Source organism: Erigeron canadensis, chromosome 6 (genome assembly GCF_010389155.1).
Source record: "Erigeron canadensis isolate Cc75 chromosome 6, C_canadensis_v1, whole genome shotgun sequence".
Classification (NCBI taxonomy): domain Eukaryota; kingdom Viridiplantae; phylum Streptophyta; class Magnoliopsida; order Asterales; family Asteraceae; genus Erigeron; species Erigeron canadensis.
This window is the reverse complement of record NC_057766.1, coordinates 27792048-27913768: the sequence shown is the minus strand read 5'-3', so window position 1 is coordinate 27913768 and position 121721 is coordinate 27792048. Positions and strand designations below refer to the sequence as shown.

Here is a 121721-nt window from a genome sequence, read left to right as displayed (position 1 = left end):
GTCACTCCTATCTATTCTATATTTACCTAAAATAACTATAATACCCATTCTCTTTCATCAAATCTCAACCAATCATTTTTTCTCTCTCCTCCATAAATCATTTATTCCTTTAATTCATTCAAAATCTTTTATCTCAAAAACCGTACATCGATAAATTATAAAAGTTATATGGGTGTTCTTAAAAATTCTTGTTCTTTCATTAGAGATGCCATTCGATATACTTTCGACGAATTTTTAAATCCGAGGACGGAGCCCATTCGATTAAGGCATTTAACTATCATACTCTATGACATATCAACTTGTATGACCTATCACACTTTATGTATCACACTCTATGACCTAGCTATCACCCCCACCATCTTACCGCCGCAACGCGCGGGTACTTACTTTCGTCTATTATAAAGCAGATTTCCTCTAGATTTTTAACATTGAACTTAAATTTTCAATATTGATTTTACCTTCTCAAAATGTCTATCCTATCTATTATATATTGACCTAAAATAACTATAATATCCTTTCTCTCTTCCCAAATCTTAATCATTTTTTTCTTTCCCCTCCATTAATCTTTTATTCTTCTAATTCATTCAAAATCATTTATCTCAAATACCGTACATCGATAAATTATAAAAATTATTTGGGTGTTCTTAAAATTTAATGCTCTTCATTAGAGTGGTCATTCGATATACTTTCGACGAATTTTTAAATCCGAAGACGAAGTCTGTACGGCTAAGGGCAGAACCCGTTAGGAAGATCACCACCGCCACCGCTGCCACTACATCACCACTATCACTGCCGCAACGCGCGGGTTACGTTTTCGTTAGCTGTAAATTAAGTTTTACACAAATCGTGCATGACAGATAAGGGTATATAATCGCCTTTTGTATGCGCTTTTGCTTGTAGATTTCATAACAAAAAAAAAAGCGACAAAATCATCCAACCGATCATCCAAAAAAATCCCCAATTTCATCACCCCAATCCTTAACCCTAACAAAACATATATATATTCAAAAATCCCCAAATTCCAACCAAAATTAGGGTTTTACGGAGCAATCTAATTACAAATCACACACATACAAATCATGGGGCGTATATCTATAGAATCAGCGAAAACAGTATTGGAAGTCGCTGAGGTGGCATTCAAAGCCGTCGAATTTTCGAATCACCATCACCTCCCTCATCCTCGCAAATCAGACCCAAAATCTCAACAAGAAGCAGAAGTGGAAGAATTGAGGATGGAGAATGAACGTCTTAGAGATTTACTCCAACAGAATCTTAAACTTCTTCAGAACATTTCTGACTCTCCTTGCTTATTAAATGATTGCCCCCCTGATGTATGTTCCCCTTTTTTTCCCCCATTATATATATATATTGATGAATTATTTAATTATTTGTTATTGTGAGAGTAATTTGCTTAGAGATTGAGATGCAGACATTTATAATTTATTATTAGTATAAGAATATATGTATATATATAGATATATGTGTTTCTGCTGATTAGTGTGATGGAACTGCCTAGTCGGTATTGTTAATCTAGGATTCGGGATTATAGTCCGTAGCTGTTCGGTAAAGGAAAGCACTTTCAAAGTGTAGCGTGCTGCACACGCGCATAGGAAGTAAGCGTTTTTAGACAAGTTCTTATAGTGGGGGAAGAGAGAGATGAAAGATTGATAGTTACGGTTAGGAAAGATTTGTCGGAAATTGCTGGTTGGATTGGTCCGGTGAAGAAAACTTTGGGACATTTTGGGTGTTGATTGAGTAAGGAAGTAAATTAGGGTGGTGTTTGTATATATTGTTAAAGTTAGTCTTTATAAACTTAGCAGTTGTATGTATAGATGTAGTTAATATACAGACTTCTTTATTGTGTTCCTGCAGCTGCACGCTCGCATTATGGATACTGTGGAATCTCCAAAGTTCTTGAGCCAGCTCAAGACCTTCAGTAACGATTCGGTTGATGGAATTCCTGGTAAGTTTTGTCTCGAGAATGCCTCGGGTTAATGCTGTAGGAATTTGATCACCTCGTTGTGTGCTTTCACTCGTCTTTTCAACCTGGTGGAATGAAATGGGTCAAACACAGAGATACCCTGATTGATTGTTTTGCCAAATATTGATTACATTTTGTGACTTTTATTTTGCTAGCAATGGATTTTAATGTGGATGAAATTCTAATCAATGTTGGTGGTAAAGAACCAAGTATGTGGATTTGGGTTTCTGAAGAAATGGTACATGGTAAAGCTGAAGAGAAAAGTGAGATTGATAATGAAAATTATGTAGTTATTAACGAGGAACAGGTGGTCGACGGCATTGCCAACTTTATGGCTAGATGTGTTCTGTTAAACCCAAAAGCTAAGGTATAAGACAACCATATAGTCGTATACTTGTTGATTATTCATAAGTCAGTTATTGTCATTTTCTCATGTTCCATAAATTTTTTAAATTGCAGAATCTGACACCTGAAGAAATGCAGAAGAGTAAGTTTGTAATTTAATTTTAATCCTTGACATTTTGCAAGTTTATTTGTAAACCACCGTTGACTCCTTGTATTCTTTAGGATCCTTTAATCTTATTTTACATTATAAAAAATGTAACTAGAATGCAAACAATAGATCTATGATCTAATTGTCTCAGACTCCCAGTTACTTTTAGATTGCATACAATACTGATTAAATAACACACTTTTGACCCAAACCCGCCAACAAGTTAGTGTCATCAGTTCTTATATTCTGATTTAGATTCGAGTATAGTATGTTTATACTTTAATTTTTGAACTTGCAGAGCTGACCAAGGCATTGGCTGGCATGAGCAAGTTTGAGAAGGTGATGGAAATCTGGCATTGTGGGCAGCTTTTCTATTTGATGGCTACCTGGGGACTTGCTCTAGCAGGGTGAGTCTTTTCTCTTTGATAACTTCTTGTTTTTTGTTTATTATCTTAGTGGAAGTAATATTGTACTCTACAACTAGAGTCTAGTGGGTCAGTCGTGCAGTAACTTTGTCTACAATCTTTTCCTTTGGAAAATTTTTTGTATGTGATAAGTGAAGAAACGCAAATTATAAGAACATCTGATAATTGATCTTAAAAACTAACCTTTTATCTATAGTAATTCAGTATTCAGAAGTACCAACGATCCCAATATTCACACAAGCTGAAAACTACTAATAAATAAAAGCATTCGAAACATAATTAAGCAAATGAAAAGGGCAAAGTTTCAGTTAACTATTTTCATTTCAAACACGGAGGATTAGTGGGTTTGCGAGTCTTTATCTTGAACTAAATTGCCTGAAAGCTTACTCACATCAACAGATTTGGTTATAAGCTGGCTTGTTTAATTTTTTAACTTCACTGAACAGGTTGTACCAGAGTCGCGCATTGTTGAGGGTTGCTGCTAGGGGAGTCCATGCAACAAGCAAAGTTGCTATGAGGGCTCTTTAAGTTGTGAATGCGGGATGCCCTCTTTGACATAAAGTGTAAATAGTATGATGTATGCAACAGCACTGTATCTCTGCAATTTGAAGAATTCTTTATCAGTCTCATTTTCATTTCCATTTCCATCATTGTAAGATTGATGACATTGTAAATATGTCTTCTCAGTGTGTCTTATTTACTTAGCGCCAAAAATGGCATTGTATATATATGGTTGACTCCTGTGTGATACCCTTTTGCATAGGTTTTCTGAAACTTATTGATCTGTGTCTATCCCCAATATAGTATTACTAGAAATTGGTTTTTGTTTTCTAGGTTCAGCATATGCAATATGGTGTTTTGGAGTCAAGGTTACCCAGCAAGTAGTAACTACTATGTGTCTTTTTTTCTGATTCAAAATTTGTGAATGGAATAGTAAAAAAGTGAGAAAGGCACCAATGATAGGAGAAAAGAGTGTGTACTGATCTTCAGATCAGCAGCAGGCCAGGAATCGAATATCTCAACTTTAAAACCGTCACTCTGGCGATGAGCCCTTCTCTTGATCTGGTTCCCACTTTTCACGAGAGAATGGTTAAAAAGTTAGCCTGTCGACCAGGATGGATCCATTTGGGACGATTATGACTTACAACACTTCTTATTCAGTTTGCTGTATGGTAGAAAACTGGTTTTATGATTCTATCTCATTAAAGGAATAGTTATCTGGCTCAACCCCTTTACTCACCAACCAAATAGTGCTGGTTTATTCTTGTAAATACATCTTAAGAGATCCATTTAGACAGTACCTTCACAGTTTAACAATGGTATGTCTTTCTGTTCCATATAAATTATTTCTTAGGATTTGAGTGATACATGTGAATCGTGGTTTCATAATAATGGATTTGTTGTTTCCTTGTTTTCTCCATGTTTTCGTTATGTGCTAAGCAACCGATTTATTGCTTCCTTGTTTGTCTGAAGCGTAGAAGAAATGCTTTGTTTGAGCCTCGTAAGTTGGTTAATCTAAAGACGTCAATCGTGTCTGAAAACAGTTTGACCAGGGTTAACCCTTTACCCAAAAGTTTTATCTGAAAACAAACTTAATTATGCCAAAGGCACATTGGAGGGGACACTCAACATTTATCAGTTTGCAGATTGAGTAGTTCAGATAATAAACTAGTATGCTCATGTGCTTTTTTAATATTAAACAACCACAAACTGGAATTAGAAAATGAAATCAAGTTATGACTCCAGATAAAGTGTATGAGACAGCCAGATTCGTAATTAAAGATATGTTTATAGCGATATGAAAGTAATGGAAGCTTCTAATAAATACTTAATTAACGCGTATGGTTTGCACTGGTGCAACTCATATTATTTATCTACTTGTACCAGTTTGGCAGTTTAACAAGGAGTTTCAGAAGTTGAATGTTTAAATTGAACTATGCTTAACACGCATATACATTACATATGCATATGGAGAAGCTCTAAAGTCCATATACATATTTATTTATTTATATTTACTAGTCCTAATACCCGTACAATGTACGGTAGTTATATAGATTGTATCATAAAGAAATTCAATTAATTTATTAATGAGAAAAACAATCAATCAAATAAGGTTATGATGTCTTTTATATTAATAAGCCAATAGCAAAAGTTTAATTCTAAGTCTAATAAGGTAACTGAATTTATATACAATTAACAAAGCTAATTTAACATAATAAATAAATTAAAAAGATACGTGTCAATCAAAGATTACGCCACGTGTCGTTTAAAGAACATGTCAATCCTGATAGATTTTTAAATAGTAATTTCTAGGTTAGAATGAATCAAAAATTCATCACTAACTACCGATTATTTTATTCTCTTTCACACATGTACGCAATAGAACACCGTCATTTGATTTGATTTAATTATAGTCAATTGTGTTTTTCTAATTAGATGTTTTGATCAACCATCATTTCTTTTTTTGACAGAGATATCAAAAGGCGTATAACTAAATCAAAAAATCAAACAGATAGAGCCAAAACCGAATCAAGTGGTTTTTGGTTTTCAGGCACCGAAAGATTCAATTTGGTTTTCGGTTTTAGCCGAAATCGACCCAAACCGAACCGTGTTCACCCTATGTAAGACACATAATAATTGCAGTTATATTACCGATTATCGAACTACCATATCATTAAAGTTAGAAAGATTGTAGGACCAAAATTTGAACTCATGACCTCCTCTAAACATTATAACGCATGTCTTTTATCACTATGGCTATTGTACGTTTTAAGATAGATATTTGATAAAAGAAACTTAAAGTGATTGATATTTTTGTCAAAGCCTATAACTAGAATGATGTAATCTGTTGATAGACCTTCCTCAGTAAGATATAACCAGACACATATGCATGTATATTTTTCTACAACACGTACTATACGTTTGACAATTTCCACATCTCAAAGCGCCCACGATTCATCCCAGATATTATTAAATATGTGGCCTACTTTATATATCATGCGCGTTAAACTCGTGTAACTAGAAATAATCTTCAATATGATATAGTGGTAAATAAGATGTCAAAAAGGTTTTAGAAAAGATTTGGAATCAAACCTCAATTATAAACATCTTAAAATGCTAAGGAAAATAAGTCTAGATATCACGGTTTGATGAATACCGACTAGACTAAAGAGCATTATTGTAAGATTCAAAATAATAAAAAAAGGTCCAAAACAAAATACAAAAGATCAGTGGCGGCTTAAGGTTTTTGGAGGCCTCAAACGAGATTAATTTTGGAGGCCTAGTTCATTACCATATAAACTAAAGTGAAAAAAAAAAAAGTAGCTCGTCTTTTATTATTGAACTACAGGTAATAAAATAAAATATGCAGATATTGATGCAAAAATCAAAAAAGGCGTTACTGCAATGCAAATTATATAATGATACTTAATCTAAAATTCAAACACTAAGTCTAATATACAAGATTTGGAGGCCTTGAAAATTTGGAGGCCTAAAACGATCGCCTAGTCCCATATTACTGTTGAGTGACCTCTGCAAAAGATTTAGGCGTGTTTTAGCGTAAGTAAGTTTCCAAGAAAGAGACTATATACATCATATTCATATTAGCTTACAAATTCAAACTACGAACCTTCATTTCAACTACACTTTTACTCTTTCAACTATCTTATATAAATATCAAGATCGATCTGTATATATCTTTATACTTACAAAAACACCTCTTGGGTCTATACTCTATACCAAAAGTAGTACTATTTCAATGGCTGATCACCAAAAAATCCATCCGGCCCCAGTTCAACCCATGACCGATCTCGAGTCACAACAAAAGCCCACTGCACCATTAGTCCCAAAAGGCTCATCCAAGTCCGATAATAATGCCAACCCGGTCGAACCATTCCCACCACACCACCGAACCATTCCACTTAAATATGCCAAACCACCAAAGAAAAGAGGCTGCTGTTGTAAACTGTTTTGTTGGATATTATTTTTTCTGATACTAATACTAGTCATTTTAGGCATTTTAGCAGCCATTGTCTATTTTGGTTTTGACCCGAAAATACCAAAATATTCAGTTGATGGTATGACCATTACCCGGTTTAGCCTAGACAATGATAGTAACTTAAATGCACAATTTAATGTAAACATTACTGCAAGAAATCCCAACTCGAAAATCGGGATATATTATGAAGGTGGATCAAAGTTGAGTGTGAGTTACATGGGAACAAAACTTTGTGAAGGTTCATTGCCTAAATTTTATCAGGGTCATAAAAACACTACACTTTTAGACGTGGCTTTAAACGGTCAGACTCGTTCTGCTACGGGTTTGATGGACTCGTTAAGGGCTCAACAACAGACAGGAACTGTTCCATTGGTTGTGAGGGCTAAGGTTCCTGTTAGGATTAAGCTTGGAAAGTTGAAGTTGCCAAAATGGAAGCCAGTTGTTAGGTGCAGGCTTAATGTGAATAGCTTATCTGTGGATAATGCCATTAGGATTACCGATAATAGTTGCAGTTTTAAGTTTAAGTTTTAATTATTTTCTTAATTTTTTGATTTTTTGTTCTGTTGTTAATATCACTATGATCTATCCATGCTTTAGCTAGTGTGAGTTATTCTTATACATATTTGAGATAATAAAGATATATTTTTTCCCTTTTTGTGATTTCTTCATTTTAGTCATTGATGAACTTTTATCATAGTGTTAAAGAAAACATCTTATTTGATTTTTTCGAGTAGATAACAGTTAGGTGGCAGAACACCCTATATTTGACATATAGCTAAATATAGATTTGAATACAGTAAGAAAGAACTTAAACAAACATCTGGAGAACTGTGTTCATATACTTTATACAGGTAAAATGGGTAAACCGTAAACGGGGTGAGGTTTAATATGTTTAGCTTACCCGATGAGGGTGACTTTGACTTAAATGTACTCTTTTCTTGGCCACCCCCAAGATATTATCTAGTGAGGTTCGAACTTAAGACCTTTTTGTAGACATCACTTTACATGACTTCTAGGCCAACGAATTGGTTCATATACTATGTATAGGTACACATCGATATTGGAAGATCTAGATTCGACTTTTTATAGCAGAACCCATGTTTTTGGCAAGTTCTTTAAGAACATGCTTTTTGATCTTACCGGTAGAAGTCTTTGGGAGATCCTTCATAAACACAACAGCTTTTGGCATCATATAACCCGACAGTTTATCTTTACAAAACCTCCTAATATCCTCGGCTGTTGGCAGCGGTTTTCCAATATCATCATCTTTCAGACTCACGAAAGCACACGGCGTTTCACCCCAATACTCATCAGGTTGTCCCACAACTGCAGCCTCATTCACTGCCGGATGCAAATACAACACTGACTCGACCTCCACACTACTAATATTCTCTCCACCACTTATGATCACATCTTTTGATCTATCCTTGATTTCCAAATACCCATCAGGGTGCATAACGGCCACATCCCCAGTATAAAACCAACCGTTTTTGATACATTTTGCGGTTGATTCAGGATCTTTTAAGTAACCCAACATTATACACCGGCCTCTTAACACTATCTCACCCTTAGTCAATCCGTCCCGGGCCACACTCACTCCAGACTTAGGATCTACAACATCCACTGCAGTCATTCCAATGGTTCCAACTCCTTGCCTTGCTTTCAGTTTAGATCTATCTATTGCTGGCAACCGATTCCATTTTTTCTTCCAAGCACAAGCAAGAACAGGCCCTCCGGTTTCGGTCAACCCATATGAATGGGTCACATCGAATCCCAAAGACTCTGCTCGTAACAGAAGAGGTGCAGGTGGTGGCGATCCAGCTGCCATTATGTGGACTGTATGGCTTAGTGGCTTGCCTTTTGATAACATGTTGAGCACAACAGGGGCACCACACATGTGAGTTACACTGTGGTTACGAATGGCAGTGTATATAATGGATGCGTTGAATTTACGTAGACACACGTTTGTGCCACCAACCGCAGCCATACCCCAGACGAAGCTCCAACCGTTTACATGGAACATTGGCAGTGTCCATAAGTAAACAGGTTGTTTTGGAACAGACCATTCTATGAGAGAATCACAAGCTACAATGAATGTCCCACGGTGGCAGAGGACTACACCTTTTGGGGACGAAGTTGTCCCAGATGTATAATTCAATGTTAATGGATCCCAGTCACTTTCGGGCCTGACCCAAATGAACCCAGGATCACCAGCTTCCACCATAGACTCATAAGTATTAATGAAGTTATGGTCCATAGTTAGTGATGCAGGTTCATCGTCTATTATAAGTACGAGTAGTGGATGAGGACATCCATCTGGGAGCAAAGAAACTGCGTCTTGAATAAGAAGGGTTAGTTGGTAGTCAACAAAGACTAGCTTGGATTCGCCGTGAGAAAGGATCACTGATATAGCACGAGCATCTAAACGGGTATTGATAGTGTTGATTATGGCCCCAGTCATTGTGACTCCAAAATGAAGCTCATAAGTGGCAGGGATGTTTGGTGCAAGTACTGAAACAACGTCACCTTTTCCTATCTCGAGACGAGAGATGGATGAGGCTAATTGTAGACATCGACGAAATGTATCTGACCATGTGTAAGTCAGATCGTTGTAAACGATGGAAGGAGATTCAGCATATACGGTTGCTGCTCTCTCAAGGAATCCAAGAGGAGTCAGAGGGCTTGAGTTTGCACAATTAGGCTTCCTCAATGCATCCATCTTTGGTTTTTTCTTCTTACAAAAAGACAGATGAATAACAAGATATGGTATAATGAACTGTGAAGACACAAACATGCAGCAGATGGTATTTTATATTGATTCATTTCATATTCCCCGTTGACATTTCTGTATATATATATATGCACTTGCTGTTAGAGATGTCATGAAAAGTAATGCTAAGAAATATGTTATTAGGGGAATACCCTTCCAATTAGGCAATTATGCCATGTTCCCAGTTGACATTTATGTCTCTATTATTAGATTAATCACAACCTGAAAAAAAAACATTTGGGTGACTATAAGTATAATAGTTTATTGTAGGACAGTATAAAATAAAAATGTGTTAAAGAAAGACTAACTTAACAATAATTTCTTCTTTTATTCTGGTTCGGCGTCGCCATTAGTGTATAGTCAAATATATTGAGAACGGGATCAGAAGGGATTGGGTGGTGTTGTTGTTGTTAAGTTCAGAAGGTGAGAACGAAGAAATGATGATCGAAGTAACATTTCAAATGCAGAGTTGTCAAAGATATCTTGTTGGATGTAATCTGAAACAGATTTTGAATTATGTCAAGTCTACGGATTCATTCTAAAGTTTAAGATACATTACTAACAAAACTTTTAAAGAAAGGCTGTTAGCAAACCAAAATAAAACAAATACGACATATTTGAGATTCAACTTAGCGGAATCACCTCTCCTGCACCATGACCCGTATTTCTTGGTACCTTAGAAGTTACAACGATAGAGGGTTGAAGAACCCAACGAAATAATGTTGTTGCAGAAGGAGCTTATTTAGGAAAAGCAAGACTACCATGATTTATGCTTTCATTTTTGTACTTAGGACCTCCTTTTTTCTCATTCTTTTCAGCTGTTTACAGTATCAGCCTATTTGATCAGTATAGTGGTCACTGCATCAATTGTAGCTCACAAGTATGTTTGAATGTATGACCAGGTTAACAAAATCCCAGGCCATTTTCATCAGCAAGCCAATAGACTAGGGTCTTCATCGAGCATTCGAGCCACTAGCTACTTGAGTTGAGGAAACACATGCTGATGATTTGATGTCCAAAATGAAAATGATTAATTCTCATTTACTTAATTGTGGGATCATCAGTGTATCAATAACTAAAGATTTTAAATTCCCGAAAGACTATTTCTATAGCATCTGTTTTGATACTTATGGTCTTGCAGATTTAGTTTTATTTGGAAAATGGAAGTCCAGTAAAGAATGCATCCAAAGATAAGCTCGTTTCCAAACAAAGAATTTCATGGCAAGAGAATACTTGATGGTCATATTGTAAAAGAATTAAGCTACAGGAAGCAGTATTTGAAAAGAACCATGTTTGGATCATACTCTTTTACTCATTTAACCCATGGGAAAATGGAATTTGACGAAACGATTAGTGGTAAAAAAAAAAATGGTGGAAGTTGCAGTGATCGTCGAGTTGGTTGCAAGACTTAGTAAAGTTATTTTTGATTTAGTACAACTTTCTGTTAACTACTACAAATTTTCATCAAGTTGATATACACAGAATTTGTTGCAAAAAAAAAAAAATAACAAAAAAGAAAAAAGAAAAAAAAAGATAACATAAGTGTCTGCTTCATAACACTTTACTAGGCTGAAGCTTTGGCACTACAAAGCTGGAGAATGGGACCTTTCTTTGATGGTTTCAAGGATGTGAAAAGGCCTTGATAATCATCTTGAGTGTGACAAAAATCGGGCATGGATCAATTGGTAATCTACAGACATTTTTAGCCCGTTTACTTATGATTTATGAATGGGTCTATTCAACTCATGCTTGATCTTTAACAAATCAAACCAGAATGATTAGCTTACAAGGAAACGGGTCGAGGATTGTCCAAAGTATATTTCTAAAAAATTACAAAAGAGAAGTAGTAAAAGTACACGATATGGAAACGACTAGTAGCGGAGACCAAGGCTAAACCTTGTTACCATGTGACTAACGAGGACAAGACTTAAGGCAGAGCAATCACAGGATCACAATTGCTTTGAAATAACTTGGCCAATTTGATGCTCTACTCGATTAGAACAAAGAACTTATTATATGTTAATTTTGAAATCTATATACCTTATAACGTAAAAAAAAATTTCTTTTTAAACTTTCTGTCTTTAAACAAACGAAAATACCCTTATTTTTATAACTATCCTTATAACTCACACTATGAAATACCCACATTACCTTTAATAACACCTACCTTTTTTTTCCTTATATCTTGTACGCTCTCTACTCCCCCCTCTCTCTTTCTCAATCAAAACAAAATTCAAACAATGTGAAAAAGGCCTTGCTCCTTAAATTTATATCTATATTAATAATCTATAATACCTAATAAAACAAATTTCCCTTTTATTTTATTAAACTTTAAGCCTTTGATATAGAAACATACACTTTTCATCAACTACACCCTTTTACATACATTAACGCTAACATCATTCGTCGCTACATTGCGCGGGTACTCCTCTCATTAAATAAAAGAAGCAACGTATATTTCTTCATCATCATGTCATCAATGTTAATGTGAACTTCATTACTTCAATTTATATATGGAGATTTACATATATATATATATATATATATCGGCATAATTACATATTTAATCATTTTTATATATTAACCATTGATTTTAATTCAATGATTAAGATAAATCTAACTTGAGCCCTTAAGTTGAAAATAAGTCGAGGGATCTCTATCCTTAAAAATCGACTAAGTTAACTGTAAATCATTTTTTAAAGTTAACTTATATTTATCAGTATCAAATTAAACCAAAATATTTCCTCTAGCTTTTATTGTGAAGTACAAACCACTTGATCGCTTTCCACATTTGTTAAGTGAATTAATAGAGATTTTTCGAGAGTCATGGATTTCATCTCAAACATACGTATATTTTATAAGTAGAAGTAGAATAAAATGTCGCTCCAAAAAAAAAATAATCCTATTTTAATAATTATTACCTTTTTCTATAAGTTTTAATAAATTAAATTCTATTTAGCTAAATTTACATTTTTAAGCTAAAAATCACACTTTTACCTATTTATATTTTATAGTACTAGTAGACAAATCAAAAAAATCAATAAAAATAGTTTACAATCAATATGACACTATGCGGATATAATGCTAGTCTAAATATCTTTATCTTTATTCCATTATAAAGAAAATGACCTCTTTTTATTTTAGGTAATTTTATTTTTGAATTAACAGAATTACCCTTGACTTTTTATGTTTTGTCCTTAATGAATTATAATTTACACTCTAAACCTTTAATTTAATAATTAACACTTCAAGCCCTTATCTTCTAAAAATTTTCACTATTACAATTACATCAAACTACACCACTTGACCCAGCCACCACCACCAATAGTATCATCACCGACAACACTAGACCGTCTTCTCCACCACCGCCACCGTATTACGTGAGTACCATACTCGTATATGTATATACGTATGTGCTTAGTTAAAAGTTACTAAAACTTAAAATAATGGAAGTGCCTGACGAGTTGGTGATTGGGACTTGAACTTGGAGAGAAAGGCAGAGTAGTTGATGCAAACCGAATAAAATTCCCTCTGACCCTTACATAATTGGCATATCTCCTTTTAACCCCTGTTTTTCTTAAATTTTATAAGTTATAAAATATATAGACATGTATTGTTTTATATATGGATAAAAATGTATTCTTTCAAGGTTTTCGTTATACAATGAACCAAAATTTGTAGTCTTTTTGCGATTGTTAGATATCTGTTGTTTGTACTTACTAAAAAATCTGAAAAAAAAAAAAAAAACTTAAACAAATGTCATATAAATTAGTACGTATAGTATATAAAACAACGATTAGATGTAAAAATAATTACAAACAATATACATAGTTAAATGCATTTTATCATCATCAAAGTTTCTAGACGAAAACTAGATAACACGCATAGTGATTCCAACTTTCATAGTTCTATATTTGTCTATGAAGAAAGATCGACTTCTAAGTTTTATATTCTTGTACGTGGTCATAAAGCAATCACGAATGCTTTAAAAATTTGACAAAAAACCATATATACTTCATATAAGTTTGAATTAAAGTAAAGTATCTTTATAACAAATTGACTATTGTATATATATATCTATGTAGTATAAGTCTTTGTATATAACAAATTGACTATTGTGATTTAAACGTAATATCATCTTCTATATACTGTATGTTTTTAAATGTAATATCTTGGTTCAATATAGATATTTGGCACATAAAATAAACTTTCTTTAATGTAACTTTAAAAAAATTTAGGGTTAAATATGAACAAGTAGAATAAATGATAGAGTATAAGCCAATAGGTTGGTGATCCACTGGTATGGTCTTAGACTTTGGAAAAATTTATTAGGGTTTGAATCTTAGTTTCTGCATACATTTGTAGGAGTGAGTCATTAGAGGGAGTTTTCAAGAGTTTTAGGTCGTGTTTGTTTCACGGAATTTGATGGAATCTGATGGAATTGGAATTGAAATTCATTCCTTAGTGCGTTTGGTTGTTCAAAGAAGGAGGAATCTCCAACCGTAGGAAAGTAAACATTCCATCATTTGATGGAATCTCTATTCCATGAGGATGGAGGATGAAATTTCATTCTTTCTGTTACTTAAATTCTCAAAAAATCAAAAACATTCCGTCAAATTTCAATCCTTCAGATTCCAATTCATTCGAAAGATTCCATTCTTTTCAAAAACATTCTGTGAACCAAACGCGCAGGTTTTATCTCAAACATACGTGATTCGAGCTCCATATACTGCCCAATTAAATTTTACTGTGGTGTCTTGAATGCTAACCACTAACTACTAACGACGAATTACTAACTCATTGTTTAAAAGACTAAAATAAATAAAAAAATAAAAATGATAGAGTAGAATGCATTTTGTAAGTTTTAATGACTTAAATGGGTTTGAGAAAAACAAAAATATATGTAGTTTACATTTTTTGTGACAAAATTGAATACCAACCAAAACTGTAGGGAATATTTAACATACATCAATCCAAAAGCATGTTAACAAAGAAATATATATATAAATACATACACTCCTCCATCCACTCCCCAGAATCTTATCGAACAAACCTACCAACACATTTTCAGATCATTGCCGGAAAATATGGCCGGAATAGTTGACCTTCTACCAAAAGAGTACGGATACGTAATCCTCACTCTCATCGCTTACTGCTTTCTCAATATCTATATGCAGATTCAAGTCGGCAAAGCTCGCAAGAAGTAATTTTCAATTTACCCTTTATTATATTATCATTTATATTATATTTTTTAGTATTAAAACAAACAAACATTGTAACAATTTTGTGTTTTCTTTTTTGTTTTGTATAAATTAATAAAAGGTACAAGGTTGCATATCCAGCACTTTATGCTACTGAAGCTGATACTAAGGATTACAAAATCTTTAACTGTATTCAGGTTTTGTTCATTTTTTTTCTGTTATTGTTTGATAAGTAAATATATATAATTTTGATTTGTATAGTAAAAAGGTAATATTAGAGGAAGTGAGTTTGTTTGTTTTGTTTGTGTAGAGGGGACATCAGAATACACTAGAGTCATTGCCCATTTTCTTTACTTTGTTGATCATAGGAGGGCTTAAATATCCGGTTATATGTGCGGTTTTGGGGATAGGGTATACTGTTGCTCGGTTTTTCTATTTCACCGGTTATTCGTCTGGTGATCCCAAAGGCCGTCTTCCCATTGGGTATGTCATCTTCAACTTAGTTTTGTATATTACTCCGTACTTATTATTGTTATTGAATTGAATGTGTGTTGTTGGTTTTATTATTTGTTACTACTATTGAAGTTAGGAAGTTGGCCTTGATTGCATAGGATGAGGATCTTGCAAAAAAAAAATAATTTAAGGTCATTTTGTTTAAACAAAAGGGAGAATATTTACACACCACACATCACTGTGAGGTTTTATTACTAATTAATTGCTGAATGAGTAAAACCCTAGATTCTATAGCTTTATAGGTCATCACACATAACACACGTCCACGAGCAAAACCCCGGGGTGAATAAGTGATTTGTAGATTAAGCAATACTATTGTTTGTTTTATGTGCGTAAATGTGGAATTAAAACTGAAAGTCGGTAACTTAAGCAACCATATGTGACGTTTATTAATTTTTAGTTAATGCAAGCAGCGTGGTTTGGATCAGTGGTAAACACCCTGACCTCTGGAGACAGAGGTCAAAGGTTCGATTCTTATCCCATGCAAAGGAGGTCCTTTTCTACCATTTAGGTAGAACCTGGAATTGAAGCAGCCTCTCTACTTAGGTAGAGATAAGGTCTGCCTACATCTTAACCACCGTTGAGGTATTGGGGCTCAAAACCCGCGGAAGGCGGCATTGAGCAGTTTCTTTCTTTCTTTTCTTCTGGCTTACTGCTTTAAGACATTTAATTATTAGTCAATCAAGTTCAAAACCACCACGGCACCACTGAAACTATTTTTTTGTTATAAGAGTTGATTAAGGAATCCAATCTGGTTACCTTTTAGCCAGTCTGGCCATACAATTGTCACTTACCACATAGGGGTGACATAAGCACTGAACAATTGTGATTTTCCAAATGAGGTATTGAGTTCCAATCATGGCAGTTTCAAATCTTCTGAGAACTGTTCCATTGATTGTAGGGGCTGGTGGTTTCCCTGGCTGCAAGTAAAAAAGTTACTCGCTTAGAATTTCCTCACTTACCCAAAAGAAAGTTGGAAGAAATTGGTAACTTAGTTTGATCTCATATTTTTGCACGGAAGGGAGGCGAGCGGCTGCCACTCAACTGTTCGAGCACAATCATTATTTAAGAATAGATTATGAAATTATGGAAATATAAGAAAATTAAGCCAACCTCTTAAGCTGTGATGATTATGCATCTTATCTGTGCGCAAGCCATGTGATTTTTGTACCTTAACTTCTCTAGTTCACAAAGCCTATATTTGGATATAAATGTAAGGAGCAGATATATGGAAATAATGGTGCACAAAAGATGGTTATACAAGGTTATTTGTGTAGACCATAATTCGGGTCGTTTTAGATGTTCTATATATGGAATCAGGTCTTTTAGCCGACTATAGCATACCAAACCACATGCTATACGGTCATATATAGTAATTATATATATCATGCTAAATTGCTAATTGTGAAACATTATATGTGTGAACATTATTAGGCTTAATTTAGTTATTCTGTCTATTATTATTGTTTGAGATATCCTAAAACCGTGTTTTACCCAAATTATAGCATGCTAAAATATATGCAGATTAACAAGTTCTAATCTTTAACCTATACTTTGCCTAGATTTCTTTCTTTAATTACTCATCATGGAAAATGACCCACAAATGAAAACTGGAATATGAACTTCTTTGTAAGAATTGTATTCACGTAATCTTCAATTTCCTTGTTGCAGGGGATTAAACTCTGTTGCACTCCTAGGGCTAATGATGGTCAATATTTTGTTCGGTGTCAGTCTTTTGAGGGCATAAATCAAAAGCATTGTGAACAAAAGCGTGTCATTTGGGACCTGAAATAAATGTCATTCCCTGTTGATTTTGGTTGTATTTAATTAGATCATGAAGTCCTTCCATTTGTATTGTTCATGATGGGTTTTGTTGCCATTTGGCCGTTTGAAACTGCTGTAGACTACATTTGTAAGTTGTAACATAGAGAAAGTTCCTTGGAATGATAGTTCCAAAGATTCTTCTCTATATGTAACTACTAATATCAATTTTATTTGGCTCATGATTCCTTCCTAGTTTCTGAGTTTTACAAACTACATTTATAACAAAATATAGAAGTCTCATCACAGTTATAACCGCCAAAGCTGGCACCACGTCCACCACCATGACCACTGCCTGCATAACCTTACAATCTCTATCCATATCCTGTGCCCAGACTCAGCGTACCTACGTAACCACCACTAGTCCACCGCCATACCTACCAAGGCTGCCAAATCCATTACGAGCACTTATGCCATACGCACCATCACCTCTGTAATGATTTCTATTACTGTCATCATACACGTCTACACCACCATGGGAGCTCCAAATGACTGCAGAACCATTCGGTGACTTCAGTAACCTCACTCTCTAACTGTCAGGTCCAGCTAATGATATACAGCAGGCTAATTTACCCAAACAATGAATTCTGTTCGGATTTATTATTTGAAGCCTTTTATTCATGATTGTTAGGCTTATAATCATCCCTGCACCTGCTGCACTCAATTCCCAAATAGGAGTTTTGATATTATACACTGTACAGAGCACATTGTTCAAATTTTATAGTATGTCAATACAAATCAGGTCTAACTAAACTTAGAATTTTACCAGTCATAAACCAAGATGGATAATAATATTTTTTTAACGGCAAATATTAGTTGTTAGTAGTAGGGTTTCCCAAGTTAGTAGTTAAATGTGAATGTCTAGTTTCAGAAAGGCAAAGCTTGCACCTCTCTTTAGACCACTAGACCAAGAAGTTATTGCCAATGACAATATTACTACTAACAGAACTGGAAATTAAGTAGAAGATTACCATAAATTTCCATAACAAGTGAAACCCATAATTGTCTCATTATTATTATAACAAAACTCCAAAAATCTAAACCACCACCAAGATTCTGAAACAAACAGATTTAAAAAAGGAAAGAAAAAACCATTACATACAAACAAACACGAACTGCTTATTTCTGGCAACAATTCCTTACCCATTTACCATCAACCCATTCTTGATGAACCCTTAACAAACTTATAGGGTATGCATTCCTTTCACCACTTCCTTTAAAATACACATAATATTTCGAACCACTTTTCTTAACAATCTTCCCGACCCACCACCCGTCTTTGTCGTAGGCATCAACGATATCTCCAACGGAAAAGTCAGTCACATCAATCTTGTCAGGAAGTTTTTGGATGTTGTTTGCAGACATAACTTCTCTTAATAGCCCAGAATTGTCTTCTTTGACAAGAGTTTTGTACTGGATAATGTAGTCATTATTTCCTAGTGAACTTATGATGTTTGCTGCATAATATGATCCCTCGAACCCGTCATCTTGGCTTACGATTTCGACTAGTTCGCCTCTTTGAAAAGTTAATGTTGTTTGCTTAGATGATGATGGTTGTTTCTTCTGTAGTTACAAAAACAGAAGAAAAAGAGAGTTGACTCTTTTCTTGAATTATAAATTTTATGAAACATTCAATTAAATATTAGTAAATTAATATTAATATTAATATGGTGTAAAACTTGAAGAAGGTAGATACAAATACAAATATAAATATAAACAATAGATAGAATAACATAATACCTTGTGGGAGTTAGGGGATCTCATTGGAATCGGAGTTAGGAAAGAAAAGTTTTGGCTCTTTAAAAGTTAAAATACTGATGATAGTCGATGAGAGGAGAAGGAACATTATGTATCGTCGGGCTTTTATATTTGGTTGCATAATAAATGTGAATGGAGTGTAAATAAAATCATCATGAATCTATATTGGGCTATTCTATTTCTATACAATCACTATTTTTTATTGATGGCCTAATAATGCTCATTAAAATTCCCTAACTACCAAAATACAGTAATAAAATACATAAAAGTTCGTTGGAGTTGGTGTGGCAATTGGCAATTTGGCATATATAGACTGTTTGTAAAGTTTATGGTTTTTTATTGTTATAAACGGCTTATTGACCCCTTTTTTCATTTAATTGACACCCCTGGGGCCAAATATTATGGAGCAGAAGTGACGAAATTTGCCCCATATAGCTTGATATTTTAAACCACACAATTGTTAGCTTTACGTCAATTCAATCTGATATGTCATAGCAGAAGGGGCGAAATTTGTGAGCAAAAAGGGCGGATTTTGCCCCATCTAAGCTAAGACTTTTACTCATACTCCATCACCTTTACGTCACTTTTACCATATGTTGTACATCACCTTTATGTCAATTTTATCCGACACTGTCTGGGCAGAAGGGCGCCCCTTCTACCATTCGCCACTTAGCCCTTATCCTCTTACTTTTCTCCTGCCATATATATGCATGAACAAGCGATGTTCATTTATAGTAAAACTTTCAAAACCTAAATATTTCCATATCAGGTATGTACATGTTAAGTTTTCATTGCTATTCTATTGATTTATATATATATAATGTTGTATTTTTTGGATGGATAATTCCGACGGTAACAACTCAAATGAGGGTGGTAATTTTGACTACGACGCTACTCCCTTTTATACTGATGAGGTATAATTCAACATATCTTTACGTTAGTATTTTGTTATTTAATAAAAACGTGGGATTTATATTTTCTATTATATTAGTCGTTCAACTCAGTCGAACAACTGACGAAATGGGCGCAAACAACAGCAATGTCGCTAGGTTATGTCCTAGTCAAGGGTAGATCAAACAAAAATGCAGCAGAAGGGGCGAATCTTTACGGGGCGAATTTCGTCCCTTTTGGGGTATGGTGTCAATAGACACATTCTCTGGTGCCAATAGTATACCCCATTGATAATAGTCTATTTAGAAAACATACTTCTCATTATAACTCAATGGTTGAGTACTAACTTTATATGCTAAAGGTCTCATGTTCGAGACATGAGAAAGATATTTTAAGGAATTTCAAAAATGAAGTCCTTCAGTGAAGCAGGTTTGAGTCCTGCAGAGGCGGCAGAGTTTTTGATATGTCGTATTTTAGACCCATTTCCCACAATGAATATAGTTGTTTTAGCATGATTTATAAGTCGTTTTTGTATACATTTGGTGCGTTTATGGTATTTGTTAGTGTTTCAGGCTACTGACAGGTGTTTAAGCGTAAATTTGGAGAAAACGACATTATTGAGGTGAAATAAGTGCTAACGGATGATTCCTGAAGCGTTTGGATGAAGATAGCAGAAAGTCAATGAAAGTCAAAGCTGGAGAGTGGGGAGTTGCCCCGCAATAGGAAAACAGAGGAGAATCGTTGCCCCGCAACTTATGAAGTTTCCCCGCAACACCTTCAGCTTTAAATCATTGGACGTCAACAAGTCAACGCGAAGCTGGACCTTGTTGCCCCGCAACTAGGTCCGAATCTGGGCAGATTTTTGGAAACTTATAAATAGCTCGCTTAATCATTCCAAAAACCAAAACTTTTGCATTCCAGCCGATTTTTAACATCTTTTCAAGGGTTTTTCATCTACAAACATTCTTGGAAGATCGCTAGAACGATTGGAGATTTATTTAGCTATTGTTTATCATTCTCAAACGATTTCAACATTCAGTACAATATGTTTTCATATACTATTGTTTGTTTTTATCTTTTATTTATGAGTAGCTAAATCCTTCAACACCCGCTTGGGTAGTAAACATGTCATAGGGTCGTTTTGAATGTTACTTGCAATCGTTGGACAAGATTTTCATGTTTAATCAAAGATCCATATTTATTTGAAATTAAATATTGTTTTTATCTTTTATATTTATTGATTGATAATTGTAATTAGAAGTTCGGAAGAAATCTATGTCATTGTCAATTGATTTATGAAAAAGTTGATCGGTCCATAATTAACCTAAAATCGTTGGAGTTCGGGAGAAATCAACGATAAAGATTTTAAACAATTAAATTCATTTTGAGTGTGTAAACACTTATGGTAGAGGGATCTGATTAGGCGAATAAGCAGTTCGGGAGAAAATTTTCAAAAGATTAAATCATAAAATCAACTCAGGTATTTAATGTTTGACTGTTTAGAGTAGAAATTAAGTGCGGGAGCAATAATTATGTTTTGAGCAGTTAAAGTTTCAAGTATAACGGGAGTTCATCTTGTCTACCTATTGAGTCGTTCAACAAATGCAAGTATTATTTAGACCCGATGATTGGCATGTGAGCTGATCCAAGTAGGTGTTCCTTTTAAATCTTTGCTAAGATTCAACAACAAATAATCTCTTGCGATTAATCCTACGGGATTACTGACTTTTCTTACTAACTCTTGCAAAGTGGCAATTCGGCCACAAAACCCCCCTTTTAATCTAAATCACTTTATTGTAACAATTGCTTATTAAGTCCTTGTGTTCGACCTCGGTTTACCAAGTCAACTATACTGCATACGAACGGGTCCACTGCCCGCAAGTGTGTAGTAGTAAGTAGCTAGGTATTTCGTGTTTATAAATTTAAGACTAGAAAATACACATCAGTTTTCTCCCAATTAAATATCATGCCTTCAGGCGGTTTCTGTAACATCCCGAAACTTTTGACGTTGACCGTTAACTTGTCGTTGGAAACCGTTAGTTACTATGTGTTTTGTATGTGCTTATGTAAATTAAATGATTTACATGAGATATGTATTACGTGAGATATGTGTTAAAGTGATTTAAAGTCATTTCTTTTGGAAGTGCATCTAAATCAGTTATAACAGATGCTAGATGAAGATCACCAGATTCATATGCTGCTCTTTGATTTGCAAAAGTGTTTCTAATTGCAGCATCTAGGTTTGGTGATTTCATGCATGATTTGATTATCTTTTGTTCTTTTTCAAGAATTATTCTCAGTTCTTCTTTTTCAACTTCCAGTTTGGCTACTAAGGACTGATAACTTTTTAGGGCCAACTGAACATCTTTTAGTTCCTTTAGCCTGGCATGACTGGCGTTCAGTTCAGATGCATTATTTTCAAACACTTTTAAACTTTCTGAACGCACAGTTTCAACATAAGAAATGTCGGCCTCAATCAGAACTAAAAGATCCAGTTTTTGTTTCTCATTACTTTCAAAACCAAATGTACTAACCTTCTTCATGATTATATCTACCCAACGACCAGATTCAACATCAGACTTAACAACATGACCTTGATCTTCACGAGCCATGAAACACATGTCCCTCACTTCTCCTTCATCATCAGAAGACACATCAGAATCCTCCCATTTTTCTGAATCTGCCACCATCCAGCTATTCTTGTTGGATTCTTCTTGTGCCATGAGTGCAATATGGGTCTTCAATTTCTTGTATTTGGCCTTATATGACTCATCAGATTTCTGAAAGATAGAATGATTAGGAGCAGATTGTGATGAGGAGGGTTGATTTGATCTACATTCCTTCATAAAATGTCATTTCTTTCCACATTTAAAGCATTCAAGATTGGACTTATCAACTGAATTGTTTGAGGAAAATTGTTTGCCATTTTTATTTGATTTTGCTTTAAAACGATTAAAAGTTTTGGCCAGCATTGCAACAAGATCATCATTATCATCCTCATCACACTCATGTGTTGCATAATCAGTAATACTAGCTTTCATTAATTCAGCTACCATCTTTTTCACTGAGTCAGAATTTTCATTCTCAGAAGATAGTAGGGCAGTAGCATGTGGCTCAGAATACTGAACCATTGCAGAACTGGTAGAAGCATGATTCTTTGCATCTTGCTCAGACACAACTCTCTCAGCCTTGTTTTCCTCAGTATATCTGAAATCTCCATATAAAGAGGCAAGAGTGTGACTGTGCAGGGTTTTTCCTTATCTCGAAACCATGATCAGATTTTCCCATTTAGAAGGTAAGATGTCACAAAAATTTTCCAACAAGATTTCTTTATCTTTTTCAACTCCCAAAGCTTTTAATTGATTAACCAAATTTGTGAACCTAATGTAAGTTTGAGTTAAAGTTTCATTTGGTAATGCAAAGAAAGCTTCATATTTCTTGTTCAAAGCAACTTTTCTAGTGACAACAGTCTCCTCGGTACCTTCAAACTGTGTCATCAGTTCCTACCACATTAATTTTGAATTTTCAAGAAGAACAAGTGTGGGTTTTAAGTTCTCAGGAACTGCGAAGAGGATCATATTCTGGAGCTTGGAATCAAGATCTGCCAGTCTATGGTCCTCCTCAGACCAATGATCCTTCTCCTTAGGTGACTGCTTAGGAGTCCCATCGGCATTGAAGACAACAGTTGAAGCATTCATGGGTATATAAGGTCCTTCTAAGTGGAATGGTGGTCAAGTGTCTTTCAACTCTAGCAATATACTTCATCATACAAGCTTTCCATGTAGTAAAAGAGTCAATGTCCCCATTAAACTTAGGAACAGGGTTGTTTGGAAAATGCACATGGACGCTATGTTGAGGTATAGGTGGTGGAAGAGGTGGTGGCTTAGTATTAATATTAACATTAGGGTTAGGTTCTTTGGTGCTAGACATCTTGTGAGATCAAAAGGTTGTAAAATTTATAAACTTAACCAGGAGGCTCTGATACCAAATGTGAGTCCCTACACAAGATGTTAGTCGAATATAACAAGATAATACAAATATAACAAGTAACCCGACTGGCAAGTAATTCTGATCTAGATAAAGACTAGTTCAGAATTATGATCCAGATATGGATATGAACACAAAGTAAATATGAGAAACAAGTGCTTGAAACTATATAAATAATATGTATAATCAAGTATTAGGCAAAGAGTCACGATGTATTTTTCAATGTATTTTATTCATTGATATAAACAAAATACAAAGGTTGTTGCGGAACAAAGATAATCACACTTTTGAAAATATCTAAACAACCTTGAAATACAAATGATCTATCAACTAGGAAATACTCGTAAGAGTTACTTAGAGTATATATCACAAGTTGCAATGCCAAAGTTCCAAGCATTTTGCAAATTGTGAGAAGTCTTGTATTTATAGGCAAAGTCCATGATGACGTGGACTTGGCCGTACAATACATGGCTGGGACACATTTAAGGAAATAAACAATATTCCTTAAATCGTGTGTTTTAAGGTTAAGTGTGAAAGTCATTTGATGTGACAATTCACACTTTATTCCCAACCATTTGACTTAACCAAAAAGCTATACAGAGACAATGTTATTGTTTGGATAAAACATGGTAAAGTAAAAAAGGCTTCCTCGTAATCAGTGCAAAGTGGTGTAAGTACATTACACTAAGCAGCTTCAGATCTTCAATCAGATAGAATCTCCTCAGAGCTCTGCTTCTCAGTGGATTCTCTTCTTCAGTCTTTAGTCTTCGACTTCAGAATGAATGTCTTCAGTTGGGCTGATCTCGATCTGAAGTGAAGCTTCAGAGAACTAATTCTGAGAGAGTCCTCAGATTTTGTACAAGTATTTTCTCTGAACTTCAAATATTTCTGAACAAATTACACTTGGTCGATTTCTGACCTAACAACATCCTTACATATCCTTTTACATACAACTAAAAACAAAAATATATTAAGTAAGAGCAAGTAAGGGCATGCCCTTAGGTAAAGGCATCTTTTAAAAAATCTTTTTAGTTTGAACAGACAACAACGACAAAGGATATCCAAAGGCACGTAATGGCACCCAAAGACACCCAGATAGCCTTAGTTTTTGTGGAAAAAAAACAAAAATAAAAAAAGAAGAAAAATAAAGTGGAATAAAGGTTTCCAATATATTAGTTGAGAACATAGAAACAAATAAAAAATGTGAAAAGAACTAGGAAAAATCCAAATAATAATACATGGGTAAAATAGACCAATTGAACAGGGTCACCCCCAATATGTTAGCAGATAACACAAAAGAATTTTAAGATAAAAATTAGTTAAATGTCATGGTCTTATGGATAAACTTAAAAAGAATTTTAAGATGAAAAAAGAAAAAGAAAAGAAGTATATAAGTAATAAAAATTCCAAACGTGGTCAGCAAATTAACAAACTAACAACCTCGAAAATTTGGCTGACTTGAGGCTACCGAATACCTTAGACTAATCCCTACTACTCCCTGTCAGCGCCACATCAGTAAAAAACACTTTAAGGATTAATCCCCCAAAACATACCGAATACACTCATCCCTTAAGGACTAGTTTTGGACCCAACAATTATTTGATTCTATCATTTTATCTAAACTTTACACTTCTAATGCTCTATAATAATAATAATAATAATAATAATAATAATAATAATAATAATAATAATAATAATAATAGAGAGTATATTTATTTAGAGAAAAAAGTAAGTGTATTTATTTTAGGGTTAATTTTAAGTAAACATCAAAGTTCAGGGTAAAGACAAAAAGTTTGAAAAAAACAAAGCACACATACGGAAAAACTGGATCCCGTTATTATTTTATTTTTCTACGGGATATATATATATATATGTGGGAAGAAAAAGAAAAAGAAAAACACGACTCCAACTCGTCTCTGAAGGAACGAAAGGGAGGGACGAGAGAGGCGAACAAATCATGGACGAGTCTCACCCAATGGTGTGGACTTGTCCCTCCACACCAGACAAACAGGAGAACGAATGCATTGGGTACCCTTTAGAGGATTTATCGGACCAAACTCCACATATATTATGAACCACTCTCTCAATTCTATATATTCAGTCCTCATATTGATTTTATAAATCAAAGCAACTCCAAATCAAATCAAACATTCCAATTAAATTAGCAATATGATCGTGTATGATCAGCCGAAAAAATAAAGTCAGAGAAAAATATTGATGATCTAGTATAGATAAGGCAGTGACGATATGTGTTTTCCTATTCTCATTTGAAATATAGTCAGACTATATTCTTTGTGGCACCTATATTGACACATTATGTATGGAAACATGGTCCTCAAATAACAATTTCCTATAAGGTTTTAAAAAATGTTTGTTGTTCGTGTCGATCATTGGATGGTTGTGCTTCTCCACAAAATTGTATAATTGCCAACAATATGTGCCCTTCTTATTTCCTATCATAATGCGAGTTACCTGACTGAATGTTCAAAAAGCATGCATATTCAATGAACGAAAAAGGGCAATTTAGGTAGAGCAAACAAAATTAATTTCGTTTAATATAAAGTACTTATTTTCTGGCATTCTATCGGAATATGACATCAGAAAATTTTTATTGTATAATGATGATGAAACCTTGCACATACTCTAAACAATGATATGTTGACCATGAGCCATTACACGTATTCTCATTGTAATTATAGGTTCATTTATTTTAACAGATGCCCCATAGGCACTTAATAGCAATTCCCATGTAATAAGTCATAAAAAGCCTTACAAAAAACTTATTGCAAAGGTTTTTATATATAGAATTACAAGTTAAACTAACTGGTAAAACCGATCCTATCGTTAATACCGGTCTGTGGACAACTAAGGTATAACTAGATGACGAGTTTTGGCATAACTAAATGACCAGTTTTTAAAACATTGTATATTACAGATCTCTTGGGAAAACGGCTGAATACCACATATTGTTATTTTTAAAAATAAAATATCTATACTTCCTATTAAAAATTATCCACCCCTTTTGAAAGTTTACATGATTTATGACATGTGATTTTACGTTTTTGTCATTCCTCACCCTTTTAGTCTTCACTCACCCAATAAATATTTTTCAATAAATACACATACCCTTCATCAAAAGCAGATACATTAAACATTAATATCTGTCTTCTCTATACCCTAACACACACACAACACATTCATATAGATCCCGATCAGCAAAAGTCGTAATTAACGAGATCAAAAGATTTCAAAATCAAGAGGAGATCGTAATTAACGATATTAAAAGATTTTAAGATTACAATAATCGAAACTTTCTAAATGATATGCGTCACAATACGCGGGTATCATGCTGGTATTTTTTTTATAGTTATTTCAGTAATTTGAAATTAACATACTTATATAATAATTATAATTATAATTATTAAAAGATAAAATAGAATAAAGTGAGTGAGTGAGGTTGTTGGATAAAACAGAGGGAATACCGAAAAAAACCAGATGGATCCACGACCCACATGCGATTCTGATTCCTTTTGCTTTTCATATCCCAAGCAGAGGACCGTTGCATTTCCCATTTTTATTTAAAAACCAATTAACTTGCATTTCCCATTTTTAATATGGATGTAGAAATTTTATATAGAATATATATATATATAAATTAAGTTATAATCTTAAAAGGTCAAAAAATTTGTAAATATAAACTCATAGTCTTACAAAATGACACATGATTATATGGACTTATGGAGTAGTGCATACTGTCCCTACCGAAATTAATAGAATATGAGCCGACTTGTGTTGGACTGAATGAACAAGTTGGCGAAGTTTTAGATGGGGTCCACCTAAATATTGTGACCGACCAGACTAACAATCCATCAATGGGGATGGTCTTACGATCTACAACTTTCATAGATTTTCCTTTTATTACTTCAAATTGGGTTGATGTGAGTAAGATAAAAACTTTAGCGGATTATATGAAGTTTCTTTCAATTAAAATTAAAACATTAAAACATGACGTCGATAAGATATATTGTGAATTAAGAAATTTAAACAAATTAAACACGATAGTCATGAAATAATGATATACGCACAAGCTAAATGGATATTTTATCCATACAATTAATTCCGAATCATGTTAGAGCCCAAGACATACATGCATAGTAATAAGTCAATAAAAGTGTAAGCCTTACATAAATTATTACTATGTTAACTTTCTTTTAAGTTGTGGATTACTAGCAACTGAAGGGAGATCTAACGTATATTATCTAAACTATGTCTGTGTTAAAGAGCTTATTCGCAAAAAACTCATATCAAGTAGAGATCTAGAATAAAAACTTATCCGACCCACTATAAGTAAAACTCAAATACATAGAGTCACTCCACATATACATAAAATAGACTTAAAACTGAATACTCTTATAAAAAACATGTCTCATCGTGAGAGGACCATTTAATAACTACCTTTTATAAATATAAAAAGTGAGATTTGAACTCCCATCAACTCATTGGCTTTCTATAATCAGAATTTAACACATTATTTTGACTAAAAAGAAATTTTTGAATATAAAAAGCCAAATACTAACTCGTTAACTCATAACTAAGCTATCATAATCAATAAGCAAATCGAAAGACCTAACATCCAATTGTCAATTTCCAAAATAAGGGGTATACAATGCATTATTATTACTAGACTAAAGTTTTCTCCCAATATAACTAGTTACAAACATATAAATATAATAAAAAAAAACTCTGTATCAACTTCAGTCTTTTAAATTGGTTATGGAATAACATAATTAAGATTTCACTTTAAACCAATCCAGAAGAGTTCATTAAACTCAAATGTATAGATAATCAACAAATCTAATTACTTTCGTATGAAATTAAGCTTCCAAGTTCCATCCAACACTCGTCTAAAAAGTAACAACCATTAATATTGCATCTTTTTTGAACTTGAAAATAGATATTGATTTGAAACTTCCCAAAATTTGTAAGACTAATGAGAAAGTTCACATAAAGTTACACTTACAACCCTTTAACAAAAACCATTTCCAACAACGGCTATAATTCCACGTTCAAACTTGAGTCAAAATTTGAATTCTTTCACCTCTCTCTCCCAGTTTAAATCCAAACGTCTTTTTCCCATTTTATTATTATCATTTTATATCCCTTATCTCTCTCATTAATCTGAAACCAAAAATGGGTGCTTGTTGCAGCAAAACTAGTACTATCACTTCAACCCCTACCCCACCACCGGAAGTCAAAGTCAAACCAAACCCACAACCACCGGAAAACACCATTAGTTCCGTCCCCGTGGTTGCTAAAGTTCAAGAAAATCTGAAAAAAGATGTTTTCCTTGTGAAAAATAGAAAAAGTCATGAAATTGATCGAAACCCAGATCAGGAAATCCGAAAATCTGTCGATCGGAAGAAGACCCATGAGTGTGGATTTTCCGGCACCGGTGCCGGAGAGGTGGCCGGAGACGTCGGTGAGCCGGTGAGAGTGATGGGTTCGGCGGTGAGGACCTCGAGTTGTACGAAGGAAGAAGTGGATGCGATTTTGATACAGTGTGGGAGGCTTAGCCGGAGTTCATCTGGGGTGAAACCGGCGGCCGGTGGTGAAACGCCGACACGTGGCAGGAGGTATTCCGGTTCAAAGAGAAGTTTCGATTTTGATATCGAAATGGGTACGAAAAATGATGGTGAAGATGAGGCGGTGGATGGAGAAAGTCACCGGAGACGGCAGAGGGAGGTTAGGGTTTCATCGCCGTCTTCGAGACGAAGAAGTAGAGAAAGAGATGGACAGAAACAGAGATCTGGGAGTAAAGAAAGAGGAAGTGGGAGTGGAAATGGAAGGAGAGTTAGTAGATCCCCAAATCGAAGATCTGAATCTCCGAATCCTAATTCGAATGGTGGTGTAGGTAGTGCTGTTGGCGGTGGTGGCGGCATTAGGCCAGGGAAGATGGTTTCGGTTCCGGCTACAGATAAGAGTAATAGTGGTGCTGGTGGTGAGGGGGTTAATGGTGCAGGAATGAAGAGGATTCAAGTGAAGCGAAATGGAGGCGAGACGGTGGGTTCTCGGACTGTGGCGTCTCCACGGGCCAGGTCGCCGGCTCGGGCGAATATTAGGGTTTTGAATGAGAACCAGCAGCCGGTGACATTGAGTCGAAGCAATTCGAGAAAGGCTGAACATTCTCCTTATAGAAGGAATCCTTTAGCTGAAATCGACACCAATGCTGCTGCTGGATCTGAGCAACCGGGCATTAAAGTAAGCGTTTTTTTAGCCTTTATACGGTTTTTATTATCGATTTATTGTTAGGGTTTGCGTGTTTGGATTCGATTTAGTATAGATTTTATGATTTCTTTATTAGGTAGTGAATTTAAGAAGTTGTTTATATCAAATGCAGAAACTAAATGGTGAAAAGACAATGAATAACAAAGACAACAATGTTGTTGTTACTAAAAACAGCATAGCCAAAGAAAACCATGTGATTGATGAGGCGAAAAGTGCAATTGAGAATCCAAAACATAATCAAATTGTATCTAGAACCCGATCTTCAAGGCTATCTCGAGACCTAGATATAAACCCCGAAACTTTACTTACCCCTAACCCCAACCCGACAACCTATGCTAGTTTGTTACTTGAAGATATCCAAAGTTTTCACCAGAAAAACCCCACCAGCACACCAGTAACACCACCAGCTTTTTCGCTGCCGGCCTGTGTCAGCAAGGCGTGCTCGATTCTTGAAGCAGTAGCTGACCTGAACTCTGCCACAAGCTCAAATGACTTTCAGTTCAAAAAAGAAAATCTTGTGGAGTCTGAGAAAGCGGTTAATGATGATCTGATGGAACCAAGTCTGCACAAGTATGTGACTGTGAGAAGGGGCGGTGATGCAGATGCTGAAGAACAGGAATCTTCAGGGAGCAATAGCTTTGCAGGTAGTCATCAAATGAGTTGGATGTCGTCTTCTTGGGAGCCAAATTCAGCTGATTCCACAAATTGCTACACTTCTACTTCTTCAAAGTCAAACAGCCGAGATAATGAGCTTCAAAGAGGCAGTGAGTTTCCAAGGAATGGAATTGGACGTGGACGAGTTGGTATTCCTGGTAGAAGTGCTTACTCTTTGCCAAATAATGCTACAGCCGCGTCAACTTAATCTGTTGAACATACTTTGTCGGTCTTTCTTTTTATTGGAACAGATTTCTTTTAGTTGGTTGCAAACTTGCAACTTTGTGATGTATTTGATTCATATATTGTTTTGATCTTGAAGTTTAATATTGATTTTGAACTCATATTTGTGCTGTTGATGAAAGAGCAGAAAACTGAACCACGAATTTGATTCATCCAACAGGCATCAATCTCATTTGTTTATCGATCAAACGTTTTAAACCTAGTGATGTATTGGATACTTAATTCTTGACCCGAGTAAATTGCATATGTATTAAGATGTCTCTAAATTTTAGTCATTAGTTTGGGTATTGAAGTTTTAACCACTTATATATAGGGTTCCAAATGTTTCCCCAGGTCCCAGGATCTCAATTCCACTCTCCCCTTGTAAAATTAAATTAAAAAAAAATTAGAAAGTTAAAACCCTAAAAAGTTCAACCTGATAAAAATGTCAGATAACATTCCATTTGAATTACAAGTTGAAATAATCAAAAGAGTTCCTATCAAACCATTGCTTCAATTCAGGTCTGTCTCAAAACAATGGAAGTCAGTCATCGACAACCACATCCCGACCGTTTACTAATAAGGTACATTCCTGTTCAACAACAACTTCATTTTAGAACCAGTACAACTTTCATGGCTTATTTTGCTTCTATACTTCTCTGTCCTCCCGACAATCGAAATTACAGTTACATTTCCATTGCTGACACTGATGATAATAATTTTCACCAATACCAAATTCCTAGTACTATTCTTCCTAAATCTGTTAACAATCTTAAGGATTCAAATGTAATCGGTTCTTGTCACGGATTAACTTGCTTCTATGGTTATAGTCTAGAGCAACCTTTTCCATATGATTATAGAGACGAAAGTTATATGGCTGTTTTATGGAATCCTTTGATTAGGAAATTTGTTGATGTTCATGTGCCTAATGTTTTGTGTATGCGTTACGAAACTATTTTAGGTTTTGGGGTTAGTCGAGATAAGGACGTTAAGATTGTTAAGATTAATAGTTTTGAAAGTTTTGAAAATGGCACTTCGGTTTGTATTCCTTGGCGAGTTGAGGTTTTTAGTTTAATTTCGGGGAAATGGAAAAGTTTATCTTGTAGTAGAAGAGAGAATTTGCCTTGTCGTGATTCGATTAAGTTTTGTTGGGGTCAGGCGGTTCTTGACGGGGTTATTTATTGGCATGCGTTTGAGATGATTAACGTGGCGGAGGGTAGATTATTATGTCATTTGATTTGAGTAGTGAGCGGTTTGAAGAAGTATGCCTTCCAGATAATTTAGCTCACCTAACTAGTGATAAGTTGTATATTTCTAAGCGAATGGAGTCTGTTGTCGCTCTTGAAGCGGATGAAAACAGAACTTTTTTTGGTGTATGGATGATGGGGCAAGGTGTTACTAAATCGTTCACAAAACTATTTACTGTTATGCCACGGGATTCACAATTTTTGATAGTTCGTGGATTTATGAAGAATGGCGAACCTATAGTTGACCATGGATCTCATGCACTTTTTGCTTATGACTCTTACTCGGAACGGATCAAGGATCTTGGAATTGTTGGACACAGTGTAAGCTTTTCCGTGAGGTCCTACACAGAAACTCTACTTTTGATTGATCGATGAAATTCTATGGTTTATCTGTTGCCAGACATAAAATATCAGCAGACCCAGCACATCCGGCTCCATTTCTATGCCCGGTACTCCTCTTTATTCCAGATATTATGTGCCATTTTTCTACTTTTATTGATGTGATGAATATGGGAAGATATTAAGTGTGTAATACCAAACAGCTTTTTCTTCGGAAATGTAAGTGCAGATTTATCTTCTATAATTGGCATCGCTTGTTATTTTTGGGTCCTTATAGGTAGCTGGCTTTAATCATTCATCTGTTTTTATCGTTTCCACTTCTAACCTTACATGTCTTCACCACCAAAGTAGTGGCAAAATGTAATTTCTCCTGTTGAACTGGTTCTTTATTGTTGATCTGCTGGTACTGGATTCTCACCCGTCAAGGACCCAAAACCAAAAACTATAGCTGACTGCTGGTCCATTTTTGTTTTTTTAGTCCCGCCCTTGTTCATTCTTGTGGGTATAATTTGAATGGGTAGATAATGAATAAACGGTTAATTGTTCGCTTATTTGTGAATTTGTAAGGTGATGCAGTTAAGATCAATGAAAACGAGTTATCCACCCCTCTAATAATAATCATGAGGTACAAATATGTCCCCAGGCGCTAACTTGCAATTTTGGTTTACTCTTTAATTTTAGCAATATCACAACTCATGCAGATCTGATGTTGCATGTTTCAGGCATATATTTGAATCTTTGTGTTTCTGTACACCCAAAAATTCGTAAGAAAGGTGGATACTTGACACCAAAATTTGTCTTTTATGTTCAGCCTGCCCTTGTTGCTTTGAAATTACTAACCAGTGACAGGGGTCTTGGATGGTTTTTGGGATTGCTTTTTTTTTAAAGCCGGTTTTAGATTATGACGTTTACAAAACGCAGTTGTCAAAAATCCAAGGAAGCGCTACTGCCTGCAAATAGCATTCCTGATGTATATGGATCATAAATCAAGTGATGATGTAAATGAATTAGATTTTTAATTAAATAACAAGCACTGGTCATTCGAATCTAACAATCGATTTATTCTCTCAACCTTATAGAAAATTGCACCTTTTCTGCTATATGCACTAATGCACACATAAACAAACCAGCCACAGACGCATCCTAGTGCACCAGACACGAAAGGACACTACAAGCACTTTAGACATTGACTGGACTCAGATCATTCTGACGGACATGAATGTGTCAGATTATTTGCCAAAGATACTTTACCTTGCATTTCACCTGTTTTATTCTATGTTTCTTGTCCAACACTCGGCTTGATCGCGACTGTTCATGGTAGGGTTGGATATACTTGGATACAGTCTCAGAGGAATATACCATGTTTAGCATTTTACTAAGATTTGCAGTTAAATGTAATTTTGCAACTGACCTTTGATAATCAACTCTTGATTGGTTCAAGCCCTCTATCGACTTTGGACAAATTACTAACTACGAGTCTTCATTACTAAGAACAATTAGCTATGAGTTTTGACTATTCGGCAGCAACTTCAGGTTGCGGGTATGGCTGTTGTTTAGTAGTAGTATGATCACTTGACTGAAACGTTCGTATCAATGATTTGGGCTTGTCAATGAACTGTTATTCATTCTGGGAGATTAAGCTGTTAATTGCTTTACTATTAAGGGCTAGAAATCTTTTATGTTTGAGATTTATTTATTTTTTTGTCAAGAGACATGCAAGTTATTTACAGAATTACAGATAATGTTTTTACACTGCCATATATTTTCAAAGTTCAGAAGTTTACTTGTTGATTTTCATGTTTTGTACAGTAATTTTTTTTGTTTCCAGTTGAAAGTTTTATTATCTTAAATTAATTTAATCTTTTTTATGAATTACTTATGTTATAAGTTAATTTATTCTAATCTAGCCAGGATATACCTTTTTTTACGTTGTATTTTTTTATCCATTCACATAAACATTATTAAAAAGACAATATTACCCTTATTTATAAACTTGACCTTTACGATAATACCTATCCGAACAAATGGGGCTCAAGATAAAAGAGAAGGCAATATGATCATCCACCATCAAATAAACCATTGAACAAATCATCAACTGAATATCATCATATAATCAATTTTACACTATCTTGATTTGTTTTCAATAACATCAAATAATCAATTTTACACTATCTTGATTTGTTTTCAATAACATTAATAAACCCTCACCCTCACCTTCTAGTTTAAATTAATTAAAACCAAAATATACATAAAGGTTAGTTATTGTAAAACAAATATTAAAATAAAACAAATAAGACAAAAATTTGACTCCGAGATCATAATAAAATTGATACACGGAGATTTATATATATATTGATGTATGCTGATTTTCATGATGCACGGTGATTTTTAGTAAAGAAAAACATTGTTTTATATGTTTATCTACAACCAATATACATATATATGATATCATCATCATTATCATCTATGAAACCAAATCTCCATCAACCCCAAAGATCCAGTGAAAAGAATAAGGTTGGGAGTGAGGAACAAAAAAGGGGTTTCTGAAGGAGTGAAGAAGGTTGCCGCCTCCAATGATTTTCAGTCAAAAATTCAACAACCCTCCATTCACACACACATATATACATAGACATGGAAGACAGAGTGATGATGCGAATTCATGAATATGAATATAAATATAAACATATATAAATATGTAAATGGATATGAAAAAGAGATGTTACTTTATCGAAATAGTAGACAATAAAAGTTCCTGTACCTCAACTAGTGAGATAGGAATTGTTGCTTTGTAAGAGGGTAATATTGTCTTTTTATTAATAATATCAGTAGATGAATAAAAAAATTCAATGTAAAAATCAGCAACTATAGTTAATACAAGTATGTATTTTATAAATTAAGGATGTCCACATGTGTAGCCCATTTTGATACATAAAGCCCAACTAAAAGTCCAAAACAAGGCCTTCAATTAATCAATTTCTCAAAAAGCATCATGTCAGGTAGTCTACACATTTTCGTTCCGCTTCAGTTTACTCCGTTTTTCGTAAGTTCAAATTGCTATTTTTTTAAATTCAAACTAAATGGATGTACACGCAATGCAGCGGTGGTGACAATGTGGTTCTTAATGTAAAAATAATTTCATTGCAGTCGGCGATGTGATGAATATTTACGGTGGGATGTGAAAGGGGGAGGAAGGGATGAATTGTAAATTAGAGTTTTTTTCTGTTTGTTTCTACTTGAGGGAGAGATAGGTTGAAATTTTTTAAGGGCATTAATTTAGTCACTCTTTATAAAATAGAAATAAAGATATATTAAGATGAAAGGTAAATTTGACATATCAGGCTCTTAAATTTAAGAAATGGGGGGTTGAGTTTGTTTTATAAGGGAGTATAAATATTGTAACTTTGGATGATTTTTTTTTATTAGAATATAACTGGTAGTAATTATTATCGTTATAATGTTCTAGTGTGACTAATAGCGCTTGTTTCATACTGTAATGAAGATATAACTGTACGATTTTTACAACTGTTTTTGAGAAAATAAAATAACAAACTTTTTTATTTTCATGTGCTTCTAAGTAAGCGTACTTGAATAATTTCCCTTCGATGATGATAAGGGTATGATAGGAAAGAAGTAGTTCTTTGATGTGTCTTGGAGAGAAAGAACTGATATAACAGTCAATATGAGGTAATGACGATGTCAGAATAGGGAACCACCTTATATGTAGTGGTAGCCGATGGTAAAGACTAATGACACAAGCCGAAGTAAATGGTAATTATCAATAATGAGTGGAGACAAGTGAATAGAAACTATTCTGGTAAAAACATCATTAACATTAAAATAGATTTTTACCGAATGTTCGTTTTCTCATAGATTTATACAAATGTTATTTAAAAGGATATTTGTGAAGAAGACAACAAAGTATATCATTTTTCATTTGGAAACTTCATAATGAAGAAATCTCTGTAAATGCGATCGAAGAATATATATTTCGCTATATTCGCATGTCTCTATTGGCTACAGAGAAAGCAAATTAAATGAATTGGGAAAAATGGAAAAAGGTGTGTCAGTATGTGGAACTTTAGTTCGTGGAAATTTAAAGAGTCGTCGTGAGGCGCTATTGTGGTCCTCGTCCTGAGTTTTTAATTGATGGTCTTTGTCGGGTATATGTGGTTGCATATGTAATTATTGGTCGAATCTTAATTCTTAGATAACTATAAGTAATAAGTGCACTCGTATAAGGTTTAATAATAATCAATAGATGATTATTAAAAAGTATTTTTTTTTTTGTAGTGTACATATAATTCTTAAACTTTAGTTAGTATAGAACGTGATGATAGCTTGGAACCGGCCAGATTCGTTTACCGTAAGTTTATAATTATCTAACACATCTATATCTATATCTATATATATTATATAAAAACTAAGTTTGTGTTATCAAATTTGAAACTAAAATATCTCTCTTCTTAATTAGTTAATTGAATAAATGAAATGCTTTAATCCTTCTAAATGTTGATTATAGGTATGTTATTATGTGTGTTAATAAATTGAATGCTTTAATCCTTCTAAATGTTGATTATGGGTATGTTGATCATGTGTGTTTTAGATTGCCAAGAGTTAATTGTAGTTTATTGTTTGTTAATTAATTGTATATAAGGACGGAGGTTTTGGATTGCCAAGAGTTAATTGTTAGTTTATGCTTTAAACATAAAAATAAAATAGTATATAATACATTGAAATTAAATACGGTTACTAAAGATGATATCATTATTAGTTTATTTATTAATAAAAAGTAAATATAGATGACAAAATTATATCACGTAAGTTTTCACATTAGGAATAAATATTAAGCTTTACAATAAATTATGATAAAATTTATTAAATTAAAATTTTTTTGTTGGCATATGAAATTAAAGCCACATATATGGTTCAGTGGTTTATCATTATCCCCTAATTTTGTTATTTTTAAAGCCATATGATAAGTGTATTTAAAAAGGTTCAAAGTTGATACTCATATTAGGACACGTGACCACCAGAACACCTTTTATTAATGTTAACTTTTGGGGACGGAAATTACATATTGATTCCGGATCCTAACCCGCCCAATGCCACCCCCACTGAAATTACTAACCCTAATCACTATCACCGCCAATAAACATACAATAATGCTACCTTACCCACTCAAATTACTACTTACCCTGATCACTATCACCGTAACATATATTCAGAGTTAATAATAGGATTTTAATATAGAGTTAATTTTGAGAAGTTGGCAGTTTTGGATTGCCAAGAGCCGTGTATTGAAGGATATATTGATTGATCATATATAATAGCAACCGTTTCAGAATTTTGATGGGCTCTTTGGGTTGCTGGATGTTCTATATAAGATGGACCTAACCTTCCCTTATCGTCACTTTGCATCCTCTGTTTCCATTAGTTTATAGTTTTACATATAACAATTAGGATGGGAAAGGACCGTGATGTTGCAGCAAAACAAGTGAAAGACATTGTTTTTGTTTACTTAGACCAGATTGATGAAAGTTCAACCGGCCCAATTGTTGCCATGGTCTGCAGGCGCTGGGATGTGATCAGTATAAGGAACAAGTATATGAGTACAAATTACATAATTTATGATAAGAAGGTTTGTAATGAGGAACTGATGTTTATATCAATTTTGTATGGTATATTATTTGTGTGTGGTTTACTCAATTGTATTTGTTTACTGCTAGGGAAATGTGCTCCATTGTTTTGTTAAGGCTGGGAATGCTTTTCGATTCAAGCAGACTTTAGAAGAAGGTGGTGTCTACAACTTTAAGGGTTTATTTGTTGCTCCAAATCCTGAAAGGTTTTGGATCATGAAAGATGCTACATACATGATTGAGCTTCAGGGTTCAACAATTGTAAGCAAGACAACCGATGATATTGAGATGTTTACCCGCTATCCTTTTCAACTGATGCCCTTTGAGCAGATAATACCCACGGAGAACAGATTTTTCGTTGGTATGTAGTTTTTTAAATGTTCATCATATATAAGTTTCTGTCTATCTCAATGCTATTATATAATAGTAGTTTGATCTTTGGTTTGGGAAAAAAAGATGGAACACATCAAGAAAATAATGGATTTTTCATGTTGTTATATTCAATTGGTTTATAAATATTTTAGGGGAAGAAGTTACATAAGCTATTATGAATCTGAACTTTTTTTTTGGTTTACATGTTTAGACGTGGTTGGCTATGTGACTATTGTTGGCGCGCCTTCAAAAAAATCAACCGGGACCAAACTGTGGAATTTAATCTGACTAATGAGCGGTAACTCCATTTTAATACAGTAGTTTTGTTTTAATTACACTCCATGTTAGCGGATGCCTAACTTGGAATTATCTATATACAGGGGGCAGCAACTCAGGGTTACCTTATGGGGTCGGCTGAGAGACTCCATGATTCGGAAGAAAACAATGCATCCGGGCGTTTATGTCATCCTTCTTACATCCATGAGCGCTAAGGAGTATCTTGGTAGTATATTGGTTGTTGTATACCGTGTTTGAATCAATGAGCATGTTCTTAACTTTCCCTATATTCATTGTAGGTAGCTTCTGTTTTTCGAGTTCCTCTGCTACGATCTTGATTGATGATGAGGACATTCCTGTAGTAAAGTCATTTAAAACTGCCATAAGGTAATTATATTTACACTTCATCTGGTTATGCTTTATTGATCTTTGTGGGTCTGTATGTTTGTAATTTAATTGCTTGCTGTAGTGGTTCCGAAATCGTAGACACTGGTTTGCCTCTACTGCAGGCTCGACCTACAATATCAACTCTTCGTGCTCTGATGGAGTGGGGTCGCACCAAAAGTAAAAAAGAGGTGTATACGATTTACGTGTAATTATCTATTATTATGTTCCCATAACTGTTCCTTGGTTAACTCATGTTGTATATCGTAAGTGCCAATTCTAATCTTCATAAACTCTGACTTTAGCATGAAACATGTAAAAATTTCCCACCATATGATTCCATATGATAGGGGGCACTACCCCCAATAGGTTAATACACAAACTAACCATCTACAATGATTAGCTCAACTTTTTAATAAAACCAACCACTTCAATTATGAAAACAACTTCCCTTCATCCCCGCCGTCTAACGGACGGGTTTTAAGACATCGTATGTATGTAAAAATGTGTTTATCGTTTGCTAAAATAATAATAAATGAAAATAGTTATGTTAATCAATATATAAATTATATAAACAATAAATATATATGGTAAAATAATAATATATATAAATTTAAATTTTAAGATACAATATAAAATTATAGATGTTTATAAAGTTATGTAGCTAGGTTAGTGATTGTGGTGGGTCTAAATTTGAAAGTGTTAACTTGACTTTGCTTTTTTTTTTTTTAATGAAAATTTCGTGTCACGATTCGACAGCGAGAAGTCTAGCATACGTTATCTTAACCGGATCTACGCTAGAGAGCTATCTCGAAGTAGAAATGCCTATTTCAAATACCCAATTGGGGGAAAACCCCCTACTAATCCGCCCGAAGGCACGATGATTAATAGGAGTAAACCCTGCCCTTCAGACTTGAACCTGGGTAAACCCAAGCCAAGCCCTCATAATTATGTCCTCCACAAGGCTTGAACACAAGACCTTATGTATGGGGGATAGTCTTTCAACCATTAAGCTAATGCTCAAGGACAACTTGACTTTGCTTTATAACTTCGGTTTGGGGTCAACTTCTTCTTCTATCTCGTAAAAAGTAAAGTAAAATGTGAGATCAGTTTTAATGGATATTTTATATTATCTCTATGACAACGACAACGATAACGATACGCAAAAACATGATACAAGGAACTATGACGTAAAAAGTCTTATTCTTACTCAAAGGTAGAAAAACTGTCAACTTCAAGAATAACTTCCTACTTAAGGTTTAACCCATAAAAAAATATTTCCGACGACAAACCAAAGCCGAAGAGGGAACCGAGATCTCTCGAGCTCAAATTTAACTTTTTAAAGTGAGAGAAGCTAATGGTAAAAGGAAAAAATGTAAGGTAACAAGGATTCCCTAAGGTTATCCTAACTTAACTAGTTAAGTTGAGAAGATCTTGACACTTGGATGAAAATCAAGGGTCAAGATCTTCTCAAATTGACTAGTCAAAATCTTCACAACTTGACTTTTTTTTATATGGATATAAAACTCATTTTATTGGTTTTTTGTATTTAAATAAATTTTAGAAGAAATTAACTTTCTTTTAGAGTATAGAAAAAGATCATTATTCATCTTTTATGATTATTTTTAGGAAAATGATAAAGGGATGTCACTACATATTACATGCTTAAAAACTTGTACTTTATATATTAAAAATCGCCCCTTGATTTTTCTAACATCAAGGTACAAATTTTAATGCACTCAATTAGTTTTTACTGATAACCCTAAGGGCTGTCACTAACAAAACCCTTATTTTTATTATAGCTTATTTGTCTTTATGATATTGCGCTTAAAATGATACAAAACATATGTTAGTGATGTACTCATTATTATAAAACTATAAAAGTAAAAGTAATGTACGGATAGTCTTCTTCGCAAAGTCTTTAATAAAGCCGTTTACACTTTACATAAAGAAAATGGGTCTAATAATATAAATTGGCTTTATATTTTAAACTTATGATGTAAGCAATGAATCTTAAAAGAATTTCTAATATAATACTTTCAAATTGTGTTTTAATGTTAACATGTAATAATTTCTTTCTGTACAAAATTTGATGACGTGTTTTATATGACGTAGATAGTCATTTGTCACAGTCACACATATTTTTTGTTGATATATAATCTTGTAGATTAAATATTAAGAAAGAGTAAATCATATGACTATCCTTTTAGTATTGTTTAAGTTTAGCAACTTCTTGGAAACTGTAAAAAAGTAGCGAATCCATGGCATTGGCCCCTTCGTTGTGTTTTTCTCATCCCGTACGTACGTACGTGATCAGTAGTATATATACAAACATCCAACCACCTGTGTGTTTTGTACTAGAAATTTAAACAACAAATTAAACAAACAACCTTTAATTCATTTCCTTTCAATACGCAAGTTCAATTCTTATATATTCTCTTCGATCAGTTTTCTAACTTTTGCTTAGAAAAATTGAACAATTCAAGACAATGTATAGATTTCCAGCACGGAGCAATCGCCCCCCTACTAGTACTGACCATGATAACAAGCCTCAGGAGTTGGTTGATGAGGTGTTTTCTTGGTCTCTTGATGACGTGCTCGATCAGAATTTGTACAAGGAAAAGGTGCGTACCGTTTTACTCTTCATATACCGAGTAAAAGTCACGAAGCTAATTAAGTCACCATTAGTAAGGTGTGTCGCTAAACTTGTCTTGACAGTTTCTTTTAATTAGTGATATAGGTTAAAGTAGTTCGTCTTTATTGAATTCACTAATTTTGAAGCCTCTGTCCTTCATTAGAATTCTAGTTGAGAGATGAGTACTATTCCTTTTGGTAGTTCTCATTTGAGTCATTACGCAATGTTTTTTAATAAATCACGAATCTTCGTTTGGTCTTAGATGGTAAACAATCTCTTTTGTGTGTTCTAGAAATTTATTATTCTCGCTGAATTTTAGCCCATATGAGGTAGAACCACTTGCAGTCACTCAAAGATGATTCTATACAAAATTGTTTCCTTGTACTTGAATTCTTGTTTTATGTTTCTTATGTTCTTGCCATTGCCAAAATTCAAAAAGGTAGCAGAGATTCCGAAGACATTTTCATCTGTAACCGAGTATAAAAGGTCATTCATTAATCTGCTTTTTGAGGAGACACGTGCGGACTTGTGCTCAAATATACAAGGAATTAGCCGTTGTCCTACTGCAGAGATTGTTAAAGTGCAAAAGGCAAAAGGGTTTAAGCATCCTAAAAAATTGTTATATACCGTCATTCTTTGTAAATTTGAAGGATCTTATGAACCTCAGGGTGGAGATCTTATTGCTTTCACTGATGTAAGGCCCAAATCTATTGATGATCTGAAGAGGCCAAACAAGCCTTACACCATTGCTATACTGAAGGGCACAAACATAGATAACTCACCATCTATGATTGTTGTCTTATCATCAAGACCATTCGATCTTCTTGAAGACAAAAGCCAAAAATCAAAACGCTTTGTTGTTTTTCTTACAAACTTAACAACAAATATTCGCATCTCTGAAGCCCTTCATTCAAAGATAAATGGAGACAAGAACAAGTTGATCAAAACATTGCTGGGGGTTAATCCTAGTGTAAGAATTAATGCAATGATATTTTCCTTATATTTTTTACAAATTTTTACATTTTTTGAAATATATTTAAATCGTTTGCTACCTTTAATAACAGGTTGAAGAACCTTGTGCTTCATGTTCTGTTGATGAAACCAGAGACATGAGTTTCCAGAAAATAAAGGTAGATGTCAAAAGTTTCCAGCTTGATAGTTCACAAGAATCAGCTGTTTTGAGTTGCATTGCTGAAAGTGGCTGTCAACATCGAAATACAACAAAGTTAATTTGGGGTCCTCCAGGGACAGGAAAGACTAAAACTACGGGCTCGTTATTGTTTATGTTGTTGGGATTAAAATGCAGAACCGTTACTTGTGCACCTACGAATATTGCAGTCTTAGGAGTCACTAAACGGCTTATGAGCCTAGTAAGAGGCTCGTTGTCGCATGATACCTATGGTTTAGGAGACATACTTTTATTTGGAAACAGGGAGAGAATGGCAATCGACGATCACAAAGATCTTTCACATATATTCTTAAATTTCCGTATTGAGTGTCTTTCTGAGTGTTTAGCCCCCTGTTCAGGATGGAAAGGTACCAGTGAGTGGATGATTCGTTTCCTTGAGGATCCTGAGGATCAGTACCGGTTGTACTTGGCTAATCAAAGAGATAATGATGAGAAAAAAGCAGATGAAAAGTCAAATGACTTGCGTAGAAAAAGAGCACTGAAAGAGAAAAACTGGAAGAACCTTGTGGTACATGAGCAGCATTCAAACAGAAATCCAAACAAAGAATCTTTTCAAGTAAAGATCTTCACTTTTGAGCAGTTTGTCACAAATGGATTCAGGTCTCTAGGAAATCACCTTATATCTTGTGTTGAAAACTTGTACACACATATGCCGACATCTATGATTTCGGTAGAGGCAGCTAAACAAATGATTCTTCTAGTCCGTTCTCTTAGGCTTATTGAGCAATCACTCAAAGAAATAGTTGCGGAAAATGCAGGGTTAAGAGAGGCTTTAAGAGGATTAAATGATGCCCGGAAAAAAGGAATTCCTGATTTACATGCTTGCAGAATGTCAAGTCTCAAAATACTTAAATACCTTAGAGGCACACTTCGCCTTCCAGAACTGACGGGACATCATGTACTTAAGTTTTTTTGTATGGCGAATGCTATTTTGATATTTTGCACCGCATCAAGCTCCATAAAATTGCGTACTAGCAAAGAGAAACCTTTGGAATTTCTTGTGATCGATGAGGCTGCTCAGCTAAAGGAATGTGAATCTCTGATACCTTTGCAGCTCGAAGGCATTCGGCATGCTATCCTAGTTGGTGATGAAAGACAACTCCCAGCCATGGTTCAAAGCAAGGTTTTGATCTTCTTTAATACATGTTATATTTGAATGGTCGATCACATGTTAAAATAGTATTAACATTTACTGTTTTTTGTAGATGTGCCAGGAGGCTGAATTTGGAAGGAGCTTGTTTGAGAGGCTTGTATTACTAGGGCATAAGAAACACCTTCTTAATGTACAATACCGGATGCATCCAACCATAAGCCGATTTCCAAATAAGGAATTCTATAACAATCAGATCTTGGATGGGGCAAATGTCAAGAGCAGCAATTATGGAAAGCGTTTTCTTCAAGGATCTATGTATGGCTCATACTCGTTTATAAATGTAACATCTGCAAAGGAAGAATTTGATAGGAACCAGAGCACGAAGAATCTCAAGGAAGTGGCTGTTGCTACTGAAATAATTGCAAAACTTTTTAAAGGTACGTACTTGCGTCTCTTTCTTTCGTTTTACTTATTTTTTTTCCCTCTTTATCGGTCTTTGAACTCCTTTTGCTATGTCTGCAGAAGCTGTTACAAAGAGACGAAAGGTAAGTGTTGGTTGCATATCACCATATAAGGCTCAGGTAAATGCAATACAGGAACAAATTGGCAAAACGTACATGGGCCATGAAAAGTACTTTATTGTGAATGTCCGGTCGGTTGATGGCTTTCAAGGGAGTGAAGAAGATGTAATAATTATATCCACAGTGAGATGTAACGGGAAAGGGTCTATTGGTTTTCTTTCAAATCATCAAAGAGCGAATGTGGCTTTGACCCGAGCCAGGTAACAAGCATATTAGCTATTCTTCTCATCTTTTTTTCTTCTATGTTAGCCTGATTAATTTACGCAGAGTAAACAGAGTGAAAGGAGAGAATACTTATAAATCGATAATATCATTTTCATATCTCATTGAGTTACATAAGCTGCGAATTTATAGGCTTCAACAAACCTCTTCAGCAAGCCACAATTTAACTCAACATTCATAAATTTGATAACTCTTAACTCTTAGACTCCTTACTAATAGCGACTTGATTAATGAGAAATAGAACCATCATATACTTTACTTTACATAAACAATAAGTTTAATATGTATGTGTTCTCTATAGTTGCATGATCTTTTCATTTTTCCTACTTGATCTGATATCCTCTCATATATAGATACTGTCTTTGGATTTTGGGGAATGAACCAACTTTAGTGAATAGTGGTTCTATCTGGAAAAACCTAGTTGTTGATGCCAAGAATCGCGGATGTTTCTACCATGCTAGAAAAGACAAAACCATGGCTCAGCCCGCCATGGTCAATAGGCTACCCAAACGAAAATCAAAGTTGGCTAAATCTGGCTCGGGTAGTAGCACATCTAATCATGGCTCGGAATTTGCTCAAGCCGCCACAGAAACCTTGGCTCAACCTACCATTGATGATAGGCTACCCACACAAGGATCAAACTTGGCTGAATGTGACTATAATAGTAGCATATCTAATGATGGTTTGAACTTGGCTCAAGCTGCCACAAATGATTTTCGTCAACTTGATAGCGTATTCAATACAGAGTCGTTACTGTTTAGCGAGGCCAGATGGAAGGTAAGTAGACCGTTGTTAGTAGCCATCACAAATTAACTCTAATTATTTATTTTTCTCAACTCGTCATATTTTCGTACACATGTATAGTAATAAGAAAATCTTTTTCGTTTTTGGCCCATGGTAGGTAAATTTCAGTGACACGTTCTTGGAGACATTTGCAAGATTCACCGATCCCAAACTTCAAGAGGAAGTGGTTTCTCGTGTGGTTTTACTTTCATTTGGTTGGCGCCAACCACAAAAGGACATACTTTCATTTGGTCGGCGCCAACCACAAAATGACATACTTTCATTTGGTCAGCACCAACCACAAAAGGAAATAATTAGAACTAAAGTGGAGACCGAAGTATTTCCAAGAATCACAAACTTTGAGATTTATAAGCAAGTTGCTTCCCTTGTAGGTAAGATTTGCAGCATCTGGCAACAACCAGCAAAAGATGAAAATGCTAAAGTGAACATAGAAGAAACAAAGTGCAAACAAAGTGAACCCATTTACCGAAAAAACATAGAAGACACAAAGTCTAAACAAAGTGAACCCTTTTACCAAAAAAACATAGAAGAAAGAAGTCTAATTCTAGAAACATACGAAGTTACACAAGACTTGTCTTTGATTTGGGCTGTAGACATTGTGGTACAACGTTCACTTTGCATCCAGGTGCTAAAAATCTGGGATATATTGCCTTCTTCTAAGATCGGTGAACAGAAAAAGATATTAGTGGAAAAGGTTTATGGGAATTATACTGAAAGTATGATGAGCCGCTGCAAAGAAAAATGTATCGATGGGTAAGTTTGAATCTTAATCGTATGTGTGTATACTTACTACGAGTATTTGGTTATATGGCCAGCTTAAAAAATGTAATGTTTTATTGTATTGACAGGAATCTTAGGCTTCCAATTACATATGCCATAAACTCGGACACTGATTCAAGCTGGTCCGAGGTAAATCAGTCATTAAGCTCGACGAACCAGGAATCATCAGGACCATCATCATTGTCATGATCAGTGTCAACGGTTTCAAAGGACGGGTGAGTTCATGGACCATGTTTTTTATTAAGAGTTATGCTGCAATATTTTGCATATAAATACAATTCTGTTTTCCTTAATGTATAGAGGGGCTGTGAAAGGAAATGAACTAGGCATGATTTTGCTGATAAATTCCTACCTTATTTGATTTGATTTGATAATGATTGTATTTTTAAAGAACTCAGTCTAGTGTTGCAATACTAAACTATCAAAAGTGTAAATTCATATCACAATCAAAACTTGCCAATATATGAAATTCTGATGCTTTATATGCAAATTCAAATCAAATTGGGCCAAACTAGTAATATATTTTTTATACATTTGTTTTTGTCATCTTCGAAGTTTATTGTTGATGTTCTACGAAGAGTGTTTTTTAAGAACTTGTTTTCGGAAATTTTTTATTAACATCGCAAAGGCTTTCTTAGAATTTATGACCTCGTGTACCTGTGTAGCTTTAACAAGTCTATCATTACCCATAGCTCTTTCCTCCGATAGAATTTCTTACAAATTTTGTCTTAGCTTTCTTTTATGGAAAATGATAATGACCCCTACTGGTTATCATTAACAGCTTATTACATGTATAAAAAGCTTATTACATGTATAAAAGTAGTACTTTAATTATAAATAACTGCCCTCTGAATTTTCGCAAGAAAAAGTACAAATGTTAATGTATCAAATTAATTAATACTGACAGCCCTAAAGACTGTCATTAACAAAACTCTTCTTTTATGTACAAAAATTTTTACACAAGTTTTTCCTCATTCAGAGTGAAAAACATTTTAACAATAGGTTAAATAAATTTTAAGTTTTTGAAAAAGTTAAGCGTTCTATTTCTTTGTTTCAAAAGTTAAAAATGTTTAAAAGACAATTTTATATATTTTATCATTGAAGCAATAATTGAAACAATAATGGGTTGGTGGCTTATTGATAAGGTCTAATAGATCTTTGGAAAATTCATCAGGTTTCAAATTCCACTTTCTATATTTATAGGAGTGGATTATTAGAGAGGTTTTCAAGGGTCTTGGATTTCATCACTAACATACGTGGTTCGAGCTCCGCATACTGCTCAATTGGATGTCACCGTAGTGTCTCGAATGCTAACAAAGCTTTTAACAAATAACTTTACAATTGAAGATGCTTTTTTATCTACTCTTCAGGCACTCGTATAATTTTTATACTTTTTAATTGAGGCGTCCAATTTTTTCATTACACAATGGTAGTTTAATTGCAGGATGACTTTTTTTTTAAAATTGTTTTAAAATTTTTGAAATGTGTCAAAGTATTTAAAATCTAAATGGATTAGAATCTCTTATAATTTGAATGGATATGGATTATAATCCAATTTGTTTGACAGCATAAAACGTAATTCATAAAAATAAGAGTAATTTACATAATGCTTTATTGGATTTTTCACTAACCATCCCTCGTTGGAATTTTTTGCATAAACCATCTCTTATTAGGTAAACTAATGACATAAATTGTCCCTCATCAAATTTAATGACTTAATTACCTTCTTTCAATATTTAATAGTTAAAGGGTTTTCATATCTCATCGGAAAAAAAGTAAGAATGTACATTAGGAGCATCAGCTTCCGACAAAGATTTTCTTGACACTACAACCGAGAAAAAACGGTCACATAGTTCGCTCCCAACATTCATAAGCATCGACACAATAGAGTCGATATATATATATTATATATAACCGATGCTACTTTCCAAATTAAGTCGGAGATGATGGTATAAGGGAACAGAAATGCTGATAAGTCAATGAAAGGAACCGATGAAATAAATCAATTACATCCTTTGCCCCTAATATCTATCCATATTTTTTGAACAGATAAAAATAATAACCGACGTAATGCACTGTGATTAATGGTTGAAATGTACAAGTTCTTATATAAGGGGTTTTACTAAACAAAGATCTCAGGGCTGTAATTAAAGTGAAATACACTTATTATAAATTTTTGGGGAAAATCCATAAAAATGTAAGCTTTTTACACAAAGTTTCCATTAGAAAGAATTTATTTAGTTTTCGTTTATTTAGAGGATTCCATTTATAAAATTTTCGCAATAAAGGGAACGTTGTTAGTTTTTAACGTCAATTCCCCGTTAAATGTCACATCACCATTGCTACATCATTCAAAATAGCCTTTTGTGAACTTGTGAATGAATATGTTCACGTTTTTGTTTACATGTATTAAACAAACAAATATATATATAAAGTTTTGAAATTTTTTTTCTTTTGCAACATATATTTTTATAACGTTTCATATATGAATGAACAAAAAAAATCATGTGATCCAATACATAGTTTAAGAGTTTTTAAGGTTCTTACAAAAAATGGGTTCTCAAAATAAGGGTTCTCTAGTGTACCACCCATCATTTAAAAAAGGATTTTCAAAAAATTTCGCCTAACAGCGTCAAAGGAAGCGGAATAAACGTTTAAAAGTCCAAACCAATAAAGTTTGGATGGTTTATTCATCAAATGGTGTTACTAGCCATCATCGAAACAAGTCTAAATGGAAATTCATCGGTTGTCCAACATAAAACAACCGATCGCAAGTCAATACAATTCATAAACATCTTAGCATAAATTCAAAGGTCTAAAGGAACAGCCACTATGGGTAAACTATGATCATCCTCAAGCAATCTACCCATGCCTCGCTCTTTATTCATCAACACTCAAAGCTTGCTAAACTTGAGGGAACAACACATTTCAGGAAACAAGTGTTAGCTAACGAATTAGCTAAGTAAGATAACACATGACTATAAAAACATTTGTCCAATTACAACTTAATAAAAGTTGTATTTCATCATTAAAGCACATATCATTACCAAACATCTCATATAGCCATAAACATCATTCATGTAGGAGCGTTCATCCTAGTTGTGCCTAATCATCTTTTCATCATCACAAATATCATCATTTCAGATGTGACATAAGTCACGCATATCATATAAGGTGTAAGTTTGTGTATAGGCGGTCATAAGACCTAACAGGAACCTCACACCCGACTGGATGGATAAGCCTTTCAGCGGTCCATCAGTGTCGTTAAGGAATGGCAAACCAATCCAGGAGTAGTCCGTATGTTCAAGACATTGGTGGGTAATCACGCTACCCGGAGATACTCGACCACTTAATTATGTTGCAAGAAGCCACCCAAACAACTACATATACGCACCCACAGGGCAAGGGCAAGTACAGGTTAAGTTTAACACTTTCACATCATTTACGAGCTCAATTTATATTACATATAGTTTAGGTGTCCACATTACCTAAACATAACAAATATACATCTTTTACGTTTAGGCCCTTAAACATGCACGTGACATGGCAACTTAAAGAGTCTAGTGAACTATATGAACAAGCCATACAATCATGCACATTTCAATAGTCGTCAACATGTGTCACATTTCATTACATCACAACACATATCATTGGGACTGCATTTCAGGTCTCAATGGTCAATTACATAGCCCATATCACCTCCCGTGTAACCCTGAATACCCATAAGCAAACAAGATATCATTAGGGAAGTTAAAATACGAAAACCATGCTTTTGTTGAACCCTCAGCGTGTCAAAGTAGTGTATATTACCTTGGTATAGCTTACCAACAAGTTAAGAGTATCTTATAGTGCTTGCTAAGTACTCCCGACAACCTAGAACAAGTATATAACCAACATATAAGCTTAAACTAGGTGTACAAGACTCTTGGACAAAGTTGTGCCGCAACTAGTGAAAGTTGCGCCGCAACATTGAAGTCAGAAAATTTGCCCAGACCTAAGGTGTGTCGCAGCTTTTAAAGTTGCACCGCAACGTTTACCCGACCTGCATATGACTTTTGTTACAAACATCAATTCGATCCTTAAACGACCTTAACACCCAATAACGATCTGGAGACTTAAAATTAACATCTTTTATGGTATGATTGATGACTTTAATCCATCAATTGATCCCTTAATCAAACATAAACATTACCCACTCAATTTGATCACCCGAATGACCCGGAATCGATAACGAATTGCAATTATCCCATCCCAAACCCTAAGACTAGAAACAAGACTCATATGATCGACCCATAGGATCACAAATCAAAGTGAAAATCATCTTTTCTACCTGTAGATGATCAAGAGGATGAGAATTCCTAACAAAACTTGCTCGAAACACCAATAAACGAAGGGATTTGATGAATAATTGCTTTTGGAAGGGAGAGAGGATCGACTCTAGGGTTTATCTCAAACATGGAACTGATTTGTGACAATCAGGGATGCCTAATTGCCACTTAACCCCTGGCCATCAACTCCTAATCTTATACTTAGGGCCCCTCAACTTCTAAACTTAACTTTCTTAGCATAATTCACTAGCGGGAGACTTAACACAGTAGCAAGCATTTAATTACATCACGGTACTTTAATTACTTTCATTAACATCATATTAGTCATTTCACACTAAACATATAAGCATTTAATCACATATGGACACATAGACTTAACGATCCTAACGTTAACTAACGGAAAAGTTAAATAGTCAAACACGGAAAGTTTGGGATGTTACATCTAAGATATATATAATATATATATATAGTAAAAAGATAAAATGAAAATTAAAAAAATGTCAAGAACTATGAGAACTTTTATATAAAAGGGTATATTTGTATTTTAATAAATTATCATTTAATTAATAAATATGTGAAACTAAATAAGCCTTGAAAGTCTCACATGATTACACAAAAAAAGGATCAGATATATGAAAATTTTAGTTACCTGCATTTTTTTATTTTTTTAATTCTTATCACAATGATCATTTATTTATTAAGCATTTTATCTAATTTATTTATCAGCATTTTATCACCATGAAAGTCTCATCATTTATTTATTATAAGCATAAGCATTTTAGCTATATAAAACTACAACCATTAATATACAACATCAAGATAATTAAACTTTGTCATATGAACTATTTTATCTAATTTATTCTTTTATTTTCTGATTTAGCATATATAATATTGTGACATCCGCAAAATTTCGATTTGCTAAATTTAAAAAGTTTACTATTCATGTTCTATTTATAGAAAGTTTCTTATGTATTGGAACACATGTTTCTATTTATAGAAAGTTTACTATTCATGTTAACATATAAATATTCATATTGGATTTGCTAAAATTTCTTATGTGTTGGAGCACATGTTTTTTTTTTATTCATCTATGAAACGTTATAAAAATACATGTTGTAGAAAAATGTTTTTTCAAAACCTTATATGTATTTATTTGTTAATATGTGAACGAAAACGTGAACATATTCATTCACAAGTTCACAAAAGACTATTTTGAAGGTTTTTTTTAAAAAGTTTCTTTTACAACATACCTTTTTATATCATTTCACATGTGAATAACCAAAAAAAAGCCATGTGATCCAATACATAATTTGAGAGTTCTCATGGTTCTTACAAAAAAATTAGTTTTCAAAATAAGAGAAATCTATATGTGTGTATATATATATAAAGGTTCATGTGAGGACCATTTGAATTGGAAGAATCATGAAAACTTCTATATTATAACTTGATGTTCATATGTGAATGGTACATGTGAACATATTCGCTCACATATGAACTATCAAGTTATAGTTATAATTACCTATGTTCATATGTAAATATTTCTCAAATGAACCTTACCCTATATATAGAGAGATAAAATGACTTTGGAGTACAAGGAATATGACAAGTGAATTCTATTTAATTTTTTTTCTAAATTTTAACCATTGATTTTTTTTATGAAAAATGATAAATCTTTCTAAAACATTAAGAAGGTGACATGTGGTATCCACTAATTCTCTTTCCAAATCTTGTCCCCTAATTTTTTTACATGTTATCATCTCATGGTTAAAAAAATTATTTTTTATGTTTTCATATGTTACCCGTATAATCATATATTCAAACTGTACTTTGGATTTGGATTTGGATTAGAACATGTACAGTTGATTAGAACTGTACTCGGTTCGCGAGCCTTGTGAACGAGTAAACTCCAACTTTGTTGATTCGTGTGCCCACTCTTTCAATGACTTTATCCACAACAACGGCCTCTTGGAATATACGATGCATGGGAATCTGTTCACATATATTTCTGACGATGGAAAGAAAAAGAGCAGGATAGACAGAATTTTAGTTTCACCGAATTTCATGGATACCTGGCCAGGAGCAGCTTTCACAACCCTTCCTCGTTCACTTTCAGACCACCGCCCCATGATTCTCAACACCTCAAACTTAGACTTTGGTCCTTCCTCTTTCAGATTCTTCAAACTCTTGGCTTAAAAGACCCGAAATTGATGATATTGTTTCACACAGCCTCAACACCGAACAACACCATGGACGCCCTGACCAAATTCTCAATGCGAAACTCAAGAAACTAAAGATTGATCTCAGAGAATGGAACCGCAACAACGCTGCCACCGAAAACTCCGAAAAAAATTCCCTCATCAACCAACTCGACTCCCTCGATGCAATTATCGACCTTCGTGACTATACCGATGATGAACTTGCCCTCTGGACCGAAACCAAAGAAAAACTTCAAACCCTTGAACACTCCCACACCCTGGATCTTCACCAAAAGTCAAGAAACAAATGGGTTAAGTGTGGCAATGAAAACTCAGCCTTCTTTCACCGATCCATAAAGAATCGTATTGCAAAAAACCGAATTCATGGGTTGATGATCCATGACAACTAGCATATTGATCCACTAACGATCCGCCAAGAAGCCTTCAATCACTTCAAAGAAAAATTTTTTGAGCCCATCTACAATAGACCACAAATCATTTGTCAAGGCCTAAAAATTCTCACCCCTTCTGACGCCAACTTCCTTATATCCCCTTTCACCCTTAACGAAATCACTCAAGCAGTTTAGGATTGTGGCAGTGATAAAGCCCCGGGTCCAGATGGGTTCAACTTTGGTATCATTAAAAGGTACTGGAACGAGTTGAAGATGGATTTCCTTAATATTATGCTCGATTTCTTCCATTCGGAATCCTTGAGCCATGGCTGTAGCTCATCACACATCACCTTAATTCCAAAAAAACCATCTGTGCAGTCCCTTAGTGATTTTCGCCCCATAACACTAATTGGATGCATAAAAAAAAAATTTCCAAAACCCTAGCTAACCGACTCAAGGCTGTCATTGCTTCTGTGATCTCACCCTCGCAATCAGCTTTTCTCACTGGAAGAAACATCATTGATGGCCCCCTGATTTTGAATGAAGTTATCACTTGGCTGAAAAAAAACAAACGTGAAGCTTTCTGCTCAAGATTGATTTTGAGAAAGCGTTTGACACCGTGAACTAGAACTTCCTCCTTTCCATTATGAAACAAATGGGGTTCCCTGACCGTTGGCTGCTTTGGATTAAAGGTATTCTCATCTCCACCAGATCCTCCGTTCTTATAAATGGTTGTCCTACCCCAGAATTTAATTGTGAACGAGGTATGCCCCAAGGCGATCCACTCTCGCCTTTTCTTTTCATCATTGCCATGGAATTTTTTCAAACATCTTCGAGAAAGCGTCCAACCTCGGGCTTTTTTCAGGCATCAGACTACCTCTTAACGGGCCTATCATATCCCATCTATTGTATGCAGATGATGCAATACTCATTGGACAGTGGTCCTCGACCTACATGGCTAATATATCCCGACTTTTGACATGCTTCCATCTCGTCTCTGGTCTGAAGGTGAACCTCCAAAAAACGTGCTTCTTTGGCCTAAATCTTCCACCAGAATCCATAGCCATCTCAACCGACATTCTCCGTTGTAAAAATGGGCAATTTCCATTATCATATCTTGGTCTTATTGTTGGTGCCAATATGAACCTGATTAAGAATTGGGCCCCGGTAATCAGAACTTTTGAATCCCGCCTATCACAATAGAAAGCAACAACCCTTTCTCTTGCAGGTCGAATTACCCTCATCCGCTCCGTGCTTGACAGCCTCCCGTCACACTTCTTCTCGCTTTATAAGGCCCCGGTAAGTGTTTTATCTAAACTTGAATCTATACGAAGATCTTTCTTTTGGGGTGGTTCTTCATCTGCAAAGAAAATCTCGTGGATTTCATGGGATCTTGTTATATCCCCTGTTGAATCGAGTGGGCTCGGGTTGGGTAGTCTTCAAATAAATAATCTGTCTTTACTTTCTAAATGGTGGTGGCGATGGCATAATGATCCAAGTTCACTTTGGGCTCGTGTCATTTGCTCCCTCCACACATCCAATCGAAACTGTTCTCCGGTCCCCCTAAAATCAGATTTGGTGAGAGTTTGGAAGGTAATTGCCAACCTAAACTCTCACCTCACCCCGTTTGATGTTTGCTTGGATCGTCTGTTCACAGGAAAAGTAGGTGATGGCGCCAATATTAGATTCTGGCTAGATGCTTGGATCGACAAAACGCCACTGTACCTCAGTTACCCGGATCTCTTTAGACTCGAAAAACACAAGGATTGCTTCATAAAAGACCGTTGCACTGGTGAAGGAAGATTCTCCCAATGGGAATGGTGTTGGAGCACTCCACCATCCTCACACAATGAACTCCACCAATTCCAGTCACTACTCGCCCAAGTCATGCGCATCTCTCTATTAAACACTCCAGATTCATGGATTTGGGAATGTGACCCCTCTGGCTCCTTTACCACGAGGTCAATGAAAATCAAACTCCAGCTTGCAACCTTTGGGCCCAACAGATGGACGTTCCCCTGGAATAGACTTGCACCACTAAAAGCAAACGTCCTTGGATGGCGCCTAGAACTCAATCGTATCCCAACCAAAGACCAGCTGGCTCTCAGACAAATTTTCTTAGCCACCACGACCTGCCTTCTTTGCAACAGCCATGACGAATCAGTCGAACACCTTTTCTTACACTGCTCGTTTACCGGCTCATTATGGTCCCATCTACTGTTATGGAGTCGCACCCCTATTGCCAAACCTTCCAGCATCCGGGAACTCTTCTCTTTCCATAACGATCCACACATACACCCCAGCAAAAGACCCGTCATCAACCTAATAGTTATTGCTTTCTGCTGGACGATGTGGAAAATAAGGAACGACTGTACTTTCTCAAGTAAGCCTCCATCTCTTCGTTTTGCAATCAAAGAGCTGAAGTCGATCAGCTACCTATGGATGTCAAACAGATCCACCAAGACCCGGATTGACTGGCCACAATGGTCTACTTTTAGTATTTAATTCCTGTCAATTTCTACATGTTTTTCCCTGAATATATTAAGGACTTTTGCCTTAATATTAGCTTGTATCTCTAGCTCCTCGCTAGTTTTTTATTTTAATGAAATCTTGAATGTTCAAAAAAAAAAAAGAACATGTACAGTGCAATCATATCACCACTTTGCAGAGTCAGGCATTTTCTGTCACAACTTATCACTTCAAAGTTCAAACTGCCCCTAACCCTCATAATTAATCTCTTCATGTACAATCATACTTTTATACTTTGGGAACCCAACACTGGCCGTCAGCCACCCCGTCACAACCCATCACTTCAAACAGCCCCTAATTTTATTTTTTCGTTTATTTGACCGGCGTAAAAAAAGGCAATTAAAGCCCTTAACTAAGCTCTTCATGCTTTCTAGGATAATTATTTTCTAATACTAGTACGGTATGTGTAATGCGATGACGATGACAACGGTATTATGATAATGGCGAATTAAGTAACGTAGATAATTGATGTAAAAGAGTTTTTGATTTAGAGCGATTATTCATTATTGAGATATTTTATACTAATATAAATAAGACATTGATGATGTAATTAATGTTAAGGGTTCTGGTGATTTAATTCACTACGGTTAGTTTGATCAATTTGTATGTCTCATTTTTTTTTACATTTCAACATGACACTATAATATATATACAGTAGTATAAATATATTTTTAAAAATTCTTAAAAGCACATATATATTACAAAAGAAAAATAGATCTTTCTAACAATTGATTTTCGATTTTTATTAATTCTAAAAACTAGTTTTTGATACTTTTAATTACAAAAATCAAGTATAATTTTTTTCCCACAAATAATTAATAATCATTTAGATGTTGACATTACTTATACCCCGCACAAAATGGAGGCGGTGATTGGTGGCGACAATGATGGCGATGACATGTGGTGGCAGCGACGACTACATCTGGCTATGACGCTGATGACGAGTGGTGTAGGTAGTTGATGTAAAGATAATTTGTGTAAAAAATACTAATGTACATTGTTATTTTAAAAGTTGAGTAATATATTTTATAAATTATTTTATTTATAATAATTTTTAGGACATCAAAAGTATTAATGTATTAGGCTAATGTAGATATTTCCATAACTTGCCCTTAATATTTTTTTAAAAGGTGAATTTCGCTTAAAATTTTGTGTTAACGGTTATACACATTATATGTGAGTAAAGATAAAAATTACGAGTAATACTTTTGGAATTCGTGATTTATAAAAATAACAATTATATATTGGTAATTTATAAGTTAAACGAAACAATACGAAACGACTAGAATAAATACGAATTGAAGCATATATATATATTTTATTTTTGAGCAGCGACTAGAATATTGTGAAATCACATCCTTTAAAGTTTTAAGTAGTGTTTAAGTTAAAGCTGCTTCCTGGAGACTGGAAACAGTAGCGAGTCCACCTTAGGTTCCTTTTTATCCTTTACGGCTTTACGTAAGTACGTGTGCTAATATACAAACATCAAACTAACCTTCATTTTTCCAATATGCAAGTTCTGGTTCTCTTCAGTTTCTTAACTTAAATTAGCTGCTTCTCTCTTTACTACTAAGTACTACTCGTAATTGTTTTCATAATTGATGTTTGTCTACTTTTAATATATTGCTCTCAAAGAAGTAGTATATATAAAAAAAAACTGCATCTCAAATGGCAAAGGTTACTAGTAACAAGCACCAAGAGTTGGTTGATGTGGTGTTTTCTTGGTCTCTTAGTGATGTGCTCAATCAAAATCTATACAAGGAAAAGGTGCGTACTACCATTTTACTCATCATGTCCCTTGCTACTCTAATCTATTTGTAACTGTCAGGTATGGTTACTTACCTCTTATATTCTGCTATCTGTTCAGAGATCCTTATAGAAACAGTCTCTTTACTTTATGTGGAGTCAAAATTGTTATGTTTACATCTTACCTCCTCATACCCAATTTTGGCAGGTACCGTTATTCATAGTAATATATAGTAACCATCTCCCACATAATTTGGGTCCCAATACCTCGACGACATATGAGAAAGGTTAAGATCGATACAACTTTACCTCCACCACGACGGTGTAAAGAGGATGTGCTTTTAAGTTATATCTAAGATAGAAAAGGACTTCTATCCTTGCAAGGCATGATGATAGAATCTTTAACTTCATAGAACTCTTTTAACCCGATAGAACCCTTAACCTAGCTCTCTAGAGGTAAGGGGGTTAACACATAAAAAATATATAATTGACAGATATAGGACCTTTTATCTTTATATATATTAAAAGACAACTGACATAATAGCTTATTAACCAATCATAGCTCTCTATTCACTCAAATTAGCCTTTGATGATGTCATGGTCTATTAATTAGCCAAATTATATTAATAGCCGAACCTTGAGCTGCCACATCATATCCTTACAAATCCTTAAAATCCATACAAATCCTTATAAATCCTTCAAATTCTATAATTTTATCTTCAACCATACAAACATCCTCTTACATATCCTTTAACCCCAACTAAAAACAAAAATATATTATGTAAGGACAAGTAAGGGCATGCCCTTAGTAAGGGCGTCCTTCAAAAAATCTTTAGTTTTAGACAAACTTCAACAGCAAAAAATATCCAGGGACACCTAAAGGTACCCAAAGGCACCCCATTGGAGATAGCCTTATAACGGGAGTAACTTTAAAATTTACTACTACCCCGATTATTTGGTGCTATGCTGAATTTTCAATTGTAGGCTCTAGTTTTGGGTCAACACGATGTTTATCTACCATGAATCTTCATTTGGTAGTAGATGGTATAGAAGCACTTGCAGACCCTGGAAGATGACTCTATGCAAATCTGTTTCCTTCTATTCGAATTGTTGTTTTATGTTTATTAGGTTCTTGCCATAATTGAAGCATGCCTTAATTCAACAGGTAGCAGAGATTCCGAAGACATTTTCATCTGTAATTGAGTATAAAAGGTCATTTGTTAATCTGCTTTTTGAGGAGACACATGCTGACTTGTTCTCTAATATTCAATGCGTTAACCGTTGTCCTACTTCAGAGATTGTCGAAGTGCACATTTCTAATGGGTTTAAGCCTCCTAAAGACTTGTTATACACCGTCATGCTTCCATATCAAGGATCTTATGACCCTCAGGCTGGAGATCTCATTGCTTTGACTACTGTAAGGCCCAAACCTATTGATGATCTAAAGAGGCCAAACGAGACTTACATCATTGCTTTAGTGCAACGCATGTACATAGACAAGTCAATATATAGGACGTTTGTCTTATCATCGAGACCAATCAATTTTCAAGAAGTTGAAGGACATAATTTGAAACACTTTGTTGTTTTTCTTACCAACTTAACAACAAATATTCGTATCTCTAAAGCGCTTAACTCAGAGCTAGAGGGAGACAAGAAGAAGTTGATCGAAACATTACTGCGGGTTAATTCTAACGTAAGCATGAGATGATATTTTCTTTATATCTTTAACATTCTTAATTTTTTTGCAAATTTATTTAAGTCACTTGCTACTACTTATAACAGGTTGAAGAACCTTGTGCTTCATGTTCTATTGATAAAACCAGAGACGTTACTTTTCAGAAAATGAAAGTAGCCGTTAAAACTTTCCAGCTTGATAGTTCACAAGAATCTGCTGTTTTAATCTGCATTGCTGAAAGTGGCTGTCGACACCGAAATACAACAAAGTTAATTTGGGGTCCTCCAGGGACAGGAAAGACTAAAACTACTGGCTCGTTATTGTTTATGCTGTTGGGATTAAAATGCAGAACCCTTACTTGTGCACCTACGAATATTGCAGTCGTAGGAGTTACTAAACGGCTTATGAGCTTAGTAAGGGACTCGTTGTCACATGATACTTATGGTTTAGGAGACATACTTTTATTTGGGAATGGTGAGAGAATGAAGATCAACGATCACAAAGATCTTTCAAATATATTCTTAAATTTTCGTATCAAGAGTCTTTCCGAGTGTTTAGCCCCATGTTCAGGATGGAAAGGTACCAGTGAGTGGATGATTCGTTTCCTTGAGGATCCTGAAGATCAGTACCGATTGTACTTGTTAGCTGAACAGGTTGATCGAAATGATGAGGAAAAACATACAGATGAAGAGTCAAATGACTTGCGTATAAAAAGAGCACTGATAGAGAAGAACTGGAAGACCCTTTTGTTAATTGAGAAGCATTTAAACCGAAAATCAAACATAAAAACTTTTCGAGAAGATATTTTGACTTTTGAGCAATTTGTCACAAATGGATTCAGATCTCTTGGGAATCACCTTATATCCTGTGTTGAAAACTTGTACACACATATGCCGACATCAATTATTTCTGTAGAGGCAGCTAAACAAATGATTTGTCTAGTCCGTTCTCTCAAGCTTGTTAAGAATTCTCTCACCGAAGCAGTTGCGAAAAATGCAGGGTTAAGAGAAGCTTTAAGAGGATTAAATGATGCTAGGAAAACAGGAAGTACTGATTTACATGGTTGCAGAATGTCGAGTCTCAAAATACTCAAATACCTTCAAGACACACTTTGCCTTCCACGACTCATGGGATATAATGCAATCAAGGGGTTTTGTATGGCGAATGCTTTATTAATATTTTGCACTGCATCGAGCTCCATTAACTTGTATACAAGCAAAGAGAAATCTTTGGAATTTCTTGTGATCGATGAAGCTGCTCAGCTAAAGGAATGTGAATCTCTTATACCTTTGCAGCTTAATGTTATTCGGCATGCTATCCTAGTTGGGGATGAAAGACAACTCCCTGCCATGGTTCAAAGCAAGGTATTGATCTTCTTTACATTTGAATGGTCTCGTGTGGGTGAGTGTAGTATTAACATTTAGTGTTTTTGTAGATTTGTAAGGAGGCTGAATTTGGAAGGAGCTTGTTTGAGAGGCTTGTGTTACAAGGGCATAAGAAGCACCTTCTTAATGTACAATATCAGATGCATCCGTCAATAAGTAGATTCCCAAATAAGGAATTCTACAACAATCAGATCTTGGATGGGGCAAATGTTAAGAGCAGCACTTATGGAAAGCGTTTTCTTCCAGAATCTATGTATGGCTCATATTCATTTATAAATGTAACATCTTCAAAGGAGGAATTTGATAGGAATCAGAGCACGAAGAATCTCATGGAAGTGGCTGTGGCTGTTGCTGCTGAAATAATTGCAAACCTCTTTAAAGGTACTTGTATCTCTTTCTTTCATTTTTTTTCTCTCTCTCTTAATCAATCTTTGAACTCCTTATGCTATCTTTATAGAAGTTGTTGCAAGAAGGCGAAGGGTAAGTGTTGGTTGCATATCGCCATATAAAGCTCAGGTTAATGCAATACAGGAAAAAATTGGCAAAAAGTACTTGGGCTATGAAAACTACTTTATTGTGAATGTCCGGTCGGTTGATGGCTTTCAAGGGAGCGAGGAGGATGTAATTATTATATCCACTGTGAGATGTAATGGTAAAGGGTCTATCGGCTTTCTTTCAAATCATCAAAGAACGAATGTGGCACTAACCCGAGCCAGGTAACAAGCATATTAGCTAATCATTCTCAACTTTCTTGTTCCATTGTATTTTGTTCCAGGTAACAAGCATATTAGCTAATCATTTATTCTCTCATCTACAGATACTGTCTTTGGATTTTGGGGAATGAATCGACTTTAATGAATAGTGGCTCTATCTGGAAGCACTTAGTTATGGATGCCAAGAATCGTGGCTGTTTCTACGATGCGACTGAAGACAAAATATCGGCTCGGTTTGTCAAAGATGATAGGACACTCAAACAAGGCTCAAACTTGGCTAAATCTGAATCCAGTAACAACAGCTCAATTAAACATGGCACAAACTTGGCTCAAGCCACTAAAAATGATTTTCGTGAACTTGATTGTATATTCAATATGGATTCGCCCCTTTTTGGCGAGGCCAAATGGCAGGTAAGTAAAAACATGGGACTTATCTTTGCATGTTCAGTCTAATTGTTTCTCAGCTCCTGATCAATATTTCATGCACATAAGCTACTATATAATATCCTTTTTGTTTTTGGCACATGGCAGGTAAAGTTCAGTGACATGTTCTCGGAGACATTTGAAAAGTTGAATGATCTTGAGATTCGAGAAAAAGTAGTTACTCTTGTTGCTAAGCTTGCAAGTGGATGGCGGCGTCTCCCAAAAATGGATATAAATGCTAAAGTGGACACGGAAGGAAATTCAAGATTCAGAACCTTTGAGATCTGTAAGCAAGTGGTTTCCTTTCTAGGAAGTCTTGGTAGCATCTGGCGTCAACCGGATAAAGATGGAAATGCTGAAGAATACAGAGAAGAAGCTAAAACATGTCCAATTCTCGAAAAGTACAATGTTACACAAGACTTGTGTTTGATTTGGGCGGTAGACATTGTAGTAAAAGATTCTCTTTGCATCCAAGTGCTAAAGATCTGGGACATCTTGCCATTTTCTAAGATTGATGAAATGGAGAAGGATTGGATGGAAAAAGTATATGGGAATTATACTAAAAGCATGATGAACCGCTGTAAAGAAAAATGCGTTCAGGGGTATGTTCAAGTTCAGTCCTTAATTTCTGTCCGTACTTAATGATTAGTGGTCATAGGCTATATGGCACGCAGTAAAACATACCTTTTATTGTGTTGAATATATGGATTTACAGGAATCTTACACTCCCGATTACATGGCCCGTAAACATGGAAACTGATTCAAGTTGGTCCTTAGTAAATCAGTTAGCAGCGATGAGCTTGAGGAACCAGCATGGATCAGGATCATCATCAGCGTCAAGAGTTTCAGTTATCGGGTGAGTTCATGTTTTTGATAGGGAGTTAGGTTGATATATTTTGCGCAAACATGACTCTGTTTTATTTTCTGTACAGGGGAGGTTTGTAAAAAGAAATGAACCAGGCAAGATTAAAGATCTCATGTAAGGGGAAGTTATGTCGTAAAAACAGCCTTTCGCCTATATCCTTTTTGCAGGAACTAAGTTTGAAGAACCCAAAACTCATCTTTTGATCTGATGTATCTACAAAATTGTGGTTCTTCTGATATATTCCTACTTTATATCTTGGAACTCAGGCTAGTGTTGCAATGCTTAACTATCGAAGTCCAAATTGTAATCGATCTCTTTTGGCTCTGCTTCTCTGATCATGCAGAAATATCAAATTTTGTCATGGGCATGGAATTCATATGATTTCCCCCAGAACCGGCTTAACCTTTTTGGTAGCCTTAAACGTAGTTATATTTTGGGGCCTTTTTCAAGTCTATAAAAAACTTATTTTCTTTGGTTTGGACTCAAAGTCTATACCATTTTTGAATGAAACTAATCAAATAATACATACAAAAGTTTCGTAAAAATAGCGAACCACCAGCAACACTTTGGAAATCAAAAAGATTTGTAGCCATCAATTTTATCGGGGAAATTCGAGATAACAAACAGATAACCGAATTTCCCCAATAAAGATTGAATCAATTTGGCGGTTCACCCAAACTATTCAATCGGATACAATCAAAGATTAAGAATTTTCTGTGTGGATGTGTTTGAGAGAGAAGAACCAGAGAAAAAGAAAAGAATGATCAGAACCTATTACATACGGGACATATATTGATATATGTTGGCCCATAAAACTGCATAAACGGCAGTTAACAATATAGGTTTTTCGAGTTGCCACATTTGGTCCCTCAAGTTCCGAAAATTAAATTTTCGGAGGGATTTTCAATACAGCTCGACCCCAGCCAGGGGCTCTGCCCCTTGGACCCCGCTCCCAGGGGCGCTGCCCCAGGACCCCCGTATCGCCCCTAAGGTCATAATAAATTCAAATAGGCGTGCACTCCGCACCACCAATCCTATATAATGTATTATTATGACGTTATTGATCAAACAAGTTAACCCAATTACACTAAAATATCCAACAAATTCAAAGTTGTGAACAACCGATTAAGATTTTCATTTTTACTTTGTGTTGTGGAGGCGTGGTTTTCCAAATCTAGTTGTGAGATTTTCATTTTCAATGCTTTCTTTGTTTATTCACACCAATTCATTTACAATTTTGGGGTTTTTTAACAAACATTTCCATTAATTGAGGCTCTGAGCTAAAAATTCAGGATATCCAAAGTCCAAAAATTTTTAACTTTGGGGCCCTGGAAAAGTGGAGGCCTTAAACCATTGCTTGACCCACTAACTCTATAGAGCCGACAGTGATTTCCCCGTATTTATACTATAAAACATAACTGTTGGAGGTTTTTTACCGTTAGCTACCAGTAGTCTAAGGCCTCTCTATAAAGAGAGTTTCCGCATCCGACGCCGCCCAACGCTGTGCCACCCGAAGACTGCAAGTAGCACACTGTCACGTCCACCGTTGCGTCCGGAGGGTTTGTGCCAAGAATAGAAGCACGTCGGAAGTTGCATGTGGGTCCCAACCAGAGGGTTGGAGCTCACCTTTCTTTTCGTTCCTATTTTATTTTATATATATATATATATTATTTGTGTGTGCGCACGTGTGTTTGTGTGTTTGTAGCTACATCCATTGAAGAAGATGGATTGGGTTAATAGTGAAATGCTTATTTGAGAACTAAAATTTCCATGCAAACTAGCAAATTGGTCAAAACATATTGTATCTGAACCTAACACGATATGTTTTCTAATAACAAATCGTGTTAAGTTTTAAATCACAGTGTGTTTTGACCAGTTTTTTATTTTCACGGAAATTATAGTTTTCAAAATGATCACAACCCATCCAATGGTAAAGAAGTCTCTCCACGAGGGTTTGGATTTAGGCGACTCGGGTTTAAGTCTTAGAAAGCAAGGTTTTTCCTTAATATGTTGTCGTGCTTTTGGACGGATTATTAGGAGGTTTTCCTCCTATTACGCATTAGGTTAGGGGCCTCTCTAGCATGAACCCAGTTAAGACAGATAATTTAGACCTTCTATTGTGACCTTTCAAAAATTATAAAAGCATCATAAACAGCCCCTGCAATATGTGTCAAAGAGAGAAAAAAACATACAGTTTTTAAAAGTTTTCATTTTAACCCTTAAATTAGAGTTCATTGGTTTTTTTTATAAATTTAGCATCAATATTTTTATTTAACTCCTAATATAGCCCTTAAATTTTTAATGTTATGTGTGTTTTATTATTAAAGAAATGTGTTTTTATTTATTTTTGTGTAAGAAAATAATAATAAAATATTAAAAGAATAGATGAAGGATAAGGGGTTATAAGGAGTAAGGTGTTCTTGATGTGTTTTTGGAGAGAGAAAAACTAACGTGGTTACAGGAATAATGGAATAATAGATGAAAAATAGATGAAAAATATGAAAATTAACTATGATGGTAGAAATAAGGGTAGGGATAAATCTACAACAAAATTTTACCATCTACAACAAATGTACATATTTTACTGCGCAGAGTATAACTGTATATTGCATGCATTGTTGTAGATGGATAAATATCGTTGTAAATTTATCAATTCCCTAGAAATAAAGGTATCTTATAATCTTACATGTTGAGATGAAACAAAAAAAAAATCGAGGTACAGTTGTTTTATTTGCATAACAAAAGTGGGTGAATAGAAACAAAAGTGAGTATAGTAGAAACATATTTATACTATACTAAAAACTTATAGGAATGTACAAGTAAATTATGCGTGAAATGTACAAGTTCGTATAGCACATAAAAAACTTTTACCATATTTCATTTTTAACCTCCTAAACTTTATATTTTTTTAACTTTTGCCCCACATTAAAGTTTTCGTTTTTATTTTCTTTACACTAAATTATTGGGTTCTCATGTTTTCATCAAATAACTTTCGTCTGGTCACGATTTTACTTTTAAACATTTGGTTTGACTATTTTTATTCGTCTTTTTATATACATAACGTTTTTTAATTTGTCCCACATCAAAGTTTTCGTTTTTATTTTCTTGACACTGAATTTCTGGGTTCTAATGTTTTCATCAAATAACTTTCACCTGGTCACGATTTTGCTTTTAAACATTTGGTTTGACTATTTTTATTTGTCTTTTATATACATAACGTTTTTAAATTTGCCTAAATCAAAGTTTCCATTTTTATTTTCTTGACACTGAATTTCTGGGTTTTAACGTTTTTATCAAATAACTTTCACATGATTACGATTTTACTTTTTAAATAAAGAGTTTTGTTAATGAAAGTCCTTAAGGATGTCGGTATTAATTAATTTGATGCATTAAAGTTTGTACTTTGTCTTGAAAATTCAGGAGGGCGGTTATTGATATATAAAGTACTACTTTTTATGCATGTAACAAGCCCTTAATGACAACCCTTTGGGCTGTCATTAGCATTTTTCTTAAATATATAACGTTTTTAAATTTGTCCCACATCAAAGTTTTTGTTTTTATTTTCTTGACTAATTTTTGGGTTCTCATGTTTTCATCAAATAATTTTCACATGGTTACAATTTCTGTTTAAAAGTTTATATTATATTTAAAATATTACTCAATATAGTTATTGTTTATGTTTTTATACATCTTATAACACTTTTAAAAAATTTTTTATTGTTATTGTTACATGTTTAATTGTCTTTTTTATTTTTTAGTTCGAATATTTGACATAAATTTGAGTCTAAAATTTTGTCGTGTAGAAAGCGTACCCCGCGGCAACGCGCGAGTACGATAACTAGTTACTAACTATTGTAGTGAAATCATTAACATTTCCGTTAGTCTGATCCCAACTGCTCTTCGTGAGCCTCGTCCACCATCTCGTCGATATCGACATTGTTGGCAGCAAGCTTTTCGAATGCCTCTTTGTCAATCCCCATCGATGGGTCGAGAGCGAAGACGAGGTAGTAAAGTTTGTTTTTGTTTTTTTTATAATTAACGTAACGTTTAATTTTTTTTTTATATAAAAAAACACTCACTTATTTGAACCCAACTTGTTTAATACAACTCAAAAACATCTTTAATTTTTCACACATTTCACTACACTTATTTACCAAAATACACTTTTAAACACCCAAATGGATTCATTTTTTGGTAGTTCAAGCATACAGCCAAGTATGGCGCTCTTGGAGGTAAAAAACATGTTGCAGTTACATACACTTGACGACGACAAGAACATAACGGATGTGAGGGCCGTAAATAACAACATAAACGCTAAAAAGTCGTCGTTCATGGCCGAGTTTGAAGCTCGGCGAGCAAATCCTAATAACCTCAACCCCCAGTACGTCACGTACCTGCAGTAGAAGGTCAACTGGTAGTTTAAGGAGAGAAAAAAAAAAAAGAAAGGTTGATTTTAACTTCTTTTTTTCTTCTTTACTTTTCATTTTTAATTTTTTATTTTTAGTGAAAACTCATTCCAAAGAAAAATTAAAAACTCAAAAAATAATTCCCTCAAACGTGTAAGCTGTGTTTCTTTTTCTTATTATTATTGTTTTTATTTATTAAAAAAATTTAATTTTGTTTTGAAATAGGTTCATGTTAACAAAATATAAAAAAAAAAAATTAAAGAAAAAAAACAAGCTAAAATTAATTTTAAAACCAACTTTCTCCATCTGTCTTCTCTTATTAAGTCATATTCTTACAGGATCCCTACCCTACAAATAAAAATAAAATAACTTTTTTAAGAGTTAATTGCAAGATTGGTCCATGTGGTTTGTACATTTTAGCAATGGGGTCCCTATTCGAGAATCGTTGCAATGGGATTCCTATTTTGAGAATTTTTTGCAAAATTGATCCAAATTTGACGGATCCGTTTTAGATGGCCGTCAAGTGTGCACGTGTGCAGGGCGTGTGGGGGTATTTATATACTTTCCACCCTTAAGGACCCCCATTGTTAAAATGAAAAACCACAGGGGACTTATCTTGCAACTAACTCTTCTTTATATATAATAAAATACTATTGGCCTAATCATTTTTAACACTCAAAAAATTTTAGTTAACCTAAAAATTAAATTTACATGTATCATAACTAAAATTATAAACCAAAAAATATGAAACTAAAAACCTTTTAATTATTAATTATATATTTATATTAATAGTTGTAGAAAAGTTACAGTTTTTAAAAATTCATCACTGAATAACTTTTTTTACTTTTCCATTGAAGAATAAATCTTATTAAATAAGTAACTTTAATATAATTTTTAACACTCTTTTACCTTTTTATGATTTTTTTTGTTAAATTACTAAAAACATATTTCCACTAAAAATTCTAAAACTTATAAATACTTCAACTTATGATATTCTAATTCCCATAATAACTAATATCTACTTTCTAAAATTATATCAAAGATTTTGTTTTTTAAGGCAAATATCAAATTCTAGTTTGCCGTTTCTTATATTTGTAAATTAAAATTTATACGTTTTTTTAATTTCATTTATTTACTAATTTATTTTATTTCAAAAAATGTTGTTGACTTTCTATGCATTTGACTCGATAATAGTTAACTAAAATACCATATATGACATTTATATTATTCGAACATATTTGTTTTTTTCTTTTAAAAAGATATCAAATTTTAAAATACAATCTTTTATTTATTTAAACTTATATAATAACAAAAGTTTATATATAAATTAGTTTTCTAAAAGAAAAGTATTAATATAAGGTATATCTCTAGTATTAAAATTTTAAAATGCACATAAATTTACTATTACAAACCTAACGAACAGATAATTGTATGTTACAATCTCCTGAATTAAATAAAAATAAATATCATGGTGTGAGTTGTAAGATTGGTCCCTGTTGTTTTTCCATTTTAGTAATGGGGGTCCCTGTGGGTAGAAAGTACATAAATACCCCCATACGTGCTTACTTGACGGCCTCCTTTAACGGATCCATCAAATTTGGACAAATTTTGCAAAAAAAATTCAAAATAGGGACCCCATTGCAACAATTCTCGAATAGGGACCACTTTGCTAAAACGTACAAATCACAGGGACCAATCTTGCAATTAACTCTTTTTTTAATTAAAAAAGTAGTTTTGAATAAAAAAAATGTTTATTTTTTATTTAAAATAAAGTTTGATTGAATTGTTAAAGAGTGTAAGATTTAAAATCCTATTAAAATTTAAAGCTACTGATTTATTCTAATTTAAAGTAATTTATGTTTATTTTTACTTGAGGGAGAGATAGGTTGAAATTTTTTAAGGGCATTAATTTAGTCACTCTTTATAAAATAGAAATAAAGATATATTAAGATGAAGGGTAAATTTGACATATCAGACTCTTAAATTTAAGGAATGGGGGGTTGAGTTTGTTTTATAAGGGAGTGTAAATATTGTAACTTTGGATGATTTTTTTTTATTAGAATGTAACTGATAAACACAAAGTAGTAATTATTTTCGTTATAATGTTCTAGTGTGACTAATAGCACTTGTTTTATACTGTAATGAAGATATAACTGTACGATTTTTGCAACTGTTTTTGAGAAAATAAAATAACAAACTTTTTTATTTTCATGTGCTTCTAAGTAAGCGTACTTGAATAATTTCCCTTCGATGATGATAAGGGTATGATAGGAAAGAAGTAGTTCTTTGATGTGTCTTGGAGAGAAAGAACTGATATAACAATCAATATGAGGTAATGACGACGTCAGAATAGGGAACCACCTTATATGTAGTGGTAGCCGATGGTAAAGACTAATGCACAAGCCGAAGTAAATGGTAATTATCAATAATGAGCTGAGTGGAGACAAGTGAATAGAAACTATTCTGGTAAAAACATCATTAACATTAAAATAGATTTTTACCGAATGTTCGTTTTCTCATAGATTTATACAAATGTTATTTAAAAGGATATTTGTGAAGAAGACAACAAAGTATATCATTTTTCATTTGGAAACTTCATAATGAAGATATCTCTGTAAATGCGATCGAAGAATATATATTTCGCTATATTCGCATGTCTCTATTGGCTACAGAGAAAGCAAATTAAATGAATTGGGAAAAATGGAAAAAGGTGTGTCAGTATGTGGAACTTTAGTTCGTGGAAATTTAAAGAGTCGTCGTGAGGCGCTATTGTGGTCCTCGTCCTAAGTTTTAATTGGTGGTCTTTGTCGGGTATATGTGGTTGCATATGTAATTATTGGTCGAATCTTAATTCTTAGATAACTATAAGTAATAAGTGCACTCGTATAAGGTTTAATAATAATCAATAGATCGATGATTATTAAAAAGTAGTTTTTTTTTGGTAGTGTAGATATAATTCTTAAACTTTAGTTAATATAGAAAGTGAAGATAGCTTGGAACCAGATTCGTTTACCGTAAGTTTATAATTATCTAACACATATGTATGTAAAAATGTGTTTATCGTTTGCTAAAATAATAATAAATGAAAATAGTTATGTTAATCAATATATAAATTATATAAACAATTAATATATATGGTAAAATAATAATATATATAAATTTAAATTTTAAGATACAATATAAAATTATAGATGTTTATAAAGTTATGTAGCTAGGTTAGTGATTGTGGTGGGTATATTTTTGAAAGTGTTAACTTGACTTTGCTTTTTTTTTTTTTTAAAAGATGAATTTGCTGAAAATTTTGTGTCACGATTCGACAGCGAGAAGTCTAGTATATATTGTCTTAACCGGATCCGCGCTAGAGAGCTATCTCGAAGTAGAAATGCCTATTTCAAATACCCGATTGGGGGAAAACCCCCTACTAATCTGCCCGAAGGCACGACAATTAATAGGAGTAAACTCTGCCCTTCAGACTTGAACCTGGGTAAACCCAAGTCAAGCCCTCATAATTATGTCCTCCCCAAGACTTGAACACAAGACCTTATGTATGGAGGATAGTCTTTCAACCATTGAACTAATGCTTAAGGACAACTTGACTTTGCTTTATAACTTCGGTTTGGGGTCAACTTCTTCTCCTATCTTGTAAAAAGTAAAGTAAATGTGAGATCAGTTTTAATGGATATTTTATATTATCTCTGGGACAACGACAACGATACGCAAAAACATGATACAAGGAACTATGACGTAAAAAGTCTTATTCTTACTCAAAGGTAGAAAAACTGTCAACTTCAAGAATAACTTCCTACTTAAGGTTTAACCCATAAAAAAATATTTCCGACGACAAACCAAAGCCGATGAGGGAACCGAGATCTCTCGAGCTCAAATTTAACTTTTTAAAATGAGAGAAACTAATGGTAAAAGGAAAAAATGAAAGGTAACAAGGATTCCATAAGGTTATCCTAACTTGACTAGTCAAGTTGTAAAGATCTTGACACTTGGATGAAAATCAAGGGTCAAAATTTAAAACTCATCATTAAATCTTGACCTTTGATTTTCATCCATGGGTCAAGATCTTCTTAAATTGACTAGTCAAAATTTTCACAACTTAACTTTTTTTATATGGATATAAAACTCATTTTATTGGTTTTTTGTATTTAAAGAAATTTTAGAAGAAATTAACTTTCTTTTAGAGTATATAAAAAGATCATTATTCATCTTTTATGATTATTTTTATTATAACTTATTTGTTTTTATGATATTGCGCTTAAAATGATACAAAACATATTTTAGTGATGTACTCATTATTATAAAAGTAAAAGTAATGTACGGATAGTCTTCTTCGCAAAGTCTTTAATAAAGCCGTTTACACTTTACATAAAGAAAATGGGTCTAATAATATAAATTGGCTTTATATTTAGACTTATGATGTAAGCAATGAATCTTAAAAGAATTTCTAATATAATACTTTCAAATTGTGTTTTAATGTTAACATGTAATAATTTCTTTCCGTACAAAATGTGATGACGTATTTTATATGACGTAGATAGTCATTTGTCACAGTCACACATATTTTTTGTTGATATATAATCTTGTAGATTAAATATTAAGAAAGAGTAATCATATGACTATCCTTTTAGTATTGTTTAAGTTTAGCAACTTCTTGGAAACTGTAAAAAAGTAGCGAATCCATGGCATTGGCCCCTTCGTTGTGTTTTTCTCATCCCGTACGTACGTACGTGATCAGTTTACATAAGATATATCTCTATTGTTAAAATTTTAAAGTGCACATAAATTTACTATTACAAACCTAACGAACAGATAATTGTATGTTACAATCTTTTGAATTAAATAAAAATAAATATCATGGTGTGAGTTGTAAGATTGGTCCCTGTGGTTTTTTCATTTTAGCAATGAGGTCCTTGTGGGGTGGAAAATACATAAATACCCCCTTACGTGCTTACAAGCCTCCTTTAACGTATCCGTCAAATTTGGACCAATTTTGCAAAAAAATTCAAAATAGGGACCCCGTTGCAACGATTCTCGAATAGGGATCCCTTTGCTAAAACGTACAAATCACAGGGACCAATCTTGCAATTAACTCTTTTTTTAATTAAAAAAGTAGTTTTGAATTAAAAAAAATGTTTATTTTTTATTTAAAATAAAGTTTGATTGAATTGTTAAAGAGTGTAAAATTTAAAATCGTATTAAAATTTAAAGCTACCGATTTATTCTAATTTATATTTAGTTTTAAGTCAAAATATTAATACATGCAAAATAAAAATATAGTGCAAAAAGTAATTGTTAGTGAATAGTGATTGAGTTGTGAATAGGGATAATGTACCACTTATTTCTCTAGTGTACTCAATGCATCATTCATATCTCTATAGAGTCACATAAGTAAGATGATTTGAGGTAACAAATTATAGGAATATACATACATATTTTATGCCTTTCAAAAAACAAGGATACAAAAATTTTTTTCTTAATGTACAAAAAAATGTATAAAACTGGAAAATATATACTATTTGGAAACTTCATATATATATATAGGAAACTGTAAAGCTTTCATGGAATTGAAGAAATATAACTTGAACGTTGAAATCAACCCCTTGGGAACTGTAAACTTACCGATTCAATTCCATGACCCTTCATTCCCTAAATTGCATCTGTTTCTCTTAATACTGTACTTAAAGTGTGTCACTTGTCTAACACCAACCACGTAACTGTGCAAGTAAACTTTTCCTTCTTCTTTCATTTCTGTTAAAAAAATCATCCATTTTTCTGTAACATTCTTAATTAGTTAAATTATTCGAATATTCTTTTAGTACTATATGATCATGATCAGTTGCTTCATTAACTAACCTCTTTTGAACATCCTGTTTGTTTTTTAATGATCTAATTAGACGTACAAAGCAAAGAAGTGGGAAAACAAGTCATGGCGACTGATTCGGACAAATTGGTTGATGAGGTTTTTTCTTGGACTCTTGGTGATGTGCTTAACAGAAATCTCTACAAAGGAAAGGTTTGTGAAAATAATACATTTATTATGTATTCTCATATATGTACTATATATATATGTCACTACTGCTTTGTAGATAAAGATTTTTGCCTGTTTCTTGTATAAATTTAGCAGCATTATAATATATGATGATTTATGTACATAGTTAAGATAACCAGTTTCATTATAAGTAGTATTACAATATGCACACCTTCATTTTTAAAACAACAGGTGCATGCATACTGATTATTCTTATGTTTATGTCACACACACTTTCGTCCTCCACGGCTTTAAGAAGTCACTACAAGGAAAACACTTTCTATCGCTATATTTGGCCTTTTTTGTCGCTATATACAATAATCTGGCAATGACATTGTCGTCGCTATCATGTTGTCTCTATACTCTTTGCCTAATGTAATTTTTTGATGATTTCACGTGTGCCCTGCCTTTTGTAAAAAAAATGGCCAGACTTTTAAGTAGGCAATCAGTTTGTTACCCATTTTTTTCACTCAAGAGGAAGCATATGCTTCAGGATTCAGCCTTGCCAAAAGAATGTGTAACACAACTGGTTTTTGTGTAATGCATATGTTATCATTTTTTGAAAGAGTTCTTGATCACACCCTTTTGTCTTAGTTGGGATTAAACTCCAAAATCTCTTGATCGGCGAGTTATCTCGATACTCTTAAGCAATTGTGATGCCTTAATTTGTTACTGTTAGTTAGTTTTCCAAATGCCAACACTAAAATATTACTAAATGAACAGGTTGCAGGGATTCCAATGACTTTTTCCTCTGTTTCTGACTACACCAAGTCATTTGTCTATCCACTTTTTGAGGAGACACACGCAGACCTTCTTTCAAGCGTTTTAGGAATCAATCGTGCTCCCACTGCAGCCATCCTTAAAGTGATAAGGCCAAAATGTGTTGATGATCCCGAGACGCCAAACAGATATTACCAAGAAACACTCCCCAAACCATTAATTTACACAATCTTGCTCAGGAGACACCAAGGATCTTACGTACCCGAGGTTGGAGATCTTTTCGCCTTGACAGATGCAAGGCCAAGATGTGTTGATGATCTCAAGAGGCCAAACAGACTTTTCGTCATTGCTTTAGTTCAAAGAATGAAGTTGAACAAATCACTTTGTAAGCTTATGGTTTTGTCATCAAAACCAATCAATCCAGATTTTCGTAAGAACAACGTAAAATATTTTGCTGTTTCTCTTATCAATTTGTCAACAAATATTCGTATCTCACAAGCCCTTCACTCAGAGCTAGAAGGGAACACACTGGATATGATCAAAAGCGTGCTACGGGCTGATTTCTCTGTAAGAATAACCAAACACCTTTTTTCTCCCACATAATTAATCTTTTTTTTATTTTATTTTTGGAGATTATTTAAGTACTAAATAAATTTTAACAGATTGAAGAGAGGTGTACAGACTGTTCTATCGATAACAGTAGAAGCATGCCTTTATTTAACATGAAAGAAGCTCTTGAAACTTTCCAACTTGACAGTTCACAAGAAGCTGCTGTTTTGAACTGCATTGCTGCCAGAGGTTGTCGTCATCGTAATACAATAAAATTAATTTGGGGTCCCCCGGGAACTGGGAAGACAAAAACAATCAGTTCGTTCTTACATATGTTGTTGAAGATGAAATGCAGAACACTCACTTGTGCTCCAACAAATATTGCTGTTTTAGGAGTTGCCAAACGAGTAATGAGCTTCGTGCGAGACTCCTTGGTGTATGATACGTATGGTTTAGGAGATATAGTTTTATCTGGGAATGGACAGAGAATGAAGATAGATGACTGCAAAGATCTTTCTGATATATTCTTAAGTTTACGTGTCAAGATTCTTTCTGATTGTCTAGCTCCGTTGTCAGGCTGGAAAGGCAGCTCTGAGTGGATGATTTGTTTTCTTGAGGATCCACAGGAGCAGTACTTGTCATATGTAATGCAAAATTCAAGAGTTGATGATGATGGAGAGAGTAATCATTCTAATGATGAGAAAGATGATTGCAGCATAAAAAGTCACAAAAGTGGAGAAAGTGATGGAATTGACGACGACGACGATGATGATGATAATGATAGCAGCACTGAATTTTGTGGTGATGAGGATTTCTTTATTGAAGAAGAGGAGCCGAGCGACTCGAAAATGAAGAAAGCACTGAAAGTTCAGAACTGGAAGACCATCATTGTAAAAACCTTAAAAGACGAGAAGCATTGTAGAAGTAGCAAGAATGAGAAAGAGAATGAAAATGAGCAGTCTCCGAAAGAGAATTCAAACAAAAAGAATCTTGATCAAGTGAAGGTATTGACTTTTGAGGAGTTTGTTATGAATGGGTTCGACTTTCTTGGAAATCATCTTATATCTTGTATTGAAAGCTTGTACACCCATATGCCGACATCATACATTTCGGCGAAGTCAGCTAAAGAAATGATTAAGGTTGTAAGTTCTCTTAAACGTCTTGAAGAATTACTGAAAGTTGCCATTTCTGAAGATATTGATATGAGAGAAGTCTTGAATGGATTTGGGGATTCTTGGGCTGGAGATAGTAATGACTTATATGCATGCAGAATGTCAAGTATTGAATCACTGAAATACCTTCAAAAGACATTGTCTTTTCCAGAATTTAAGGAAGATCATGAAATTAGACGATTTTGTATGACAAACGCTTGTCTGGTCTTTTGCACTGCGTCAAGCTCTATCAACTTGCATACAGAAGAGTTAAATCCTTTCGAATTTCTTGTGATTGATGAGGCTGCTCAGCTAAAGGAATGTGAATCTGTTATACCTTTGCAGCTTAGAGGTCTTCGCCATGTGATACTTGTTGGGGATGAAAGACAACTCCCTGCCATGGTTCAGAGCAAGGTATTTGACTTTTTATACATGCTGTATATTTATGAAATATTTTTTCAATATTTATGATTGTGTGTGTAATGTGACATTATGTGTTTTAAGATTTGTGAGGAGGCTGGGTTCGGTAGGAGCTTATTTGAAAGGCTTGTATCACTAGGGCATAAGAAGCACCTACTAGAAGTGCAATACAGGATGCATCCAACCATAAGCCGGTTCCCAAATAAGGAGTTTTATGATAAAAGAATCTTGGATGGTGCAAATGTCAGGAGTGGTAGTTACGGGAAACGTTTTCTTCAAGGAAATATGTATGGCTCGTACTCGTTTATAAACGTGTCTTCTGCTAAAGAAGAGTTTGATAAGGGTCAAAGCATGCAAAATCTTATGGAAGTGGCTGTTATTGCTGAAATCATTGCGAATCTCTTTAAAGGTACCTCTCACATTATTTTTCTTCTTCCATAGCTAAATTGGTCATTTGACTTTTCTTAATTTATTCTCAGACTCTGTTGCAAGAAAATACAAGGTAAGTGTTGGATGCATATCACCTTACAAGGCTCAAGTAAATGCACTACAGCAAAAGCTTGGTAAAAAGTACATGGGTTCAGATTACTTCACTGTGAATGTGCGCTCGGTTGATGGGTTTCAAGGAAGTGAGGAGGACGTGATCATAATATCCACCGTGAGATGCAATGGAAAAGGATCAGTTGGTTTCCTTTCAAATCGTCAAAGAGCAAATGTAGCACTGACTCGAGCAAGGTATAATAAGACTATGTGCTAGATAATCTTCTTTTTAGTTCTTTTCGCTTCATAATATATTCATTTATCTCAAATATTTCATTGCAGATACTGCTTGTGGATATTGGGAAACGGATCAACTTTGATGAATAGTGGCTCTATATGGAACCAATTAGTTGTTGACGCAAAGGATCGTGGATGTTTTTACAATGCTGATGATGACGAAAACTTGGCTCAAGCCGCCATGTTTGCTTTGCTTGAACTTGGCCAATTTGATAGCTTATTCAACACAGATTCCTCACTTTTTAATGAAGCCAAATGGCAGGTAAGAAGAAAACCTGGTCTGAATTTTATCTAATATACAATTATTCACTACCAAGCCTAAGCTTTTTACCCATAAAGAATATAGTTCATGCACATAAGTAGATTTTTTTGGTTTATTGTAGGTGAAATTTAGTGATAAATTCTTGGAAACCATTGCAAGTTTCGACGACCGTGAGATTAGTAAAAAAGTGATTTCTCTTTTGATCAAACTTTTGAGTGGCTGGCGTGAACTAGCAAAAGATGGAGATACTAACGTAAAGATAGATGGAACTCGTACAATTGTCGAAAAGTATAAGGTCACACAAGACTTGTATTTGATTTGGGCTATAGACATTGTAGCACAACATTCTGTTTGCATCCAGGTACTTAAGTTCTGGGATGTTTTATCTGGTACCGATATTGATGAGCAAGTTAAGATGTTAATGGAAAAAGTATACGGGAATTATACTATGAATATGATAAATCGCTGCAAGGAAATACGTGTTCAAGGGTATGTTTGAAATGCAACTCTTTGTCTATAGACTTAAATCATGAGTTATGGAATGGTATAAAATAGGTTGCTGTTTTTAATCAATTTTATACTATTGTAAACTATTATCAGGAACCTGACACTTCCAGTTTCATGGCCCATGAACTCGGACACGGATCAAAGTTGGTCCTTGGCAAATCAGTTGGGAGGGTTGAGTTTAGGAAACCAGCGTTCCTCGTCATCTTCATCATCAAGAGCTTCAAGTGGCTGGTAAGTTCTTGGACCATGTTTATATCTATCATCCTTCTGTACTTCCCAGAAATCTGAGTCTTTTTGTTTGTCATGTTTAGGGGGTTTGGTAATCGGAAATCCAATAGTTATGGTGATTCAAGATCTCGTGGAAGGGGGCCAAAGTGGTAAAAGAAAATGAAACGTGGAGAACTCATGGATGATTCTTTTGACCTGTTTTGTGTCTAAAAGACTAAAACATCAAAATGAGGTACTCTGTTTTTTGGTGAAAGAATGTGTGGTTTCTGTAATGTAAGAAACTCTTTGTTCTATTTTAATATGACTAGCCTGGTGTCCGCGCGTTGCAGCGGAACCCGTTAAAAAGCGGTTGTTAGGATGTGTTTTTTAGGATGTGTGTTTTTGTTTGTGAATATGTGTTTTTAGGATGCTTGGGTTTTTTGTTTTTGTGGAAAGGTAATTTTGAAAGTTCAAGGATAAGGCAAGGGTATTTTGGGAAAAAAAAATGCTTAATATCTTAATGTTATTCTCTTATAAGGGGTATAGATATAACTTTATGTTCTAAGATATGCAACATGATGCTCAATGAGGAATCCCATATAGTCGGTGTGTATATTGCAATGACCAGGAGTGGTACTGACTACTTGTACAGTTATGACTAAAGAAATCAACTCAAGAGCCAAAAAAAATTAGCACCGATGAAACATTAAAACGCATCCATGAAAGTCCATATATATAGGTTTAGAAACAAATTATCTGAGACACCTTCCTTCTATGCTTGAATGTTGCTCTTATTTTTACCATATCAAAGCACATTGAAAAATAAAAAAACCGAATCGAGCGTACAATGAGATTAGACATTAATTCTTAATAGTGTTTCATAAACAAACAAGAAGATTAGACATTCTTATAATTAACCACCTCCGAAGTGGATTAGTGGTTAGCATTCTGGACTTCTTGTGGACAAGAAAGGTTTGGAAGTGGTCATGGAATACCCGGGCTAGATTGATACATCTGAATAAAAAAGACTCGCCCTCCCTAAGTACATCTCAAAGTTCCACGCATTCAGTACTTAGTTGACCAACAAAAATTTTCAACCTTTACATCACATCAGAGCCAAGTAGAAAGGTAATCAAGTTTATAGATTGTGTTCACTGTTATCAGTAACTGAAGATTTAATTAACAGTGATCAGAGCCTCAGAGTACTGATCTAAAAGTTTCATATCTACATACACCAAACTCAGTGAAAACAGGGCTGGAACATAGACACTAACTGATGTGTGATCGATTGGAACAACCTGATAACTTCAATAAAGGTTTTGTTATACCAATTTTGGCAGAAGAAACGTAATCAGATGCATGTTCAAATAATGTCATCAACGAAAGAATTGAATACTACACATTTTAACAGATTTTCTTGTTTTTCACATAATCCAAGACTCTAACTAATGTTAATTGGTCGAGTTTCAGTTTAAAACGGTTATTGATTTTCTACCAAACGAACGGTAATAGAGACAACTAAGCTAAACCAAGTAAGAATTGGTTCTTTGGTGTGTTTTGAATTTACCCAACTAAAATGACTTTAAATTCCGATTTAGCTCAATTTTCAAGTAGCATTTCAAATGCCAAATTAAATTTTATCATATCAAACTATTTGAAACAATTTATGTGTATTTGAATTTGGAATTAGGCTATTAGAATAAATTTAGTTCTATTTACCATGATTAGGTTAGTAGAAACATGTTTAACATACTAAGTTTTGGGCCGAAGCCAATTGTATACACCACCAAAACCGAACCAATAAACCAATTCCTTATTCGATTTCGCCCAAACTGTACCCAAATAAGCCATTCCGGATAACCCACATGACAAATGAATTGGATCAGTTATTTGGTTAATCTAAATGATGAAACACCCTAACTCTGACCACAAACCGAAGAGCAAAGCATCAACACATTATCTTATTTATGATAAGAATAAGGATTACTGGTACAAGTCATTTGCAATTCACATCATTTACAAAAACAAGAAATGCAATCAAACCCGGTTACAGACAATAGAGCATGACCAGATTCCACGAAATTGTAGATAGCTTCCACGTGTGTACCATTATTACAATTGAAACAGACCTGTCATCAGGGTTATATCCGAAGTGTCAAAGACTAGACATGTTTAATATCAAAATGTTAAACTCAGCGTTAATTTAGCATCTGCTACGTGCTTATATTTAATGGTTCGAAGGTTCATGTGTTGGCCTAGCAAATCACCATAACCACCAAAAACAAGTTGCAGCTTTCACAATTTATTGATATCGAATTTTCATGCTATTCAAGTGGAGTTTCAAATACATGCACACAGGAAACCAACTACAAAATATATCAATTAAAATCAAGACATTACTTATGAACAGCACGATGCAGCACGAGCTCCTTCAGCTGGTCTGTCAACAAGAACCATCCCAGCTGGATTTTGGGTAGGCTGAGCTCTAGGGAGCCTCTTAGCTGTTTCAAAAAGAACAAATACAATTTAAAACTAGCAGATGCATCTAAAGAGAAACCAAGAACTACCAAAAGAATGGATGGTGCATTTCTTGTTCTACAACCACTCAGTCACTATAAGACCGTGACAAAAAGAACAAAATATGTAAATTATGCTACGGATGATAAATTTTCCCAACATGAATGCTCAAATAGTAAAATCTTAAATGATGCAATAATTCAGAAATGAGGGCTTTTCAAAAGATCTACCGAGTTTTAAAATTTCTGAACAAAAAAGTGTACATACCTATTTCATGGAATACATCATTAACATTAGCAGCAGTCTTGGCAGATGTCTCCATGAAAAATAGACCATTCTCATCAGCATATACACGTGCCTCCTGCATAGTGATATAAGCATATGAACAGCCGGACAAATATTTTACGGGAAATGTGTACACCATTTTCAACCAATGTACTTGATATAAGGTTGACTTGCGTTGTGTTTCTTTTCTCAAATGGGGTAACTAAATCATGCAACCTCCTAGATAGTTCTATACAATTATCATTGTCATAAATTATAGTACTATTTTTTATGTTTAAATACTGACACACAAAAAATTGTTTGCAAATTGCAAATCAACATAACTTGGCCCCAATATGCCAACCTGTACTGGGAAGACACCCCATGTCAACCCAACCCACTTTGACCCATTACCTACACTGCCATCTAGCACATCTTTCCACCCAAAGTATATACATAATAGAGCAGAAAAATGACTCAATATACTTGTTAATGCAAGTAAAATAAAAATTTGGTTACTAGGTTGCCGTTCCTAAAATTTACATGTTATATCTAACGTTGCAATTTATTAATCGACTAATATTACAAGTCGACATTATATGCAAATTTTTTGGTAATCATAGCATCCGACCTTTGGCGGACTAATCCACCAGGTTTGAGTCCATTGCGACAGAAGGGATGTGGTTTCTATTTCTATTTCTTTTTGCAACACCCAGAGTTCATTGAGCCTCAAACTTCTAATTCCCAAATACTCACCTCAACCCTGATAACTAACCATAGTTAAAAGACCAGTCAACCATGCAAATTATGAGAAAAACTTTCATTAAATGGAAGTACTTTTTCAAAAGATAATCAGCTAAAATACTTCTTAAAGAATAAAACTAAACAGCATTTTAAAGAACTCTTCTACTTAACGTAAAATATCTACCACACAAATTCCAAGAATAACCTTACAAGAGGAAACAAAGGAAACAAAACTACAAGGCATATAACAGATTACTTATGAATCTACCAAAAGCTTTCGTGAATGAAAAAGTTTCGTATAAGTAACATCAACTTTCAAATGGATGCTGGCATGAGACTCATAAAGAGCATGAGGTGTAGAGTATTGTATATTATATAGAGCATAGGTTGATTGAGTTGAATGCACAAACTAGGTTGATTAAGTGTAAGGCATATAGACGGAAAAAATAGAAGGGCAACAGCCGTTCTATTGTACTTCCAAGTGTCCTACAAACATCAATAATCCAAAAAATCGCTTTCATGAAAATAAAGCTGGGAAAAGATACATACTTCTGCAGTTACTTTCCTCTTCTCTTCCAAGTCAGCTTTATTGCCAGCAAGAGCCATAACCATGTTAGGGTTACCTGACACAACCCAGTAATAACATATGAACTGGTTCTAAGATTTGGCAAAGTGAAAGAAACAAAGACAAAAAAAATATAGAATAACAACAATTAATGAAAATTAAAAAAATATAGAAAAAAGACAAGCAATTGGTTGTTTGTTCTATAAGCACTGCAACAACACTCAAAAGAAATTTAACTTAACTTGACTCCACTCTAACTAATACTAGATAACATAATAGGCATGAAACCCAACTTAGATAATATCTGCTCACCTTGCTTTTGAAGTTCTTGAACCCACTTCTTAGCCCGTGTAAACGAATCCTAAAAAATAGGCACATAAAAAGAAAATGAATTAAAGATTTCCAAACACAAGAACCAGTAGAAAACCACAGATACTACATTACAAACCAAACCACATTGAGACACCACTAGTAAAATTCAGTAGAAAATTAGTGTATGTAAATACAACATTCAACTTTTAATAACTTTAAAACAATCATTTCGGGATTCTGAGCATTCAAAAACAACTTACGGAAACCTGAACAAAGCTCATATACCATACTGAGACCCAATTACATTAATCAAAAAGTAGCGATCCACAAGTAAAGACTAGTACCCGAACTGTACCAGACGAATAACCGGTAGTTAACAACTACGGAGTATTTCACTACAGACTCAATTATGATTCCATAAAGTAATATACGCCAAAACCGTCTATACAATATCCGTACAAGTAAAGATCAAACAGAAAACGCGATGACGAAAAAGGGAGTAATACCGAGCTAGTGATATCGTAGACGATAATAGCAGCAGCAGCACCTCTATAATACATAGGAGCCAAACTATGATACCTTTCTTGTCCAGCTGTATCCCATATCTCAAATTTCACCGTTGCGTCGTTCACCGCTACTGTTTGCGAAAAAAACGCCGCTCCGATCGTCGATTCCTTTTATCACCAATCCACACACACACACACACAATTATATATATATATATACCAATCCACACACACACACAATTATATATATATATCAGCATATAGATATACATACAGATAAAAAAAAATCAATTAAAAATACTGAATTCAAAAGTCAAACCCTGGGAAAAAAAAAAGTCAAGATCAAAATTCAGTAACTAACCTGAAATTCAAGAAATTGACCTTTGACAAAACGTAATACAAGACTTGATTTACCAGCTCCCATATCTCCAAGCAAAACCTGACAAAATAAAATAAAATTTTTAATAAAATTAATATTAATAATAAGTGAAATTAAAAAAGGGAATTGATTGATAATAGTACCAATTTAGCGTTGAGATTATTGTGGGGTGCTGTAGCCATGGATTTTGATTGAATTAATTAATTAGGGTTTCAGAAATTTGGGGGTTTTACAGATGAGAAATTTAAAAAATAAAAAAAAAAAAAGAAAGAAGAATATAATCGTTGGATACTGAAACACGGTTTGTGTGTGTGTGTGTCGTCGATGTAAAAAATGTGGCGCAAAAATAATAGATACACACACCTAACTCTGATAGGTGTTTATATATGATTTGATGATTTCAATTTTGTAAGGAAAATGATAAATCCTTCTAACTCATCCTTCTAAAAATCTTTCTAATATATTCACTTATTAATACATGGAATCCATTAATTCTCTTTTTTAATCTCACCCCTGATTTTTTACATGTCACAATCCTATCAATTAAAAAGATTTTTAGGCTAACAAATTAGGAGGATTGATCATTACCCATTTTTTAAAGTTATTATTTTTGTGACAGTTCGAAAAAAAGTTATTATAGTCATTTTCTGAAATTTATTTATTATAAGTTGTTTCTAGAATGTACTTTTCTTTTTTGGTTTTTAAATTATATAAAAAGTTTTCTGTTTTTTTAACTTATGTATTTATTATTTACATGATATATCCAAATTAATTAATAGAAAAGGTTATAGAAAAAATGTTAACATAAACAAACTGTTTCAAACTTTCAATAAGAGATACATTCATATTAGTTCCTTTAATGCTTCTTTTGTTATTTTTGTTCGTTTTGAAAAATTGTATACGAAGGGTTCATCGAACTTTCAGTTTGTTTACAAACCTAATTATCATTTTACAGAAATCCATCAAGTTCAAATCTTTTTTTATATATTTGTAGAAGTGGATTATTGAAAGGGGTTTAAAAGACCTAAGTTTCATCTCAGACATGTGTGTTTCGAATTTTGCATACTATCTAATTGGATGTCAATGTGGTGTCTGGAATGTCAACTTCTAACTCGTTGTTCAAAACAAATAAATACAAGTATGGGTAACCAATAAAAGTTTCCTGTTCAAGTTACCAAAAGAAGTGTTTTTTTTTTACTCGGATTCACGTGGCCTAGTTGGATTATTGTTAGACCATCTTTAACCCAACACACTGAAACTCAGTTTATTGGTACCACATCAGTAATACATTGACTCATCACACTGAACCATTTTAATCATTAACCCTCACACTGAACTCTCGGTTTGTTGGTACCACATCATCATTTATATAAATATTTAAAAATAAATTTTATATCAACTTAAAAAACATAATTATATCAAGTAATTAAAAAACATGTTACTGTAATACATTAAACAAACAGATAACTCATAAAACTAAATTCCGTTTTACTTTCGTGATCGATATACCAGTAATACTTTAGGATTAGGATTTTTTTTTTCTTTTTTAAATAGTTAACGTCTTAGGGAACTTAAAAGTGAAGATATAAAACATATATACAGAGAAAACCTTCACCCACATTTAATGCATACACATCTTTTATCCTCTACTCCTTCCAATTTCTATGATGCAAAACACACACACAACTAAAGATTATAAATTAGAAGTCGATGCCCAGAAAAAAAAAAAAAGCTATAAAAAAATATTGAATACGCTGATGCTAAGCAAAGTGGTGGCCAACAAATCGACCCAATACACTGAGAAATACGCTGTCACTTTTAACCCAATACACCGGAATCTCGGTGTATTGGTGTGAATACGACGCCAATACTTTGGGGTTAAAGATGGTCTTAGGTGTAAAGATGTAAACCTGAAGAAGTTGATGGCGTTGGACTTCACGAATACGAAGTAAGTTCGCAAACACAAACTACGTACTTCAGTATATGAATGCATACTCAAAAGGTATTGGAGGTCTGTTAAGTTTGCTAACATGAACTTAAGATCGGCTAAACGGTTTGGGGTTTTTTAGTAGCTTTGACACTAAGTTTGTTCTTCATATACGTAAGTCTAACCTTCAAAAACTAATACAATATCTCTCTAGCTAGTGAGGTTTTTATAATCATTCGCTTCAATCTCATCCAAAAGATGACGATATAGACATACAGTACGACTTGTGTTGCAATGACAGTCACATAATTAAAGAACTCAACTTAAAGAGGCAAAAGAAAAAAAACTTGGCAAGAAATCATGTCAAAAAAATAAAATAAAATGTTATAACCCAAGAAATGAATCTCAACCATCCATTTCTAAGATTTAGACATACTTTCTATCTCATTTCTCCCCCCTCCAATCCCGTTTTCCATCTCCACCACCACCATCCATTGTGCCATTACCACCATTCGCCACTGCCACCACCACCATTGTAATCATTGTTGGGGCCGCCATCGTCATCGTCGCCAGCCAAAGAGGCAAACACATTGTGATTTTAGGTTACAATCACATTGTGATTTGAATCAATGTAGTTTGAATTGCCATCTTCACCGGCCGCCATCGCCATCGTCGCCGGCCAAATGCGTTAAACCTCCTTGTGTTTTAAGTTCCAATCGCAGTGTGACTGAAAACTACAAACACATTGTGATAACATACGTGGGCTATTAACAAGTTGTGCCCTTAATGAAATTAACAAAGGGTAGCTGGTAAGGGTCTATCACACCTCGACTAAGACGGAAATACGGGATGCAACGATAAACATATACGCACATGGGTATTACATAGAGTAACTAAGAGAGTGACATAAATAAACTGAATATCATTTGTCGAAGGGTATTTTGCTCCTTCTTTGAATGATGCAGTTGGCTCAAGTCAACTAGACTAGACGTGCTAATGGATGATGCAACAGTTTGGATCATACTGGACCAGGAGTGGTCCGGTTCTTCTTAGACGGATACTTGATGGATCATAGATAAACTTAATACGATGGAATAACACACAATAATGAGAGGACCGAAGGAAAGACTTCCTTCGGGTGGCGATTCCCTATTGGTAACTCACAAACCTCGTATGTAGGAGGAATGGTACGCCACGGTTCATTTGGACTGAACCTCCGATAAGAGAGATAATCATAGTTTAGAGAGAAAGAATAGTAAGTGTGGTGATTGTAATGTTCGAATGATAATCTGAGGGCACCTATTTATAGTGGCCACTTTGGGTAATAGGATGCTTCGCTTTGGGAGTGCTTCATCACCCGGGTATTAGACTTTCCATTGTCTTATGCATCCTTGTATTTATTGGACAATAGTGAGTCCTTTCTTAGCTGTTTCTTGAGGATTGGTTCAACTTACTCGTTGGTTCATTCTGATCACTGGTTCATCATACTTGCTGGTCCATCTGGCTTGTCGATCCGTCATACTTGCTGGTGCATCATACTTGCTAGTGCATCATACTTGTTGGTTCATCATGCTCACTGGTCCATCTTAAGTGTTGGTCCGTTCTGCATTCTGCTTCATCTTGCTGCTTCATCTTGTTTGTTGGTCCATCTTACTAGTCCATCTTACTTACCAAGATGAGTCTATCTATGTTAGAGGACCAGTTTAGTCTATACACCAACATGTCCCCCAGTTTAGTATTATGTGGTTATCACATGATACTAAACTCTAATCTTATATATTTTTTTTTGTTTTTTCTTTCCCCCAGGTGCTTCGGATGTCTGCTTCATCCCGCTCCACACTGCTATGGAGATATAATAATAATATTTTTCAAATGCTTCTCATGCTTACTTCATGCCATTCTACATCACTATGGAGATATATTAATGATATTATTTACATTTTTCAGATATTTGCTTCATCCCGCTCCATTCCTATCATAGTTACTACATTTAGTTTTTGCTTCACATTTGCCATATACTGGTATGAGATCATTGCCATTTCCTTTGGATGAGACGTCAAGGGTTAAGGCTCTTGGAATTTTCGAATCACACTTTACGTTCCTTTTTACCATCACTATACCCTTTTCAAAACACAAGTTTCACATGTATTTTTTGTCCATTGGTTCGTCTTAGGTATGATGCATCAGCTAGATTGGTTGCATCAGCTGGATCAGTTGGATCGACTGGATCAAGGGGATTAGCATGATCTATTGAATTGGTTAGATCAGTTGGGTTTGTTGTATCAGAAGGATCAGCTGCATCGGCTGGATCAGATGCATCAGCTGGATCGAATGCACATCTGGATCGACTGCGACACCCTTCGCAACTTTTATAGCAAGTATGGTATTGATCTGTCTTACCATCCTATAGTGTCCAGTTGATGTTACTATCTTACTATGTCTTTGAAGTAAGATGGGCGTGTACACTTGTTCGTTCGAGTGGGTCGTTGCTCATATACCTTTGACTTAATTCTTCTTTTTCGTTAGTGAAAATTTTCATTTACATATTACCCAAATTGTTCCACTTGGTGTGATGAAAGTTATCAATTTTGAAGTAGTATGTGGTGCCCTCGGTGATTCAGCCACTATTCCGTTGTTTTGGAATTTTTATAAGTTGGGAGGAGTTGGCCAATGGTATTCAATTGAAAACAAATAACACTTTAAACCATCTTGGAGAAATAGGTGTGTATTTCAAGTGTAACTGTTATAATGGACTGGGAAGATCAGTTATTGATGCTTATATTGCTCCTATTGCCATGGAGTGACGGTCCTCAACTGAGACGATCAACCCCATGTCGAAGGGGGGGGGGGGTACTTATGATGTTCCTTTCTTCGAATTGGTGCAGCGGCCGATGATGCTCTTCCTTACGTCGAGACCTTTCTTCCTCCATCTTTTGAGTTTGCTTCGTTTTGTCCTCCTTGTTATCTTGATTCATAAGAAATTCGTATCAACTAAGATACTTAGACATAAATGACTTGCTTCAACTAATGGGTCTCTTTCGGGTCCTCTCCTCCCCCCAAGAAGAATAAACGTGTGAAATCTTCTTTTACAAACGTTACTCCCCGATGGGAAGCTTGTTGTGAGAGATGATGATGATTGCCACTTCTCCAGCGAGGATATGCCTTTTGAGATTGTCTAAGCATTCTTATGACGCAAAAGTGGTTCACAATGTTCCTCTACATTGGATCGCTCTACTGATACAATTTCGTCCAAAGTTATAACGGTACTACCAATCATTCTTGTGGTGAGCTTTTTGTTATGGGAAGTGAAAAAAAATGACCATGAGGATGATGAGTTACAATGACCATGTTTTCAAGTATGTGGATATCTCCCGTCATAATGATTGTGAAGGTAATTCAATTATAGTTGTTGCTTAAGAGGATAAGTTGGACTATATTGTGGATGATGGTGGTTCAAACCATGAAATATAGTAATGATGAAAGCTTTGACGATCCAAAGGTTAAGGGTCAAGGACAAAAAAAATTTATAAATGAAGAGAGCACCAAATCAGAGCAGATGCTTGACGTTTCCTTTTTTTTCAAATGAGAGGTCCAGCGTAGTGGTGATAAGAGTTTTGATGATCTAAATGTGAAGGATCGGGGAGAAAGTACTTTTGTAATTGAAAAAAGCACCGAATCAGAGTAGATACATGAGATTGATTCTTCCATTCCAAAGGAGAGGTACAACCCGTGGTGGTGAGTTCTATCTGAATTCTCCGTCGATCCCAATCTACGTAAGGATGTTGCAGATCGTATTGCCACCCCAACTGAAGTAAGTCGTATGTCGCATACAACGAACGTTGATATTCTGGATAAGGTAAATGTTCTCTTGGAGCAACTGAATGTTATTGTTCCAGCTATGAGACAACGTTGGGAGTCTTTTATTAAGTCTTATAAATGCAAATGTAAGCAAGTTCGTGCCCGTCGGTTTTGTGTTAAGGTTTTGGATTAAGAAAGAGAATAAAAGATTTAGATAAACAAGTTGCTTGTTCATGTGATGATTAGATGGAAGAGCATGAGGTTATGTCCCTTTTGTGATTGATAAGCATTTGAAACCGCTTCGGTTGGAGAAATATCATTTGAGGAGGAAATTTCAAAAGGTTGTGTCTAAAATTTTAGCCGTTACGGTTGGTTCATCCCATGAGGGTGGTGCATCCTCCTCCATTGCTACTGGAGGACTTTAGAAAGCATTTAAAGAACTCATTCTAAGCGTCCTATGAAGGTGGTGCATCCTCCTCATCTGCTACTGAAGGACTTAGAAAGCATATAAAGAACTCATTCTAAGCATCCCATAACGGTAGTGCATCTTCCTCATATGGCTTTGACGAATGAGCTTTACGGGAAGTGTGAGATGTTGGAAAGGAATAGTGAACCCATTGAAGGGTGTAACTGTTGCATTTTTAGTGAAGGTGTTGGTTTGGTGGTGCATCAGATGTGTCACACACCCGAGTTATAGAAGGACTTTCACAGGTACAATTGACTTGTAGTGATTCGGGCTACCAAGATGGATTGAAGACAAACTATCTTTAGTCTTCGCTTTAGAATGGCATGTAAGATGCACTAGGATATGACCTCGATGCAACGATTCAAGTGTCAAAATGCCTTGACTGATTTTAGTTCATTGAAGCTGTCATGTGTAGAGAAGATGTCTACCTTTGTAGAATTAACCTTGGATGTCCTTCACCTTCTAACACTTGGAATGATTGGTTGTTTCCTTCCTCTTAAGTTTTTCTCATATGTTTACTATGTGATGTGTTTCAACTCTTCCGATGATGCACTAACCTAAAATGGTGTTATCATTGATATGTTTATGACTTCGAATGATGTATCATTGAACTAATGTTATTATTACTATGCATCCACCACTTTTGGTTTATCCTATGAAAAAGCGACTCCTATGAAAAAACAACTATCATATGTGCATTGCTTGTATGTTAGTGCACCCTTAATTGGTTATACATATGGTAAGAAAATAAAATACATTTTTATGACAAATGCATAAATATGATGATGCAAAGGTAATGGAGTGTATTCATTCCTTGAACTAGAAATGCTTAATAAGACCATTGAATGAGTCAATACATCATTGTTATAAAATGCAAAAGGTACGGATAAGTGTCGAAACGTACCTTGCGCTAGATAATAAGACCATTGAATGAAGCGATGCCTCCAGTATCATTTAAGACAAAAGATGTGGATAAAGTGCCAAGACATACCTCTCGTTAGATATTAGTACCACTGTATGAAGCAGTGTCTTACTCTAATAAGACCATTGAATGAGTCAGTACGTCATTGTTATAAAATGCAAAAGGTACGGATAAGTGCCGAAACGTACCTTGCGCTAGATAATAAGACCATTGAATGAAGCGATGCCTCCAGTACCATTTAAGACAAAAGATGTGGATAAAGTGCCAAGACATACCTCTCGTTAGATATTAGTACCACTGTATGAAGCAGTGTCTTACTCTAACATGCGTGCTTTGCTAGATAACACGAATAAGTTTGTTTCTTCTGGAGTAACGAAGCTTTATTTGCCTATTGTGGCAATGGAGATTTATTTGTTGAGGAGCAACGGGAATTTGTTTGCTTTGCGAAGCAATGAAGATTTATATACTTCATGGAGCAATGGAAAGTTAATTCCTTTATGGAGCAATGAAGTTTTATTTGCTTCATTCTATGCTTGTAGCATTTTTTGATACCAAGTGAGTTGTCGTGGCGTACCATTAACATAGTTTGATTTGTTTACCACCCTGGCGAGGTTAGTCGTTTCACCAGTAGGGAGTGTATTAGTAGGTTCTCAACCTGTCAATGTGCCCAACCGTTGTTGAATACATGGAGCTAATTTATGAGGTCGCTCAACCTTATGCCATTCCTTTAGGAAGCCTGTACCTACGGAAAGGGCTATGAAGAGGGGGCGGCCCAGCCCAAATACATGCGCATGTTCACATATATTCATCCATCTGTTATGGTTCAGATGTATCTAATGCCAATCTGGTATGAACCCCCTTAGAGGGTTTGCTTTTTTTTACCACCATACCATCATCCATGGTATCCAAAGTGTATTTTGGCTCTCTTGGATCATTTGTTATCCTTATGATTTTGTAAAATAAAGTTGCAAGAAAATGTATATAATACTTGTGTTTTATTTGTTTAGATGTAACAAACAAGAAGTAATTTATTTCATGCTTGTAGACAAAGAACTCCATCTATCTCATGAGTGATGTGTTTTATACTCCAAAATATTGAATGTAACATAATTAAAATATGAGGGTCTTACCTTGGCTATGAGAAGATCGAAGAATAAAGGACACAATGAGGCTTTGTGTAACCCTTTGTCTCGAGCTTGCTAGCTTCATTCGATCGATATATCTACATTTTGATTTTATAATTCATTGATTATAATACTTTTCACTTTGTCGCATGCGTTTAGCTTGTTTTGTAGTTGCCCATTCTTACTACTCCTTCAATGATTTGAGGTTCATTCTTGACTCCTCCTCATTACCTTCTAAATATCGGGTCAAGGTTTGGTACATTGGCATGCCTATTTTTCCTAGGATTACTGCTTCGATGCCATAAGTGAGGTTGAATGGTGCCTCGTGGTTGCTTGTTTTTGGCATCTTTCAATCTGTCTGCAATACATGAGCTAATGGTACATCGTGTCACTTCCTTTTCAGTAAAGGCTTTCTGTAGTTACATCACTATGCTTCTCTTGGCTCTTTCCACTTATACATAGCCTTGTGGATATGCCACTAACATAGTTATCTGCTTCATCAGGTCCAACTTTATTTCCTCCCCCACGTTCTCTTGAGTCTCTTCTTTATTTGGGAAACTCCATCGGGCTAGTTCGCCTTGTTTTCTTCATCATATATGGTTTTTTGCCAAGATGTTCCATACATCATTATTTCTTCGAGCATACTCTGATGTTGCTTCTTCTATGGGGTGATGGATGTTATTACTAGGTGTGTACATAGCCTCTTGTTGCGCTCCTTCTCGTGAGCCCGGTCATTGTGTTGATTCTTGTTGATGCTCCGGACCCTTATAGTCTTTGGTTGGAACTCGTTGTTGCTCGATCACATTTAGGACTTTTGTTCATCGTATTTCTTTGATTGGGCTTCCATGATTTTTTGTTGTTGCACCGACTTGGTGCTTCATTGTCTTTCATCGATTAGGCCTCCATGATTTCTTGTTGTTGCACTGACCTGGTGCTTCGTTCTCTTTCGTCAATTGGGCCCCCATGACTTCTTTTGTTGCATCGACCTGGTGCTTCATAGTCTTTTATTAATTCGGCCTCCATGATTTCTTGTTGCTCCACCGACCTAGTGCTTCATTCTCTTTCGTCAATAGGGCCTCCATGACTTTTTATTGTTTCACCGATCTGGTGCTTCATTGTCTTTCATTCATTGGGCCACCATCAGTTCTTGTTATTGCACTAATTTGGTGCTTCGTTACCCCTAATGTAAGCTTTAACCATTTCCATGATTCCCTATAAAATCTTAGGGAAATTAACACTTAGTCTGTCACGGGGTTCAAACCAAAGCAGAACTTGAGGGCAATTGGTTCATCCCTTGATTGTGCGATTCCCAAAGGTTATAGTTCAGTAGGTGATGTGTATTCCATCGAAACGGATGGACCCGAACTTGTGACTTTGTAAGTGTTGGGGTCTCACGGATGGCGCCACTTGTCGAAGGGTATTTTGTTCCTTCTTTGAATGATGCAGTTGGCTCGAGTCAACTAGACCAGACGTGCTAATGGATGATGCAACAGTTTGGATCATACCGGACCAGGAGTGGTCCGGTTCTTCTTAGACGGATACTTGATGGATCATAGATAAACTTAATACGATGGAATAACACACAATAATGAGAGGACCGAAGGAAAGACTTCCTTCGGGTGGCGATTCTCTATTGGTAACGCACAAACCTCGTATGTAGGAGGAATGGTACGCCACGGTTCATTTGGACTGAACCTCCGATGAGAGAGATAATCATAGTTTAGAGAGAAAGAGTAGTAAGTGTGGTGATTGTAATGTTCGAATGATAATCTGGGGACACCTATTTATAGTGGCCACTTTGGGTAATAGGATGCTTCGCTTTGGGAGTGCTTCATCACCCGGGTATTAGACTTTCCCTTGTCTTATGCATCCTTGTATTTATTGGACAATAGTGAGTCCTTTCTTAGCTGTTTCTTGAGGATTGGTTTAACTTACTCGTTGGTTCATTCTGATCACTGGTTCATCATACTTGCTGGTCCATCTGGCTTGTCGATCCGTCATACTTGCTGGTGCATCATACTTGCTGGTGCATCATACTTGTTGGTTCATCATGCTCACTGGTCCATCTTAAGTGTTGGTCCGTTCTGCATTCTGCTTCATCTTGTTTGTTGGTCCATCTTACTGGTTCATCTTACTTCCCAAGATGAGTCTATCTATGTTAGAGGACCAGTTTAGTCTATATACCAACATCATTAAGCATAAAGATTAGCTTGTATAATAAGAGACTTAGAATATAAAGTTCCAACATTTTGAAATAATGCAAAGAGGTTATTACAATGGGGGAAGGGAATATGAGGCTGTTCTCACATACCTTTTTTTAAAAGGTAAAAATCATAGGGGCCATATATTTATTTAAAATATTAGTATGTGAGGGGTTTTTCACCCAAATTAGGTGCATAACAGCCTCGTACTCACTTTTCCCTGTTACAATACATAAAGCACACGTCCTTTGACCAAAAGGTAGATTACATGGCTTTGATCTTTTAGCCACAAAACAGATCAAAAGAATCATCCATGAGTTCTTCACGTTTCATTTCCTGGGAAAAACTAGTGCATAGCTTTTACCACCTAGGCCCCCTTCCATGAGATCTTGAAGCTTTTGATTGCCAAACTTATTGGATTTTCGATTGCCAAACCCCCTAAACACGGCAAACAAAAAGACTCAGATTTCTGCAATGTACAAGAAGATGATACGTATAAACATGGTCCAAGAACTCACGAGGCACTTGAAGCTTTTGATGATGACGAGGAGAGCTCTTTTTCTAAGCTCAACCCAGCCAATTGATTTGCCAACGACCAACTTTGATCCGTATCCGAGTTCATGGGCCATGAAACTGGAAGCGTCAGGTTCCTGATAATAGATTAATGGTGTAAAATTGATTAAGAACAGTGATCTTTTTCATAACATTCCATAACTCATGATTAAATTCTATATTGCATTTCGATCAAACATACCCTTGAACACGTTTTTCCTTGCAGCGGTTTATCATATGCATCGTATAATTCGCGTATACTTTTTCCATTAACATCTTAACTTGCTCATCGATCTTGGTACCAGAGAAAACATCCCAGAACTTAAGTACCTGGATGCAAACAGAATTTTGTGCTACGATGTCTACTGCCCAAATCAAATGCAAGTCATGTGTGACCTTGTACTTTTCGACAATTGTACAAGCTCCATCTATCTTTACTTTAGTATCGCCATTTTTTTCTAGTTCGTGCCAGCCACTAGAAAGCTTGATCAAAAGAGAAACCACTTTCTTACTAATCTCACGGTCGTCAAGTCTTGCAATGGTTTCCAAGAACTTATCACTAAATTTCACCTTTCGTAAACCAAACAGAAACTACTTAATATGTGCATGAACTGTACTCTTTATGGGTAAAAAAGCATAGCCTAGGTAGTGTATAATTGTATATTAGATGAAAACCAGACCGGGTTTTCTGCTTACCTGCCATTTGGCTTCGTTGAATAGTGAGGACTTTGTGTTGAATAAGCTATCAAATTGGCCAGCTTCAACCGAAGCAAACATGACAGCTTGAGCGAGGTTTTTGTCATCATTAACATTGTAGAAACATCCACGATCCTTCGCATCAACAACTAATTGCCTCCAAATAGAGCCACTATTCATCAAAGTTGATCCATTTCCCAGTATCCACAAGCAGTATCTGCAATAAGATTATTCTAGAAAAATGAATAAATAATAAAGCGGAAAGAACCAAAGAGAAGAAAAACAATCATATTTTCTAGCTCATATCCTTATTATACCTTGCTCGAGTCAGCGCTACATTTGCTCTTTGACGATTTGCAAGAAAACCAATTGACCCTTTTGCATTGCATCTCACAGTAGATATTATGATTACGTCCTCCTCACTCCCTTGAAATCCATCAACCGACCGCACATTCACAGTGAAGTAATCTGAATCTATGTACTTGTTACCAAGCTTTTGCTGAATTGCATTTACTTGAGCCTTGTATGGGGATATGCATCCAACAGTAACCTTATGTTTTCTTGCAACAGATTCTGCGAATAAATTAACAGAAGTAAAATGACCAATCTGGTTAGGGAAGAAGAAATAGAAGATTAGAGGTACCTTTATAGAGATTCGTGATGATTTCACCAATAACGGCCACTTCCATGAGATTTTGCATGCTATGACCCTTATCAAACTCTTCTTTGCCAGAAGTTACGTTAATAAATGAATACGAGCCATACATATTTCCTTGAAGAAAACGCTTCCCATAACTACGACTCCTAACATTCGCACCATCTAAGATTCGTTTATCATAGAACTCCTTATTTTGGAACTGGCTTATGGACGGATGCATCCTGTATTGCACTTCAAGTAGGTGCTTCTTATGCTCCAGTGATACAAGCCTTTCGAATAAGCTCCTACCAAACCCAGCCTCCTCACAAATCTTAAAACACACAATAACTCATTAATCGCACACACAATTATATATAATGAAAAGATATCTCATAAATTATAAATATATAGCATGTACGAAAAAGTTGAATACCTTGCTCTGAACCATGGCAGGGAGTTGTCTTTCATCTCCAACAAGTATTACATGGCGAGGACGTTTAAGCCGCAAAGGTATAACAGATTCGCATTCCTTTAGCTGAGCAGCCTCATCAATCACCAGAAATTCTAAAGGATTCGATTCTTGTGTATGCAAGTTGATGGAGTTTGACGCAGTGCAAAACACCAGAGAAGCATTTTCCAAACAAAATCGTCTAATATCATAATCTTCCTTAAAATCTGGAAAACACAACGTCTTTTGAAGGGACTCGAGTATTTCAATACTTGACATTCTGCATGCATCTAAGTTATCACTATCTCTAGTCCTCCTAGAATCAGTGAATCCGTTCAAGGCTTCTTCTAAATCAAAATTTTCAGCAACTGCAACTTTAAGTAGTTCTTCAAGACGTTTAAGAGAACTTACAACCTTGATCATTTCTTTAGCTGACTCCACCGAAATGAATGATGTCGGCATATGGGTGTACAAGCTTTTAATACAAGATATAAGATGATTTCCAAGAAAGTCGAACCCTTTCATAACAAACTCCTCAAAAGTCAAGACCTTCTTTTTGTTCGAAATCTCTTTCAGCGACTGCTCATTCTGATTCTCGTTCTCATTTTCATTCTTGTTACTTCTACAATGCTTCTCCTCTTTTAAGGTTTTTACAATGATGGTATTCCAGTTCTTAACTTTCAGTGCTTTCTTTATTTGCGAGTCACCTGACTCCTCTTCAATACGGAAATCCTCATCTCCACTGATTTCAGTGCTGCTATCATCTTTGTCATTCCCATCACTTTCTCCATTGTTACTTTTGATGCTGCGATCATCTTTCTCCTTTTCAGAAAGATTACCATATCCATCTTCATCTCTTGAATTTTGCATTACATATGACACATACTGCTTTTGTGGATCCTCAAGAAAACGAATCATCCACTCACAGCAACCTTTCCAGCCTGACAAAGGAGCTACACAATCAGAAAGAATCTTGACGCGTAAACTTAAGAAGATATCCGAAAGATCTTTGCAATCATCTATCTTCATTCTCTGTCTATTCCCAAATAATATTATATCTCCTAAACCATAAGTATCATATTCCAAAGAGTCTCGCACCAATCTTATTACTCGTTTGGCAACTCCTAAAACAGCAATATTCGTTGGAGCACAAGTAAGCGTTCTGCATTTCATCTTCAGCAACATATGTAATAAAGAACTGATTGTTTTTGTCTTTCCGGTCCCTGGAGGACCCCATATTAATTTGATTGTATTCTGGTGACGACAATCTCTTGCAGCAATGCAGTTCCAAACAGCAGCTTCTTGTGAACTATCAAGTTGGAAAGTTTTAAGAGCTTCTTTCATCTTAATAAAGGCATGCTGCTTCTAGTTTCATCAATAGAACAGTCGGTACAACTTTCTTCAACCTGTTAAATTTTAATTAGTGCTTAAATAATTTTAATTAGTGCTTAAACAGTGGGAGCACGATTGACTCCTAAAACGTTTGAAAGAAGGTCTGTGTGTGTCTCCTCAAAAAGTGGATAGATGAATGACTTAGTGTAGTCAGAAACAGAGGAAAATGTCACTGGAATATCTGCAACCTGTTCATTTAGTAAACTTTAATGTTAGCAAAATTTACTAACAATAATAAAGGCATTACAACCAACAACCCTGCTTTGGCCTAAGGGCGTCAAGGTAACCCACCGATCAAGAGATTGTAGGTTTAATCGCCAACAAAGAGAAGAGGATGTGTGACAGTGTGAGTTATTGCTTCAAATACGAGTATATGATAACAAGTCCATTACAATTGCATCAGCTATTTTACACACTTTTTTGGCATAGACACACTTCCATACCGAATCCTTGAGTAAAAAATTGGTTGTAGCTAGTGTAACAAACAGATTTCCTGCTTAAAAGTCTGTTCACAAATCGCGAGAAACTTTGCGACAAGTGAACATTTCTTATACCGGTTTATAAGTTGGCCAAAATTTACCTCTTTGATTTTAAGCCGTGGAGACAGAAACACAAGAATCAGTATGCATGCATGTACCTTATTTAAAAAAGGATATGTATTGTATATATTTTTATCATGAAGCCGGTTATTTTAACTATGGAACTCACTGAATCTTATCTTACAAATATAAAAGCAATATGTCAATCAGCATATTCATAAATTGCTGCTAAATTTATATCAGAAACAGGCACAAAAAAAAAAAAAAAAAAAAATCTTTATCTACACTAACAAGTGACATATGCATGAGAATATAGTATTATTTTCACAAACCTTTCCTTTGTAGAGATTTCTGTTAAGCACATCGCCAAGAGTCCAGGAAAAAACCTCATGAACCAAACTTTCAACCTTGTTTTCGGGTTCTTCCTCATCCGTATCGGTCTCCATGATCTGTTTTCCCACTTCTTTGCTTTGACTTAGATCCTTAAAAGACCAACTAACAGTTAATTAATAAACATGATGCATGTTCAAAACAGGTTAAGCAACTCAACATTAAAATGCATTTTTAACAGAAAAGAAAGAAGAAAAAAAAGTTGATAACTCTTAAATAAGTTGGTTTATACCTTAGACACTGAAACTCCCATACTAGCTAGAGAAGAATATTAAGGTAATTAGAAAATCCTGAAAATTTTATAGTACTAATATTAGTTTGAATGTATCAAGAGAAACTGATGTAATTTAATTAAGGGAATGAAGGGTTATGGAATCAGTAGGTTCACTTTACAGTTCCCCAGGATTTTACTTCAAATTATTTCTTCCATGAAAACTTTACAGTTCCCTATATAATTAATTCCAAAATGGTACTCGTGTATATATTTTCCGGTTTTACCTCAACTTTTTAATAGAAATATATATTTAGCCATACAATTTGTGTTCACCGTTCACAAACCATTTTATACTCATGTGATTATAACACGTGACATAAATCATTTTACTCATCTGATTATATCAGGTGAAAAATGAATCATGAATATGGTAAGTTGTTTTTACTTGCATAGTACAATGACACGTTCAAGTCCCTCAGTAAATCAAGCCCTTTCCTTTTAACTCAGTGGTAAAATAATCACTTGGTACGGCTTAACTGCGTAAGCTGAGTTCATTGTGAATGGGCTTGGTTGTCGCTGGTAAAATAATCACTTGGTAAGGCGTAAGCTGAGTTCTTGGGAGGGAAGAGATTTGCAAGTGTTATCGTTAAGTCATAGGTTTCATCTAGGCATTCGGCTATAAATATGTCAATGCTAGGAGACCGTTTCCATTCCGTTAAAAGAATAGTACAACTAATGAACACGAGTGGAGTAGGCTATTCTACATCCGATATAATCTGCGTTATTCATATTACAACAATCAACATAAAAATTTACAGATATTCACTGTTTCCATTTCCTAAAACTGCATATAAAGAGAGTATATATATCTATGCGTCTGTGGTCTTTGAAAGAGCTCCAGTTTTTGATGACGGAGGAACGAGAGCTTTTGCATAAGCAAGTGGCAAAGAAACTAGCTTCTTTGGTTTACTTACATAAGCTCTTCTAGTGAAGTTATTATAATCATTCGCTTCAATCTCATCCAATATTTGACGATACAGTAATAACGACGCCCATACCTGATAGAACCACCAATTCATATTTTAAAATCGAGCTTTTTAGTAAATAGCTTGTTACTATAAGAGTTAATTAAACAAAGTTTGCATTATACTTACTGGCCATCTACTAGCTGAACTTAGTTGTGTAACGCCTTCTTGTGCTTCATCAAAAAACGATCTTGCCCGTTTGATTTGTTTTTTCATGAAGGCTCTCCATTTATCAGTTACTTTCCCAGCAAATATGTCCTCATCTGATAGTCCAGCTTGTGCTAGTTCATCTTGTGGTAGATACACTCTTCCTCTTCTTGCACTATACCAAAAGCAATCACATCATAAGAACAATGCTTACTTTTGCAGTTAGTCACAGTTTTTGCGATAACTTTCAAAAAGGTACTCAAGATCTTCTCGCAGATGTTGGATTTCGTATCGATATTAGTCTACTTGAAAGATATTCCCATAATTTAAGAGTAAATTAGTTGTTAGCCTATTTGACCTCAAAAGTCAGATATCTAAAACGCAAACATTTATAATTAGTGAAATTTGCTACATATTTCAATGTTGTGATCAAGATTTTCATGAAAATGTATAAAATTCATATTGAGACTTGTCTGTCTGTTATGCATTAAAAATCAAGATTCTGTTATACAAACACCCTACTATTTATAGTATTTTCTATAAATATCAATGAGTGACCTGAAATTCTGGTATATGTTTGGCAATCATAATGAGTTAATTGTCGTATTTGTCAACAACAAAACTTACATGATTTCTTTATACTTAGATCACCATTATTTAACCTAGAAGTTGAGAAAGTCGCTTCTCGCTTGAATTACAATTAGTTTGATAGCAACTTGCCTCTAACTTCTGTTAGGTTTGGTAAGTTAGAAGTCATTTTCACTTTTTCAGGTATGTACGTCAAATGACTGATGCATACTATTTCTGCATGCATCTTATAAAGTTTAATCTTTAATAAATGAGTTTTTTTTTAATGGCATAGTATCCTACTCCTAAATTACACGAATGCCTGGGATGGAACCTGAGACTTTTAAATACCCCCCACTAATCCACCCCCACGGATGTGAAGAGTGGGAATTGAAACCAAGTGGATTCCCCCAAGGTCAAAGACCTTACCATTGGGCCACCAACCCCATTGGCTTAAAAAATGACAATTAAAGAAAAAGTTTAAACGCTTACTCTTCCCCTACATCTCGGAGGATGTTAGTGAGTTGATTAGCAATCCCCAAAGCCAGAGCAGCATTGTATACACTTTCTGTTGTTGCTTGTGATTCTGGAGCAATTCCCATTATAGGAACACTCATTAATCCAACTGTGCCAGCCACATAATAACAATACAAGTAAAGCTCATCAAAAGTCTTGTATCTTGACTTTCTAAGGTCCATCCTCATTCCTTCAATCATATCCTTAAAAGGCTGCAAACACCAAAAACGGAAAGCATAATAAATGTCAAAAACTTCAGGCAGGAAACAACCCATCATTTCAAAAGGATTCAATATAATATTGAAAGAGATTTTAATAGTTAGAAATGGGAATATGGATGGGTGGGGTAACAGGTCAGATATGTTCATTTGAAACGGATAACTTTCAGAACGCTGCCTTGTAACATTTATTGTCCACTTAATAGATTTTTTTATAGAACCTTAATGTGTTAAACAAGATTTATAGAAAACAAAATAACTATTTATTTGACTTGATCCGTTAATCCGTTTACATTAAAGAACAAACCAACTCAACCCATTCATAAGTATATGGATCTATAATGCTACCACCAGGTCATGTAATTTGATTATTTAAACCTGAATGTCAACGGGGAACTTGGAGACGGTATCCGATAAAGCAGCATCAAGCATGTCAAAAGGGCGACCGTTGAAAAGATCTTCCAACCTAGACTCCCATCTATCTAGAGCTTTGGGAGTTATATGTGATGCATTTGGCCCATCAACAAGTTCATCGGTTCTTCTACACCACACTGTTTCAAACACACAAAGAAGAGTCAAACATGAAAACTGTTGACTTTTCAATAACTATATCACCTATGTTGGGTTAGGATCCTCTCAAATTGTTCTAACCTGAGAGGTTAAGTTGGAACATTCCCAAACATTGGATTATAATCAAGGGTCAAGATTCAAAGATGAAGTTTGAATCTTGACCTTCAATTTTAATCCAATGGCTGAGGATATCTCAACTTGACTAGTCAATCTAGGATAACTTGAGAAAATCCTCACCCACCGAAGTTACTTAATTTATCAGAAGGCATCAGATAAGTTGAAGCGCATCCAAGACCGCCGAGGTAAACGTATATCAAAAATTTCGACTATATGTATATATGCTGTTGTCGGGGTCAAAACAGTATACTATGAACTTCCGACAGTTAGGCCAGATGTGAACTTTCCAGCAGTTAAGTCAAAGTTGATGTCCAAGACTTTTACGTTAACTACCAATTAGTGGAATTGGTATCATGGCACAATTATACTTTAAGCTGACTAAGAAAGAAGTAATTTTCTTGAAAATGACTAAAATACTTGATTAAAAATTGTTCACATGTAGCTAACAAGCACAAAGATTAAACATTTAATAAAAAAAAAAAAATTCCTATTACACCAATCTCTTTTTTCAAATCCACAAATGCAGAAGCACGTACGGGGACCACAACCCCGAGTTCTCACCACCACAGACAGGATATTTTTCAAGTTCATGATAGTGTACTTATTCCGTAGAACTACAAACTAAACTTAAGATGAAATCCCAAGAATTAAACATATATATTATCATGATTCATGCACATATCGGATAAATATCCTCACCGTAAATTGCCCAAATAGCTTTTCGCCTCTCAGGTGTCATTAACAGTGTTCCTGTGAACAAAAAATTTAAAAGATGAATATTTTATGCATATACTGGATCTTAAACTAAAAAGCTACAAACTTTCTGCAGCAATTTAAGTAAAAAAGTAGTCTAACTAACCTAAATAAAAGGTCTTTGCATATTCTGCACAAACTTCACCACACCTATCATAAGCTTCACTTAATAAACCAAGTGTTCCAGGAAGCACGATATCCGGTTTAACTTCCATATCTTCTTCTTTAGCTCTCATCTGTTCTTTGACCAAAGCTGCTTGTTTTAAAACCACATCATAAACTAACTGCTCTGATGAAATAGCCAATTCCCCGCTCGGGTTAGCCACCACCCTCGAAACCAAATCCAATTTCTTCCCCTTTTTCGATCCCAAATAACCCTTTTCACGGAATCCATCTGCATTCATATAGCAGGAACTACACTTAAGTCTATTACCAACATTCTTAATTCTATTAGTCCACAAAAAGCTTCTTGCTTTGCCTACAAATCTTGATGAATCTACTAACTTAGTTGTTTCCAAGAATCCTAATCCACTAGAGAACTCGGAGTTAGGCGAAACAACCCATATCAAAGCAACAGACATGGCTTGTTCTTGTACCTAAAAAAAATATAAATTTGGGTGCTCTCAATAAAGCTTGTCCCCTAATACCTTCTTATATGTTGAAAGCACATGCTACTAAATAACTTGTCTCCTTATTATCAAAATCCCACTTCACATTCAGTGGAAAAATGATGAATTCCACACAAAGCTTTCAAACTTAATCAAGTTTTGTACTATTTTTTGTAGGATTCCTGTTGAATATCAATTGGTTGATGTTAATAATAATCAAACTAAATAGCAACAGTGGAGAACAAACTCAAATATATTCATCTATATATAAGTCTATATATTTGTATATAAGGACAAGCATTAAAATAAAGAAGCAAAAAACCAAAACTTTGTTCTACTTGCATATGGGTGTTGCCTATTTTTAGTCCACTCAATAAATATATACAAAATTACAAATAAAATTTTTTAAAAAAAAGCTCAATTTGGACAGCACCACATGTTAGGTTTCATGAGCTTTCCAACACAAAATCTACAAAAATTATATTAATAAAATACCTTGAGCATATTCCTATAAAGAAAATGAGTCCAAATTTAAAGTGAAAATGAAGCACATAAACTATAAAAATGGTGTGTATATATATATATATTTACTTCATTTATATCATATGCCCACAAAAAAAGTTTTGAAATTTATATTGAAAATTTGGAAAAGAATATAATTTAGGGAAAAGCCAACCTGTTGAAATCTGTTAGGGTGTCACAACCAGTCAATGCAAGAAAATAAGGATGAGTATATCACCAGCAGAGAGCAGAATGGCAGCCAAAATAAAATGACTGACAAAAAAAAAAGATTTATGCTAAAATAGTACTCACAAAAAAAAATAAAAAATTGTCACATTAATTTCTTGTTTCCGTTTGTTAGGGCTCTTTTAGCACTCCCTAGAATTATGTTTTCTTTTCGTGTGAAAATGGCTTGTTTGGTAGTTGCTATCTCAATATTTGGGCTGATCTAATTCTTGGAATCTAGTTTAGCTTTTTGTGTTAAAAGACTGATTTTGGTTATTGCGGGGTTAGTTATAAATACACATATGTTGGAATTAAATTGCTAAGTTATTAGAATGTTAAAGACGTTTTAGGCGTTTTTGAGCTGCCACATCATATCCTTACAAATTTTTCGAATCTTATAATTTTATCTCCAACCATACAAACATCTTTAAATATCCTTACATATCTTTTTACCTCCACTAAAAAACAAAAATATATTAGGTAAAGACAAGTAAGAGCATGCCCTTAAGTAAGGGCATCCTTAAAAAAATCTTTAGTTTTAGACAAACTTCAACGGCGAAGGATATCCAAGGGCACCTAAGGGCGCCTAAGGACGCCCTCATTGGTGATAGCCTTATTAGGGAGAGTGATAAATTTATAGAAGTGTCAGGTTTTATGTACCTGTCATTTTTACACGTGGATCACAAAATTGTTTATCAGTATACATGATGACGATAACCAATGATTGTGATGCAGTTTCACACTATTCAAATAACAAAAAAATAAATAATTGGAATCAAAGACCGAACATAAAGGTTTTCTTGATAAAATGTCAATATTAAAGATAAACACAAATTAAATCAACCCCAAATATAAATTATATAATTAATAAATATAATGATTTTTAGCTTGCCTCCTGTAATCGTTACTTAATTCAATTAAATAAATTTACTGAATAAATTACAAATAATAAAATTTTGTCAATGAGAAAATAAGGTCAAAATTTTAAGAAAAACACATCAATTTTTAGGTTTATTACTAAAACATGATTTACTCCAGTGAGTCAATGACTACTCCTAATTCGCTTATTAAAAAGTGATAAAGAGGGATCTGGGTGGATATGGACACGTGGATTGGTCTACCAATTACAGGAGGATAAGCTTATCAAAAGTGAGATCCTAATTTGCTGACGTTGGAACTAACCGACACGTGGCCATTCTCAAATGGCTATCTAAAAGTGCATGAATTGGACACACATGGAAGATAGGGTCAAAGCATTTGTCGGTAAAAGCTCAAAGAAAGGCCGGTGCTTTTGTGAGATTTTGGAGTATTATTAGTAACTTTAGCAAAAAAAAATTAAGGTTTAATGTGAGGTTATAGGTTTCTTTTCTCTCTTAAAATGGATTTACTCTATGATCCATAAGGGCATAAGTTAGTTACCAGTCAATCCCATTTAAAATCAATAAGTTTTTAATAATGATGATTTACATTAACAAAATAAAATCTTATGAACTAAAATAACTGATATCCGATAAGTGATTAATATTAATATTAATATTAATATAATCTATATAAAAACAAATTTGTTAAAAGAAGGGTGGTGTCCACACGCTTATGGGTAGAAATGAGTAGGTCTCCAGCTGTTAGTCTTGTGAAAATAAAATCAAATGTTTTATGACTTCTATCCTTTGCTTAAGTTAATTTCTAAAAGATCATTCTTGAATTTTTATTATAAAAAAAAAAAGGTAGAAGATTGAATAGGAAAGAAAATGATAGAAAATTAGATGCAAAAAATGCATTCTTGAGTTGAAAAAAAAAAAAACTAAAGAGTTATCTTTTCCTTCACAATCAGGCCATTTTTTGCTGGAAAGTTTTAGTGTAAAAAAGCTTTAACTTTTCCTTTCTTCCTCTTTCTATTCTTCCACAAAAAAAACTCAAGAACGAAAAATTAAAGTTTTTTTATCTTTTATTTACCTATCCCTTAAAAATAAAACTCAAGAATGCACTCTAAGGGATTTCTTAAAGTTCCTTAACATGAGTCAAGTTTTCTAACATAATTAGTCAAGTTTCTAAACACGAGTAGTGAGTTTGTGAAATCTTTAATCAGTGGATTAAAATCAATAGTCAAGGTTCAAAGATAATCTTTGATCCTTAAATCTTTTGACAATTGATTTTAAATGATCAATATGTTTCTAACTTGACCCCTATAAACAACTTGAGGGATCTCTTCCCTAATATTTAACTATTTGTGATTTTTTATTTTGACGGCAAAATAATTATATATATAAATAAAGTCACCAGCAAAGTGTTAGACACAAACAATAGTATAATTACAAATCTAGATTCGAATTAAGCTACCTATTCTATATTCATTCAAGGCCTTTAACTACAAAAACTACAAAATAGGTGAAAAAACTCGTACCACGAAGGTAGGAGATAAACCATCACTCACGAAGGTCGAGCCTTTATCTCACATCCTTAATCATTTGCGTTTAATATTTTTGTTTTCTATTTATGATTGTTGATTATTACTGAATAAAAGATAATTAAACATTTATTCGTATAACTTTTTAAAATAAAAATAAAAATGATGGTGTTAGAAGTCATCCAATGTCCATAACAAATTAAAACTAAATGAAGATTTGAAATGGAAGTGATGTACTTAAAACATTGTTTTGGTAGTAGCAAGTAGAAGTAGCATTAGGCCTACGAAAGAAAGTACACTAGGTTTCGTGTAGAATTTTATTACGATTATATCAAATAAAGGAGTCTAAAATGTACAACTTTTTAATTTCCATTCGTTTTGGGAATGCATGTTGACCAATTGTTGAGATCCATGTGAGCTACGAATGTGCTTCAACTATCGTTCAAGAATACACTAGTACTACACATGTATCTGTTACGATCGAGTATGTTATCACTATTTAATGTGTGTCGAAGTAGATGTCATCGTGCTGATCGATGAAATCACATGTGAAATGATGTATATATATATATCTCCCAATAATAATAAAACAACCATCTAAATTCAATTTTAAAAAAGTAATAACTCTTAGATGAGAAACAAGTTTGAATTTAGGCCTTTGGATTACTTTGCTTGCATCATCTACTTTTTTTAAATTTCTTCCCTAAATTACTATATACTAAATTACTAAATATTAAATATTAAATACTTAAGCAATTCATGTTATATAAATAACACAACTAATAAATTGCCCGTATCAAATTATGAACTTTTTACAATTAGATGATATCAAAGTTTTACGTCCACATGTACCTTTAATATTATCCAAGATTTTATATGTTAATTTTTAGTAGATATAGTTGATAAGTTACCAATTAATCTTTGTAATTAGATGCTCCCACCGGCGGTGGTGTAATGATGACGGAGATGGTGGCAGGGGCAGCATTAATAGGGACGGTGATGAGGCGACGATGACGATGAATGTAAAAGTAATTAATATTAAAAGTGGTATTGTACTTATTTTAAGTGTTGGGGGTCTATACCTTAAATTATTACATTAAGGGTACTATAGATATATTAGATGGAGATGTTTAAATTAGTGAATAAAAGAAAAGGATATTTTTTGTTTTTCAAATATAGAAAGTTCAAGGGAAAAAGAGTGGTTTATATAAAATAATTGGAGATTGATCTCTGCTCATAGGTAGGTTGTGTTCCGGAGAAGGTTATGTTATGAAGAGGTTATGATCAGATGGAAACTGCATAGCGTGATATGGTAGAATGAGGAAGGGAAAATTAGTGTAGGGTTATCTAACCTAGGTTAGTTTTATTTAAGAAATATTAAATGACCTGAAAATCCCACATCAGTTTCCACATATGTTAGTAAAAAAAAAGTTTGTAAAATATGAGTCATTCTAGCATTCCTCTCAAGAGATACACAACTTTTTTTTTCAGTTTATTGATAAATAGATGTTTTAAAGTTTTACTAAACATTTTGAGTACCTTTATAATTTTTAATTTTTAATACTTCTAAATTTGTATGATTTGTATATGAGTTTATCTTATGCCTTTTTATTTATTTATCCAATCTTAAGTGTGTAAATTATTTTATTAAATATATTTTTGGTAGACCATATACAACACACGGTGTATTATTTATATATCTTTGATTTCATAACTAATCATATTTTTATATTCTTATTCGTTATATATATTTGTTGGCATTAACTTTTAACCCTTTTTACTTTATATATTATATATTATTATGTTCATTAATTTTAATATCCTATAATGATAATTTACATAACTATATTTTTAGTTATAAGAAAGAAACTCATCAAAATTTGTAAATATCTTTCATGATTTTTATTCAAAATTTAAATTTAAAATATATGTTAGATATAAGAAATTGACAAGAAAAAAAGTGCCTCATATTTAACACCTATCTATGCTAATTTCTCAAAGTTGATAATAATTCTTCTAAAAGTATTATAAATGAACATGAACAATTTTAATAAAAAAATAATAGATTATGAATTAATGTCAATTTGTATTTTAGATATTGCCTCTTGCATTACATTAGATGTTTGACAAATTTTTAAATTGAACTACCTCTTTTCTTTCTAAGAAAAATATTAAAACTTCTTACATTTATTATTATGTTTTTAATAGTGTTTAATGAATGTATTTGTCATATAGGTTTTTATTTCACTTAGTTTATATATTCCACATTCTTTTTTAATATGGAAATGAGTAATAATTTGCATCTATATTTTACTATAGATATGGGTTTGAAATTAACTCAATGTCGTGTAATTTTCAAAATATCATCATTTTACTATTGAGTTGATTTTAATTTGTTTAGGTTAATTTATCATTGTTTTTTATCTATAGTTATGCATGTATAGTATTATAAAACATCGAAATGTCATTAATAATATATGTTCACCCGCGTATTACGCGGGTTAATAATCTAGTTGGTAATAAAAGTACGTACAAAAATATACAGGTATCTAATAAATAATTTTTTTTTCGAACATTCAGTCAGCATACGATATTGGGGAAACCTTACCGTATAATGGTGAAGCCTTGCATGTACCCTAGACAACGAGATGTTGACCATGGGCCATTACAAGTATTCAGAGGGAAAAACCCCAAAGTTTTGTCATCCCTAAGGATCGAACTCAAGATCTTAAGTAAAACTGAGAATGTCTCTGACCTGATATCCACCAAACATAGAGCATACAAAAATTAAATAACCTAAAGTCCAAACGAAATATAGTTGAGCTGTATGTACACTCATATATAACAACACCTACACTTAAATCTACCACATTTTATGAAAGATTAGCTTACAGTAAAGAATAAACATATGACCAAATTAAAGTTAAAAGGAAGTTATTTACTACAATATTTCATCAAACGTCTTACATATACATATACTTCATCAAACACTAATTTTGTATCACAAAGTACCAACGAAAACACGCTATAAAAATCAATAATATCAAATGGCAGAATCAGTATGGAAAATGATTTGTAACACAAAATTTAACATTAGGTTTGTGTTTGTACAAAATAACGAATTAGTTTTTTTTTCGAGGACAAACTATCTGCATCTACTAATTTAAACTAAGGGAATGTCTAGGATAAAATTTAGAACTATCGTAAAAAACACTTATTTAATCCACCACCACAAAAATCAGAAGCAGAATTTACCATTATTATTCGTTGTGCATTCGAACGGACTAGTAGGGGGTTTTCTCACATCAGGTCTTCAAATAGTTTATTCTACTTCAAGTAAACTCTCTGCGATGTCCCGGTTAAAGAAACGTATGATATACCTCTCGTTGTCAAATGATAACACGAAGTTTCAAGATCTTAAAAAACAAACAAATATTTATAAAATATATGTGGGCTAAATAAAGCCAGGCCCAGCCCTAACTAATTAACATCGTTAGCTTCATACACAAGTGACCAAGAGGGTTACGGCGGTGCCACGGTGGTTAGTGCCGGCCATGGAGGAATCGGCAAAGTTAAAAAACTTTCTAGATTGGGCAACCCTTAACGGAATTTCAGATTCTCCTTTTATCGAAGTTAACCAACACAAACCACAAAACACTAATGTTTCTCAAACATGTTCACCATCATCATCATCATCATCATCTTGCTTGGGACATTCTTTATCTGTTTCACATTTCCCTAATGCCGGCGGGTAATATATTAGTGTTTGTGTGTGTTTATATAATAATGTTTATCATTTCATTTCATCATATAATTATATGCAGGAGAGGATTATGTGCAGTGCGTGATATTGGGAAAGGGGAATTAATACTTAGAGTTCCTAAATCAGCTTTGATGACGTCACAATCATTAGTTATGAATGATGTTAAGCTCTCTATGTGTGTTTCTAAATCCAATTTATCCTCTACTCAGGTATTACAATTCGTAAGTCGTTTGTTTTTCCTCCTGTAAATGTAAAATATCCTCTACTTTTGTTGATATGGCAACTTAATGGATACTACGTGGCACTTTATATAGATAACACGTCATTGAAACTACTGCTAGATGCATACAATAGTAATATGATCAGGGTAATGATCAATCCTCTTAATTGGTTAGCCTAAAAATCCTCCTAATTAATAGGATCGTGACATGTGGAAAATCAGGGGGTGAGATTAGGAAAGAGAATTAGTGGATTACATGTGTTAACAAGTGGATATATTAGGAGGATTGGTTAGGAGGATTTATCATTTTCCATATGATCATCCTAGTAATGTGTAGGTTAAATACACAAGATGGAAACATTTTAAGTTGGATATATACAATGGAGTACTTTATGGTATAGCTAAGTACATTTTCAAGTATTTGGCTCTTAAAACTGTAACTTTTATATGGAACACAAAACCATCTTTTAATGACACAGATATACGGAAAGTACAATGGCTAAAACGGGCAAAAGGAAAAATATGTTTTTGTATTATATCTAAAGAACCATTTGAGAATAACGAATGACACTGATTCTGAAATATTTTATAGCGCAGGTACTGGCTGTTGCATTACTGAATGAAGTGGCTAAGGGAAAGCAGTCGTGGTGGTACCCGTATTTGACACAATTCCCTACTAATTATGATATTTTGGCAAGTTTTGATCAGTTTGAAATACAAGCATTACAAGTAAGGTTATAAGTTTTGTAGTGAACTGTATTTTTTTTAGCATATGAAGAGTCGGTTCTGTTCAATTGGTATGTTATTCTGATGTTTTGTAAGTAACTTTCAGCTGGATGATGCTATTTGGACTGCAGAGAAAGCGTTAGAGAAGACCAAAGTAGAGTGGAAAGATGCTTGTCCAATTATGGAAGAGCTTATGTTCAAGCCACATTACATGAGCTTCAAGGCTTGGATCTGGGCTTCTGCATCCGTAAGTGCATTTCAGTTTCTGACTGTAATTTACAACAAGGGGACATGTTAATGCTGACGAAATTGCTTAACGAAAATAAGTTAAAAAAATAAAGTTGCGATTGATCTATATGTTGATTGGTTGGATGGTCCGTGTTCATCATTGATTGATATTTATGTTTGTAACACTTCGAACTTTAAAACTTGATTAAACTATAATAATATTTACACATGTTTTTATTGCATAAAGATATCTTCTCGCACAATGCATATTCCGTGGGATGCTGCTGGTTGTTTTTGTCCGGTGGGTGACTTTTTCAATTATGCTGCACCTGGGGAGGAACAACTTCCCTCTGAAGATTTGACGGCTGCTGACACGGGTGCAAAGTCACTTAGGTTGACAGATGGTGTATTTGAAGAAATATATTCTGCATACTGCTTCTATGCTAGAAGAAACTACAAAAAAGGAGACCAGGTATCTCGTAACTTTTTTGCTAAACTTTGAAGCATAATTTATTCTATTAAAAATGTATGATTTTTGTTTGTATCACAGGTTCTCTTGAGCTACGGAACATACACCAATTTGGAGCTTCTAGAGCATTATGGTTTTATTTTAAATGATAATTTAAATGATAAGGCGTATGTAGCGTTACCTTCTAACCTTAATATTCAATGTTCATGGCTACCAGACTCGCTATACATTCACCAAAATGGAAAGCCATCATTTGCCCTGCTTACTGCAATGCGATTATGGGCAACACCTACACACTTACAGAAATCAGTACGACAGCTTGCTTATTCTGGATCGAGTATCTCAAATACCAATGAGATTATTGTGATGGAGTGGTTAGTGAAGAAATGTTGTTTAGCTATGGAAAATTTACCAACGTCTATTGAAGAAGACAAGTCATTGTTATCTGTTTTGGACAAAGAGTATGAGACAGCCATGGAGCTGAAGATTGCATTATCGGGTTTAACAGGTGAGACACTTGCCTTCCTGAAAGTTAACGGTGTAGTGAATGATGGAATCAGTAGTACCATAAGCATACCCAAAAAGGTGATAAGGTCGCTAGATAGATGGAAGTTGGCGATTTTGTGGAGGCTCAGGTATAAAATGATGCTACATTATTGTATTTCACGTTGTACTAAGGTAATAAATGATGTGTCTTGAAGAGATCGATGTGAAAAGATCTTGCAATTGTGTTATTTGTGGCTTTCGTTCATCAAATAGGAGATATGGCACTTGGTGTACATGATGTAGGGATAAATTAGAATTCAAAATTATATATGCAGCCTTTGAAGAATTTCGCTATCTTCAGCCAGGTACCATTTCATGATCATCAGATGTCTGCCTATAGAACCATTTTGACACTAGAAGACCTTCACTTCGTAGGTGTGGCCGCATGGGTCTCAGGAGGTGGCTAGCCGTAGCTTACTGTTAGGGTGATATGAAGCTGTTATCAGAATAGAAAATGTGATAGTCAAAGTATGTAAAATGATTTTGTATGATTATACAGCACAAAAGCGTACTGACTTAAATCTTCCCTCGAATCGAAAAGACGAGCAGAAAGCGAGTTCTTCGTGGAAAGAAAGAAAATGAGAAAATGCTTCGCCCCCTGTTACTTGTCTCGTTAAATTATATTTGGTTTTATACTTTTATCAATATGAACACTTCGATGTTTTAATAACAAAACGTTTATGACAAATGACTTGGTACTATATATTACCCCTTATAAATAGTTTGACAGAATTTTTATGGAGAGATGGTCGATGTCGTTAAGTTTCTTTGATTGACGTGGGACTTTGGAAGAATCCAAATCTCATGTGTCTGTCATTCGTTGTAATAATAATATCTTACATATGAAAATGTTAATACTTAGAAATAGAAAGAAAAATAAAAAAAGGGTTAAATCGTAACATATATACTCAAAATTTCCAATTAAAGGAACTTATTTAGATATTGATTAAGATATTGATTATCAAAAGGACTTTATTTTCAAAAAGTATATTCAATAAAAGGAAGGCCTTAGTTTTTATCATTAGACATCCATAAATTGTCATATTGACATGCCACGTCATTAAACATGTTTAAAAAAAAATGGTATTTTTTGATGTATTTAAATAAAGGAGTGGTAAGTTTAAAGTTCGTTTGTTTATAAAAAATTTTTTGAAAAAGTTAATGATTCATCATGCTATTTTAACTTTCACTAATCATTTATATTAAAATATTAATTTTGATTTTAATTTTAATTATTTTTTCATATACCAAAATACATATGTCTAATAACCTATTAATCAATTACATCTCTCGATTTTTTAAAAATTGACCGTTGTTTTCAATTTTGTCTTTAATTTATTTATTTTATTTTTTAACACAACTTTACACTTTTTAATCAATAATTTTAATATAATAAATAAAGAATGATACTTAATATATATCCAATACAATAATAACTAATATATAGCCAATAAAATAACACTTAAGATTTATCTTGATAATACGTTGTATCATATATATATATAATATATATACAATTATATAGAAATAAATATAATTTAATTTAAATGCAATAAGATTGTACAAGTAATTGTACGATTATTTTTTTTAAAGTTTTTTTTGTCATGACATATAAGAAAAATAGAGCATGCAAAAATATAATTTTTATAAAGAACACATGTAACATTGTTATATTCTGATTGAAATATATAAGATATGTTTCATCTAAAAATAAAATATTATATCTAATATTGTAAAATAAGAATGTAATAATAAAGCAAATAAAATGATAATGACCAATTATGATGTTTTTTAGTATTCAAATACTGTTAAGTATATCACAATTTATAACTTTGATGATATTAAATGTCGTTAAACATGTCATACTAAATAACTTCAATGGAAATATTTTTGTAAAAAAAATTCAATACAAAACTCAAATGTTTAAGATATAAATCAAATTTTTTATTACTAAAAATAATAAACTAAATTTTAAATAAGAATGAATTAACATCTAATATTGATAAATGATAATGTTGTAAGCTCGTATATTATACACGTGTTTAAATCTAGTAATATCCTTATCATTAATTAGTTTTAAGTTTAGTTTAAAATTTAAATATTTAACAAAATGTATCGCTCATAATCATTCTCATCATGTGTTAAAATAAAATCTCATTTATTCACTTCTATGGTTAGGTGTATTTATTAGGCATCTCTATGATTTTTGTTTGTATATATAATATATATTTAAACAAATCATTATCCATTTTCTTCCTCAAAACAAACTTCCTTAGAATTTATAAACCCTGACTTTCAAATCATAGTTCCAATTTGTTTTGATACTTCTAGACAAACTAATGAAGATATATAAATGGTTATGAAGATGATAAATTTTTATTTAGCATCTTCATAACCATTTATTCATTTTCATTAGTTTGTCTACAAGTATCAAAACAAAATGGAAATGCGATTCCATAGTTAGGGTTTAGAAATTCAATGAAAATGTGTTTTGAGGAAAAAAAATGGATAATGCTTGTACAAATATATATATATATATATATATATATATATATATATATATAAACAAAAATCATAGGATGTCTAATAAATACACCCTACCATAGAAGTGATTGAGATTTTATTTTTAATACATGATTTTTTTGAACATTATTTTTAATACATGATAAGAATGATTATATGCGATGCATTTTGTTACATATTTAAATTTTAAAACTATATACATATATGGAAAAAAGTTATATTAGGATCCCAAAAATTACAGAAATTTTTAAGCACTTTCATTAAATTAAAATTATTTATTACAGTATAACTTCTATAAATTAATATCTCGATAAAATTATAAATTTCTCAAGTCCCAACTTAAGAGCATTGTAAATTTACACTCAATAAATTAATAACTCGTTAAATTAATAAAATATCTCAGTCCCAACACTATTAATATATAGAGGTTATATTGTATATGATTTATTACACATGTTCATATGACTATATAATTACTTACAAATGTTCATATAACTATATATATATATTTAATCATCACTAATCTCATGAAAATATTAATTTACAAAATACTCACATACATATGATCAACCTACATACATGTGAAATGTGATCATAGCACTATTTATGCACATGTGATCATAAATTTTATGTTTCCAAAAATTGTATAATGGATAATAATTCATGCCTCTACATAATTGTAAAATCCATAACACACCTAAGTAACTCAAAAATATGTAAAGAATAATCAATGATTAAGCTTGATTTAAAAAGTTCCTAAAAGTTTCTGCAATTTATAAGCTTCTTAAAATAATTTTTCGTTATATATATATATATATATATGAAAAAGTGAGTGTGGGCATTGTCACACATCCAACTTAGGTGAAAAAACCTCTCACATACAACTTTTTAAATATTGTTTGTATATTGAATAAATGATGGGCCCCCATGAATTTTATGGAATAAAAAAACAAGATGCGAGAGGTTTTCTTACCCAAGTAGGGTACGAGACAACCCCATCTTCACTTTCCTATATATATATTTATATATATATATATTTAAATACATAACATAAATTCAAGATACAAAACAGACAAATAGAAAGGAAAAGATAATAGCAGTAAACTCAGAAGTAAGTTTAAATATTTACTTTGCCAAAAGTTAAACTTTGCGGGTTGTAAGAGAATTATTACAGATTCATCATTTTTTTTATTGGTTGAGACATACTAAAGAAATTGTTTTGCATACTCATCCCATAAGACACATGATACAATAGTCTATCTGTTATAATTAATAATAAGATTAAGCATATAAACAATGTATCATGAAAAGTAGTTTAGAATTAAGATAAATACATGTTACAACTTATAGTATAACCTCTATAAATTAATACCTCGATAAATTTATATATTTCCCAAGTCCCAACTTAAGAGAAGTATTGTAAATTTACAGATAAATTAATAACTCGTTAAATTAATAAAATATCTCGGTCCCAACGCTATTAATTTACAATGGTTATACTGTACAAAGAATCTAAGAATGAAAGTGGGTTACCTGTTATGTTTACCAATATGGTTTAGTTAAATTACTTTGAAATAAACTCTTCCAAAAATACAATATCTTAACCTTAAAGGTAAAATCGACCAAGTTCTCATTGATATATTGCAAAAAAAGTTACTTTGATAATTATTAGAACTATCAATAACAATATTGATTTTATTCACTTTGATTACAATTAGAACTATTTAAACAATACTGCAAATATTGATATTAAGAAGTTTGTACCTTATATATTTTCTATACGGTTTTGAGACTAATACGAATTAGAAGAATCGAAGAGAAGAGAAGATAATAGGGGGAAATTTTGACGGGAGGGTTGAACACAAACGTGTTTGATGAGTATTTGCAAATGCTAAAGACGATATATATATATATAAAATAAATAGTTGTATTGATGTAGATTGGGGTTTTCTTTTTTAATATTTATAAAGATAGAGATCACATTAGACAATTGTATTATCTAATTAGTTGTATTTATCTAGATGGGGTTTAGATCGACGTAATTTATTTTAGGGATTAATTACGGGAAGTCCAACGTACTTTCTTATTCGTATACGGTTGCATATTATACTTTTTTATTGATAAAGTTTACCCACAAACTTTTTTTTTTGTACACGGTTGACCCATAGTTGACCGGTTTACCGGGTATAGTTGGTTAATGAAGCTGACATGGATTTACAACGACAGGTTTAATCTCTGGATGACTTATGTACTTTTCTTTTTGTACATGGTTGACCATTGAACTTTTTTAACTGATGTGTATTAGTAACAAACTCTTAAAATTTATACATGGTTGACTCAAATCTTCAAAACTGAATCTTTCTCATACTCAAATCTTCAAAACTTCTTCTCTCTCTAAAAAGAAAATCCAGAAATTTTGATTAAAAAAAAAGCAAAAGATTTTTCGAAAAGAATTCCAACAATTATATACATGTTGTAGTAAAAAAACGTTTGATTCAGAAATTATGCCAATTGGTTGACAATCTGGTAGATAATCGGAAATTTGTAAAACCAATAGTTGACTAATTCGACATTTACATTATCAATTTCAAACTCACATTCCTAAGTCAAATAAAAAATATCTCATACACTCACCTTTGTTAGCCTTCAAGAATTCAAACATCTCGTCGGAAAACTCAAAATCGACATTTTCTCTCTCGTTTTCTTCGAATTGAAATTCAAAATTTGTACCAAAACACTCAAAATTAAAATCTGCACAAACCCTAACCAACAGAATTAAGAATTACAATTTTCCAGTGACTGAGGTTAGCGTTTGGAATTATTTTTTTTGGAAAAATCTTTTGTTTTTTATTTATTAAAATTTAAGGTTTTTTTTTTAAGAGAAAGAACCAATTTTGAAGATTTGAGTTTGAGAAAGAACCAACTTTGAATATTTGGGTCAATCATGTAAAATTTTTAAGAGTTTGTTGGTTATACACATCAATAAAAAAAAGTTCAATAGGCAACCATGTACAAAAGGAAAAATACATTAGTCATCCAGTGATTAAACCTATAGTTGTAAATCCATGTCAGCTTCATTAAACATCCACTTGGTTGCCACGTCATTAAAAAGGGTGATTACCGGTAATATGGGTCAACGGTATACAAAAAAAGGTCTATGGGTAAATCTCATAAATAAAAAAGTATAATGGACAACCGTGTACAAATGAGAAAATACGTTGGTCTTCCCGTGATTAATTCTTTTATTTTAAGTAAGGAAAATTCTATATTTAATAGTCGTATTTATTTAAAGTCTTTTTTGTTTGATCGCCATTTAACTAAATATGTTAACTTAATTTTAATAAATTGAAAGCCACATGTTTAATTTGATAATTTAAAGAAATTAAGAGTTATGATTGATCAATTAAAGTTAAATCAATTTTCTTTTAAAATATAAGATTAAAATTAAGAATTTTTTTTACTATTAATCTTTTATTGGATATAATTGCATAATCTGTCTATGTATGTATAAACTAATGACATAAACCGTCCAAGTCTAATTCAAATGATTAAAGTAACCCTCCCTTATAATTTTAATACTTAATTATAATTTTAAATATATTTTGAACACTATATTTTTGAACATAATATGAAATATCATCTTCTCTTTATCCACCGAATCTACCACTACCATATTTTTCTAAGGTTGTAAATATCGCTTTTCGGTGTCGTTTTGGTCGACCAGCGATAAGTGATATATCGTGGATATATGGGGGATATATCGGATTTATCGGGGATATATTGGCCGAGATTTACAACCATGATTAATTTTTCAACATTTTCCTCATTATCCTTTTAATCATAATTTTGTTTTGCACTTAGATGAAACTAAGTTTAGAGTTTCATATTTTAAAAACGAACAATGTTGTTAATGTTATATAATCATTTGATGTGAAATATCATATATGTTATTTTTATTATGTATTGATTCAATTTTTTCAAACAAGGGTGACTTTTTTTGTTTTTAAAAATTGATCTCAAATAATTATGCTTGTATTTTTACACTTTTTTAAAAATTGGTGCCACCAAGGTTAATTTTTTGTGTTAAAATACATGAAAAGTCCACCTAAAAGCATAAAAGTACTCAAGCAAAAGACTTGCAAATTGTAATCATTTGAGTATTAAATTACTACAAGAGAGTAATTAAATCATTTGAACTTGAGAAAGAGACTGTTTATGTCATTAGTTTACATATAAAAGGATGGTTTATGCAAAAAAATTTCAAACAAAGAATGAGTACTAAAAAAAATCAACAAACTACGTAAAAGGTTTATATAACTTACTCTAAGAAAAATGATTGATATGCTAATATCAAATAATTTTCCAAACAAAAAAAAATAGTAGCAGACAATGCTTTCATGAATTATAGTCCTTACAAAGTCTATTGGATAGTGTATATATATGACGAGGTTAAGATATATACAGTATGTATTAAAGTTTGTATAATTGTTGTATCACATTCACAAATTCTATCGAGTTACACTTTTAAATGAATTCAAAAAATAAACGAAGGATCACATTTCTGGCTTATAATATGTTATTAATATATATATTAAAAACAAAGGTACGAAAATACGTGCAAAGAATTGTAACGGGCCATTTTATTTCTTTGGACCCGCTTTTTTCTTAATGGGCCACTTCATATTCTTTTAGACCCATCTTATATTTTCAATTTTGGGCTTAACAAATTATATTTTGATCTTTTCAATAAGGTGTATATTTTGAATATATACACTTAACCATCTCCGAAAAATTTGTTTACAATACTTATTAGTTCCAATGTTATTTCGGTTGATATTTTATTATTATGAATTATTTTTGTTTCACTTTCTATTTTCAATTATTTGAGAAATTAGTTTTAATTATGTTTGTATTATTATGTTTGTATTTTTATTTTAAATATTCTGCTTTCATACTTATTATCTTTTAGAGTTTATATAATATATTAATCTGTTATAAAATTATATTGTCGATTTTTTCTAATTTATAATTGGCTTACTCATTAAAAAATCAATATTTTGAGCTATATAATGTTTCTAAAAGCATGTAATAATTTTTACATATTAGGGAGCACAATAAATAGAATGTCTCCCGGGGCAACGTCCGGATAACGTATCTCGTTAGTATTAAAACAAAAATAATAAGAAAAAATAAATAATAACGCTCATTCGATCAAGAAAATAATCATGATCACTTCCAACCAAAACCTATAATATATAAAGAAAAAACAATAAAAGTATATTTTATAATTAAAATTAAAAAAATAACACAACTAGAAAAGCATGATGGATCAGATTTCTGGCTTGGATTTTTTCTCTAAAAAAGAGAAAAATTAAAAACTAGCGCTCAGTAATTTCAGTTTCGATCATCTGGGGAAATAATCATCATATCCATCACACTTTATATAATAAAACATATAATTATTATAAAAATAATACGAGTAATATATAGGGTTAAGGACTAAAACTTTAAAAGTTACAAGATTAAAAAATAATACGAAAATTAGAATGAAAGAGGCGACGGCTGAAATTGTGAAAGTAGGTGATAAGGGAGGGTTTATATAGGGAGATAATAGCTAGGGTTTTTCATAAGCCCACTGCCTGCCAGCTGCCTAACAAAAACACATTCACGTTATATGGGGCCTTTCAAAAACTGAAAAGAAAAAATCTAAACACAATATCGGCGTGTTTTATTATTATCATTAATTTTTTTAGTAGAGATTCGCTTCGTACACCTAGACTGCACCTTGTTACTTAGTAACGTTATTGCCGTATGAACCCGCCTGACATGTTAGCCCGTTGGGCCGAGGGTACGCTCATTAGTCCAGTTTAATAGTTTTGAACTTCCACTTCTATTTCTTTCTAATCTCCCAGTAATACTAAACCAGTCATTTAAATACCATCTTGAAAAATAACAACCCTTGGATGAAAAATTTAAATGAATGTTGACCTGTAGATTGGTTTCCACCTTAGTTTTCTTTTTCAGATTTATTATTTACATATTAAAGTTAAATTCATATGTAAATTAAATGGTTGTACAACTATAAATATTTTAGATATTATACTTTGTTGCTCATCTTATAGACTTATACAACCGTTTTATAGATATTATTATTTAATTGTATTACATTTTCTAAAATATTTCTGGTATATTTGTTTTCAACAATTTTCTTTGTGTAACTAAATCGAAAGAAATTGGCTGGCATATATTTCTTTACCAATAAATCTATTCTTTATCATTAGATCTATACAAACTATACAAGATATCTATATCTTATAGTCATAAGTATACAATAATTTACTATTGTAATATACATATCGTAAAGTATGTCTCAATCCCTATAACTTTATGAAAGTTACAATACGCTAGATTACAATTATACTGTAATTGTTATTAAGATGCCATATCTATCTTCTTCTTTTTTTTTTAAATCTTTTTGCTCCTTTACTGTAACTTTGTTAATTTTTTTTATTTCTTGCTGTTTGAGCATGAGATGTTAAGCTCAATCAAAATGAGGTTTTAACCGTGTTATCCTTTTAATCTCTTCAACTTTAGAGTGCAAACCTACTAAGTTCTTCACGAACCTAAGGTGATAAAAAGATAACCTAGAGTGAGAAAACTCTGAATTGGTTTCTCTCTCTAAAAGGATGTGTGTGTGTTTTTGATGATTGATTGAATATGAATGTGAATGAATGTTGTGATGATTGAATAATTCTAACATCCAATCATTGGGTATTCATTGGCCATGGCCTTGAAGCCCAAAAGCTCAATATGAGGAATCGAACATTCGAGAATAATGATAATATACTTTTATACTCGGTCCATACCTTTGTTGATTAATCCTTGCTCCCTTGCCAAGGGAATGAAAACAAGTTATGCCAGAGGCTTCCTTCTATATAACTCCTTAATGGTAGGTGGGTAGGAACCGCTTAACCCCATGTACCATATTGGTACCTTGCCACACTACCGCATATTGGCATCCCCGGTGAGACCCCAGGAACTAAGTGGGCACAAAGAACCCGCGCTTATCGAGCTGCCTAGAACCCTTGACAGGGGGCGGTACCATTGGGCTAACAACCCTATATAACCCCTTTACTGTGTATCTTTTTGCTCCCTTAAT

The 121721-nt window shown here is 33.8% G+C and overlaps 14 protein-coding genes and 1 non-coding gene across 18 annotated transcripts; 9 read left to right on the top strand and 6 right to left on the bottom strand.

Moving 5' to 3' along the window:
* Positions 1 to 902: 902 nt before the first annotated feature.
* Positions 903 to 3627, top strand: LOC122603953. Its single transcript, XM_043776821.1, has 6 exons — positions 903 to 1331; positions 1873 to 1963; positions 2137 to 2348; positions 2441 to 2468; positions 2773 to 2881; positions 3346 to 3627. The coding sequence occupies exons 1-6, from the start codon at positions 1080 to 1082 to the stop codon at positions 3425 to 3427; spliced, it is 774 nt and encodes a 257-aa protein (XP_043632756.1). The 5' UTR covers positions 903 to 1079; the 3' UTR covers positions 3428 to 3627.
* A 2962-nt stretch (positions 3628 to 6589) lies between these two features.
* Positions 6590 to 7551, top strand: LOC122605482 (NDR1/HIN1-like protein 6). Its single transcript, XM_043778437.1, has one exon. It carries the CDS (start codon positions 6657 to 6659, stop codon positions 7425 to 7427), a length of 771 nt encoding a protein of 256 aa, XP_043634372.1. The 5' UTR covers positions 6590 to 6656; the 3' UTR covers positions 7428 to 7551.
* A 414-nt stretch (positions 7552 to 7965) lies between these two features.
* Positions 7966 to 9615, bottom strand: LOC122606115 (2-methylpropanoate--CoA ligase CCL4-like). Its single transcript, XM_043779080.1, has one exon. The coding sequence runs from the start codon at positions 9613 to 9615 to the stop codon at positions 7966 to 7968; it is 1650 nt and encodes a 549-aa protein (XP_043635015.1).
* Positions 9616 to 14682: 5067 nt separating this feature from the next.
* Positions 14683 to 17383, top strand: LOC122604866 (microsomal glutathione S-transferase 3-like). Its single transcript, XM_043777728.1, has 4 exons — positions 14683 to 14869; positions 14989 to 15064; positions 15178 to 15350; positions 17052 to 17383. The coding sequence occupies exons 1-4, from the start codon at positions 14754 to 14756 to the stop codon at positions 17125 to 17127; spliced, it is 441 nt and encodes a 146-aa protein (XP_043633663.1). The 5' UTR covers positions 14683 to 14753; the 3' UTR covers positions 17128 to 17383.
* Positions 17384 to 18178: 795 nt separating this feature from the next.
* Positions 18179 to 19236, bottom strand: LOC122606036 (protein AGENET DOMAIN (AGD)-CONTAINING P1). Its single transcript, XM_043779003.1, has 2 exons — positions 18942 to 19236; positions 18179 to 18764 (listed from the first exon to the last, which is right to left on the bottom strand). The coding sequence occupies exons 1-2, from the start codon at positions 18963 to 18965 to the stop codon at positions 18321 to 18323; spliced, it is 468 nt and encodes a 155-aa protein (XP_043634938.1). The 5' UTR covers positions 18966 to 19236; the 3' UTR covers positions 18179 to 18320.
* A 9735-nt stretch (positions 19237 to 28971) lies between these two features.
* Positions 28972 to 31203, top strand: LOC122605293 (uncharacterized protein At1g65710-like). Its single transcript, XM_043778202.1, has 2 exons — positions 28972 to 30095; positions 30235 to 31203. Exons 1-2 carry the CDS (start codon positions 29028 to 29030, stop codon positions 30982 to 30984), a joined length of 1818 nt encoding a protein of 605 aa, XP_043634137.1. The 5' UTR covers positions 28972 to 29027; the 3' UTR covers positions 30985 to 31203.
* Positions 31204 to 41456: 10253 nt separating this feature from the next.
* LOC122606096 lies at positions 41457 to 46953 on the top strand. Its single transcript, XM_043779061.1, has 8 exons — positions 41457 to 41876; positions 42327 to 42857; positions 42952 to 44199; positions 44282 to 44606; positions 44692 to 44950; positions 45326 to 45749; positions 45874 to 46529; positions 46625 to 46953. The coding sequence occupies exons 1-8, from the start codon at positions 41742 to 41744 to the stop codon at positions 46743 to 46745; spliced, it is 3699 nt and encodes a 1232-aa protein (XP_043634996.1). The 5' UTR covers positions 41457 to 41741; the 3' UTR covers positions 46746 to 46953.
* A 10622-nt stretch (positions 46954 to 57575) lies between these two features.
* LOC122604613 lies at positions 57576 to 61972 on the top strand. Its single transcript, XM_043777490.1, has 6 exons — positions 57576 to 57767; positions 58912 to 59439; positions 59529 to 60785; positions 60857 to 61187; positions 61267 to 61522; positions 61624 to 61972. The coding sequence occupies exons 1-6, from the start codon at positions 57669 to 57671 to the stop codon at positions 61970 to 61972; spliced, it is 2820 nt and encodes a 939-aa protein (XP_043633425.1). The 5' UTR covers positions 57576 to 57668.
* Positions 61973 to 62107: 135 nt separating this feature from the next.
* LOC122605973 lies at positions 62108 to 62988 on the top strand. Its single transcript, XM_043778938.1, has 3 exons — positions 62108 to 62544; positions 62658 to 62798; positions 62875 to 62988. Exons 1-3 carry the CDS (start codon positions 62168 to 62170, stop codon positions 62885 to 62887), a joined length of 531 nt encoding a protein of 176 aa, XP_043634873.1. The 5' UTR covers positions 62108 to 62167; the 3' UTR covers positions 62888 to 62988.
* A 9814-nt stretch (positions 62989 to 72802) lies between these two features.
* Positions 72803 to 78240, top strand: LOC122605722. Its single transcript, XM_043778680.1, has 10 exons — positions 72803 to 72944; positions 73117 to 73235; positions 73974 to 74537; positions 74633 to 76084; positions 76175 to 76499; positions 76570 to 76825; positions 76913 to 77129; positions 77251 to 77618; positions 77730 to 77867; positions 77948 to 78240. Exons 2-10 carry the CDS (start codon positions 73149 to 73151, stop codon positions 78015 to 78017), a joined length of 3477 nt encoding a protein of 1158 aa, XP_043634615.1. The 5' UTR covers positions 72803 to 72944; positions 73117 to 73148; the 3' UTR covers positions 78018 to 78240.
* A 1541-nt stretch (positions 78241 to 79781) lies between these two features.
* LOC122605025 (ras-related protein RHN1) lies at positions 79782 to 83449 on the bottom strand. Of its 2 annotated transcripts, XM_043777892.1 has the most exons (8): positions 83274 to 83448; positions 83113 to 83190; positions 82752 to 82919; positions 82246 to 82294; positions 81918 to 81991; positions 80628 to 80721; positions 80244 to 80344; positions 79782 to 79972 (listed from the first exon to the last, which is right to left on the bottom strand). In XM_043777892.1, exons 1-7 carry the CDS (start codon positions 83310 to 83312, stop codon positions 80244 to 80246), a joined length of 603 nt encoding a protein of 200 aa, XP_043633827.1. In that variant the 5' UTR covers positions 83313 to 83448; the 3' UTR covers positions 79782 to 79972. The 2 variants fall into 2 exon arrangements, with proteins under 2 accessions (XP_043633827.1, XP_043633828.1); XM_043777893.1 differs by lacking the exon at positions 79782 to 79972 and having other exon boundaries at positions 80113 to 80344; positions 83274 to 83449.
* Positions 83450 to 93897: 10448 nt separating this feature from the next.
* Positions 93898 to 98278, bottom strand: LOC122604612. Its single transcript, XM_043777489.1, has 9 exons — positions 98165 to 98278; positions 97356 to 97481; positions 95887 to 97266; positions 95460 to 95784; positions 95134 to 95389; positions 94817 to 95033; positions 94323 to 94690; positions 94087 to 94218; positions 93898 to 94006 (listed from the first exon to the last, which is right to left on the bottom strand). Exons 1-9 carry the CDS (start codon positions 98276 to 98278, stop codon positions 93898 to 93900), a joined length of 3027 nt encoding a protein of 1008 aa, XP_043633424.1.
* A 923-nt stretch (positions 98279 to 99201) lies between these two features.
* LOC122602636 (phytoene synthase 2, chloroplastic) lies at positions 99202 to 103021 on the bottom strand. Its single transcript, XM_043775233.1, has 6 exons — positions 102456 to 103021; positions 102296 to 102346; positions 101288 to 101460; positions 100668 to 100903; positions 99591 to 99783; positions 99202 to 99494 (listed from the first exon to the last, which is right to left on the bottom strand). Exons 1-6 carry the CDS (start codon positions 102928 to 102930, stop codon positions 99306 to 99308), a joined length of 1317 nt encoding a protein of 438 aa, XP_043631168.1. The 5' UTR covers positions 102931 to 103021; the 3' UTR covers positions 99202 to 99305.
* Positions 103022 to 109555: 6534 nt separating this feature from the next.
* LOC122603429 (protein SET DOMAIN GROUP 40) lies at positions 109556 to 112727 on the top strand. 3 transcript variants are annotated; one of them, XR_006324458.1, is made up of 7 exons: positions 109556 to 109838; positions 109912 to 110071; positions 110668 to 110799; positions 110903 to 111043; positions 111272 to 111496; positions 111575 to 112344; positions 112415 to 112727. XR_006324458.1 is itself a non-coding variant. In XM_043776128.1 (6 exons), the coding sequence occupies exons 1-6, from the start codon at positions 109642 to 109644 to the stop codon at positions 112190 to 112192; spliced, it is 1461 nt and encodes a 486-aa protein (XP_043632063.1). In that variant the 5' UTR covers positions 109556 to 109641; the 3' UTR covers positions 112193 to 112727. The 3 variants fall into 3 exon arrangements, 2 of the variants coding, with proteins under 2 accessions (XP_043632063.1, XP_043632062.1); XM_043776128.1 differs by having other exon boundaries at positions 109912 to 110059; positions 111575 to 112727; XM_043776127.1 differs by having other exon boundaries at positions 111575 to 112727.
* Positions 112728 to 119886: 7159 nt separating this feature from the next.
* On the bottom strand, positions 119887 to 119995 carry LOC122606368. The gene has a single exon (XR_006324880.1). It is a non-coding gene; the product is annotated as a small nucleolar RNA Z103 (small nucleolar RNA).
* Positions 119996 to 121721: the final 1726 nt, after the last annotated feature.

Excerpts from the sequence above, each read along its gene's own strand:
- LOC122605293 (XM_043778202.1), top strand. The coding sequence starts at position 29,028 with ATGGGTGCTTGTTGCAGCAAAACTAGTACTATCACTTCAACCCCTACC. Across the intron at positions 30,096-30,234 it reads CTGAGCAACCGGGCATTAAA|AAACTAAATGGTGAAAAGAC; the intron begins GTAAGCGTTTTT and ends TATCAAATGCAG.
- LOC122604612 (XM_043777489.1), bottom strand. The coding sequence starts at position 98,278 with ATGGAGACCGATACGGATGAGGAAGAACCCGAAAACAAGGTTGAAAGT. Across the intron at positions 95,034-95,133 it reads GTAGCGCTGACTCGAGCAAG|ATACTGCTTGTGGATACTGG; the intron begins GTATAATAAGGA and ends ATCTTATTGCAG. Across the intron at positions 94,219-94,322 it reads AAGGAAAAACGTGTTCAAGG|GAACCTGACGCTTCCAGTTT; the intron begins GTATGTTTGATC and ends ATCTATTATCAG.
- LOC122602636 (XM_043775233.1), bottom strand. The coding sequence starts at position 102,930 with ATGTCTGTTGCTTTGATATGGGTTGTTTCGCCTAACTCCGAGTTCTCT. Across the intron at positions 102,347-102,455 it reads TGCAAAGACCTTTTATTTAG|GAACACTGTTAATGACACCT; the intron begins GTTAGTTAGACT and ends TTTTGTTCACAG. Across the intron at positions 101,461-102,295 it reads AGCTATTTGGGCAATTTACG|TGTGGTGTAGAAGAACCGAT; the intron begins GTGAGGATATTT and ends TGTTTGAAACAG.
- LOC122604613 (XM_043777490.1), top strand. The coding sequence starts at position 57,669 with ATGGCAAAGGTTACTAGTAACAAGCACCAAGAGTTGGTTGATGTGGTG. Across the intron at positions 57,768-58,911 it reads AAAATCTATACAAGGAAAAG|GTAGCAGAGATTCCGAAGAC; the intron begins GTGCGTACTACC and ends TTAATTCAACAG. Across the intron at positions 61,188-61,266 it reads AATTGCAAACCTCTTTAAAG|TTGTTGCAAGAAGGCGAAGG; the intron begins GTACTTGTATCT and ends TCTTTATAGAAG.
- LOC122604866 (XM_043777728.1), top strand. The coding sequence starts at position 14,754 with ATGGCCGGAATAGTTGACCTTCTACCAAAAGAGTACGGATACGTAATC. Across the intron at positions 15,065-15,177 it reads AAATCTTTAACTGTATTCAG|AGGGGACATCAGAATACACT; the intron begins GTTTTGTTCATT and ends TTGTTTGTGTAG. Across the intron at positions 15,351-17,051 it reads AAAGGCCGTCTTCCCATTGG|GGGATTAAACTCTGTTGCAC; the intron begins GTATGTCATCTT and ends TCCTTGTTGCAG.
- LOC122603953 (XM_043776821.1), top strand. The coding sequence starts at position 1,080 with ATGGGGCGTATATCTATAGAATCAGCGAAAACAGTATTGGAAGTCGCT. Across the intron at positions 1,964-2,136 it reads TTCGGTTGATGGAATTCCTG|CAATGGATTTTAATGTGGAT; the intron begins GTAAGTTTTGTC and ends TTATTTTGCTAG. Across the intron at positions 2,469-2,772 it reads ACCTGAAGAAATGCAGAAGA|AGCTGACCAAGGCATTGGCT; the intron begins GTAAGTTTGTAA and ends TTGAACTTGCAG.
- LOC122605482 (XM_043778437.1), top strand. The coding sequence starts at position 6,657 with ATGGCTGATCACCAAAAAATCCATCCGGCCCCAGTTCAACCCATGACC.
- LOC122606115 (XM_043779080.1), bottom strand. The coding sequence starts at position 9,615 with ATGGATGCATTGAGGAAGCCTAATTGTGCAAACTCAAGCCCTCTGACT.
- LOC122606096 (XM_043779061.1), top strand. The coding sequence starts at position 41,742 with ATGTATAGATTTCCAGCACGGAGCAATCGCCCCCCTACTAGTACTGAC. Across the intron at positions 45,750-45,873 it reads TTAGCGAGGCCAGATGGAAG|GTAAATTTCAGTGACACGTT; the intron begins GTAAGTAGACCG and ends GGCCCATGGTAG. Across the intron at positions 46,530-46,624 it reads AAAGAAAAATGTATCGATGG|GAATCTTAGGCTTCCAATTA; the intron begins GTAAGTTTGAAT and ends TTGTATTGACAG.
- LOC122603429 (XM_043776127.1), top strand. The coding sequence starts at position 109,642 with ATGGAGGAATCGGCAAAGTTAAAAAACTTTCTAGATTGGGCAACCCTT. Across the intron at positions 109,839-109,911 it reads CATTTCCCTAATGCCGGCGG|GAGAGGATTATGTGCAGTGC; the intron begins GTAATATATTAG and ends AATTATATGCAG. Across the intron at positions 111,497-111,574 it reads ACTACAAAAAAGGAGACCAG|GTTCTCTTGAGCTACGGAAC; the intron begins GTATCTCGTAAC and ends TTTGTATCACAG.
- LOC122605025 (XM_043777893.1), bottom strand. The coding sequence starts at position 83,312 with ATGGCTACAGCACCCCACAATAATCTCAACGCTAAATTG. Across the intron at positions 82,920-83,112 it reads GTCAATTTCTTGAATTTCAG|GAATCGACGATCGGAGCGGC; the intron begins GTTAGTTACTGA and ends TGGTGATAAAAG. Across the intron at positions 81,992-82,245 it reads TCAAGAACTTCAAAAGCAAG|GTAACCCTAACATGGTTATG; the intron begins GTGAGCAGATAT and ends GGGTTGTGTCAG.
- LOC122606036 (XM_043779003.1), bottom strand. The coding sequence starts at position 18,965 with ATGAGATCCCCTAACTCCCACAAG. Across the intron at positions 18,765-18,941 it reads GATCCCCTAACTCCCACAAG|AAGAAACAACCATCATCATC; the intron begins GTATTATGTTAT and ends TTGTAACTACAG.
- LOC122605722 (XM_043778680.1), top strand. The coding sequence starts at position 73,149 with ATGGCGACTGATTCGGACAAATTGGTTGATGAGGTTTTTTCTTGGACT. Across the intron at positions 74,538-74,632 it reads TGCTACGGGCTGATTTCTCT|ATTGAAGAGAGGTGTACAGA; the intron begins GTAAGAATAACC and ends AAATTTTAACAG. Across the intron at positions 76,085-76,174 it reads CTGCCATGGTTCAGAGCAAG|ATTTGTGAGGAGGCTGGGTT; the intron begins GTATTTGACTTT and ends ATGTGTTTTAAG.
- LOC122605973 (XM_043778938.1), top strand. The coding sequence starts at position 62,168 with ATGGATATAAATGCTAAAGTGGACACGGAAGGAAATTCAAGATTCAGA. Across the intron at positions 62,545-62,657 it reads AAAGAAAAATGCGTTCAGGG|GAATCTTACACTCCCGATTA; the intron begins GTATGTTCAAGT and ends ATGGATTTACAG.